The sequence below is a fragment of the Bubalus kerabau genome, chromosome 1 (genome assembly GCF_029407905.1).
Source record: "Bubalus kerabau isolate K-KA32 ecotype Philippines breed swamp buffalo chromosome 1, PCC_UOA_SB_1v2, whole genome shotgun sequence".
In the NCBI taxonomy this organism is placed as follows: domain Eukaryota; kingdom Metazoa; phylum Chordata; class Mammalia; order Artiodactyla; family Bovidae; genus Bubalus; species Bubalus kerabau.
The window spans coordinates 188,979,003-189,115,189 of record NC_073624.1 but is presented as its reverse complement, the minus strand read 5'-3'; the positions used below and the strand labels follow the sequence as shown (position 1 = coordinate 189,115,189).

General features: G+C 55.5%; 8 protein-coding genes, 1 long non-coding RNA gene and 1 pseudogene across 17 annotated transcripts in view; 5 read left to right on the top strand and 5 right to left on the bottom strand.

Annotated features, from left to right (window-relative positions):
- NFIC (nuclear factor I C) overlaps positions 1-58,096 on the top strand; it is a 70,518-nt gene extending 12,422 nt beyond the window's left edge. For 2 of the 4 annotated variants that reach the window (XM_055547325.1, XM_055547314.1), the window contains exons 2-11: positions 4,444-4,975; positions 34,372-34,443; positions 38,612-38,686; positions 39,623-39,746; positions 40,378-40,502; positions 46,295-46,420; positions 48,371-48,555; positions 49,116-49,263; positions 51,180-51,265; positions 55,465-58,096. In XM_055547325.1, coding sequence (XP_055403300.1) covers positions 4,444-4,975; positions 34,372-34,443; positions 38,612-38,686; positions 39,623-39,746; positions 40,378-40,502; positions 46,295-46,420; positions 48,371-48,555; positions 49,116-49,263; positions 51,180-51,265; positions 55,465-55,482 — 1,491 coding nt within the window. In that variant the 3' untranslated portion in view covers positions 55,483-58,096. The remainder of the gene's footprint in view (positions 1-4,443; positions 4,976-34,371; positions 34,444-38,611; positions 38,687-39,622; positions 39,747-40,377; positions 40,503-46,294; positions 46,421-48,370; positions 48,556-49,115; positions 49,264-51,179; positions 51,266-55,464) is intronic. The other 2 variants (XM_055547317.1, XM_055547319.1) reach the window with 2 other exon arrangements.
- A 6,450-nt stretch (positions 58,097-64,546) lies between these two features.
- LOC129642084 (uncharacterized) lies at positions 64,547-67,034 on the bottom strand. Its single transcript, XM_055566659.1, has 3 exons — positions 66,420-67,034; positions 66,217-66,328; positions 64,547-65,229 (listed from the first exon to the last, which is right to left on the bottom strand). Exons 1-3 carry the CDS (start codon positions 66,802-66,804, stop codon positions 65,109-65,111), a joined length of 618 nt encoding a protein of 205 aa, XP_055422634.1. The 5' UTR covers positions 66,805-67,034; the 3' UTR covers positions 64,547-65,108.
- Positions 67,035-68,094: 1,060 nt separating this feature from the next.
- On the bottom strand, positions 68,095-70,952 carry SMIM24 (small integral membrane protein 24). Its single transcript, XM_055566658.1, has 4 exons — positions 70,830-70,952; positions 69,984-70,089; positions 69,658-69,723; positions 68,095-68,443 (listed from the first exon to the last, which is right to left on the bottom strand). The coding sequence occupies exons 1-4, from the start codon at positions 70,894-70,896 to the stop codon at positions 68,278-68,280; spliced, it is 405 nt and encodes a 134-aa protein (XP_055422633.1). The 5' UTR covers positions 70,897-70,952; the 3' UTR covers positions 68,095-68,277.
- A 984-nt stretch (positions 70,953-71,936) lies between these two features.
- SMIM44 (small integral membrane protein 44) lies at positions 71,937-77,069 on the bottom strand. The gene is made up of 3 exons (XM_055547309.1): positions 76,283-77,069; positions 72,881-73,122; positions 71,937-72,740 (listed from the first exon to the last, which is right to left on the bottom strand). The coding sequence occupies exons 1-3, from the start codon at positions 76,294-76,296 to the stop codon at positions 72,502-72,504; spliced, it is 495 nt and encodes a 164-aa protein (XP_055403284.1). The 5' UTR covers positions 76,297-77,069; the 3' UTR covers positions 71,937-72,501.
- LOC129627822 (uncharacterized) lies at positions 74,232-79,819 on the top strand. The gene is made up of 3 exons (XR_008702676.1): positions 74,232-75,087; positions 75,736-75,809; positions 79,689-79,819. It is a non-coding gene; the product is annotated as an uncharacterized LOC129627822 (long non-coding RNA).
- On the bottom strand, positions 77,261-85,545 carry DOHH (deoxyhypusine hydroxylase). 2 transcript variants are annotated; one of them, XM_055547306.1, is made up of 5 exons: positions 85,341-85,545; positions 82,419-82,748; positions 80,622-80,698; positions 79,010-79,250; positions 77,261-77,933 (listed from the first exon to the last, which is right to left on the bottom strand). In XM_055547306.1, the coding sequence occupies exons 2-5, from the start codon at positions 82,690-82,692 to the stop codon at positions 77,614-77,616; spliced, it is 912 nt and encodes a 303-aa protein (XP_055403281.1). In that variant the 5' UTR covers positions 82,693-82,748; positions 85,341-85,545; the 3' UTR covers positions 77,261-77,613. The 2 variants fall into 2 exon arrangements, with proteins under 2 accessions (XP_055403281.1, XP_055403276.1); XM_055547301.1 differs by having other exon boundaries at positions 85,332-85,544.
- On the top strand, positions 85,110-96,263 carry LOC129625248 (proteasome maturation protein-like; annotated as a pseudogene).
- A 4,667-nt stretch (positions 96,264-100,930) lies between these two features.
- On the top strand, positions 100,931-119,350 carry FZR1 (fizzy and cell division cycle 20 related 1). Of its 5 annotated transcripts, none has more exons than XM_055547273.1 (14): positions 100,931-101,055; positions 112,555-112,675; positions 113,722-113,847; positions 113,950-114,013; positions 114,085-114,212; positions 114,546-114,688; positions 114,957-115,140; positions 115,777-115,842; positions 116,238-116,340; positions 116,423-116,607; positions 116,703-116,936; positions 117,226-117,330; positions 117,810-117,911; positions 118,188-119,350. In XM_055547273.1, the coding sequence occupies exons 2-14, from the start codon at positions 112,607-112,609 to the stop codon at positions 118,227-118,229; spliced, it is 1,551 nt and encodes a 516-aa protein (XP_055403248.1). In that variant the 5' UTR covers positions 100,931-101,055; positions 112,555-112,606; the 3' UTR covers positions 118,230-119,350. The 5 variants fall into 5 exon arrangements, with proteins under 5 accessions (XP_055403248.1, XP_055403263.1, XP_055403259.1 ...); XM_055547288.1 differs by having other exon boundaries at positions 100,938-101,122; positions 114,606-114,688; positions 117,810-117,902; XM_055547284.1 differs by having other exon boundaries at positions 100,938-101,122; positions 114,606-114,688.
- A 1,166-nt stretch (positions 119,351-120,516) lies between these two features.
- Positions 120,517-125,076, top strand: TEKTIP1 (tektin bundle interacting protein 1). Its single transcript, XM_055547297.1, has 4 exons — positions 120,517-121,626; positions 124,254-124,492; positions 124,587-124,712; positions 124,801-125,076. Exons 1-4 carry the CDS (start codon positions 121,493-121,495, stop codon positions 124,977-124,979), a joined length of 678 nt encoding a protein of 225 aa, XP_055403272.1. The 5' UTR covers positions 120,517-121,492; the 3' UTR covers positions 124,980-125,076.
- A 107-nt stretch (positions 125,077-125,183) lies between these two features.
- MFSD12 (major facilitator superfamily domain containing 12) lies at positions 125,184-135,025 on the bottom strand. Its single transcript, XM_055547295.1, has 10 exons — positions 134,615-135,025; positions 130,749-130,959; positions 128,951-129,089; positions 128,673-128,855; positions 128,286-128,378; positions 128,109-128,201; positions 127,458-127,628; positions 127,278-127,372; positions 126,145-126,275; positions 125,184-126,018 (listed from the first exon to the last, which is right to left on the bottom strand). The coding sequence occupies exons 1-10, from the start codon at positions 134,910-134,912 to the stop codon at positions 126,002-126,004; spliced, it is 1,431 nt and encodes a 476-aa protein (XP_055403270.1). The 5' UTR covers positions 134,913-135,025; the 3' UTR covers positions 125,184-126,001.
- Positions 135,026-136,187: the final 1,162 nt, after the last annotated feature.

The window sequence follows — 136,187 nt, the reverse complement described above, 5'->3', positions numbered from 1 at the left end:
TTGTGGGATCTTAGTCCCCCAACCAGGGGTGAAACCCAGACCCTCAGCATTGAGAGTGTGGAGGCGGAGTCCTAACCCCTGGATCACCAGGGAATTCCCTGTTTTATTTATTTATTGGCTGCAGCTTGTGGGATCTTAGTCCCCCAACCAGGGATTGAACCCATGCCCCCTGCAGTTGAAGTGCAAAGTCTTAACCACTGGACAACCAACCTGACATTTTATTACATTTCCTAGCTTGTTTAATATCCATCCCTGTCCAAATCAGGATCCAGGTGAGGGCTGAGCCCAGGGCTCTGCTGGGCCCCAGCATCATGCATGGAGCTGGCACTCAAGAGATGTTTGTTGAACCATCAAATGTATTTTTCCCTCACTGGATAAGAGCTGTTCATAAGCTATGATGCTCTGAACTTGGAAGGAGGAATCACTAGCAAGAACACTTAGTCTGGCACCAAATGGGCCTGCATTCAAATATGAGTTCTGCTGTTTGACACTTAACAGTGGGCTTACCTGGAGGAAGGGACATTGGAACCTGAGCTTTGAAGGATGCACAGGAGTTTTGGGATGAGCACTTAGGAGGTGGACAAGAGATTCTCAGTAACATTCGTTGAGTCACTGAGGAGAGAAATGCTTTGTGGAAAACTTTTGGTTTGGAAATTGGAGCTTGACATCCTGGTTTGCTGTCCTGGACTCTCAGAGTGGGTGAGCCACGGGGAGGCCCAGTAAGGGACACAGCCCAGAGCACAGTTGGCCAGTCCATAGTGCCCAGCGAAGGCTTGGACCCAAGCGTCTGCCTGCCAGCTGCTGCTGTCTTCTTTGGCCAAGTAAAATTTTCGGAATTCTTAGTCCCCCAACCAGGAATCAAACCCATGTCCCCTGCAGTCAAAGCACAGAGTCTTAACCACTGGACCACCAAAGAAGTCCAGCTTGACATTTTATTATACTTTTTAGCTTGTGAAGTCCCAGTGGGCCAAGTAAGGTTTCTGGGGTTTCTTGCTGTCTTCCTTAACCTTGCATCTGTGATTACCAGAGCAGTGAATAAGCTCCCCACTGATCCCCAGCAGGGTGCCAGGTCCCTTTTTGCCCATTGTACAGGATGAGAAACTGATGCCCAAGGCATGGCAGTGATCTGTTCCTGGATCATACAGAAGGTGAAAATGGAGGCCATTGTCATCCAAGCTCGTTCCCTCCAGTCTGCCTGGCGGCAGGTGCCTCAACCCTGGGCCTCAGGGTTAGGGGAGACCGACTGAGCTGGACTTGAAAATGCCCAGCTGTGTGGTCCAGGCTAGTTCTGGGAGAACCCTGAGGAAAGCAGGAAAGGCTGCCTTAAGGAAGGAACATTGGAGATGGGGTTTTGAGGGATGTGTAGGAGTTCAGGAGGATTCTTGGCTTCTAGCTTTCCTTGGCTGTCTCCCTTGCCCTGTCAACCAGTGAGGGCATTGGGAAATGTCTGGGGAAGAGGCCTTGGTTGTCACAGGTCTTGTGGGACAAAGAGAGCGACAGGCCTGCCTCTCACCTGGGTTGACCTCCCTGGGAGGACGTGGAGGCTCAGGCAGCAGGTCCATGACCCAGTTACAGGCTGTTTGTCTTCCTTCCTCCAGAACCAGCTGGGGTCACCAGTGACGTGGGCTCCCGCCCCTGCCCACCTCCCTGGCATCTTTCCCCAGAGAGGGCCCAGGGAGGAGGGGGTAGGCATACGGCAGGGGTGAGGGGGCTTGGAGAGGGGAGGAGAAGGAAAAGGAGAGAACTCATCAAACGGGAGGGGGCTCAGAGGCAAAGGGGTTCAGGGAGAGGTAGGATCTGGGCCCAAAATAATCCTAGCAACAACAACAATAATAATAGCATAATTCAGGCTTTTGAGAGCTGGGCAGATAAGGGGGTTCCTATGCTAGAAGGAGATAGCACCCCCGTTCAGCTGGCTGACACCCCAACTGCCCCTTCCCAGCTCCCTCTGATCACTCCCCCAATAAGCTCCAGGCCTCGGATGACAGGCCTCCTTCTACCATGGTGTTCCCTCCATGGGGGACAGTGCGCCATGCCTCCATGTATTCCCTGCCCCGATTCTCTGGCCAGACTCCCAGGCTCTGGACCCAGGTCTGCAGATCAGCTGTGTGACCCTGGGCGAGCCGCTCCCCACCCCTGGGGCTGGCATGTTGGGTGACATGGTGACACAGGAAAAGCGCCTCTGAGGTTGGAGGGGACCTGGCAGGAGACAGCCCCTCAGCAGGTCAGCCGGGGCACGGTAGGGTGGGGGAAAGGGGCTGTAAGGTCCAGTCCCTGCCACAGCTGTTACGGTGACTCACATGTCGGGGGACATTGGCATAGAGGGGGCTGGGCTGGCACAAACAGTACCCCATCCTGCCCCGCCCCATGAGGACAGAAGGCTATTTTCAGACCCTCAGTAATAGAGGAGATCTGAGGTCGTCTCCCACCCCCAGCACCCATGGTACAGGTGGCCCAGGGGAGTTGGGGTACAGGACAGGGAGGGGGCACCTGAGGCGGGGAGTACCATGTGCATCCAGGCTTGGAGGTGGGACCGAGCCTGGCCACATCCACCTGGAAACCAGCTGGTAGCCCAGAGCAACTGTGTCACCATCTTCCTGAGAGACCCCTGCCTCATGGAGAGCAGGCTGTTCCGAGAAAGGGGCAGACAGGGTCTTGGTTCATGTCCTCACACAGACCCTGAGAGCCTCCGGGACCTCAGTCAGGTCTCTGCCTGTCTCTGAGCTTAGCCTCCCCGTCATACAAGGCATAGTGGAGCCTCGGGCCTTTTCCTGCTGCTAGAAGATTGTAAGCAACTAATCGTTACGGCGACAACAATAATAACAATAATAATAATAGCATAATGCAGGCTTTGGAGAGCTGGGCAGATAATGAGATTCACATGCCAGGGAGAGACGTAACCTCCATTCAAGAAGCCCAGTGCAGCCCCCAGGCGAGAGTAGGGATTGAAATTTCTCTTCTCTGTCTTCCTTTCTCCTTGAATTTCTCACCCCTTGAGAAATTCTCACCCCTTGAGAACATCCCAGGGATGTTCTGCAGACTCAGTTTCCCTTGTTGAAAATGGCAAGAATGAGACAGCCTCCTCCCACCCCCAGAGAAGAGGAAAGGGGCCTCCCATGGCCCCATTATTCTCCTAGGGGCCCAACAGTGGGGAGGGCTGCTGTTGTTTCCATGGAGAAGTTGGTTAGGTGTGGCTTCCTGTCCCAGCTGTGCTCCTCGTGACTGAGTCTCTTCTTGGGGTCTCAGTTTCTTCATCCGTAAAATGGGTGTTGCGGCTGCTCAGTAGCCCCACTCAGGCAGTGGGGGCGGGGGTATTGAAATCACAGCTCTGGGCAGGTCTCTGGCCCTCCTCGGGCCTCAGTTTTTCCATCTGTGGAATGGGTCTGTGGGGGGCAGGCTAGGGTGAACTGGCCCCCAGGAACCCCTCTCTCCAGCTCTGAATCTCCATGCCTGAGCTCCCTTTCTCTGCTGCATTCTGATCTTGCCTCCTTGGGCCTCAGCTCTCCCTGCCCCTGCAATGGGTCTATATAGGAACTGCCCCACCCCACCCCACCCTTTCATTAGCCCCTGACATACAGTAGGCCCCAGTGGACCTGTGGACCTCTTGGCCTGTGGACCTCAGCTGGTTCTGTCTGTATCTCTGGGCTATAGAAAAGATATCTTGTCCTCATTTTTTCATCACTGCCAAGAGCCAGTAGAGGCAGCCCTTGAACCTCCATCTCATGTCAGCTTCCTCTGCCGAGCAGTGGGTCTGGCAGACAAGTGACGCTGCGAGCCGTCTGTTCCTGAATTGTCAGTGTCCAGTGTGTGCTCAGCCCTGCTTTGGACATTTGAGTTCACGCTCTAGTTCAGTGCTTTGCAAAGTACAGTCCCAGGGCCCAAGGCCCACTCTCTGTGTTCATAAATAAAGTTTTACAGAAACACTGCCATGTGGTCACATCTCTGTGGCGTCTTGCAACAGAGACTAAAATACTCACTACCAGTTCTTTATGGTACTTTTAAAGTTTGCTGACCCCAGTTCTAGAAGGCAGAGAATGGATCCATGCCACTACTATTCTATCAACCTCAGTTTTCCCCATCTGTTCAGTGGGTCCACATCAATTTCCACCTGGGACCCTCAGCTTGTACTGCCTGTACATTGGAGTTCAAGACAGCCCTCCATGACTGGCTTCCTTGGCCTGTGCCTTCCACCATGATCAGAGCCTCAGTTTCCCCATCGGGGCAATGGGTTCTCAGATGATCCAGTGAACTTCTGCTGGACCCCTCTGGCCCTGTTTTTTCCCTGGGAGTTTGGAGGTATCTGCAGAGAACCTCTGCACACCTCTGCTCCACCATCCCTCCAATGTGTCTGCCTGGGGCCTCTGCAGCCTCAGTCTTCTGGGCCGGGCAGTGGGTCCAGAGGCCCCAGGCGCCTCCTGATCTCTGGCCTCTCCCGCCCCGCAGGATGAGTTCCACCCTTTCATCGAGGCGCTGCTGCCTCACGTCCGCGCCTTCGCCTACACCTGGTTCAACCTGCAGGCGCGGAAGCGCAAGTACTTCAAGAAGCATGAGAAGCGGATGTCAAAGGATGAGGAGCGGGCGGTGAAGGACGAGCTGCTGGGTGAGAAGGCCGAAGTCAAGCAGAAGTGGGCATCGCGGCTGCTGGCCAAGCTGCGCAAGGACATCCGGCCCGAGTGCCGCGAGGACTTCGTGCTGGCCATCACCGGCAAGAAGGCGCCGGGCTGTGTGCTCTCCAACCCTGACCAGAAGGGCAAGATGCGCCGCATCGACTGCCTGCGTCAGGCTGACAAGGTGTGGCGGCTGGACCTGGTCATGGTCATCCTCTTCAAGGGCATCCCCCTGGAGAGCACCGACGGCGAGCGCCTGGTCAAGGCGGCGCAGTGCGGCCACCCGGTGCTCTGCGTGCAGCCGCACCACATCGGCGTGGCGGTCAAGGAGCTCGACCTCTACCTGGCCTACTTCGTGCGGGAGCGAGGTAAGGGCGTGCGCATGCACCGGGCTGGAGGTGGAGAGGGCTGGGGATGTGCCTGTCTCAGGGGCATGAACCAGGCTCGCAGGTCTGAGCGAGGAGGCAGGTCCAGTGGCCTGCGAGGGGTTGGTGGGGGTGGAGGAGGCTGACCTATTAGAGGTCCAAGGAGGGAGGCGTGTCTCGCAAGGTTTGAGCAAGGAGGCGGGCCTTCTTCAAGTCAAAGGGAGGAGGCAGGTGCGGGGAAAGTCAGATGGACTAGGCACGTGCCATGTGAAGTGTAAGGGAAAGAGATCCGGTTCATGGGGAGAGTGAGGTAGGGGGCAGGTGTGTCCTGGGGGTCCAAGCGGGGTGGCAGGCCACAGGAAATGAGATGCTGTCCCAGAAGGTCTGTTGGCAACAGGGGTGAGGATGGGCCACTGACAGGTGGGAGAGGGGCAGCCTTATCCTTCCTGCGAAAGCTGGAAGGGTGCTGGGTGGCCCACTGAATGCTGGTTGATCGACTCAGACCTTCCCCAGAGTCCTGACAGGTGTCATGTTGATGCCAAGTGGGAAGCTGGGGCACTGTGTGACTTGAGCTGTGTCATCAATCTCTCTGGTCGTCGGGGTTCCCTACTCCCGCCCTTCTAGCTAGGTGTTTCTGGTGTTTGCTGGCTCTGTGGTCAAATGGTCCACATGGAGACCAGTGGGGTTTGTGAGGATGGAGAAATCCAGGACAGCTTCCTGGAGAAGGAGGCTCCCCTGAGCTGAGCTCTGCAGGATGACTGGGCAGTGATGAGCATGGGGCTCTCCCAGGGGGTCAGCAGCCTGGGCAGAGGTGCAGAGGCTGGACGGGTGGCCCAGATCTGAACGTCAACAGGTCCTGGTGGTCGTGGGCAGGGCCTGGTTGCGCGGGCAGTGGGCTTCACGGACCCACTGCTTCCTGGTGGTGTGCCCAGTGGAGCTGTCACATGAGGTTATCCAAGTTCCTACCTGGATTGGGCCTGGGGAGATTCTTGGAGATGGTGTGTGTCGCGTGTTGAACTCTGGTCTGCTGTGTGGCGGGTGGCAGCTGTGACTGTCTTCATGTGGATGGAATCAGGTGTGCCCTGGAGAACCTAACTGGCACAAGTCCCGTGCCCTGCTATTCCCACCCAAGCTGAGCCTGGTACCCTTGTGGGCGTGAACCTGCACACACCCGGGCTGCCTGAGCGTGTCAGGTGGGTGCACTCGGTTTGAAGACCCAGTCCCACCACCGGTAGCCCCACAGGCACCCACTTGATCACACAACCAGAAATGATTGGGGAGGGCTTGGGAGGAGCGGGGGTGGGGCAATGAGAAGAAGTGGGGACTCCAGGCAGGACCGCCCAGCTTCTGATCACAGCCCTGCCCTGTGTCGTGTGCCGGCTGTGTGACTCTGGACTGTAACTCAGTTTCCTCCTCTGTACAGTGGGAGGAACAACGAGGCCAACTCCCAGCGGTGCTGTGAGCCTTCCATGAGGTCTCCTGGTCACCATGGTGTGTAGGGGGGAAAGCCAGGCCAGAGTTCCCAGTCTTGACCTTGATTCCTTGACCTTGACCCCATCTGCCCCATCCCTCACCCCTCTCGGGAATTCGATGGGGCCAGAAGCAGAGGGGTAGACAAGGTGACTGTTGAGGCCGTTGTGATGGGGGAAGGGGAGGGCACGGGCAGCCTAGGGGCTGCAGCGTTCATTACCATGCAGGTCCCGGTCTCTCCCACCACATCCATCCTCCTCGCCCAGCCCCACCCCCACCTCCTCCGCGCTGAGCTGATAAAATTTTGAAGCAAGTTTTCTGCCGGCGTCAGCACAATCTCCGGGCGCCTCCCCTCCCCCATCGACCCCCTCCCCCACTCAGCTCAGCAGGCAGGCGGGGCCTCCAGGCCTCCACTGACACCTTCATGTCCGTCGGCCATGCTTTTGCTAGCCGATCTGGTCAACCTCCTCGCATGAGGGCTGGGGAAGGTCAAGGCTGAACCCTCTCCTGCTTCCAGCCAGCTCCATCATCCCAGGGGACTGTCACTCAAACACGCCCCAGCTGACCCGGAGTGAGGGTCGGGTTCGAGGGCTGGGCAGGGAGCCCAACCCCAGCTCAGCCTCCTGCCTGACTGCCTGGCGGCTGGGTTACCCAAAACAAGTCACTGAATCTCTCTGTGCCTGCTTTCCTTGTCTTTAAAATGAGACAATCAAAAATAGCTGTAGGAATGTTTGATTCTTATGATAAAAGTGTTCGACAAATAACCCCTGTGGGGTCATGGAGAGAAGTACCCAACACAGGGATAAGACTTTGTGGACCGTTATTTATTTTTTTTCTTGGACCATTATTATTATCATCCTTACTAGGGTTATAATTTCCCACCTCCATGCCTTTGCCCATATGGTTCCCTCTGCTGTGGATGTCATTCCCATCTGGAAGACTCCTACTTATGCTTCTAAACCCCAACTCCCAGTGCCACTTTCTTTCTGTCAAGCAGTTTTTCTGAGGACTTAGCAATTATTTTCCATTCTCATGGCAAGCCTGCGAGGCAGGAATCGTATCCATTGTACAGATGAGGAAACGGAAGCCTCAAAAGAAGGAAAGTAAAAAGTACCCTGGAAGATGTTACCTGCGCTGCCCAAGGTCACAGTTAGCAAAGGGCAGAATTAGGGTTTGGACATGGGCAACTTCTGTTGCTGGGGCTTCCCTGGTAGCTCAGCTGGTAAAGAATTTGCCAGCAATGCAAGAGACCCAGGTTCGATTCCTGGGTTGGGAAGATCCCCTGGAGAAGGGTTAGGCTACCCACTCCAGTATTCTTGGGCTTCCCTGGTGGCTCAGACGGTAAAAATCCGCCTGAAATGCGGGAGACCTGAATTCGATCCCTGGGCTAGGCAGATCCCCTGGAGGAGGGCATGGCAATCTACTCCAGTATTCTTGCCTGGAGAATTCCCATGGACAGAGGAGCCTGGTGGGGCACAGTCCATGGGGTCACAAAGAGTCGGACACGACTGAGCGACTAAGCACAGCACCGCTTCTGTTGCTGGCACCCCTGCTAGCCCTCCATGCTCAGTGGCAGAAGGGGATGGAAGCGAGTTGCAGTGTAGGATGTGGATGTCCAGTCTATGTGGCTTAGCCACCTCTGGGCTGGGTCTGTGTTCTAGGCTTCTACTAACCAGAGCTTCCTCCAGGATTCCCAAGCTGAGGCTGCCACCCAGAACCCCCTGCTGAGCCCCAGATCCCCGACTTCCATCGCAGGACCCCCATCCCCATCTGGACCAGAGTTACGTCTCTGTTCTTAGCCAAGCAGTCATCTGATGGCAGAGAGAACTGGCCACCTCTTCTCTCCTCTCCCCTTGTGGGTCTCAGGGCTGCATGGCGTTTGGGCCAAGGTCAGAGCACAGTGGCCACTCAAACCAGCCCTGCAGGGAGGCCATGGGGTTGATGGGGAGTGAGGAAAGCAGGCCTTGCTTGACTTCTGGGACAGGTCACAGGCAGGATGTTGAGATGGGTACCTGCCATTTGTCTGGAAGGAGGTATACCACCTCGGGTGTCAGATGTGGGGCCTCGGGGCCAACAGAATGCCAGTGAGAGAGACCCAGAGACACAGGAGGACCCAGAGACAGGAAGAGACACACGGAGACCCACACACTCAGCCATCCCCTGTCCCCAGACCCGGGGATGAGGCTCGGCTCCCCCCACCCCCACAGCCTCTGTTTCTCCCTGGGGCTGTCAGATGGATTGCTGGGGCCCCACCCCAAGGAGGAATCCCAGGCCTCCCTCCCCAGGTTTATTTTGGAGGATTGAAGAGTGGGGACGAGCTGGGAGAAGATCCCTTTGGCGCTGGGGATGCCAGGCTCCTCAGAGCCCAGGGCACCACCTTGGGCCGAACTTGGCTGCCTTGGGCATCGATCTGGCATCGTTGCAGACACGGGGCCCTGATTCCAGGAGTGGACTCCATGTGTGCCCTGAGGGTGGCCTAGGGGACAGCTGGGGGACCCTGATGAGGGGAGTGACATGAGCTCTGCCTTGGGACAGTGGGGCTGCTTGTTGCTTGCATGCCCTTTGTGGGTGGATGTGCCATTGAGCAGGAGATGGGGAAGCTGACAATTCTCAGTTAAATTAATAAAAAGCTAAGGACAGGGAGGGGCGTGGAGAGGCATGGCAGGTACTCTGGCTGGACCACAGGGAGATTTGAGTGAGAGTGTGCCAGGCCATTGGGGGAGCATAGCCAGTGCAAAGGCCCTGGGGCTGGAATGGTCCCAAGCACAAGGGCTGGAGGGTGGGGCTGAGGACCGCTGCCTGGCAGTGGGAAGGCCGGGCCTCCTCCCCGGCCTCTCGTTTGGGAAGGAGCCCGGAGGAAGCAGGGCCCAGAGAGAGAAGCTGTCTGCCCAGCCCCAGAGCCCAGCCAGGCCTCCCCGCCCCCTCTGGCGGCCTGAGAAACCTGAGGCGGGCGGGCACCGTGCCAGGGCGGGTGGGGGAGGGGCTGCCAGGCCCGCCCGCTCCGGCAGCTGCCAGCCCGCCCCAAGCCGCCAGCCCAGATGGTGCCCATCTGCTGACGCCGCTGTGGGCTGGCCTCCCATTCCCGCCTCCTGTTCCCGCCTTGTTCGGTGCCAACCTCCTGGAACGGCACTGTGGGCAGGGGCCTGCTTGGGAAGCTCACAGCTGCTCAAGGGGCTGCCCAGGGTGCCCAGGAAGGGGGCAGAAGGATCGAGGGGGGAGGGGTCCCCACCCCTCTTGGATGAACCTGGGAAGCAATCATAGCAACAGATGATAGTAACAGCGGACGTGTATTGCATACCCGATGCTGAGCCTGCCCCACATCTGGTTTAATTCTCTCCACCACCCAGGGAGACCATCCTGGTGGCTCAGATGGTAAAGAATCTGCCTGCAATGCAGGAGACCCAGGTTCGATCCGTGGGTCGGGAAGATCCCCTGGAGGAGAGCATGTCCACCCATTCCAATATTCTTGCCTGGAGAATTCCACGGACAGAGGAGCCTGGTGGGCTACATTCCATGGAGTTGCAGAGTTAACACGACTGAGCGACTAACACTTTCACTTTCACCACCCAGGGAGGCAGCAACTATTACCTACTCCCGTGTTTCAGTAAGAAAACAGGCCCAGAGATGGTCAATCACTTGTCTAGGGTCACATGGCTCCTAAGAGGTAGAGCAGCATTAGAACCCACAGATCCTGAGTCCTCAAAACCACTAAAGGAAAAAACGGAAAACTGCTTTTGGGGTTACTGAATGGAACCACACCCTCCCAGTTGTACAGATGGTGAAGAGAGCTGGCCCAGAATACATAGTGAACAAATGAATGAATATTGGTGAACCTCCCTGAAGTGGCTACCGTGCCCCAGCCTGGGGGCCGGGATCCTCATAAAGTGCAGCCTGGGCTCGGATGGCAGGAGAAAGGGTCTGGATTGAAGGAGCCTGGGTCGGCTTCAGCCCTGCCTGGGCTTGCTGTGTGACTTAGGGCAGAGCCCTGCCCTCTCTGTTCTGAGGTTGGAGGAGAGCTGAGCCAGGAAGGTAGGGCCTTGTGGGGCCACGGAGAGAAGCAAGCTGGACCGTGATGGAGGGAGGGTCCCCCATCTCTTCGAACCTCTGTTAATCTCCATTCCAGCCCAGGACACTGTGCCAGGGAGACAGGATGGATGTGGACAGGAGAGCATGTGAGGGTGGGCATTTGCTTGTATGATGGACACAATTTGTGTCCACACTTGTTCCAGGCTATGTGAGATGTACTCCTCTCTCTGACCCTTCATTTTCCCACCTAGAGAGTGGAAAAAGTAACTGTGTTGTGTCCACTGCATTGACAGTTGGAGTCCGTGACCCCTAGATAGCATAAAACAGGTGCTCAATAAATGCTCAATTCCTTCCCAGATCCTCTCCCCAGCCCCAGGAGGCAAAGCGGGAAAGAACCTCAGAGCATCTAGAGAACCATCCGGGGTGCCTGTAACCGAGGATGGGCCCCCACTGGAAGCCAGGTGTCTGGGTGGTGGAGGAGTGAGGGGCTCCTCACAGCTTGGACTCCCCCAGGGCAGGGAAGCCAGGTGGACCAGCTGTCTGTCCGTGCAGGGGAGGTGACTGCCCAGGGGTGAGGTCCAGACACCAGCTGATGATGTATTTATAGTGGTGGTGGGAGGCCTCTGGGCTCCTGGTTAGCGGTGCCGAGGATGCTGCTAATGCAGCAGGTGGGAGCCCTGTGTCAGGAAGAGGTAGGGATGACATCTGTAGCCAGACGGCCCAGGTTGAGATCCCACCGCTCATGTGCCATGTAGCCTTGGGCAGGTGACATCACTGCTCTGGGCCTCAGTTGCCTTCCCTCTGAAAAGGGAGTGAAACAGATGGTGCCTGCTTCGCTGGGCTATATGGGGTTAAGTAAGATAATGCATGAAGAGTGCTAGGAGAGGGCCTGGCATACAGTAGGTGCTCAAACATACGTGCTAAGTCACTTCACTGGTGTCCGACTCTTTGCAACCCCGTGGACTGTAGCCCACCAGGCTCCTCTGTCCATGGGATTCCCCACGCAAGAATACTGGAGTGGATTGCCATGTCCTCCTCCAGGCTCAAACATAATTTGGTGCCTTAAAAACGAAAGAGATCCTGACCCACGTTACATCGTGGATGGACCCTGAGAACATGATGCTCAATGAGAGAAGCAGACACAAAAGGACACATTGTCTGGTTCCACTCACAGGAGGTCTTAGAGGAGCCAGATCTAGAGAGACAGGAAGTAGATGGTGGGCCCAGGGGCTCTGGGGGGGGGTCAGTTAATGGGGACAGTTTTCCTTTGGGAAAATGAGGCAGTTCTGGAGATGATGGTGGGGGTGGTTGCAAGGCAGTGTGAAGGTATCCAGTGCCACTGAACTGTGCACTTAGAAATGGCCAAGGTGGTGAATTTGGGGGACTCCGCTGGTGGTTCCAATGGTTAGGACCCTGTGCTTCCAATGCCAGGGGCATGGGTTCAATCCCTGGTTGGGAAACTAAGATCCCACGTGCCAAAAAATAAATAAAATAACAATGGAAATGGTGGTGTTAGTTGCTCAGTCATGTCCGACTCTTTGCAACCCTATGGACTGTAGCCCGCCAGGCTCCTCTAGGTCTGTGGGATTCTCCAGGTTAGAATACTGGAGTGGGTAGCCATTCCCTTCTCCAGGAGATCTTGTCAACCTGGGATCAAACCTGGGTCTCTCAAATTGCAGGCAGATTCTTTACTGCTGAGCCACCAGGGGAATTTTATGCTATTGATATTCTGCTAAGTCACTTCAGTCATGTCCAACTCTGTGCGACCCCAGAGATGGCAGCCCACCAGGCTCCCCCATCCCTGGGATTCTCCAGGCAAGAACACTGGAGTGGGTTGCCGTTTCCTTCTCCAATGCATGAAAGTGAAAAGTGAAAGCGAAGTCGCTCAGTTGTGTCTGACTCTTAGCAACCCCATGGACTGCAGCCCACCAGGCTCCTCCACCCATGGGATTTTCCAGGCAAGAGTACTGGAATGGGGTGCCATCACCTTCTCCGATTGATATTCTACCACAATTTAAAAAAAAATTCTTTGTTGTTAGTGATAATTTGTAACTCAACTAGGCTTCATTTTCAAAATTTTTAAAAAATGATAGTAATAATGAATAATGCTGCTGCTGCTGCATCACTTCAGTCGTGTCCGACTCTGTGTGACCCCAGAGATGGCAGCCCACCAGGCTCCCCCGTCCCTGGGATTCTCCAGGCAAGAACACTGGAGTGGGTTGCCATTTCCTTCTCCAATGCATGAAAGTGAAAAGTGAAAGTGATGTCGCTCAGTTGTGTCCGACTCTTAGCGACCCCATGGACTGCAGCCTACCAGGCTCCTCCGCCCATGGGATTTTCCAGGCAAGATATACATCCTCTATTATTATGCAATGATAAGTAATAAAAACAAAACCAGTGATGGTAATATAATCATAGTTACTATTAGGGCTTCCCTCGTGGCTCAATTGGTAAAAAATCTGCCTGCAATGCAAGAGACCCAGGTTCAATCCCTGGGTGGGGAAAATACCCTGGAGAAGGAAATGGCAACCCACTCCTGTATTCTTGCCTGAAAAATCTCACGGACAGGCTACAGTCCATGGGGTCACAAAAGTGTTGGACACGACTGAGCATTACCGCCTTTATCATCATCATCACCATTACTGTGTTTCCAGCTCCAGTTCTGCCCTCTGGCCAGCTGGGCAACCTTGGGCAAGTTAATGCCCATCTCTGGGCTTCTGCTTTCTTCATCTGCAGGCTGAGTGGAGGCAGTGTTCAGAGACTGAAGTTAAGTTATGATCTCTGAGAAAGGAACCTCTCAGCATGACAAGTGCTCAGAAATTTTAAGTTCTTTCCTGGAGAAGGGAATGGCTACCCACTCCAGTGTTCTTGCCTGGAGAAACCCATGAACAAAGGAGCCTGGCGGGCAGCAGTCCATGGGGTTGCAAAGAGTCGGACAGGACTGAGCGAGTAACACTTTCCTGAGTAGATCACCCCTCCCCCACGGACCGAGCACCTCTGCTGGGGTGCCCAGCTTGCGCGCCCACACCTGCTGAGGCTCCCGATGACCCGAGAGATGTGGAGCCGGCAGAAAGCAGGAAGCATCTTGATGCACCTGTGGCGGCCACCCCAGTGTGGCGGGGCTGCAGTTGCCACTCTGGCCATACGCCCGGCCAGCCAGGGGGGGCTGAGGGCAGCTAGGGACATCTCCGGGCACCCCCCACCCCCGCAGACAGCTGCCAGTCCAGCCCCTCTCTCTCCAGCTGGGTGTGGGCAGGAAGTCGCAGATGGTCAGAGTCAGTGAGGGACAAGGGAGGGGGCGTGTGGGAACACTGCGTTTCTTGTCCACATCAGGAAACTGAGGCCCAGAGAGGGTCCTTCCTCGGGTCCGTTCTATCCTGCCTTCTGTCCCAGGCTGTCTTGTGTGGGCGTCAGGATAGGGGGACAAGGGGGGCTCTGCAGGAGATCTGTGTTCGATCCCTGGGTTAGGAAGATTCCCTGGAGAAGGGAATGGCTACCCACCCCAGTATTCTTGCCTGGAGAATCCCCATGGACAGAGGAGCCTGGTGGGCTACAGTCCTTGGGATTGCAAAGAGTTGGTCATGACTGAGCAAATACCACTGGTACCTCAGGGTAAATGGCTTGCAAGTGGGAAAGAGGTTTCAAGAGAGGCAGGGGGGCTGTTTTAGATCCTCCACAGGACAAGTTTTGGAGTTCCCAAGGCCTGTTTTTAGACCCTTCACAGCTAGGATCTTAGGACTTCCCTGGTGGTCCAGTGGCTAAGACGCCATGCTCCCAACATAGGGGACTCAGGTTTGATCCCGGGTCAGGGAACTAGATCTTACATGCTGCAAACTAAGACTCGATGCAGCCAAATAAATATTAAAACAAACAAACAAACAACGCTGGGATCTTCATTTGACAATTCTAGAATTCTCCCAGGGAGGTTCAGAGCCACATGGTCAGAATTTCAGAATTTCCAGAATTCCACCTGTGGGATTTTCTCATGTCCAAGGACGGGCTCTGAAATTTCTCAACTTGGGTTCTAGAACATCCAGGGCAAGTTCTAGAATTCTCTTTCTGGCAGGGATCCAGAACGTTCAGGTCAGAGTTGAGTAAGCCTGTCCTCAGACGTCTAGTGACTGAGCAGAGTATTCTAGAAAAGACCCTCACAGAGGGAGACAGAAGTAGATTTGGGAGATTTTTTAAGGCTTTTTCCAGACTTGCTGAGGCAGGGGCTGCCTGCTTGAATGGGGGCCCCTTTGTGGGGAAAGGTTTGGTAGCAGGACTGTGAGAAGCTGGGACTAAGGGGCCCAGGAATAAGTCGGGATTTTGTTTAATCCGCAATAAAAGTCTGTTGTTTATCACATGTAGGGACATGGAACCCCGGGTGTTTCCAGAGGCTGTGGGGGAACAGAGCACATAGTAGGTCCTCGCTGGAAGGCAGCAGCTCTAATTGACCCTGGTGACCTCTGGCAGGAGGAAGGGGTTGTCTGTATGTGTCTGGGATGTTGGGGTGCATTATGGGGGGGGAACTGCAGGCATACTGAGGGCTTGCTAAGAAGTAAATCCTCAGTACATATCAGGGATTATTCACACCATTTTGTTTCACCTTAATCCCACAAAGGTAGGGATTATCATGAACCACATTTCACACATGGGAAAATTGAGACCCAGGGAGGGTAAGACAACAACCTGAGGCCACACAGCTAAATGGTAGAGTCAGGATTCGAACGCAGGTGGTAAAGAATCTGCTTCCAGTGCAGGAGACCTGGGTTCGCTCTCTGGGTCCGGAAGATCCCCTGGAGAAGGGCATGGCAACCCAGTATTCTTGCCTGGAGAATCCCATGGACAGAGGAGCCTGGCAGGCTACAGTCCACAGGTGGTCGAAAAGAGTTGGTTATGACTAAGTGACTAACACTTTCACTTTTCGATTTCACTGGCAGATCTGAGGGAATACAGAAGTCCCCTAGGAAGGGGCTGTTTGGGGTGTGTCAGGGACCTCTCTTAGAATGTCCTAGGATCCCTCCTTTGGGCCTAGAGAGTTTGGGTGCTGGTGAGCAGGTGCCAGGCTCAGCTGGATCAAGTTGGGGCTGCAGCCTGGCTGGGAGTAGGCCGGCCTCAAACCCTTGATGTGGTGGAAGCAGGGAGGCAAGAGATGCAGCCCAGGCCAGGAGTCTCCCTGTCTGGGTCTCTGTCTCTTTGTCTGTCTCAGCCCCCGGTCTCTCTCCCCCGGTCCTGGCCAGTCTCCTCCCCTCACCACCCAGGCCAGCCTGTGGGCTGCCCGGAGGCGGCAACAGCAATTGAATGGGCCCCTTGTTCCTGACCACACCCGCCCCTTGGGGTCACTCCAGGACAAGCCCTGGCAGCCTGCTGGCTTAAAGGGCCAGTGCCCAGAGAAAGAGGAAAGGAGGGGGCCACCGCTTTGCTCCCAAGCCCCACCCCCCAGCCTCCCAAAGATGGAGGAGCTGAAGTGCCTGCGTTGGGGTGGGGGTGGGCAGCATCGCATCCAGACGTCCCAGCCCCACATGGTCAGATGGTGGCTGCATGTGTCTGGTGGCGTGTGGGTTTCATCTGGGAAAAATTCCTTCTCTTCTCTCGGCCACTAGGCAGATGGAATGGTATCTGGGTCAGGGTTTGGTACACAGTTGGTGCTCCTCTGTGCTCATGGCATTGCTTGAGCCTCGTGGTGTTCCCCCACCCTTGGGATTGGGCAGTTACCTCTTCATCTTCCTTCGTTACCTCTGCTTCTCAAATGTCAAATGAGGCAAGGGTTAGGCTGGTTAACAGTATTAAAAGGGTTTTAATTGCAGCTGAGTTTCAGGCTGCATTTATTGAGTACCAGCTGCACACCAGGCCCTGTTGAGAAAGGTCCTGTCTGCAGCCCCATTTTACAGAGGCACTGAGAGGTTATGTGGCCCAGGTGTCAGTCAGCCCTGCCACCTCCACCCTCTCTACCCAGGGCTGTGAAGCTGCAGGCTGCTCGCTTGCCTTCTCTGGGCCTCAGTTCCCCTTCAGAGCAATGGGAATATCCCCTGTCCACTTTCAGGCTGGAAATCGTTCACTTCTGCCCAGGGGATGCTGTGGCTGGGGGAGTCTGGGACATCCTCCACACAGGGGCCACCCTAGAAGGCCTTGAATTGGGCTGCACCCGCTGGCCGCTCTGGGCAGCCTCGGCGCTCCTATGCCCCAGGCCGGCCCCTCAGACAGCCTGGGACAGGTTGCTGCCGGATGGACAAGCCTGTTCCCTGCTTCCTTATGTAACCGGGTTATGCAAGGGCAGCTGGCCTGCTTACATAAGGGGAGGCCGGGCCAGCCCCATCTGGGGAGGGGGAGGCTCTTAAAGGGGCTGGCGTCCCCCAAGTCTCCCCTCCAGGACTCTGCACCAACCCATGGAGGAAACCCTTTATTGACTCTTGTCAACTCTATTGTTAGAATGCACCATCATTATTATTATTGTTGTTGATGTTGTTCATCATCGCTCTGCTCTTTCCCAGGAAGCACAGAGCCCACTCTGCTTCTGACCCTCAGCTAGTCCCTTCTGTCCCTGAGCCTCAGTTTCCCCATCTGGGCAAGGGAGTATCAGCAAAGTAAGGCAGTGGGTCTTAACCGGGGTGCTGGCCCTGCCACCTGCTTGCTGTATGACCTCAGGAAAATGGCAACCCTCTCTGGGCCTCCATATCACCATCTGTAAAACACGCTGCCTTTCAGGGTTGCCCGGGGAAATGAGTTCAGACGTGTGAAGGGTTAAGATAGCATGGGGCATGCATGCACTCAGTCAGTACAACTTCTTGGTAGTTGATAAATATTTATTAAGTACTTACTGTATGCCAAGCCCTTTTCCAGGTCCTGGGGACACCACCATGAACAAGACAGACAGAAATCCAGCCCTGGTGAGGTTCCCAGTCGTGTGGGGGAGATGGACAAAGAACAAGTTCATGATGAGGGCTGTTGAGAAAAATAAAGTTAAGGAATACAGAGTGATGGACTGTTTGGGGAGGGACTGTCTGAGGACCTGATATTTGAGCTGAGACCTGAGCAGTGAGGAGGAACCAGTTGTGCAAAGAACTGGGGGAAGGGCACCCGAAGCAGAGGGCACAGCCAGTGCAAAGGCCCTGGGGCAAGACTGGACCTGGCAGGTTGGAGGAACAGCCGGGAGGCCCGGGTGGACAGAGCGGACTGAGTGAGGGGGAGACAGGGAGGAAGGGAGGACAGGGAGGGGAACTGGTCTTTTACCACCAGGGAGGTGGGAGCCCTAGAGGGGTGTGGGCAGAGGAGGCGCAGGGCCTGACTCAGTGCTCACTGGCGCCCTCTGGCCACTGTGGGGAGAACAGGCTTTGGGGGACAAGGGTGGGAGTTGAGAAGACAGGGCTGGTTTCGGCTCAGGCCAGGGATGGCCAGGGGCCAGCCAGGCAGAGGCGGACTCCAGAAGCATGAGAATTCAGTGGCATTGGTCAGTCTGGGCAGAGCAAGACCATGCACTTCACTTGGACGGTCACTTGGATCATGAGGCCCCTTCCAAGGCTGGTGCTGGCCCTCCTGTCCCCTGGCCTCCTGCCTGGACCCAGGCAGGGAAAAGGGGGAGCAGGTCGGCCCCCAGACATACCCAGGGCCCTCTCCTGGAGTCAGGATATTGTTTGTGGGCAAGCTGGGGTAGGGCAGTGGTTCCCCAGGTGGCCCGCAGGGCTCTGGGTGGGTTGGGCAGGCAACTGTGGGGCCCCCAGCCTCAAGCTGGGTGTTCTGCATGGCTGCATTGTTCCCGTTTTTTTATTCCTGATCCCACCTGGTGGGCTTGGGCTGGCACCTCAGTTTCCTTGGCTGTGAAATGGGAATGATCGTCTGTAACTGCTCCGTGGGTTCCAGGAGCACTGGCACACAGTGGGCACCAATTCAGGGATCAGCAGCAATAATGTAGGAGGCTTGGGAGGCAGAAAGTGCCACTCCTCCATGCCTGACATGGGAGACAGGTATGAGGAAACCCATGATGCTCATTGAGATGGGCCACTGGGCAACTAAGTGACTCCCCCATCTGAGCCCATTTTGTCCCTGTAAAATGAGACCACAGCAATGGAACCCCTGTGGCATGTTGCATGTTCAGTCGCTCAGTCATATTCAACTCTGTGACCCCACAGACTGTAGCCCTTCAGGCTCTTCTGTCCATGGGATTTCCCAGGCAAGAATACTAGAGTGGGTTGCCATTTCCTTCTCCAGGGGATCTTCCAGACCCAGGAATTGAACCTGCATCTCCTGCATTGGCAGGTGGATTCTTTACCTCTATACTACCTGGAAAGTACAGAAGCCCTGTGACACCTGGTCAAAGGCCAGCACAGAAAGCTGTTTAGACTGTTACTATGCTGTCCCAGCCCCATGTGCCACGTGGGAAAATAGACCCAGAGAGAACCAGGGGCTTAACCTGGAGTCACACAGTCAGTTGGGCAAGGAGTTGTCCCTGAAACAGATAGCCTGGTTCCAAGCCACTCCAGTGCCTCAATTTCTGGATCCATGAAATGGGTACACTGTGAGGGTCAGTGGGAATAACTGGACACCCAAGTAGAGGCTGCAGGGTTTATGTGGCCAGCCTGAGATTCTGCCTGGACACCTTCCTCCTGGGGTACTGAGGTGACATATGGAGGGTCTTTGGCCTCCACCCCCCTAGTTTCCCTTAGGTGCTGACTGAGGAGATTCTTGGAGGCTCCTGGGTTCACTGGGGCCATTCTGGCCAAGGAGAGGCAGTAGGAGCCATGCCCCTCTTCCCAGAAACTGCAGCCCTCTCTCTCTGGGGAAAGCAGGCCTATAGGGTCCTCCTCTGCCCTGCAGAATGTCTAAAGCTGGACAGTCTGGCCCACCCCATACAGACAGGGCTGTCTGTCTTTGCTACACACCCACCATGTGCTGCCTGCCCAGACTCTGCCAGACCCAGACACATTCAGTGAGGCGGCAGGTGGTGAGGCCAAATCTCTGCGTGGGTTCAAGTCCTGGCTGCATGCACTGGACCCAATTGCTTGACCTCCCTGACACCTCTTCTGCCCCTCTGTAAATCTGTACATAGCTCTTGTGATTGTATGCTGCTGCTGCTGCTGCTAAGTCGCTTCAGTCATGACCCCATAGACAGCAGCCCATCAGGTTCCCCCGTCCCTGGGATTCTCCAGGCAAGAACACTGGAGCGGGTTGCCATTTCCTTCTCCAATGCATGACAGTGAAAAGTGAAAGGGAAGTTGCTCTGTCGTGTCTGACTCAGCGACTCCATGGACTGCAGCCTACCAGGCTCCTCCATCCATGGGATTTTCCAAGCAAGAGTACTGGAGTGGGGTACCATTGCCTTCTCCGGTGATTGTATGCAGCTCCTGGCATATAAGGACTCAATAAATGGCAGTTATGATTATCATTATTTTCATACACTGTCTCTACAATGTATGACAATGTATTTCATACTCCGTCATTACAAGCCCCTTCTGTACCTGGCAAACTCCTACTCAAGACATCAAGGCCCCAGCTCCAATGTGCCCTCTAACAGAAAGCCTTCCTGGGTCCCCAAGCCAAGTTTCTATTATTTTGGGGGGTTCCTCCTGCCCTGAGGTCCTGCCTTTGATAGCTAGGCCTGGAGCAGTTGGGTGGGCTTTGCAAAAGAGGATTTCTGCTGATCCTCAAAAGACCAGGGGGGCCTGAGATGGGCAAAGCTTGGATGACATTTCATACCCTGCCCTGGCCTGTTGTGGAAATACACTGTATCACCACTGGTTGGAGTCTACACTCCTAAACCTGGTCTTTCCCTGTGAATATTCCCATTTTCCCAACAGGGGATTCCCGTGTCCTACAAGCATTTATTTTGTGCCTGTTGTATACCAGGCCCTAGCAGGATCATCCCAATTATTCATGCTATAGGCACGTATTGAGTGCCTACCATGTGCCAGGCTCTGCAGGAATATTCACACTCACTTGTCTACAAACATCTGTTGACTGCCAGCTATGTGTAAGCACTGTTTGAGCACCAATTGCATGCCAGGGTCCATGAAGAGAGGCCACAGGAGGAGCAGGGAAGAAAAGTCTCCCCACCAACTATGACGCCAACTATGACCTCCTCCTGCATTTCAGGCAGCAGGTTACAAATGTGGGCAGCAGAACCAGAGTAACTGAGTTTCCATCCGATTGTCCACTTACCGACATGAGACCTGGGACAAGTCCCTTCCCATCTCTGACCCCTCTGGAAGATGGGGCTCCCAGCAGTCTGAAAGGTTTGCATCTCAAAATCTACTTTCTGCATAGAAGGAAACTGAGGTAGTCAGCAGGCTCCCCATTCGCTGCGGGTATGATTCCCCCCAGGCAACACTGGGGAGAGCACCCAGTCTTAGTTCAGAGAGGGGGAGTGCTGGCCCAAGGGCACACAGCTCAGGGCGGGCCTCTGCCCTGTTCTGGAGGCCTCCCCTTGGTGCCTGCCTCCCTGGCCCAGGCTGCCAGCCCCCGGCCTCCCCCGAACACCTCCCCCACCCCTCCCTGGGGCTGCTGAGTTGGTGACGCGAAGCCCCAGAAACTTCAGAAAGAAGGGAAACTGGGAGGGGCCGGGCGCCCCCACCCCGTCCTTGGCATGGGGGATGCTCTGGGCTTCCGCCGCCTCCATCCACCGCGTGGCCTCAGACGGCTTCCGGGGCCGCGTCCCCTCCCGCGGCCGCACGTGCGCGCTCAGCCCTTGGGCACATGCGGCTCCACAGCTCCCAACCCTTGGCGGGGCTGCCAGGGAGGCAGGCCGAGGCCTTGGCTTGGCTGCGGGCGAAGCCAGGAATTCACTCCAAATGTAAACAGCGAGTTATTTTAAGTCTGCCCCCCTCCCCGGGTGGCGCTGACACATTTGACATTGGAGGGGATGGGGGGGGAGGGGGGTGTTGCGCGTGTGGGTATTTTTAACCTTGTTTTTCACATCCTTGGTGCCACCCGGAGTCTGGTTTGTGCCGAGCGAGTGGCGGGGGGCACCGGGCCCCGGGTGGCAGCAGGCGGGTTCCTACCCCTGCCTGGCACAGCCACCGCCCTCCTGGCACAAGAGCCTTTAACCCCGCGGAGGCCGCAGAGGAGGCCCAGCACCCCCCACCAAGGCCGCCGCCGACCCCCACCCCAGGGGATCCCAGACTCCAGGCCCAGCCAGCCCGCTCCTCCCGCGCCCACAAAATGGCCGCCTAGGTCGGAGAAGCATCTGGAAGCCGGGAGGAAGCGTTGACAAAATGGCCGCCAGAGCGCTGATGTCATAGGTGGCGTGGCCGCCAAGAGCGGCCGGGGTGGGACGAGCCCTGGCCTGCAGGCCTCAGAGTGGGCCCCGCGGCCTACGGGGGCCTCCCTGCCAGCTTCTCGGGCCAGACACCCCCAAACCGCCTGTGCCAAAGCCCCCCAGAGCCCACCGGATGCCCCAAGTTCGGCCCAAAGCCACGCGTTAGCACCTCCCAGGCCTGGCGCTGTGGCCGGCCGGGGGGTGGTGGACGGCCGCTGTCCTGACCCGCTGGCGAGGTGTCCACGAGTGCCCGGCGGGGCCCATAGCCAGGCCGCGGAGCAGGCGGGGGCGAGACCCGGGCTGGGTGGGAAGAAAAAAGAAACTTTTCTTTGAAAGTGATTCCGAAGCAGGTTGGCTGGGGCCCAGGCGGCCGGCAGCAGGGCAGAGGGAGATGGAAAGTGTGGTCCAGACTCGAGGAACGTGGCGGGTCAGGAAGGACAAGGCGGGGGGGGGGGGAGGCCTTGGGGGGGGCGGGGCGGGGGGCGGCGCCCGGGAGGTCACCCCGGCCGTGGCCTTCTGCCTCTCCGCCTGGACGCCTTGTCCAGATTTCCCCCTGAGGGCCAAGGATGTCTAGCATCTTGCCGTTTTCCCCTTTGATTTATCCAAATATCCCTGTAGGAGGGCCACCAGGGGGTGGTTTAGAACCTCTGTATCAGGATGTGGAGGCTCAGAGAGGGAAAGTACTTTTGCTGAGATCACACAGCATTGGTGAGACTGACATCCAGTTCTCCTGATTGTTGGCCTTGGGAGTTCTGCAGTCCTGAGCCTGCAGGTGCAAGACGGGGTGTCCCCAGGGAGACTCAGGATTTGTACTAGAATTCCTTGAAGCCCAGAGTAATTTCGGTTCTGGGCCTTCCTCCTGCTACTCTGCCAGGGAAGTCCAAGTTCAGTCTGTTAGTTGCTCAGTGGGTCCAACTGTTTGCAACCCCATGGACTGTAGCACACCAGTCTTCTCTGTCCAGGGGATTTCCCAGACAAGGATACTGAAGTGGGTTGCTATTTCCTTCTCCAGGGGATCTTCCCCACCTAGGGGTCAATGCAGGTCCCCTGCATTGCAGATGGATTCTTAACCATGGGAGCCACCAGGGAAGTCCAGGTTCAGTTTAGCTTGAAGCCTTCCTGCTGTGACTGATCTGGCCTTCCTCAAGATGGCCTAGAAGAAACCTTGACCTCAAACTTCATGGGGCAGAACTTTGTGTCTCTTTGGTACATTGCTGTGTCCCTGGACTCGAGGACAGAGCCTGGTATACTGTAGGTGGTCAATACATGAGTGAAAGAATCAACCTTTCCCCTTATGCTTGGGTTTGCACAGAGACTCATGCGGGAGGCAGGTGGAGGCTTGGGACACAAAGCAGGTTGTAAGATTATGGGACATACCCGGGAATCCATGGTCACATTTCTTAGGAGGGACACGAGGGTGTGAACCCCCAAACTTACAGAGCATCAAGTCCAGGTCCTGTGGACATGAAACCCCACTTGAACAGAAACCTGAATAAAGATCTCTTGAGCCAAGCAGGCATTTGCAAGAAAGGCATTCCAGGCAGTGCAAAGGCCCTGAGGCAGGACCAATGCCTGGCATGTTGGAGAACTAGGAAGGACCCCATTTGGCTAGAGCAGAGTGAACAAGGGGGAGAGAGAGGAGAGGAGAGCAGGGAGGGGATGGGGCAGGTCATGCAGAACATTGTGGGCCACAAGAAGGACTTGGGACTTTCATACGTTTAAAGACCCACACTTGGGAATTCCCTGGTGGTCCAGTGTCTAAGACGCCACATTCCCAACGCTAGGGGCCTGGGTTTGAGCCCTGATTGGGGAACTAGGTCCTGCACGCTGCAACTAAGAGTTTGAATGCCACAGCTAAGACCCAGTGCAGCCAAATAAATATATTTTTTTATTTTTTTAAATTAAAAAAAGACCCAGGCTCAGTCCAGTGTGATGAGAACTCAGACAAAAGTGGGACAAAGTACGAAAGGAGGGTGTTCCAAAAGAGATTTTAGATCCGGGCTTGGAGAGATGGTTGGAGTTGGCATGAGAGCAAGAGGGGCAGGGAAGCTTCCATGGCAAGAACGAGGAGGATGAAGGCCAGGGTCGCCTGACCGGCGTGGCCTTCCAGGACAAAGTTGAACCTCGGCCGGCGATGTTTAAAAATGACCGGTGACACCCAGGAGCTGGGAATTCCAGGACCTGGCTTTGGTTCTCTCTCTAGCTGGCCGGTGCTGGGAGGCGGACGTGGCAGCCCGGCAGAGCCAGCTCCATTTGGAAGCCCGCTGAGGTTGGACAAGAAATCCCGTGTGCGAGCTCACTGTGGCAGCCGAGGCTAGCCCAGCGCATGCACCGTGGGGCCTGAACGGGAACCGTAGGCTCTTCTGTATCCTGCCAGGTTTAAGTGGGTGTAATCATAGTTTCAGCAAGTCCTGTCCTTTCTACATCCAAAAGATGAATTAAATGTGACCCACTCTGTCCACCCCTGGCTGTCACCCTAGGCCAAGCTGTTATGCCCACTGGGATCCTTGTCCGCCCCTCCTTCCTGGACCTCCAGCCTCTGAGAGTGCAGAAATCACTGAGCAGCCAGATTTAATGCGTGTTTGCTTTATTATGGTAAATATATATATAATATAAAGTTCACTGTCTTAACCATTTATGAGTGCGTAGCTCAGTGGTATTAAGCACGTTCACACTGTCCTGCAACCAACCCCACCATCATTTCCAGAACTTTCTCATCTTCTGAAACTGAAACTCTGTCCCCATTGAACATTCACTCCTTTCCCCTCCCCCAGCCCCTGGCCCCACCATCTACTTCCTCTATATGTGAATCTGACTCCTCTAGGACCTCGTATGAGTGGAACCAGACAGTATTTGTCCTTTTTTGTCTGGCTTCTCTTATAAGCATCACATCTTCAAGGTCCTTCCACATTGTAGCAGGTGCCAGAACCTCCTTCCTTTTTTAAGGCTGAGTAATATTCCATTTCGTGGCTGGACCACAATTTGTTTATCCTTTGTGCTTTGATGGACTCTTGGTGTGTTTCTGTCTTTTGACTTCTCTGAGTCTAGCTGCTGTGAACATGGGTGGGCAAGTATCTGCTTGAGCCCTGTTTTCAGTTCTTTGGGGTATAGACATAGGTGTGGGTCACATGGTGATTCTATGTTTAACTTTTGGAGGGACCTGTGCCAAGCTGTTTTCCACCATGGCCGCACCATCTTATGTTCCCACCAGCAATGCACGAGGGTTCCAATTTCTCCACATCCTTATAGCCAGAGACGTTTTAAAATGTAACATAGATCCAGTCATCACCCTTGCGACCAAAATTGAAGCTTCCCACAGGGCCCAGGATGGGGGGTGGTGCCCTGAGTGGCCTGAGGTCTCCTGGCTTTGTGTACTGCATTTGGGCCAGGTGCTCTGTTCCTCAAACATCCTGTATTTGTTCCTGCCCCAGGGCCTTTGCACTTGCCGTGCCATCTGCCCTCAGCTCTCCACACAGCTGGCTCCTTCCCTTCCCTATGTCTTTATAAAGAGTTTTTGCCTGACTTTTTGGTTAAAAGTCACCTCCGCCCCCACCAGCCATTCTCCGTCCCCTGACCCAGCTTTATTGCCTCGGTGGAACTTAGAACCAGCGAAATTATCTCGGTCTCCTTCTGTTGGGTCACTTCCTGTCCGTCTCCCCTCCCTTGGCTCCCTGCCACTTCCCCAGTGCCCGGAAAGCATAGGTGGTCAGTAAACATCTGGGAGATGAATGCCGGGGCGGTGTCTGGACGTCCCAGTTAGGAACTGCTGGAGTCTCAGCCACCAGGATAGTGGCAAGAGTTGTTTGGTGCAGAGGGGGGTGGGTGCTCCAGGGCGGGAAGGGCTGGACCGGAGGCCATGGCGGCGCCTTTGTCACGGGCTAGGACAGACCAAATTTGGGCTCGTGGCCACGGACAGGAAAGAACAGTTTGTACACGCTGTCAATGGGATCCAGTTTACATTTCTGTTGCTGCTGTGATCATGTGTTTGTTTGAAGGAAAGGCCATGGGAGGTGATGACGTTCCGGCTGCCGACAAACACCCCGCGAACCTGGGAAGTCGAGAGAACTGGTGCCAGGCCAAGCCAGGGTGTCGCTTGAGACACATCCGCTGTCTGTCCAGGGCCAGTCTCACTTATACTAGCATGAGCGTGGTTAGCTGTGCTTTGGGAATGGTGCTGGAGAGCTTTGAGTGTCTCTCAGAGAAGAAACCTTTCAGGAAGGTCCCAGAGAGAGAAGAGAATGTGAGCCATGTAGATACAGAGGGAACAGTGTTCTAGGCAGTGGACACAGCCGGTGCAAAGGCCCTGGGGCAGGACAATGTTGGAGGAACAGCCAGGAGGCCTGTGTGGCCAGAACAGAGTGAGCGATGGGGAGAACAGTAGAAGGGGAGGGGAGAGAGGGCTGGGGCAGGTCGTGCAGGGCCTACAAGCCACAAGGAGGACTCGAGCTTTTACCCCGAGGGAGGTGTGAGCCCTGGAGGGCTGTGGGCAGAGGAGGGACAAAGTTCATGTAACTTCTGAACTTGGAAATATGCTGTCACACAAACAGTATTTATCCTCTATGTGATGGACCCCTCCCCTCCTGAGGCTCCTCTGATTTCAGCCTCACACCCATATGAAGTAAGGCAGAAACAGAGAAAGCCCACTTTATAGATGGGGAAAACTGAGGCTCAGAGGGAGAGAGGCCTGACTCATCCCAGGTCACAGGCCAACTTGTGTCAGGGCTGAGTCTCCAACACAGGAGGGCTCCAGGACTCCAGCTTCTAAAACACGCTCCAGGATCATACAAGTTTGGGCCCCACAGCCTGTTCTTCATGACCCCAGGGTGCCTAAAAGACTCTGAGGAGTCCCACAGCTGCCCAAGAGGCCCACAGCAAGGCTCAGGCTTTTTGACTACAAACCCCCGGGTCAGGTGGAGTCTGTGGACAGCCAAGGGACCCCTGTAGGTGCCCCACTCCCCAGGTCGAGAATGTGCATTTTGGTTCTGTGGTACTTCTCTGGAGTGTCCACGTTTTTCTCACACAGTCTGGAATGTAATCTGAGCAGCACCAAGTGCCAGATCGAACGTCTGATCTGAGTGGGGCTGCAGAAAATCATGTCTTCGGGGATGGGCAGTGGGGGACTCCGGGGATGGCAGCAGGTCAGGAGAAAGCTTGTCAACAGGCAAATGTCTTAAAGCCAGCAATCGACATGATATAAAATTCAATGAGACATTCAAGGATGTTTCCCCTGGCCCCCTCTTTCTAAAAATAAATGTTACTGGAGAATAGTTGATTTACAGTGTTGTATTAGTTTCAAAGGTACAGCAAAGCGATTCAGTTATACATTTGCATGTATCTGTTATTTTCAGATTTGTTGCCCATATAGGTTATTACAGAATATTGAGTACAGTTTCCTGTGTTATTCAGTAGGTCCTTGTTGTGTATCTATTTTATATATAGTTGTGCACAAGTTAAGGCTTTTCAGGTGGTGCTAGTGGTAAAGAACCCACCTGCCAATTCAGGAGACCTAAGAGATGCTGGTTTGATCCCTGGGTCGGGAAGATCCCCTGAAGCAGGGCATGGCAACCCACTCCAGTATCCTTGCCTGGAGAATCACATAGACAGAGGAGCCTGGCGGGCTACGGTCCACAGGGTCTCCAAGAGTCAGACACAGCTGAACACACTCACACTAACACACTCACGGTGTATGTTAATCCCAGACTCCTAATTTATTCCTCCCCATCACGTTTCTCCTTTGGTAACCATAATTTTATTTTTGAAATCTGTTTCTGTTTTGTAAATTAAGTTCATTTATATCATCTTTTATATTAGATTCCACATGTGAGTGACATCATTCGATATTTGTCTTTCTGTGTCTGACTTCACTTGGTGTGATGATCTCTAGGTCCATCCACGCTGCTGCATGTGGCATTTGCTTCATTCTTTTCATGGCCAGATGGTATTGCCTTGCGTATATACCCCACATGGTCTTTACCCACTCATCTGTCTGTGGACACTTCAGCAGTTTCCATGTCCTGGCTGTTGTAAATAGTGCTGCTGTGAACACTGAGGTGCATGTATCTCTTTAAATGATGGCTTTTTACGGATAGGTTCTTTAAGAGAGGAGCAGATAAATCCGTGTTGGCCCATTGGCTTTCCTTGCTGTGTGACCTTGGGTAACTTACTTACCCTCTCTGGGTCACGTGTGGTTGTCAGCCTCAGTCAAGGATTGCTGCAGGGTGTTAGACAGGACTGTCAAATGCACAGCCTGCCACCTGGCCTTTGGTAGGCCGTCTGTGCTTGGTTGTTGCCACTATTTTATTATTATTATTATTTAGCATCATCATCTCCTATCTTCTCACTCTACACCTTAGCTCTCTGCTCAGTGAGGTGAGGGTGCTCTGAAATTTCCTTGACCCATGCAGCAGGGTCTGGGGCATCTGCTCCCATGGATATTAGGGTCTGGGGGCTCTTCTCCCATGAGGGGCTTGTTGGCATAAGTGAAATGGCTGTTCCCCACTGCCCCCAGCTATCCCAACACCACATTTAGTAACAGAAAGAACTTTGGCAAAAGCTGAGCATCAAGGGACTCCCAGCTAGGGGCTTTATCTGGTCAGACAACAGGGTTCAAACACGGGGGAATCGCCCCAAACTACTAACAAAGAAGGGGTTCTGTCGGGGGGTACTGAGCCCCCCTCCAAGGGCCCCCACTGGATCCCTCCTAGTCAAAAGCACCGGACTCAAGTGTGAGGCCTCAGGGTGTCTGGGCGTTGACCCCAGGTCCCACTGCTGCCACCTGGTGTTGTGTAAGTTTGCGTATGTCGCCACCTCGCTTTGTGCCTCAGTTTCCCCATCTGGAAAATGGGGGTGATTACCACACATCCCTCCTGGGAGAGTTTCAAAGATTAGATGAGTCAGTGGAGGTGAAACATGCATTCCCAACACAGCTAAAGGGGTGACTCACTAAGTATTAATTACTGGAATGTACTGTTTCACATGATGTGGGCTTGATGACCCTCCCAGGAGCTCCAGTCACAGCCCTTCACCCACCAGGGGCTGCCACTCTCATCTCTGGGTTGAATGACTTCCCTTGCACCTGACCCAGCTGAAATGATATACTCCTGGTTAATTTGCTTCCTTGTTGATTGCCTGGCACTCCACCATTAGGACATCAGTACCATGAGGGCAGAGAATTTTCCTCCTCTTGTTTGTTGCTGTGTTCCCCCAGGCAGGTGGCACCCAGAGGTGCTCAGCAGTCAATTCGCCAAGTGCTCAAAGGAGAGAGGTTAACAGTAGTATAGTTCAGCCCTGATTCACGGATGAGGAGATGGAGGCTCAGAGATGTCAGGCGCTTGTGCGAGGACTCACAGCAGAAGTTGGCAGACTTTGAGTAAAGTAAATGCTTCAGACCACGTAGGTCACTTTCGGTTTCTGTTGCATATTCTTTCTCTTTTGACAGCCCTTTAAAATTGTACGGGACACTTTTCTTTCATTATTACCTCCCCCTAAAGAGTCTTTTCGGGCTTCCCAGGTGGCACTAGTGGTAAAGAACCTGTAGGTTTGATCCCTGGGTCGGGAAGATCCCCTGGAGGAGGGCATGGCAGCCCACTCCAGTATTCTTGCCAGGAGAATCCCATAGACAGGGGAGCCTGGCGGGCAACAGTCCACGGGGTCACAAAGAGTTGGAAAAGACTGAAGTGATTTAGCACACACACAAAAAGCCTTTTTAGACAGATTTTTCCCTAATCAGTGAACCTCATGAAATTTTAATAGCACAGGTATATTATATATTTATATATTGTATCTATGTCTATATATCTGTGTTTTATTTAAAAAAAGATAAAAAAATTCTTAGCCCCCTCCCTGCCCCAAGAGCCAGTTTTTGCTCCTACTGAGAATGGTTGGATCTGGACTGGACTCCCTCCCCAGTCCAGACATCAGAGGCTGGGCAACTCTCAGTGGGATTCTCCCAGGCCGGCATCCCTGGCCCAACCCCTCAATGCCAGGAGCTCCTTCCCCTGTCATGACAACTGCAGATGTCCCCAGACATCGTCTTGGGGAGCAGGAATGTCCTAGTCAAGTCCCTCTGTGCTAGGCAATTTCTTTCCATAGACATCAACTTCGAAATATAGACTCTCTGAGCTGGGCCTCAGTTTACAAACCTCATCAACTGGGTAGATTTAGTCAGATAGTGACATGAAGCTCATTACACAGTAAAAGCTCAACAAATGAAAGCTGCCCGCTTGGGGACTGGGATGTCAGACATTAGCTAGCCTTTAGGCATTATCCACTCTGGGTCTCGAAGTAGAAAGGAGGTGGAAGAATTATCTGTGCTCTTTTTCTGATTTTTCATGGAAATATCCAGAGCAGCTCAGCCTGATAGAACTTTCTGTGATGATGGCGTGTTCAGTGCTGGCCAATTCAGTCACCACTGACCAAGTGTGTCTGTCCAACATTGAAAGGTAACTGGCATGGCTGAAGTCCTGAAAATTGCATTTAATTTCAGTTTAACCAATTTAAATTTCAAGTCACACGTTGCTCAGGGCTCCCACACTGGACAGCTCCAGAAGATTTGGAGTTTCCAGAAGCCAAATGATTGGCAAGTGGTCAGCAGGTGGGTGAGAAATAGTTTGAGGTTTTTAGGGATGATTAAAAATAAGATGGCATAATAGAAAGGAAGGAGGTTCTGACACCTGCTACAATGTAGATGAACCTCAGAGGACGTGATGTTCAGTGAGAGAAGCCAGACACAGAAGGAGTCAAATCTATAGAGATAACAAGTAGATGGTGGGGGCCAGGGGTTGGGGTAGGGGACAGAGAATCAGTGTTTCATGGGAACAGAGTTTCGGTTTGAGAAGATAAGGAAGTTCTGGAGATAGATGGTGGAATGGTCACAAGACAGTCTGAATTTACTTAGTGCCACTAAGCTGTACGCTGAGAAACAGTTAAATGGAAGAGTACATGTAATGTATATTTCAAAACAATCTAAAAATCAATTAAAAAATTTTAATGAGATGTCATATAAGTATAGCATCATATAATTTAGGAACTATACTTATTTAAATAAAAAAAAAAACTCCCAGGAGTATAGGAAACAAGAGAGAAAGAGAGGCGGGGGAGGGGGTGGTGGTGGGGCGGGGGGCGGGGGAATGAGCTTCTTCAACCCAATAAAGGAATTTGCAGAAACCCACAGCTAACATAGTTCTTAGCGGTGAGAGACTGAATGGGTTTCCTCTAAGGTTAAAAGCAAGACGAGGACACCTGCTCCCACTACTTGTAGTCGACAGGGTTTTGGAAGGCCTGTTGCTGCTACTGCTACCAAGTTGCTTCAGTCGTGTCCTATTCTGTGTGAGCCCATCGACCTCAGCCCACCAGGATCCCCCATCCCTGGGATTCTCCAGGCAAGAACACTGGAGTGAGTTGCCATTTCCTTCTCCAATGCATGAAAGTGAAAAGTGAAAGTGAAGTCACTCAGTCGTGTCTGACCCTTAGCGACCCCATGAACTGCAGCCTACCAGGCTCCTCCGTCCATGGGAGTTTCCAGCCAAGAGTACTGGAGTGGGGTGCCATTTCCTTCTCCGTTTGGAAGGCCTAGCCAGTGCAATAAGGCAAGAAAAAAATCAAGGCATACTGATTGGGAAGGAAGAAATAAAATGAGCTCTGCTTGCAAGTGATACAATTGTCTACACAGATAATCCCTAGCAATCTATTAAAAAAAAAGGGGGGGGCGGAGTCTTAGAACTAATACATGAATTCAGCAAGGTTGCAGGATACAAAATGTTGTTGTTGTTGTTTAGTCACTAAGTCAGGTTGGACTCTTTTGCAACCCCGTGGACTATAGCCCGCCAGGCTCCTCTGTCCATGGGATTTCTCAGGCAAGAATACTGGAATGAGTTATGATTTCCTTCTCCAACAAGCTTAACACCCCCCAAACCAATTCCATTTCTAAATTTTAGCAATGATCAATTAGAAACCTAAATTAAAAGGACTTCCCTGGTGGTCCCGTGGTTAAGACTCCATGCTTCCCCTACAGGAAGTGTGGTTTTGGTCCATGGTCAGGGAACTAAGATCCTGCATGCTGTGCAGTCAAAAGAAAGAAAGGCCTTAACCAATTTTTCGTCCATAAGAAAAAAAAAGGAAAGAAACTTAAAAACACACTCTCATTTAGGTCCCCAAACCTACCCTGTATTGAATGTCGGTTTGGCACCAACATTTTACAATTGTTATTAGCTGACATGGAGACCTGACAAACACTGGGAGGTGGGTTGTGTTAAATCCTCATTTTACAGATGAGGAAGGTGAGGCTCAGACACATGATATGGCCCGCCTGAGGTCAAGAGCAAAGGGTAAGGGCGCCAGACTAGAGCCAGCCATAGCCTAGCGCCATGGCTTTCAATCCATAGGAAGTAAAGGCACCCAAGGCAGAAACAACCAGAGAGTGACAACAGTAATGAAACTCTCCTCTGGTGGGTGAAGGGCTCACAGCTTTGAGGGAGACGCTGTAATGGTGCCCATTTCACAGATGTGGGGAGTGAGGCACGGGGAGAGGCCCGCAGTGCCCGGCTGCCTGGTTCCAAAGCAGGAACACACAGACAGCACTTGAGAAATACCCCCACCTCCTTCGGTAGGCGTCTGAGTGCCAGTCGGGCACCGCTGCCCGCTGAGTCCATATGGGCACTGGTTCTGGAAGAGGGTCTGTGCCCGAGGCCTGGAGCCTGACGGCTGGCTGCCCGGGCTGGGCCCTTCCCAGCAGTGGCCACCCATGCCCAGCCACGCGGCCATTCAAGCAGGACAGGCTGGCTCCAAGGGGCCGCTGGCTGCCCAGCCCGGGAGTTGCCACGGGGCGTGGGGCCCAGCCGGGCACAATCTCCTCGCTGCTGCCCAGCCTTGCCCAGCCGAGCTGGCCACACAGGGGGCTGCTCAGCCAAGCCAAGGAGGGCTGCCTGCACGCGCTTCTGTCGTGGATGGGACGTGGAGGCGGGGTGGGGGGGGCACTCCTGGGCTTTTTACAGCATCCACGGTCTTGGCTGCCAGCAGGTGCTCAGCACACAGTGTGTACAAAGCTGCAGGTTCCATGCCAGGCGGGTGGCACGGGCTCAGTAACTCTTGTGAGCAGTGTCATCATTACTATTATCCCCAGCAACCCTGGGTGAACTGAGGCCCCAGGAGGGGAAGTGACCTCCCCAGGACCATGTGGCCTTGGATGTTCCCAGTGCTGGGATGGGAACTCAGGCACTGAACTGCAGATGCCAAGCAGTTTATGTTGGTCGCGCTGCACGTTTGGATACATGTGCAGAGTATGAATTAAATTAACAAGGGGAGGCTTCCCCTGTGGGCTGTTAGAATTCTGTGCTTCCACTGCCAGGACCATGGGTTTGATCCCTGACCAGGGAACTAAGATCCCCACAAGTTGCTTCCCTGGTTGGGGGGCAGGGATTAAAAAGTAAGTAAAATAAAATGATACACTACTGTTAAAAAAAAAAAAATTAACAACAAGGGGTGTAGTGCAGGCACTTTTTCGTCATTCTAAGCATCTATTTCCTTGTCTATAAAATGGGTACACTAATAATGCCAGAGAAGTAGCTCTTAATGGTTTAAGGGAAGGTATGAAATGAGAACAACGAAGCGCCATATCTACGGTCATCTCAGGGACTTAAAAATAATAATAATAATGGGATAGATGTTACCATGTATATAGAGCTCAATATGCCCTAAGTGCTTAATATATACTGTTAATATCCCCTTGCCACCTCCTGCCAACCCAGTCGGGCCTGTGAAATGCTTTCACACATTTGAAAGAGAAAACTCTGAGGCTCAGGGCAGGTAAGCAACTTGCCTGAGGTCACACAGCGAACAGCCCTGGGCTTGGAGTGTGGCAGGTGGCAGGGGCCTGATTCTTTCTCCGTCATTTGATGGTGCTTCCGGCCACCTTTGTCCTTGACCTGAGACATAAATGAATAGGGCTCTAGGGGTTCTGTCCATCTGGGCTTGGCCAAGTGCTCCCCTGCCCCCAACCCAGGGTGGAGGGTGGGGGTGGGGACTGCAGAGGGGGCTGGCGTGACTCGCCCTCCATCTAGTTCTCCGGAGCCAATAACGCTGAGCTCAGCGTCTGTCTGCTTCACCCGGCTGCCAAGGAGCCTGATTATTTTTAGATAAGATGGGGGGGCAGGCGCCGGAGTGGGAGGGAGCCCCCAAGTTGGGCAGGGGAGGGGGACATCACAGCTGCGGAAATGTGCCCCTCAGCCCCCTCGCTGGGGACCCTGAATAGCAACCCAAGACCATGGGCTGGGCTCCTGGGACTCTGAAGGCAGAGGAAGATGGGAGTGGGCCTGAGGGGTCAAGGACTCACCTGTCTGGCCCTCAGTTTTCCCATCTGTAAAATGGGCATGAGGGTTCCCACCTCATACAGTGGAGGCAGGATTAAATGAGTTATCCTTACTTGACAGAAGAGGAAACTGAGGCTCAGAGAGCACTTCCCTATGACTGAGCCAGCTCCTGCACTTGGGTTCTCACCTGTGACCCCAGTGACGGAAGACATCCATGACCCTCTGTGGCAGCAGCCAGGGAACACCATGCTCCAGACCATTGTCTCCATGGTGTTGGTCCCAGCTAGTGCTGGGCTGACGCCTCCTCCCTTCGGGATGGGGACCCCTGTGGCAACGTCACCAATTCCCCCTCCCTCTCTTTGCAGATGCAGAGCAGAGTGGCAGTCCTCGGGCAGGGATGGGCTCCGACCAGGAGGACAGCAAGCCCATCACACTGGGTGAGTCTGGAGGTGGCGGGGTGGAGGGCCCGGTTGCATTCCCATCTTTTATTTAGGAGTAATCTTGGGAACACCCTTTGTGGGTTCTGTGTGGTCCTGTGTGAGTACCTGAGTCATTCCTGGAATAGGTGCTGCTGTTGTTCTATTTTGCAGAGGAGGAGACTGAGGCCCAAAGAGGCATATGAACCTTCCAGGGGCATCCAGGGAGCTGGGGTTGGAACCCATGACCCTGAGCTCCAGCATCTGGGCTCAGAGGTGCTCCCCCAACAGTCTCACAGGATGTTCAATGAATAAGTAGGACAAGTCAGTTCTGTGTTGGGGTGGGGGGATAGGAAGCAGGAGAATTTGCCTGCTTCAGGGCTGGGAGCAGACACCTGAAGGACAGAAAGGTTTTGGAAGCTGCAGAGGCCCTGCTTCTACTCTATCCCCTGGCTCCTGTCTGTCACAGTCTTGTCTTCCCTGAAGTGGTCAGAGAGCTCCTGTGAGCACTTGAGTCATGTGTTGCCCCTCCCCCACCCACAGCCCTCAGGGTAAAAGCTCAAGTCCTTCCTGCAGACTAGGAGGCCCTGTACAACCTGCCCCATGTCCTCCATCCCCCACCTCCTCCTTCTCTGCCCCTTGTCACTCTGGTCCAGCCACAGGGGGCCTCCTCACTTCTCGTCCAATATGCCAGGCACCAGCCTGTCCCAGGCCCTTTGCACAGGCTGTACCCTCTGTCTGGACAGCTAACTGCTCTGTCTCTCTCAGATCACCCAAGTCTTAGCTCAAATGCCTCCCTCTCAGAGAGATCTTCTCTGAGCTCCTTAGCTCAAGCCGCCTGGCCACTCTCAATCCCAGCCCTCTGTTTTAGTTCCTTTAGAGGAAGTTAGTGATTGCATATGTATTTGCTTAGCTGCTTAGTGATTGCATATGTGTTTGCTTATCTCACCTGGTGGAACATCCCCTCCTACAAGGCAGAGGTGTTTGTCTTGATCACTGCCCTGTCCTCAGTACCTAGAATAGGACACAGTACACAGCACATGCTCAAAAAACATTGATAGAAAGAAAAAAAAAAGGAGAGGAGGGATAAAGCAGAGAGGAAAAGGGAAGCTAGAGAGATAGTACACCAGGAGAGAGGACAGAGGGGAGATGAAAAGGGAGAGGGGAAGAAACACCCGGTGGATGAGGGCATCCCCCATGGAACATCCGTCACAGGCATGCACAGGGAGGCTGGATGGTTCCAGGAGGTTCACAGGCCCCGGGGCCACATCTCACTGGCCATCTGTGACCTGAGTCCTCCTTGGCCTCCTGTGATCCCCACGTGCCTCCTTCCAAGCCAGATGTTCGAGGCAGGCGGCGGGGGCTGCGGGCGTTTGGCCGGGTCCCACGGGGAGCTCCAGCGTCTGGTGGAGGAAGTCACTTCCTCCCCGCCCGCCAGGGAGTCCCCTGGAGATGGAGCTGGGCGAGCGCTGCACAAACAGGAAACCCCTGTGGGGGGAGGGTGGAGGGGCGTGCTGACAGCCGCTGGCCAGCTGGGTCAGCAGGAAATGGCCATGGCCACTTCCCCTGGACACTGGGAGCCACCGCCCTGTCCTCCTCGGGAATGTTGTGGTCCCCAGCCTTCCATCATGGGCCTGGGCAGGCAGTAATTGCTCAATAAATGGTGGACACAAAGCTCGTAAGCAAGGAGGGGGCTTAAGTGATGGACAGCGGGGGAGCCCGCCGCGGCTCGGCGCTCCCTGCGGCTAGTGCTGCCCCCTAGGGGCCTGGACAAGAACTGCTCCCACCACCGCCTCGAAACCGAGAGCTGCCACCTCTACTCTGACAGCTCTCCCGGCTCCTTCAACTCCAGCCCTGTCAGCCTCCAATTCACCAAGTGTATCCCCACCCCAGGGCCTTGGACTTCCCTGATGGTCCAGTGTTCCACGCTCCCACTGCAGGGCACGCGGGTTCGATCCCTGGTCAGGGATTTTCCGTATGCTGGTTGAAAGTGAAAGTCACTCAGTCATGTCCAACTCTTTACGACCCCATGAACTATACAGGCCAGAATACTGGAATGGGTATCCAGTCTCTTCTCCAGGGCATCTTTCCAACCCAGGGATAAAACCTAGGTCTCCCGCATTGCAGGACGATTCTTTACCAGCTGAGCCACTAGGGAAGCCCAAGAATACTGGAGTGGGTAGCCTATCACTTCTCCAGCAGATCTTCCCAACCCAGGAATTGAACCGGATCTCCTGCATTGCAGGTGGATTATTTACCAGCTGAGCTACCAGGGAATCTCCACACGCTGTGCGGTGCATCCAAAAAAAAAAAAAAAAAGCCCTATGTTCCAACCCTAGGGCCTTTACATAAGCCATCTCCACTGCTGGGAACATTGTAGCCCACAGGCAGGTGGCAAAACATTGAGTTTAAGATCATCCTAATCAAGGCAGCCAACTTCTCACAAGGCAGTTTCATTGTGCCAGGGGCTGTCTGGGCACTTCTCAAATTTAAACTCACATTTCTCTTTTCCACCCCTACCCTGATGTCTTGGTTGAATGTCACCCTCCCAGGGAAGCCTTCTCTGAGCCCTTTGTGCAAAATAGGTCTCTTCCCCATCAGGCTCCCCCACCTTGCCTGCCTCGCTACCCCCTGACACAGCTCATGTTTAACTTAATGATCTTTAAAAGTTTTTTTAAATTGTGGTACAACACATATAAAATGTATCATTTTAACCATATTAAAGTGCACCGTTCGGTGGTATTAAGTACATTCACCAAACTGTGCACACATCACCTGTCTAGTTCCAGAACATTTGCATTACTCCCAAAGCAACCCCACCTCCATTAGCTACTCCCCTTCCTTAGGTGACCACTCATCCACTCTCAGTGTCTGTGGATCGGCCTGTTCTGGATCTGTCTCCCATCAGTGGAATCACACCTTGTGTGTCCTTCTGTGTCTGCTTCTCTCACTGAGCATCGTGTTCTCAGGGTCCTCTCAGGGTCCGTCCACGTGGTGGCAAGTGTCAGGGCTCTTCTCCTTTTCATGGCTGAGTGATGCTCCCATGTGTGGAGGGACCACATTCTGTTTATCCATTATCACTGATGGACATTTGGGTGTTCTCTGATTTCAGCTACTGTAAATCATGCTGCTATGAACATTCATGTAGAAGGGTTTTTGACTTCCTGCTCTTATGTGGCTTCCTTTGCCCACTCCACAGTGTGGGTCCTGGAGAGCAGTGGCCTCTGTTAGTCTTGTTCCCCATGGTTTCCCCAGTGTCCAGCTCGGAGGCAGATACAGGAAGTGCCTGGGAAACACTTGCTGAGAGAGTGGGTCCTGCCTGTGAGGGCCTCTGGGCAGGACAGGCCTGTTCAAGGGCCAGCTCTCCATGTGGGTCAGGGCTCCTGACCTCTTGGGGCCAGCCTCAGTTTCCAAATCCATGAAATGGGTCTAAACCACCCCATCCTGGTGAGAAGGCTGTCTAAGTGTCCAGACAGCCCCTGGAACAGTGAAACTGCCTTTAACATTAGGCAGGAGTGGGTCTAGGCACACTGGAGATTTTAACTGCTGCCTGTGTACCCTCCATTCAGCCCATGGTTCTGAGCCCCTGCTGTCTTCTAGGTTCTGGTCCAGGAACTGGGGATGCCACAGAGCTCCCAGCCTGGCAGCAGAAAGCTAAAAGACTGCAGTGTTACATGGGGTGATAAGTGAGGCAAAAGGACCGAGCTGGTCCCTCTTGGGTTGTAGCATTCATATCTCACAATTGCCCAAGCTGTCGGGGTGTATGGTCCCCACTTTTGAGACCAAAGAGGTAAAGTGACTTGTCCAGAATCACACACCAAGTGGGCACCCTAGCTGGGATGTGAACCCAGGTCTGGCCTCCACTCGTGTGTGCAGCCTGCCATGCCACAAAGACCCTGGAGGAAGGCTGGGAGGCTGGAGGACAGGAGGCTGGCTGCAGCTGCGCTGAGAAGGATGGAGCAGAGACTCAGGAAAGAAGATCTGCTCCAGCTGCGTTAGGGCAGAGGACTCCTCCTCAGCCTGGAGGGGTTGAAACAGCCATCCTCCCCCTGCGGTCAAGGAGAATGGGGTAGACGGGGGTGCCTCGTCAGGCACCCCAGAGTCTGGGCAGCCCAGAGGTGTCAAGGTCGGGTAACAGACCCGGCTCAACCGGACGCCTGCTGAGCCCCATCCTCTATCTCTTTTCCAGACACCACCGACTTCCAGGAGAGCTTCGTCACCTCCGGTGTGTTCAGTGTCACTGAGCTCATCCAAGTGTCCCGGAGTAAGTGTCCCCGCCCACCCTCTTCTGGGACTTGCCGGGGAAGGGGGGCAGCTGTCAGGAAGAAGAAGTAGCTTTGGGATGGGGGCTCCCAGGGGGAAAGGGACTCAGGGAGGGAGGAAGAAGGAACCCATATCCCTGCCCCACTCCCCCTCGTCCTCTCCAGCCACCCCTATCACTAAACTAAGGTTCCTAGGAAGGGCAGAATCCAGGCCCTTTCCAGAGTCCAAGGTCAGGCTGACATGCGCTTCCCCAGGAAGGACTCTAGATGCTGGGTGGAGGGCCAAACGAACTTCCGCCCCAACATCCCCCTCTGGGGGCCTCCCTCACTCCATAAGGAGGAGACCCCAGAGGGTCTCCTAATCTGCTTTGCCTCTTGTCCTTTTGCCTTACCTATGGACCTGCTGGGGACCCACCCTCCAGACACCTCCATTTCAAATCCACACCTCAGGGAGCCCTGGTGGCTCAGATGGTAAAGAATCCATCCGCAATGTGGGAGACCTGGGTTCAATCCCTGGGTTGGGAACATCCCCTGGAAAAGGAAACAGCAACCCACTCCAGTATTCTGGCCTGGAGAATCCCATGGACAGAGGAGCCTCATGGGCTATAGTCCATGGGGTTGCAAAGAGTCAGACACAACTGAGTGACTAAGCACAGCACAGCACCCTACCTTAACCCTAACCATCTCCCTCCCTATCCAGATCAGCAGAGCCTGGCCTCAGAATGCTGGGAAGCTTGGCCTCTGGCTCAGGCTATGTCTCTGCCTCACAGTGTGACCTTGGCCTCTCTCAATGGCCTTGTTCTTCTGATACATAGAATTTAGGCCAGTTTCAGCCAAACTAGTGCCAGCCCCCAAAGGGCTCTCCCCACCCCTCCAGGGCAAATCACAGCCCTGGACCTTGTTCCCTCCCTCACCCTCCTCTCTGTCGCCTTCTGCAGCACCTGTGGTGACTGGAACAGGACCCAACTTCTCCCTGGGGGAGCTGCAGGGACACCTGGCATATGACCTAAATCCAGCCAGCACCGGCATGAGAAGAACGCTACCCAGCACATCCTCCAGCGGGTATGTCCCCCGGGCCCCACCTCTGGGCATTCCATAACCCCACCCACCCACCTCCATCCAGCCCCAGCTGGTTCATTCGTTTCCGTTTCCACATTCCACCTGGAAAACTCTTATTTATCCTTAAAAATCCAGGACCCAAGTGACTCTTTTCCCCAGTCCTGACACCCCACACTAGACTCCTGCAGCCTAGAGCCCTACAGGCCCAGCCCTTGAGATAAGAACACAGCCAATGATTCTTGCTGAGATATGTTATGTGATCGTGAGCCAGTCACATTATGTTTGCCTCGGTTTCCTCATGTGTAAAATGGGATCATGATCCTACCAGGTTGTTCTGGGGATTACAGCAGCTCAAGAGATGAGCCAGGTCTTCTGGGCTTTAGTCTCCACTCTGCTAATTTTCTAGCTTGGACCTCAGCCGAGTCCCTGCCTGTCTCTGGTCCCAGGTGTCCCATCCAAGTAACGGGCAGATCGTAACAGGTGTTATCTGAGGGCCGGGGGCAAGTCCGCGTGCAGTCTCGCGATAGCACCCTCCTCGCCCCGCCCCCCGCCAAGGGCCGGAAGTAGCGACGCCCGCTGGGCCCCCTGCGTCTCCGTGGTAACCGCCCTGCTGGCTTCCTCCTTCGCCCTTTAGGAGCAAGCGGCACAAATCCGGCTCGATGGAGGAAGACGTGGACACAAGCCCCGGCGGCGATTACTACACTTCGCCCAGTTCTCCCACGAGTAGCAGCCGCAACTGGACGGAGGACATGGAAGGAGGTGGGCCTGGCGGCGGGAGCTGGCCGGCTTTCCGGTTGGGGTTACCGCGGCTGGGACTACGTATTCCGACAGGCACTGCGCGGGCGCCAGAGAGTCGGGAGTCGGCCTGGAGCCATGGGGCCTCCTGGGGATTGTAGTCGCGCGGGTTGCGTTCGGCTGGACGTAAACTCCGGGTTTGCATTCCCGGAGCTCTTTGGTTCCACTTTGGCCGGCTTTCTTGCCCTCTGCCTGTAAACAGGCTATCTCTGTGAGTTTCTTGCTTTACAGAATTGACTCAGTATAGATTCGATCAGCAGGGTGCTTCTTCTTGGGGTTCCCCATAGACCCTCCAATATAGGGTCGCCGCTAGAGGGTCCTGATACATAGGTTGCCTACTCACGGGGGTCCTTTCTGGAGTTCCTTACCCCCCAACCAAGATTCGCATCTCCACGGGAGCTTGGTATGGGTGATTCCAGTTCCATAGGAGCCCCTCTTCTCTTATAGCATCCTATTCCTGGAAGGTTTTCTTGTTGCTCCTTTGTCTTCCTAGGGTCCTCTCCAGAATGTGTCTCTCATGAGGCCCCTGTTTTGTAGGGTCAGCTGTTTCATAGAGGCTCTTTTCTGTTGAGCGCTGGCTCCTCCGGATTCTTTGTTTACTAACCGTCTCCCCAAGGGCATTCTCCAAAGGCTTCCCTTCTTTGGCGTTTCCATCTCCACCGTCGTTGTCATCTAAAGAATCCCTTTATGGGAATTCCCTAGCGATTCAGTGGTTAGAACTTGGCGCTTTCACTGCAGAGGGCCCTGGTTGGATCCCACAAACCGCGGGGCGCAGCCAGGGGGAAAAAAGAGAGAGAGAAGCAGTCTCTTTCACCTTAAGATTCCGCTCTCTAGTGAGCTAGCGCTAGCCATAAAGGAAGTGGTTTGCAGAGTGGCCTGTGGAGAGGACGTCCCTGGCATTCCTCAGATTCTCTTGTCCCCCAGTTTTAGAAGCTTGGCTTTACTCGATGTCTTTTCCCTTATCAAGGGTTCACCCCATCATATAGCCTAGTGGTTATGAACGGTGGACTCTTGAGTCCCCCAACCCTTAGCAGCTTCCTGGTGCCCCCACCTGTCTGTGCCTCAGTTTCTTCATCTGTAAAATGGGGGGTGTTAATGCCTACATTACCCACTCCATAGGGTTGTTGTGGGGATTAAGTAAATTTATGACAACTAATGTTCCTAAAACATGCCTGACACATAATAAGTACCCAATATACCTTTACAGTTTATTTTCTTCCCTCCTCCTTTTCCTGTTTCCCTCTTCCCTACTTATGTAGAGCCTGATGTCTTATAGAGATCTGTCTATACAAAGTGCCATACCTATAGGATCCTTGATAAGTAACCTAAGATTACAATTAAAAGGGCAGATTCACTAAAATGGAAAAGAATCTGATATATATATATATGAAATTGAATCATTTTACTGTATACCTGAATCATCATAAATAAACTATTCTTCAGTAAAAAGAAAAGAAGGAAGGAAGAAAAAAAAAGGCAGGTTCAGGCATCAGAGAAACAAGGGTACAAATCCCAACCCTGCCTTTTGCTCACTGTGTAGGCTGTGTACCCTTGGACAGGTGACTTAACTTCTCTGAGCCTCAGTTGCCTCATCTCCAAAGTGGGAAGATGAGAACGATCATTCTTTTGGAGAGTTGGAAGGAGGACATGGTGGAATGTGAGTAAAGCAACCATCTGGCATGTGATAAGTGACCAGGAAACAGGAGGGTTTCTCGGTGTGCACGTCCTTATAAAATTCCCATCTCTTTGAATCAGTCTGTAACACAGCTGGTTGTGACATCTGAGGTCCCAAGGGTCCTCCCTCTTCCTCACTGTGGACTCCCAGAGCAGGTACCTAATGCTGGGGGGGACCTCTCTCTATTAGGCTCTAATTTATGAATCAGAGTGTCTCTATGGTTCTGTCTCTTTGAGTTCCCTCTCTCTCTCAAGTTTGTCTCTATAAAGACCTGCATTTAATAAGCTTTAGGTCTGATTGCAGATAATAGAAAACTCAAAAGGAAGTACATTTCTCTCTCAAATAGATGTCCAGCCATCAGCAGCCCTGGGCAAGTGTGATGTGAGGGTTTTAGTCTCCTGCATTATGCAGCACTGAATATGGTTTTTATTCCTACGTTGTGGTCCAGAGTAACTGCTGGAGCTCCAACCATCATGTATCATATCCAGCCATCAGGAAAGAAGGGTCAAGTATGGGCATGTCCTCCCCCTTTAAACATAATTCTCAGAAGACTCACTTAGTTCTTCTGCTTGTCTCTGAGCCCCTGAGTTAGTCCTAAGGCCATAGTTGGCTGTGTGATGGATGCTGGGAAATGTAGTTTTACTTGGGGCAGTCGTGTGCCATCTCAAATTAATGGTTCTGGTACTAAGAAAGAAGGATAAAGTAGATATTGGGAGACAGTGAACTTCTGCCCTGTCATTTCCTGATTGGAAACTCAAAAGCACTTCTCATTAACTCTGTAATTGAAGAGATTGTCTACATATAAAGTGTATACTATTTAGAGCTGAAAGACAGCCTGTGCTGGGGTAGCCATAGCAGTCCTGAGAGGAAAAATTATAGCCTTCAGTCTATTGATTAAAAAAAGAGAAAGGCTGGAAATAAAGAGCCCAGCTTTCAATACAGGATGCTCAAAAAAGAAAAACAGCATTTTAAAAGGAAGGGAGTACTGGAGAGAGTCACTAAGGCTGGATCTGACCTTCCTGCCCTGAGAATGACATGGCCGTGACAGGGGAGGACAAGAAGGAAGCCTGTATCAGCTTCTGGTGTGTGATAGGGAATCACAGAGCCAGAAGGGGATGTCAGAGGGGGTCAGTCCCCCTGGAGCTCCCATTGGTTGCCTCAGATAATGACAAACTTGCTTCCTTCTGTGGGTATCTCAGTGGGCATCACACACAAACACAAACACACAAATCTCTAGTGTGTGCCTGTCCCTGCTTTCCTGGTGCTCACAGTCTGTTGACGAGATGGATTCTGTCTTTTCCTCCCTCCTCCTCCTCCCCCTTCCTCTCCTTCCCTTCTTACACCGCCTTCTCCTCTTTCTCCTCCTCCTGACTTCCTCCAGCTTCCTGTCTAGACAGCCCCCAATTAGCTGTTCATTAAGGGGGTTAAGCTGATTAGAGCAGTCTCTCCCTTCCTCCGCTGTGGCCTCCATGGGCAGCAGGCAGCGCTCAGCTAACTCCCCAACCCCAGCCTCCACACTCCAGTGCCTTAGAAGAGCAAAGGCCTATTGCGGGAGCAGCGGGGGGATCCAGCCCCTCCAGGACAAGACCACCCCGCCCAGTCTAGGCAAGACCCCCTGCCTAGGCAAGACCCCCCTCTCCACCCAGGCAAGACCCCTGCAGCCACATCTCTCAGGCCTTCTATACCAGCTTCCAGGCCTTTGCACATTCCATGCCCAGGCCAGGAATGCCAAGAGTGCCTATTCACGTGGCCACCTCCTCCCCGAGGCCTTCCCCGATTACTCAGCCAAGCCTGGCAAAGAGGGGATCCCAGAGTGCTCTGCTCTCGCTGCTTCTGTGGCCCTTCGCCAGGGGACATAGGCCCTTCACAGGCAGTTATTCCATTGTGGGGAGGGGGGGTTGGCTTACCTCATCCCTTTTTTAACTTTGCAGTGGGGTGGGGGGGGCAGGCAGGTGGGGGTGGCAGAGCATTGCCTGTGGTTATGGATTGGGTTTGAGTCCCAGCTCCACCACTTAGTGGCTCCTCAGGGTCTCACAGAGGGTCCTCACCCAGGTCATCTGTGCCCCCAAGGGACACTGGGTGATGTCTGGGACATCTCTGGTCATCATGACTGGGGGTGCTCCTGGCTTTGAGTGGGTGGGGCCAAAGAGGCTGCTCCACACCCCATAGAGCCCAGGATGGTTCCACAGAGGGTGACTGGCTGAGATCAGCAGTGCTGGGGAGAGCATCCCACATAGTAAGTGCCCACTGAGTGGTGGCGGTTCCTACCAGAACTGTGCTCTGTCTGCCCACCTATCCACTCTGCACACCCTCTGCCCATGCTGTGTTGTGGGTCCTGGAGACTAGAAGGCTCCACCACGGTGGGCTGCAGGGGTATGGGCTAGTTTGTGGGTCTGAGATGGGGGAGGTACAGGCCTACCTGTTAGATGAAGAGTGTGTGCTTAAATGGGGGACAGACAGGCATGTGTGACAAGCAAGTGGAAAGATGCTGAGGGGAGTGGGGCACCTACTCTCACCTGTCTCTAGTTAGGTGTGTATCTTCCACTGGCGGCACAGGGATGCTCAAGGAGGACGTATATGTATGTGTATTGAACAGAAAGCTGGCCAAGGGCACACCTGCTAAGTGGAGAGATGCTTACTTTAATGGGGCGCCTAGGGTCCTCACCCAGGTGAGGCACCATGTTGACTGCCACGGTTGCGCCTGTGGGGCTGTTCCCGGTGTGTTTGTTGGACGAACTAGAGATGTTCAGATGCAGGAGCATCATATGGGGTGTGCGGTACATGAGGGTGACTCTTTCTTGCAATGCGGGTGCCTCCCTGCCCCCACCCCACGCCCTGGCTCCTTCAAGCCCTGGAAACTCTAGAAAGGCCTTGCAGAGGTGTGGCTGGGGGTAGGTCTGCGCCGGGCTATTTCCATGCAGGACAGGCTGTTCTAGGAGATCCTAGGTGAGCGTCTCACAGCCCTAACCTCATTCTTGCCACAGCCATGCCCCAGCCGGGTGCCCACTGTGCATGCAAACATGCGCGCGTGCACACACACACCCTCCATGGCTGCAGGGACACACACACACCCTGCCCTGGGTCCTGCCAACTCTTCCTATCCCTGGGAAAGCCCAGACCTGCTCCCAAGCCCAGCTTGGCTGCCTGGTCCCTCTGGACCGCCAGCCCCATCCCAGGACATGCCACCAATCCCCGCCCCCCCCCCGACACACACACACAGCAGGTGCACACCCAGAGCCATCAAGGGCAGGGGTCTGGCCTGAATGCCTTTAATGGGCCTGACACTTGGATCGGGCTCACGCCCCGCCCCCACCCCTGGCGGTGCCAGTGCAGCAACCAGAAGCGCCGTCTGAGGAGATGCCTCAGGGAAGAGGGTGCACCAGGTGTCCCAGATGGGACAGCGCTAGGACACATGCAGGCGTCCGCTCACAGAACGATGGGCAGGAGACCACAGAAACAGGGCCCACTTACTTTATCCCATTGTTTCATTCACTGAGGCTGAGCTGGAGACCTTCTGGGTTCCCCCAGGGCATTCAGGGTAGGTAGTGAGACCCCCATCTGCAGAGGAATGGAAGCAGGTGATTCCAGTGCATGGGTTTGTGCTGGATCCTGCTCTGACGACTTTACCTGTCGTATCTCATTTAATAGCCACTATGACCCCACAGGGAAGGTTCTGCACCCCCAGGAAGGATGCCGGGGGCACAAGCACAGAGCCACTCGGACTTTGGGCCAGACCTTCCCCTCTGCCCACCCTGCTGCCTTCTCCAGGACTCTGGCGTTCCCCAGGGGGTGAGGGCAGCCCTGAGCTCACCCACGTCTGGAAGAAGAGAATATGCGGGCCAGGCTCTGTCATCCAGGGGCCCATGGGGCATTAGACCCCTCATCCCCGTGGGCCACATGACCCTGGGTGGCCCCCTGCCCTGCTCTGAACCTCAGTTTGCCCTCTCTGCAATGGGTTCCCATCCTCTCGCCCACAAGTGGCTGGTGGAAGGATGAGCAGAGGCTCCACGGGGAGGCCCAAGGGTCCTAGGAGTGGAGAGACCCTGCCTGCAGGCCCTTGACTGTCTGGCTCTCCTCACAGGCATCTCATCCCCAGTGAAGAAAACAGAGATGGACAAGTCTCCTTTCAACAGCCCATCTCCCCAGGACTCACCTCGCCTCTCCAGCTTCACCCAGCACCACCGGCCCGTCATCGCCGTGCACAGTGGTGAGCACTGCGGGCCCCGGGAGCGGAGGGGTGGCTGGGCCTTCTCAACAGGCCCCTCGCAGCCAGGGAAGTCCCACCAGTTGTCTGACCACAAGTCCTATTGCTGTAGCCTCCCATCCAGGCAAGAAAGCCTGCAGGTGCTGTGGCAGAGAGCACCCAGGCCTGACTCTTTGGAGGCCTCAGTTTCCCCTTTTGTACCAAGAGGTGCAGCCGGGGGCTCACCTCCCAACCTGATCCCCATATAGTATGACATATGACCTGTCATGGGTCACATCTGTCCAAGTGACCCATGGACAGATCCTGGGGTTGGACCGCCACAAAAAGAGGCAGACACACGGGACACACGGTGTGTCACACACGGACTTCCCTGGCGGTCCAGCGGTTACGACTCTGTGCTTCCACTGCAGAGGGCATGTGTTGATCCCTAGTTGGGGAACTAAAATCCCACATGCTTGGTGTGGCAAAAAGAGTAAAAAAAATTTTTTTTTAAGTTTAAAAAAAAGAAGGCCACACAGGAATATGGGCGCTCCTGGCCACCCACATGGGCAGCATCACACTCAGAGCAGCAGAGACAGGACTCTAGCCACCATGGGGCTTGAGCTAAGCCAGTCACCCGTCCATCAGGGCTCCTAAATGTCCCCCACCCAAGGCCGTCTGTAGAACCAAATGAGTTAAATCTATTAAACAGGAACCTGAATGTCATCTGTTGTCCCTTGGTTGTGATAATAATGATTTCGTGCCATACAAAGGCAGATATGTATACAGGACAGAGGCAAAAGTCAAGATAGCACAGCAATTTAGACTGGGACCCAGCAAAGCAGGGCCCCCAACTGCCACCTATTCTTGTAAATAAAGTTTTATTGGCACAGGGCCACACCCATCCGTGTACACATCATCTGTGGCAGCTTTCAGGTGACAAGGGCAGAGTTGAGTAGCCCTATCAGAAGCCCTATGGCCTGGAAAGCCAAAAATATTTACTGTCTGGCCAGAGAGAGAGAGAATAAAGGAGAGTGACCACTAATAGATACAGGGCTTCTTTTGTGGGGAAAGAAGATGTTCTGGAATTAAAAGTGTCACTGAATTATTTAGAACAAGAAAAAAAAAAAAGCAAATGCCACACTGGACTGTTACTGAGCAATGAAAAGGGGTGAAGCCCTGACACTTGCTACCAGTTGGACGGACCCTGTGGACACGATGCTCAGTGAGAGAGGCAGGCACAGGACACACAGGGTGTGACTCCACTGACGGGACACGTGCGGGGCAGGCCGATCCGCAGACACGGAGACTGGGTTCCTGGTGGTCAGGCTGGGGAGGGAATAGGAGTGTTGCTAATGGGAACAGGGCTTCTTTTGGTGGATATGAGAATATTCTAAAAGATTATAGTGATGGTTGCACAGCTCCGTGAAGGCGCTAAGAAAGAAAGTGAATGTACACTTTAACAGGGTGTATTTTATAGTATGCAAATGATATCTCAATTTTTTAAAAAAATGGGCCCACCTTCCATTTATGGAAAGAGCTAGCTGAGCCCTGGGTCAAGGTGCGGGCTGTGGGGCCAGTCAGTGTGGGCTCAGACCCCCGGGTCTGCCACCTGCCTGCTGTGTGGCTAGAACAGGGGACGGTCCCTCTGAGAGTCACAGTCGTCCTCTGTTTAACAAAAGGGCCGGTGGAATTTCCTGGTGGTCCAGTGGTTCGGACTCCACACTTTCACTGCCGAGGCCTGGGCTCAATCCCTGGTCAGGGAACTAAGATCCCATTAGCTACGCAGCATGGCAAAATAACAATAGTAAATTTTAAAAAATGAATAAAAATTGTAAAAGGGGTGGTTCCAGGCCCCCATGCGCTCATGGTGGAGATGTAGGCGTAACCCACTTGCATAAACACGGTGACTCTGAGACAGGGCAGCCCAGTGGGAGCCCCTGATGACCACTGCCCACCCCGCAATCTCTACAGGGATCGCCCGAAGCCCTCACCCGTCCTCAGCCCTGCACTTCCCCACCACCTCCATCCTGCCCCAGACGGCCTCTACCTACTTCCCGCACACGGCCATCCGCTACCCGCCTCACCTCAACCCCCAGGACCCGCTCAAAGATCTCGTCTCGCTGGCCTGTGACCCAGCCAGTCAGCAGCCTGGACCGGTGAGTGTGGGGCGGTGCGACCACCCCAGGGACCCCTGGGCATCGTTTATGAGTGTCAGGCGGCCCTTCCTCCAACTGGGCAGCTTCTGTTTTGCAAACACCTGGGTCTGCAGCTCCTGGAGTCAGACCAGTGGGAACTTAAGTCTGTTTCAAATGTCGGAGTGGATGACCCCGAAATCAGACATGATTACTGCTGAGCTCAGGCTGGCTTTGGCCAAACGTCCACCAAAGCTTTGATGTTCGGAGGCTTTTGGACCTGGGGACTGTGGGCGAGGTGATGGATGAAGGGGTACTTGTGGCAAACGCGGGGAGATGTGTCCAGGCCGCCCATGCGGTCTGGTGGTGCTGATCCTGATTAGGAGAAAGTGGGTGTGAAGTGGCTTGAGGAGGTGGCGATGATACAGCCATCCCAGGATGCTGGAGGCCTGCGGGGCCAGGCGAGCCCCGGGTACCCACCAAACTCGTCCCGGCCAGGCCCATCCACAGCCCCAGGGTGGACAGCAGCCCGAGGCGGAGGGGGCACCCGCCGCCTTAACCACCTGTCTCTCTGTTCCCCCCAGTTAAATGGAAGTGGCCAGCTCAAAATGTCCAGTCACTGCCTTTCTGCTCAGATGCTGGCACCCCCGCCCCCCGGGCTGCCGCGGCTGGCGCTCCCCCCTGCCACCAAACCCACCTCCGAGGGAGGAAGCTCGTCGCCGACCTCGCCCTGTAAGCACCCAGGAAGGCGTCCCCCAGGGGCCCCTCCCCTCCCCGGCCCCGCTGCTGGGGTTGGGGGCTTAGGCCCACCCGGTGCGTGCCGGCGAGTTTGGTGGGTCCCCAGACGGAGGCCTGGTCCACGCAGGGCCAAGGCAGCCTGAGGAGATGGTTGGGGGCGAGTCTGGGGTCTGCCTCCGCTGGCTGAGTGGCCTGGGGCCCGCCGTGTGCCACCCCACCCCCACTCCCATACCCAGGCTCCAAACCCTCCTCTGTACAACAAGCAGTAAGGGAAGATCTCAAACTGGAGGCGGGAGGGCCAGACCCGGCCCCCAGGTGCCTTCTGTCTGTGAAAAAGGGGACTCTGTTATGATGGTTGCTGTTTTAAAGTCAGGACATTTCACGTAAAATTTCCAGATTTCCCCTGGATTGTCAGGGAAAACTGGCCACAGCGGGCTCTGTTCCTAGCTGCCAGACTGGGCCACACCTTCAGGCGGGACAGTCCCCGCTTGCCCATCTGTCCCCAGGAGGCCAGGGGTGGCTGCCCTGCCTTCTAAAACTTTCTGCCCTCTAGATGTAGGTCTAGGTGGTAGCCTAGTGGGAGGCCCTGTCTGGGTCTCCTAACCTTCCCGAGCTTTCCACTTTCGGGATGTGGCTGGAGAGATTACAGCTCACCAGCCCCCAGTGGACGCCCCTACCCTGGTCCAGGTATCCCCATCAGCCATGGCTCTGCCCCCAGCCTCTCCCTGAACCCCATCTTTTTTAATGTCTCTCTCTCTCCCTCACTCCCCAAATGAGCTTTCTCACCCCCAGCAGGAGGGGCCAGCCCTCCCTCTGGGCCCTGTTGGCCCCCCTCCCCACACACAGCACCCCCACCCCTAGTGTTTCTTCCCCAGTATCCACTGCCTCCCAAGACCCGGGGGCAGCCTCACATGTAGACATCTTTCACCAAACACCAAGACGCAGCACTGGAACACTGGGCTCCAATCCCACCCCTGAAGCTCCTTCCCTGTGTGACCTTGGGCAACTGTCCTCCCCTCTCTGAGCCTCAGTTTTCTCAGCCGCAAAATGGGACAGTCACCAGGGGCGGTGCAGAGCGAGTCAGTGAAACAGATCAGGGAGAACACTTAGCAGGAGGCAGGCGCAGGGCACAGAGTTGGCATGGGGGGCTGGTCATCACCTTCTCGCCCTACTTCCTCATCTGTGAATGGGCAGAAGAGTTTTGTCTGCTGTGTTGAGGCCACTGAGTTAACCCTGGAATGCTGCCCACTGCGTGGTATACAGTAGACACTTAATAGACGGGGAGTGAACGTGGATTTCTTCTCTTTTGCCTTGTACCAACTTCTCTACTGCAGGTCCAGCCTGCTTTCCCCTCGCAAGCTCCCCAAGCCTCACTGCCTTCCACTTACCTTGCTCCAGTGGAGACCACATGGGGACACTCCCGCCACCCCCTTCCCCGCACCCCAGCCTGGATTTCGAATCATTGCCTCACCCACAAAGCGTGATCAGTGAGATTAAAATATAAAGATGCTGCGTGTGTGCACCCAGCCTTCCCCGAGCCCTCTCCAGGCGGGAAATTAATAAATAAAATGCCCTCAATAATTCATGGCACCCCGCACGGCGGGAGGCAGGCCACGGGAGCAGGATGGACCAGGCACTGGAACTCTGAATAATTCACAGGCGGTTTCTGGATTATGAATCTTTCATCCCGCGCCTTCCCTCCTGGCAGACACCTGCCTGCGCGACCCCTGGGGCCTGAGCCTGTGGGCTTTTCGGGGTGCCCGGACCGTCCGGGGGAGGGCGGCCAGCTCAGAGGTGCCAGGTGCTGGGCGCGCAGGCCTGGCTGTCTGACCCTGAGCAGCGGCCACCCTCTCTGGTGCTCCCGCGCCGCCCCCGCGCTAACGGGCTCTCGGTCTCTCTCCTCCTCGCAGCCTACTCTACGCCCGGCACGTCCCCTGCAAACCGTTCCTTTGTGGGATTAGGACCAAGGGATCCAGCGGGCATTTATCAGGCACAGGTAGGGGCCAAGAGGCCGGCTGGCGGGGGGGTGGGAGGGGCAGGGCAGAGGGGCCGGCCGGGCGTGCAGGGAGCCTTCCCCCAGCTGTACCCCTGGCATGGCAGCTGTTGAGCGTGGCTGGAGGACCCACCTGCCAGGTCCTTCCAGGGCCTTGAGCCCATAGCGGGGGATGTGGTAAAGCCCCAAATCCCGCCAGGGGATGTGGGGCTGGGCTTGTCACTGCCCCAGTCCTATTTGTACAGATGGGAAGACTGAGGCTCACAGAGGAGAGGGGCTTTGCCCAGGATCACATACTGCATCAGCCCAAGCTTTCAGACCCCCAACCTTCATCCCCTCCCACGCCGGCCAGAGGGAGGCAAGGGGTGGCAAGGGATCCCAGGATGCCAGAGGAAGCTGGGGAAACCAAGGCAGCCCACGGCAGGGGGGTGGGGCCTCCTGGTAGAGCATGCAGGCCCCCACCCCAGGCTCCAGCCCGCGAGGTGGGAGGGAGACAGCAGAGGTGGGGTTGGCATCACTGCCACTGAGTGTGCACCAGGTTGGGGGGACCAAGGCTGGCTGAGGACAAGACAAGGAGGCTCAGAGAGGAGGAGTGAGTTGCCTGAGGCTGCACAGCACTGCGGGGCCAAGCCTCAATGTGTCTGGAACTGAGACCCGTGGCTCCCAGCATCTCTCGAGGCAGGAGGTGGCCTCAGCCCCTCCCTGTGTGTCCCCAACTCCCACCTTTGGTCTGGCATCTGTATCCGTGTCGTGTGCAGGCCAGGAAGGTGCTGGCAGCTGGTGTTCGATGGTGGTGGCTGTACCCCTGAGCCCTGCTCCCTGGTTGGTGCATGTTGAGGAGGGGATCACGGGATGTAAAACAGCTGCTGCAGCCCCTCTGAGTCCCAGATGCACAGAGAAACGTCCTGGGGCTCCCCAGTAACCATAGAGCATGGGGATTTGCAGGGTCCCCAGGGGTCACGTTTGGATCCTCAAGCCACCATGAGAGAGTGATCTCTTGCAACAGAGTCCATGGCCAGGGGGCAGGGGTGAGGGCGAGGTGGACAGGTAGCCACGTCCCCCTTCTCCGCTGAGATCAGAATTGGCCACTCTGGGGAGGCCCAAGGAACCTTCCGCCACAGCCTGGCCCCCTGGGGACCATTTGACCTGCCCCGGCTGCTGCTGGCAGCTCAGGAGGTCCAGAGTTGGGGGGACCTGGCAGTCCCCCTCCCTCCCTTCACAGACTTTAGCTGGGGGTCCTGGGATCAGGAGATGAGGGCTTGTGCCCAGCTCTCCTTCACCCACTCTGAACCTCAGTCTCTTCTTCCAGCCTTGGGTACCTCCTGGGGAGTCCTTGAAGGTTCTGGAGCCTCAGGGTACCAGTTTGATCCAAAAAGGGCATGGAAAGGCCAGGGCCACCCCTCGCATACCCAAAACATTAAGTGTCCCACCTCACTGAGCCCTGGCCAGGATCCAGACAGAGGGATTGCTTGGTCAGGGTCACCCACTGAGCTGGCGCAGCCCCAGGCCACCCCCCTTTCAATTGGGTTTTGAGTTCTATCCCAGTGTGGACACCCCTGCCCCCAGAGTGCTCAGGGAGCCAGAATCTTCCTCTTCCACTCTCACCTGACAGCCCTCCCCACTGGAGGCTGGGCATGTCCTAATTGCTTCCGAAACCAAAGCTAATAAAAGCAACGGGCGGGTGTGGGCTGCCCTCTTCACCCTGCCCCGGTCTCCCCCATCCATGGTGTCACCTCCCCTATCATCAGCCTCTGCATGGGGGGAGAGGGGACCACCCCAAGTGGACGGCCTGGGAAGGGAGGGAAATCAAGGCAGGCAGGTAGGGGGAACCTTTGTTTCTCTGTGCCTATGGTCACCCCCTGCTTGGTGAGCAGGCCCTGCCAGGGGACCAGAGAGGGTGGGACTGGGACTGTGGAGGACCCTGGGGGAGGGGGCATCTGGGCCCCTGCCTGGGAGGGGAGAGGTTGGAGCCTGGCGTCTGACAGAGGATAAGGATGTCCAGGCAGGGGGCTCAGCGCTGCCAAGGGCTGGAAATAATGGGGAAGCAGCCTGAGCATAGCTGGCAGACCTGAAACGTGGGCTTGGCCTGGGGGCCCAGGGGAGCCATGGAAGAGGTTAGAGGGAGGCGGGGTCTGCACAGCCAGGGCTGGCAGCCAGAAAGAACTTTGTGGGGCTGGTGTCAGGGGGCAGCAAAGGTGTTGGATGGAGGACCCTGCCAGAATTGTGTAGGCAGGACCTTGGGTCCCTGGACTAAGGGGTCCCCCAACCCCGGCAGACCCCAAAGGGAGGGAAGGGGAGGAAGGAACCGCGAGACCCATTCCCCCCTCTCGGAGCCCCTGTGCTAAAGGCTCAGAGCGGAGAGGCCTCCTCTTTGGCGCAGTCAGCACTTCCTCCGCCTTCCTTGTTCCTGGCGGGTTGGCTCTCCTCTGCACGCGGCCCCCCACCTCCGCCCCACCTCCCAGCCTGCATTGGCTTCTCCCCTTCCCACTTCCATCTCCTGCCCTCACCCTCATCATTGCCTGGCCCCCTGATCAATATTCTCTGACCCCAATCAGCGCCCGTCCTCTAATCAATGGCAATTGATCTCTCCCTGATCAATTGCCTACCTTCTTCATCTCCCCACCCCCATCTCTCACCATCCTACCCCTCCCCCGCAGCCCTGAGCCAGCCATCACTTTGTCCTCCAGAGTAGGGTTCTGTGGGGTCTGACACCTCCCCCGCTTCCCTGTGTGAAGGGGTGGGTCCGCCTGGCCTAGCATTTTCCCCCAATCCTTCTCTGCCCATCACACCTGGTCAGCAGATGAGCAGAGGGCCTGAGTGGTTAAGCCGTGTGCCCAGAGCCACACTGAGGGCTCCAGCCAGGCCAGGGGGTGACAGAGCCCAGACCTCACTGTTGGCACCATGCGGCCTCAGTCTCCCCCTCAGCTGATGGGAGAGGATGTTGAGTTGAGGGTGCCTTCCCCCCTCCCACCATTACGGGGGCCAGAGTCGGGAGGGCAGAGAGCTTAGGAGGGGAGGAGGCAGGGAGGAAGGGCCTGGGGAGGCCGGCCACCACAGGGGAGGGTCACGCCCAGAATCTGTCTGGTTGCCAACGGAAACCAGACATGAGGTAATGGCCAAGATGAACTTGAACTTGGCTGGAGGTGGGGGGCTGGGAGCCACGGCGCCAGTTCGATGGAATGGCCCAGCGGCTACAGGCGGCCTGGTGGGATTGATCGCCCGGTTGGAGGGAGTGTGACTAGTTTACAGCAGGGGTGGGGGCACAGCGCTGCTGTGACCTCAGTGGGATGGGGCAGGGGGGTCCCTACCCCAGTCCCACTCCCCAGGTGGATTGGATGTATTTCCAGGGGAAGGGTCTGTACAGCAGCTTCCCTGTGGGGACCCAGGCCAGAGCTGTCCCTATAGACCTGACTGCCTGACCCCAAGCCTCGGTCTTCTCCTCTGTAAAGTGGAAGTCATGACCCCCTCAATGGCCAGGCTAAGGGGTCAGCCCCAGGCAGGGGGACAAGCAAGTAGCTTCTCAGGCCCTAGTTCAAATTCTGTCTTCTTCCCTCAAACGCTGGTGGACTTAGGCAAGTTACTTTACCTCTCTGAGCCCCTGTCTTCTTCACTGCAAAACGGGGTCGGGGGGCAGTAGTCCCTCTTTCATGAGGGTTCTAGGGGAACCATTAAATGCAAAAATGTTAAAAGTAAAAAAGAAACAAACAACCCAGGTCACAGTGCCTGAACATGGTGCCTGTCTGTAAAGATTCACCAGTGGCCCTCCTCTGACAAGGGGGAGTATCCCCTCCTGCGTTTTATACTCAGGGTTGGAGGTGGGGTTGCCAGATTTAGCAAACAAAGCTACAGAGTTCAGGTAGATTGCAGTTCCAGATAAAGAATTTAAAAAGAAAAAAAATTTTTTAAAGCACAAGTATATCCCAAAAGTTGCATGGGATATACTTATACTAAAAGGCTTATCTAGGATTCAGGTGTAACTGAACTTCCTGAGTTTTATCCAGCAGCCCTGTTTAGGGGCCCAATCACTCGCCCAGGGTCACCTAGCAGGTTACACAAGTCTGGGACAGAGGTCATAGGTTCCAGGGGTCGAGGGGGCCGCAGTGGGTATAGGCTGTGGCCCACAGAGCCTGACCCCCGTCTCTCTCTCTCTCTCTCTCTCTCTCTCTCTCTCTCTCTCTCTCTGTCCCCCTCTGGCTGCCCAGTCCTGGTATCTGGGATAAGAAAGATTTCTTCCCAAGCCCTGCTCCTTCGTCCCAGGAATCCCAGGGGGCCGCATGGTCGGCCCCCGGCCCACGTTTTCGGTGGAAAGCTACAGCAAGCAAGAACGCCCCGCCGCCGACTCCCAGCCCGGCCGAAAGACAAAATCACACAGACACATAAACACAGGAGGAAAAAAAGAAAAAAAAAAAACGGAAAAAAAAAAAGACAAACGGGGGAAAAAATTACAATACATAAAGATAAACCCACCCAACCAAGAAGATAGACGGTAAAGATGACAACGCTTCGGACTCTCGGGACACCACGGCCGGACGGACCGGACGCTCGGGATCGTCCTAAGTTATTCATCTCCTCTCGCTGCTGCTGCTGCCGGTCAGGGAGGCCCAGCCACGCCCGCCTCCTCCCAGGACCAGGTGAGCGCAGCCTGGAGCCCGCGCCAGGCCCACGGGGCAGGGCACCCAGTGAGGCCTCCGCTCCACCCGCGCGCCCACCGCCACCTCCAGGACAGTGTTTGCCAGGCTGGGGAGGCTGGCCCTGGGGGGCTGGCAGGGACCCCAGCAGCAGGCAGCGGAGGCGGCTGGGTGGGCAGGGGGCGACGGGGCCAGAAGAGGGTGGCAGGGAGACCCCGGCAAGGCCAGGGCACTAGCACGTGGCGGATGCTCGGCGAAGGCACGCCCGGCAGGCGTGGACCTCTACCTGCTCTTTTGCGTGAAGCCCCTCCGCACCTGCCGGGTTTGGGAGCCGTCTCTATGCAAATGACCCCCAGCCCCACCCCAGGCATAGGAGGCCACCCCAGCGCACCCCAGCCCCCCTCCCACTGGCTCCACACCCCCATCCCCACCCTGGGAGGGCCCCACGTTGCACACACTGTAAGAAATGCACTTTTCCAAGGAAGGGGCTGGGGGCGGTGGAGCGGAGAGGCCTGGGGGCTGCTCTGGTCTCTCTATCCACCCAACCCTTGAACTGGGGAGGACCCCCCTCACTTAGCCCGTGGAGGTGGGAGGTGAGAGCGAGTGGTTTAAGTGCCTGATTTCCACCGCCCGCCCCCCTCCCCTGTGTCCAGCTGGGACGAGAGTGGCCGTGGGCCTCCCCCCTCCCTCCTCTCCCACAACCTGACCCCTTCCAGTCGCTGACCCCTCATTGCTATGACCCCATCAGAGCTAGAGAGATGGAACCCCTGCCCCCAGCAGGCCCAAGGGGCAGAGCTGGGCCTCCTCCCAGTGTCCTGCCCCGCTGGGGTATGGGGCCTGGGGTCTCGAGAAGCTGGTGTGCCCCCTCTGCCCCCACGTCTCCTCTGCCAGTGCCTTACATCCTGGAGCGACAGCCCCTCCCTGGTGCCTCCCGGCCCAAAGGGGGACCACGGTTTGCACTTTCATCCCCCATCCCTGCCGAAGTGGGGCACAGCCAGGAGGCGTCGCCCGCTGGGTGGCCAGAAGGAGAGGGGCCAGGCCACCTGTGGTCCAGAACAGGGCCGGGGGCTCCGGCTGAGGGCGGGCAGGTCGGCGCCTTGGGGCTCCCTGCTGCCATGTAGGGGGGCCTCCCATCTGCTAAACATTTTCCGTTGAGCCGCTCCAAAAACACTAAACCTGGGGACATGGGGTGCCCCTTTACCCCAGCTCCCCGGCCCCATCCATGCCTCCTCCCCGGGATGGCCATCTTGGGAAGGGGGGCCTGGGAAAGGGTGTTAGGTGTTCTGGGGTCTCCAGGCCCAAACACAAAGACCCCTTCTGGCCATCTGTCTGAATCCCAACTGGTCTCCATGCCTGGCGCTGGGGAATGCCGACCCCCATCCCCGGCCTAGGCCAAAGCCATGGCCCTGGGAGGGCCTCTGCCCACTGCTCCTAGCCTGACCCACCCCTCCCTCTCCTGGTAAACCCCTCGTGCCCCGGGCCTGGCCAGCCTCCTCCCACCTCCCCAGACACCGGACTTTCCTCCCAAACCAGCCCAAGGGGCTTGGTGAACCCACTGGATCATAAAGAGAAAGACACCCCCCACACACAAGACCCTTCCCCACCAGCCGCACTCCCACTGTCCGGAGGGGTTCGAGAACCCTTGGTCCGTCCGTCTGTCCCCAGGGCCCCTCCAGCAGGTGGCCGTTGGGGACCAAAGCATGGGCCGCTCTGGGGGAGGGCAGGAGGGGTGGGTCGTGCAGTTGGGGTATCCGGAAGCTTGTCAGCCGGGAACCTGAGGGTGCGGGTAGGCAGGGAAGGGGAAGGGGCACCCGGCAGCCCCCAGCTTCCTAACTTTGCATGGTGCTTAGTCGAGGATTTCTGTGACCTGGCTCCTGACTTCAGCTCGCGGCGGCTGAAACTGCATGGCAATTGATACTGGCTCTATCTCCCTCCCTACGCCACCCCCGACTCCAGCCCTTCACCACCACCCTCCTTCTCTTTAAAAGAAAACAAAAAAAAGATACAGAAAAAAAAAACCCTTAAAAAAATTCCATGTTTCCTAATTTGCACGAAATTTTCTATCACATGATGTGCCTTGCCTTCCAAGAATAAGTATTACCTTTAAACAATATCAGCGCACACAGATAGCTGCATGCACTGCTCGTGTAGTTTAAAAGAAAAAATGACAAAACAATGACATGAAATAAAAAGTAAAAATTGAAAAGGGATGTATTTCTATTTGTAAAAAAAAAAATTAAGAATTAAAAAAAAAATCACACGCTTAAAAATCACATTGCTTAAAAAAAACAAAGCAATGCACGCAACAATCACCCCACAGTTTGCCCTGCCCCCAGCCTGCCCTGGGCTCTTGTCTCCCTATCTCCTGCTGCATTGGGGGTGCCCCCTGGTGCTCTGCAACCCCCCCGGCCCCATCCTCGGGCTCCAGAGGGGTCATTTCGCATCCCCTGCCCACAGCAGCGGACAGACCTCAGGGGTGTGCCCTGGCCCCAGGCAAGGGTTTCTCCCCTCACTGGGCCACAGGCCAGCCCCCCGCAGACGCCACGCATGCACCTACGCATTCTCACCCCCCAACCCTGGGGCGGCCACCCTGCCGACAGCCAGACTCCCCCCGCCACCTCTCCCACAGGCTGGCATCCCCCTGGCTCAGGGTTGCATCGCTGTGTCACTACCCCTCTGCAGCCCCCTCCTTCTTGCCAAAGGACCCATCCCCATAGACTGGCCTTGGGGTGGCAGGAAGGACCCTCCTGCCAACCCTCCCCCCCGGTTCTACTATGTCTTCCAGCTGTGACTGCAGAGGGGGTCTGGTGTGAAACAAACAAAAAGACAAAACCAAACCCGATATATGCAATATTTGTCTGTCTGTACCTGTTAAGGTCTAGCTCAGCCATGGAGGCCCGGCCGGGGGGTTGGGGCCAGGGGCAGGGATGGCCGGGGGGCACCGTGTCACAGGCCCCGTCCAAGGGGCCAGCCATTGCTGTTGTCTTTTCTTCGGTTTTATTTTCTCTTGTTTTCCTTTCTGCCTTCTTTTTCTTTCTCTCTTTCTTTTTTTTATTTTTCCTCCAATTTTCTCTGCCTTTAACTCTACCAAAGCCGAGACAGTAGCAGTCAGTGAAGTGTCCAGGCAAGAGACCCCGAGGCTGGGTCCACCAACCTTGGGCCCATCTCTCCTCGCCATCTCCGGCCCGCCCAGTCCCTGGGCCCCTTGAACATCTCCTGTCGGCGTACGCTTGGCGAGCAGTCCCCATTCACTCTCCAGCCACCACCTTGGATGTTAGAACTGTCTCCAGAGCTGGGTGGGGCCTTGCAGCCAGACCCTGGCTTTCGTCTGCCACTCTTTGCTCACGCCATGTTTTATTCCAAAAAGACACCTCAACTAGCCCCAGGGCCAGGGAGAGAGACCAGGCCCCGGCCTTGACCCTGCCCTTGAGAACGGCCCTTTGGCCCAAGAGCCCAAGGCCCTGCTTGTCAGTTTCCACAGGGCCCATTTCCGGCTTTCTTCCCCCCCCATCCCACCCCCGCCACCAGGGAAGTGGGGACAGCCAGTGGCACAGGGGAGTGGGTGGCACGTCCCTGTGGGACCCCTCCTCCACAGGCTCGCCTCGGACCCTGGTGTCCCTCATGACTGCACCCCACAGCACCCCGGGCCTCGGAGCCCCTCCCTTCCTTGCCTGCTGTGCGTCAGAATAGGCAGAAACACTAGGAATCAGGCTCCCACCTGCCAGTGCAGTTGGGGTTCATGCCCTGGGAGGGAGGTGGGCAGGGTGTTGGGTTTTTTTGTTTTTTTTGACACTTATGAAACTGACATCTCAAACCCCATCCCCTCCCAAGCCCACCGTCACCCCCTCAATCATAGCCCATCTCATGCAGAGTCCCCTAGCCTGACCTTGGGGTCCAGCCCTTGCTGTGGAAAAGACTAAGGGAGACCTCCCCAATATATGCAGATCACCTCCATCCCTCTCTTTGGAGGGAGGTAGCAGACCCTGACCAGGGTGGAGAGGGAGGTGTGGAGCGGCAAGCCAGCCCCACCCTGTCTGACCTGGGGAGGGAGGGTAGGTCCAGGGTCCCCAGTGCCCAGGTCTGGAACCCACATTCTGGCCGGGTTATGAGCCCTGATTCCCACCCTGAGCTAGACAATCAGACTGGAAGGGAACCCCAAGGGAGGCTGTGGGGAGGGGGCCCTGCTGCCGCTCCCCAAGCAGCAGTTTCAGCCTCAGGACCCCCCACACCCCCAGCTCCGGAACTTTCCCTCTGTCCCCGGAGACAGCAGCATTCCAGGAGCAGACAGATTGGGCTGGACAGCTACCAGTGAGGCAGGATCCCGGGGCCAGGAGCAGCCATCCAGCCCTCTGGGAGAGACGGGACCCCAGCCACCCACTCCCTTTGGCTTCTCTGATGGTACTTTGACCTCCAGTGTAGGGCTATACTATACATTATATATATATGTATAATTTTGGAATTTTTTTCTCATAATACAGATTATACAGTGGCTACTTTTTATTTTGGCCTGGAGTCTCTCTCTCTCTCTGAGACCCCTGATTTTTACTTTTTGTGTGTGGGGGGGTGGGTTAGGAAGGGTGATGGGAGAGAGGTTCCAGAGACACGCCCTCAGGTCCTACATCTCCTGCATCCTTCAATCTTTCTGCCCCTTCGGACACTCCCTGAGAGCCGCATCTCCAAACTGACACCACCTCTCCACCCCCCCCCCACCCATTGATCTATCCCTAAGCATTTCAGAGTGTGTGGGGTCCGAGCTGGCCCCGGAGGCCCACCCCCACCCCACCCCGCTCCCCAAGTGAAGCAAGGAGACCCAAAGCAATCCCAGCAGGACTTGTTGCCAGCGATACCAAAACAGACTTCCCAAGCAGTGCCTCACACGTCTGCTGGTATAGCTTTGAGGTCCTCCTTCCCAGCTCCCAGGGGGTCCCTCAGGCCTCAGGAAAGAGGAGGCGGGATCCAACAGGAACATGGGCTCCAGGAGAGGAAGACCCACTCCCCCCGCAAATTCCCGCCCTTCACACCACCTGGCTAGAAGGAGACCCGCTGGAAAGGGGCCAGGAGCTACCCAGCCCCCCTCCGGTTGTGAGCCCCCAAAGCTCACTCCCTAAGTGCATCAGCACCCCAGCCTCCCATCTTGGATCCCAGCCAGGCCCCCTGAAACCAAAGCCCCTTCCAGTCCAGGGGTCCTGGCCCCTACCCCAAACTTCTTACCCTCTCCCCCTTGCCAGGGCCACACATGGGGGGTGGGAGGGCGAGACAGCAGGGTGTCTGAGGGACAGAACACGTGGTCGGGGCGGGGCAACAGGGAGAAAGGAGGGAAACTCGTTTTCTCTCTGAATTTTCTTTCTTTCTCTCTTTTTTTCTCTCACATTTTTTGGTGGTGTTGCTGTTTCATTTCCTGTCGCCTTGGAGATATTTTTTGAGTTTTTTTCCCCATTTTGTATTTTACCAATATTACCAGGATAGTTTACTCTGTCTCTCGCTTTCTGCTTGCCACACATACCGGATCTCTCTCTCTCTCTCTCTCTCTCTCTCTCTCTCTCTCTCTCTCACACACACACACACACACACACACACACACACCATGCTCATGAACCTATGTCAGGAGAAGGTTGGTGCCAGGCCAGCCCACTGCCCATCTCCTCTCCCCTCTCCTCCTCCCCAAGGCAGGGATGGGGAACAAGGAGCCGGACATCCGGGCTGACCCAGGCCCAGCCTTCTCCTTGCCTGCTCCCCTGCCCCGTGCCCCCACATCATACTCCGTTCATAACCTTGTATATTATGCAGTCGTTTCAGTTTCCGCGGACGCGCCTACCTAAGTACCATTTACAGAAAGTGACTCTGGCTGTTATTATTTTGTTTGTTTGTTTCCCTATGCAAAAAAAAAAAAAATGAAAAAAAAATGAAAAAGGGGGGGTTCCATAAAAGATTCAATAAAAGGCAAAAAAAAAAAGAAAAAAGAAAAAATGTATAAAAATTAAACAAGCTATGCTTCGACTCTTTCTAGCTGTCTTGGGTCCTCCTTTCTGTGTTGCGTTCAGGCTGTTCCGGCTGTTCCAGGTTCTTGTCAAAGTTCAGGGAAGAGGCTGGAAGGGGAGGTAGCCTCAGAAAACCAGTCTTGGAATTCCTCAGCACCTTTGATCAACAAGTTCCATGGGCATCTATGGAGCACCTGCTCTGTGCCAGCTCAGGTAATTCCACCTCCTGCCTGGCTCCAGGGACAAAGCCTGGCACATAGTCAGTGTTCCATAAATGTACAGACTGCTTTCCTTCCTTGTTTTTCCCCCACCTAGCAAAACCCCATTCATTCAGCAAAGATTCCCTGAGTATCTTCTGGGTACCTAGCCCTTGGGACACAGTGGAGAACAAAATGCCCTAAATGATCTGTCTTCGTGGCACAGTTCAAAGTTGGGAAAACAAAATAAACAATAAAAATAAATATGTCAGAGGAGATAAATGCCAGGGAGACAAATAGAGCAGAGTACGGGATAGGAGAGTTGGCCGCATGTGAGGAAGTAACCTTTCAACAGAAGTTTGAATGGAGAGAAGAAACAGCCCCCTGAAAATCTGACAGAAGAGTTTTCCAGGCAGAGGGCACACACCATGCAAAGGCCCTGGGGCAGGACTGTGCTTGGTGTGTTGGGGGAACAGTGAGGAGGCCTGTGTGGCTTGAGCGGAGAGAGGGAGGGGGCAAGAGGGAGGGGAGGGCAAGGAGGAGACAAGGCAGATCATTCAGGGGTTTGTGGGTCACAGGAGGACTTGGGACTTTTAACCCCAAGGAGGTGGGAGCCCTGGAGGGCTATGGGCAGAGGAGGGGATGGGGCTTGGCTTGGTTCCTCTACCCTCACCTCCAGGAGGCCCTACCCACCTGCCTAGGCCTGCCATGCTTGCCCTCCCAGCACCCCAGCATCCCTGTCTCTCCAACCCCACCGCTGACCACTCAGAACTATTCATATCCAGCTCTCCCCAGAGCCACAGGAGGGTGGCGGTACGGAAGTACCATGCCTATCAAAGTCGCTCAGTTGTGTCTGACTCTGAGACCCCATGGACTGTAGCGTACTGGGTTCCCCTATCCATGGGATTCTCCAGGCAAGAATAATGGAGTGGGTAAGCCATTCCCTTCTCCAGGGGATCTTCCCGACCAGGGACTGAACCTGGTCTCCTGCATTGCGGGTGGATTCTTTACCATCTGAGCCATCAGGGAAGCTCGCCATGCCTGTGAGGGGCAGTCACTACCCCTTCTTGGGGGGGAGGTCTTCCATCCTACCCCCCAGCAGTCCCCCAGAGACCCCAAGACGTGCAATCAAAGCTCTCCAGCTGCCCAGGCTCCTTGCATCTTACCCACACGCCACCCCGCACACCGGGGAGGGACGTTTCTGTCTCTGTTCACTGATGGGGAAACTGAGGCACAAAAAGACAGCAAGGTGAGCGGAGAGGGACTCAGGTAGGGTGCGCTGACGCGGACACCCAGGAACGCAGCCCACACCGCCGCCCGGTAACAGGCGCAGAAGAAACATTCGGGAGGCAGGGATGAGGGATCCCAGGACCCCCGGGTGGACGCGCACCCTTCCCATGCCCCTGCTGCATTCCCAGAAGAGATGGTCGCTTCTGCGGTCAGCGAAGAGGTTCTGGCGCCCCCTTGTGGTCAGACCTAGGATCCAGAAACCAGGTCCCGGGTGGAGGAGTCAGCTGACCCCCAACCCCACAGTCCCGCTTGGGAGGAAGGGGCGGGGGGGGAGGGGGGGGCGGGAAGAAGGGAAGAGGGGATCTAGAAGGAGCTTCTTTTGCGGGATGGGGCTCTCATTTCGGGTGAGGCTCAACTTGGTGGGGGTTCAGCTGGAATGGAGGGTTCAGCCGGAGGCTGGAGGTTCATCCCAGGTTCGAGGCTCAGTCGGGGTAGGGGGACTCAATCTGGCCTTTAACCTCAAGGAAAGCCGAGTCTTTTTCATCCATTGGCCCCTGGGGTAAAACAATTTGGGGGCTTTGAAAGGGCTGTCCCAGCACTGACTCCCCCCTAAACGCCATAAAAGGGGAAGGCTTGCGACAACCTAAAAACGCCCCTGAAATGCCCCCAGACGCCTTCTAGTAGGGAAGTCCCGCCCCTGCGGAAAGGGAGGAGCCCAGACAGCACCTCCCTTCTCCCTTCCCGCCCCACCCTCCGCACGGCCACCCACGCGGAAGCCCCAGGCCTCGCCTGGAGGAAACTGGAGGACTGAAAACTACGCTCCCAGAACTGCCGTCTGAAAACACACCCTCTGACCTTCCGGATCCCCCAAGTCTGAGGCGGCAGGCTCCTTTGCCCCCACCCCCATCCTCACCATTTCAGCATACAGAAAGCTGATACTTGTTAGATGCCTTTAGGGTGCTGGGTCCTGCGCTCCGGAGTTTTGTAGGCAGTATTTCATTCAGTTCCTCGTGACAACTTAAGAAGGATTTATTCTTTCCTTTTACAGAACTAGACTCTTGGGCACAGAGAGGTTAAGTTACTTGCTCCGGGATACACAGCAAAGAAGTGAGGACTCCAGCTCCTTCTCTATGGAGCCTCCCCACCAGGAGTGCAGGATAGGAAGAGGGGATAATGATCCTGTGTCGCCCCCCTACTCCCACCCCTGCACCCTCACCCCACCCCCTGGGAGTGCTAGCGTGTAGGACAGAGTGCTGAAACTCAGCACAGGGTAGGAGAAGCCCTCATCTCCCAGGAAACGGCCCTGCACGCTGAGCCAGCCCAAAGTTCATGTTCAGGGACAGCGTACAGCAGCAAGGAGAGGGACTGGGACTCAAAGAAAGCTCTTGGAAGAGCTTACACCTGGGCAACAGGAGGACCTGCCTTCTCTGATGAAATCCAAAACCTGACAGAAATTGGAGGTGGGAAAAGAAATCAGGCTCTGCGTAAAAAGATGCCTGCGGTGGACTGGGTAAAGAGACAGGAGACAGTGGGGGGTGGGGGGTTCTTGGGGAGATGTGGGCGGCTCCTTCTCCAGGGGCGCCCTCCAAGCTCAAGAAGAATCATCAGGTGGAGACCAAGCTTGAGAAGGGATACGGGACCGCCAGGTAACACACAGAGAGCCCTCTGAGAGGGATTTGGGGTGGGTTCTGAGACCTCTGAATCCGAGAGAGTCATCTTACTGGCCCCAGGACCAGGTCCTTTGCTGATAGGGTGGGGAGAAGGCATTGGGGCATCCCTGGAGGACTGCCTGGAGGAGATGAGTGGGAAGACTTCATGTGGAGGAACTTGCCATTGCTTCATGGGTCGGAGGCCCCTCTGTCTCCTCCAGTTCCAGCCCCCAGTCGTCCTCTCCCTTCTCCTTTCTCACAGTCTCCTCTTCCTTCTCTTCACTGCTGTGGAGACCAGAAGAGCCCAGATAATCGGAGTTAATAAGGACAGACAGTGCTCCAGGCCTCTGACAATTCTCCCAGAAGCTCTGAGTCCTGCAGGCACCCTTACTGTTCCCATGACACAGAAGGGGACGAGACTCAGGCAGCTTAGGACACTCGCCCCCTTAGAACACGAAGGAAGTTCAGGAGCTCGAACTGTATGAGCCAAAACTGAGCTCTTAATTTCTGGCCTCTTTGGCTTCCTGGGTTTCAGAACTGTGGGTGAGTGGATGGGCAGAGAGATGAAGGACTTGACCGACGGATGGATGGATGGATTAATGAGTGTGTGGATAGATGAACGAATGGACGCATGGATGAGTAGTGGGAAGGTGGGTGGATGGATAGATGGACAGATAAGAGGGATGGATGATGGAGGGAGGGAAGGAGAGAGAAAAGGTGGGAGACAGGTCGGGGGGATGATGGATGGATGATGGACAGGTAGATAGATAAATGGGTGGTATTGGCATTGGGGTGATACTTTATAGACCCCCCCCTATTAAAACACATCCTAGGGATGGGGGATCTCTGTGAGGAAGCCACCCTCGTTTTGCAGGTAGGTAGTCAGGAGCGAAGCCAGTGAGGTCCTGTGAGGCACCCCTGGGGACTTCTCAGAATCAGAGTATTACCCCGCTGGTCCTGCCCAGTCTTGGAGGATGCTCGGAGAGGGAAGGGGCTCCTAGAGGGGAGGGGCTTAGAGGGGAGGTGCTTGGCTCGAGGAGGGGCTTAGAGGGGCAGGACTCAAAGAAGGGAGGGGCTCGGTAGAGGAGGAGCTTAGAGGGGAGGGGCCGGCGAGGGGCGGGGCTCAGAAGGGCGGGACTCATAGAGAAGAGGGGCTAGTAAGGGAGAGGCTCGGCACGAGGAGGAGCTTAGAGGGGTGGGATTCAGAGAGGGGCGGAGCTGAGATGCTAAAGAGTAAGCTATGGGGAGGGGCTCAGAAGGATGAGAACCCACCTGTCATGGGACTCCCGGCACCAGACGGCATAGACCAAGGTGAGGACAAAGATGAGGAAGAGGAAGGCCAGTGCAGCCCCCAGTCCCACCAGCCACGACTTCCGCTGGGCCACTGCGGGCGGGAGCAGGGTTGGGTCAGCGTCGGGGCCGCCAGGTTGGGACTGTTTTCCCTACTCCACCCCCACTCCCTCCCAAGGCCTTACGGGGTTGGGCCTGCACCAGCCTTGGGACCAGAGCTGCAAGAAGAGAGAGTTGACCGGGGGTCGTCCAGAATTTACCCATCCTGCGCCCTCTTGTCCTCGCCCCTATCCAGCAGATTCTGGGGTTGCAGCCCCAGCGGGAGAAGGAAGTGGCCTGCCCAGCGCACCCCAGGGCAGGGTGTGGCCGGGGCCCCAGGAAGTAGGAGGTGGGGTCCCCTCCCTGAGTTCCGGGCACCATGGGGAGGGGCTCAGGGTCCTGAGCTTCCTTGGCCATGAATCCCTGAGGCCCATCCTGACCCTCACTCTCCACGGTCAGAGCCCCTAGGTCAGAGCCACAGTAGGGGCGGCTCGAGAAGGGTGGGGAACTCATTTCCTGACCACCAGGCATTGTACTGGCTCTGAAGTCCCAGCACCTCCATCAAGTCTCACACTCTGGTGGTCAGGACTCTTGTCCTCACATTGCAAAAGAGGAGCCAACTCGAGGCTCAGAGAAGTTAGGCCACTTCCCTGGGACCACACAGCATCCCAGAGGAACACAATTCTCCCAGCTAGGAACACCCCCTACCACAACCCTCTCCCGTCCTAGGACATGAACCTCCAAATCTGACTTGAGCCAGCCCCTGCATGTGCCCGTCCCTTGGGCAGCCTAGGCTTCCATCCCAGGGCTGCCAACAACAGCCAGGGAGACCTGGGCTGGTGGCATCCTTCTTTCTAAGTCTCAGTGTTTTCAGCTGGAAAATGGGATGAATTGCAAACCGACAGAGACTGAGACCATAAGGATGCTAGGCGTTCAGTGGAAGCATCTTTTAGGGAGATTATATATTTTTATTTACAACTTCTCTGCCCCCTGGTGGCCGGTCCTGGGATAGTCTCAGAAGCTCCCCGCCTTCTGGGCTACCACCCCAGCTACTGGCTTCACAAGAGAGCCCTAATGCAACTACTGAAGCCTGCTCCGCAACAAGATAAGCCAACGCAACGAGAAGCCTGCACAGCAAGAGAGTAGCCCCCACTGGCCACAACTAGAGAAAAACCTGCGCAGCAACGGAGACCCAGCACAGCCAATAAATAAATAAAATGATAAACACCAGCCTTTATCCAAGTTCTCATTAGGAAATGGTTAACATCCAGGGCAAGGTCCAGGGCCTGAAGAAAGTGAGGAGAGCAGGGGAGGCTTGTCCCCTCCCAAGATGGTGCACCCAGGGGCACCCCACCCTTCAAGACCCAGTTTCTGGAAATGGAGTCACGTGAGCCAAAAACCTGGGGGTGGAGGGAACAAGGCTTTCCCAGGAGACAGCCCTCGGGGCTCAAAGTTCAGGGTTCAGGACGGCAGGATCAAGATTGCAAGGGGAGCGTCTGATCTGCCCAGCACCTGGGCACAGTGGAGTTTGGTCTCCCACAGCTGCCCGGGCCTTGCTCCCAGCCCCCAAAGCTGTCTCCTCCTGGGGAAACTGAGTCCCAGGGGACAATGGAAGCCCTTTTGAAAGGCTCTCCCCCAGTCCCTGGCCTATACTGGTCCTGAAGCTGAACAGGAGGAAGGAGGTTTTGGTCAATAGATGTCAGGCAGTGGGGAAAAGCAGGTAGAGCGGTGAGATTGTGGGGGTTGGGGGTTTCTCGGGAACCAGGGATGGTCTCCGAGTGCAAGAAGAATCACCAGACAGAACAAATCATAACAATATAGACTGTATAACACACGAAGAGCCCTCCTTGGTGGGGGGTGGGTAGGGTCCCAAGCCTCTTCATTCAGGGCCCCGTACTCTCAACCACAGATGGAGTCACCACAGTGGCTTCAGGTTCAGTTCATTGCTTCTAGGGTGTGGAAGGGGCATCTCTGGCGGGTTTCTTGGAGGAGGTGACTGAATCTTCACATGGCCGTGTTCTTGACTTTCTCGTAGTCCCTGCCCTCCTCCTTTTCCTCTAGCTCCAGCCCGAAGTTTCTCTTTCCTTTCTTCTTGGCCTTTTTCCCCTTCCCAGCTTTTTTCTCCTCGGCCTTTTCCTCCTTCTCTTCCTTCCCTTTCTTGTCTTCTTTTCTGTAGGGACACAAAGACCCCAAACCATGGTAACAAAACAGAGTCATTCCCATTTAACAGACCCTCACCTGTGCCAGGCCTTTACCTGTGCCAATGCTTTACAAAAAGTCTTTGCTGAATCTTCAAAACAGCCCTTACAAGGCACCCTTGTGATTTCCCTTTCACAAAGGCAGAAACTAAGGTTAAGTTGTTCAGTGGAAGAATGGATGAATGGATAGGAGAATGGATGGATGGATGGATGGGAGAATGGATGAATGGATAGATGGATGGGTGGATGGATAGATGGATAGGTGGATGGATGGGAGAATGGATGTATGGATGGATGGATAGATGGGAGAATGGATGGGAGGATTTGTGGGTGGGAGTGTAAATGGATGGATGGGGAAGGAATGAACCTGGCAGGGAGCAAACTATGAATTAGGAGCACTTATTGGACCTGGAGCCTCCAGCACATCCTGAGAGCAGGAATCACACTTTACTGGGACTGAGCTGGGTCTAAACAAAGCATAGTCCATCCCAGACCCCTCCCTCAGGCATCTTGGGCTCAGCTGAGAATCTTCCAGCCAGGATAGTCTCCTCCCAGCTCCCAGCTCCTACTCCTGTCCCCAAACCTTTGCCCAAGTTGGGGTGCTTGCTCCGTAAGAGCCTCCAGCCCTGCCCGCATCCCTGAGCTCTCATCAGAGTCACATCTGGAAACAGGATCATGGGAGACGCTGAATCCAGGAGAGTCACCCACACCAAATCACACGCACACAGTCCCTGCACTATCCCACACCACCATCTTGTTCAACAGGTATTTAGTAAGTGCCTACTGCATGCCAGGCCCTGGGCAGGGCCCTGGGGACACAGCCTGGACCAAAGCTAAGTTCTGTTCAGAAACTGGTAAATGACTTAGATAATTTCATTTGGCAATACGTGCAAAGAAAGATGCAGGGCTGTGTCAGAGAGAGCATCAGGAAGGCTGTTGGTCAGGTTGGGCTTCTGTGGGGAGGAACCAACTGAGCAGGGACTGGAGGAGAGACAGAGCCAGCCAGAAGATATGGGCAAAGGTGTACAAATCAGAACAAACAGTAGGTGCTAAGGCCCTGGGGCCAGAGTGTGGCTGAGGTGTTCAAGGACGGAAAGAGGTCATCAGTACACACCCACCCCTCCTGTCCCTGAGAGGGGGACAGGAAGAGCTGACCATACACACGCACATGCTCACACAGCAGTACCTCAGATTCACTTCCTCGTACGGGTTGGGATTCATCCTCAATGTAGGCCTCTCTTCATCCTCAGCTCTGCAGAAGAGATGGGAGTCAGAGGGGTGGGGATGGATAAAGGGCAGGAAGTGGAGGCAGCCTCAGTCTCCCCCAGATTGAAGGAACTCCAGGAAGCAAGAGCCAGCGGGGGGAACTGCATGATTGTCCTGGGCTGTGGGGGCAAGGGGAGCAGGGAAATGGGGAGACAAGGAAAGGGACCAGAGAGGGTCATGAAGTGGGAAGAGGTGCCCAGCACTTTGGGAGTAGGGAGGGGAAGGGGTGAGGAATGGGGCTCCCACCTTGCTTTGGAGCACCAGAGGCGGTTGGCCAACATGAGGATGAAGACAATGAACAGGAACCCCACGACCGCAGCCAGGCCCACCAGCCAGGGCTTCAGTTGGCGCTCTGTGGGGAGGTGGGGGGAGTGGGGACTCAGAAATGGGAAGGGTGGAAAGTGGAGTGTTAGTCCCTCAGTTGTGTCCGACTCATTGACTGTAGCCTGCCAGGCTCCTCTCCGTCTGTGGGATTCTCCAGGCAGGAATACTGGAGTGGGTTGCCATGCCCTCCTCCAGGGGGTCTTCCCGACCCAGGGGTCAATCCCAGGTCTCCCTGCATTGCAGGTGGATTCTTTACCATCTGAGCCACCAGGGAAGCACCAGGGAAAGGTGGGGGGCCCCCCGAAAGGACAGGGAAAGAAGAGTGCGGGAGATGCTCAGACATTAGCATGTGTGATCTAGTTCCCCAACCAGGATGGAACCCGTGCCCGGGGCGGTGGAGGTGTGGAGTCCTAACCACTGGACTGCCAGGGAAGTCCTTTTCATTTGTTTGCTTGTTTTTTGCAACACCGCAGCTTGTGGGCTCTTAGTCCCCTGACCAGGGGTTGAATCCAGGCCTCGGGCAGTGAGAGAGCAGAGCCCTCAACACTGGACCGCAGGGAAGTGCCTCAGAGATGGGGGTGCTCAGAGATGGGGTGGGAAGCCCTGAGGGAGTGGGGGAGTTGGGGAGGGGGCCTCCCTTCTCTTCTGCCTGTCCCCTCTCTTCTCAGGGTCCTTGGTTTCTCATCAAGTGGGGAGGGGGCAAGCCCATGTCCGAGCCCATCCCCCAACCCCTCCTCCCACCCGCCAAATCAGAGGTCAGAGCCTTACCCTTCTGGGCCTCAACTGGCGACAGGAGCAGACCCATGAGCAGAAGCAGGATCCCTAAGGTCCCCATCGTGCAGAGGAGCCAGCAGCTGGGGAGCTGGAGTGTGCCGTCCCCTTGTCAGGGTCAGAGGAGGCCCTGCCCAGCTCCTGATAAGGGGGCAGGCGGGTCTGGGGGCGGGGCAGGCCCCGAGTGAGGGCCCCTCCCTTTGCCCCACCTGGTTGGCATCCCACACCCTCTCCCCCACCTTCCAGGAGGGCAGACTCTGGACCTGGTTGTAACGATTAACTTGGGAGTCCAGCCCCTCTGCTCTGTGTCCCACCCCTGGACAGCCATCCAGCGGGGCCCCCAGGCTAGCCCCACAGGGGCCTAGTTGAGATGGCCCTGACCTTGTTTCCTGACTCAGTGCTTTTACACTTCATTACACTTCTTTCTCTGCACACACCACAGACTTTTGCCACCTGCATTTTACAGGGAGGCCAGGAGTGCCAGGCTGGGCAGAAACAGCCAGCACTGGGATGTGAACAGGGTCTCTCTCATCACCAGCTTATGCTACTTCATTGTGGCTCCCTGACCCTGGGGCACCCACAGCCAACTCCAGGGAGAGGACAAGGAGCAAGAAGGGAGGGGCCACCATCCACCTTCAAGCCCTGGAGAACGGGGCCCAGAGCAGCCGATGACTCAGGCCCCAAGCTCTCCTGTGTGTCTACCCTGATCACTAAGTTGATTAGATAGACGGCCCTGTCTGGCAGAAGGGGGACCCTACCCCCCAGCCGCCATGGGACAGCCACGGCCCAGGCACGTGGCAGGAAGACTGGGGTGGGGAGGCCTGGCCCTTCTCCAGGCCTCCAGCATCACTGCCTCCTCCCTTCCTGAGGTCTGACCATGGCTGCGGTGCATGAGGGCCACTTAGTGGAGCCCAAGGCAAGCCCAGTCAGCCCAGCCCATCAGGCACACTTGAAGTCCGTACTGTGTGCCCTGCCCTATGCAAAGCTCAGGAGGGAAGGAGGCCCCTGTCCTCGGGGTGCCCTCAGGCTAGTTAGGAAGTCAGGACCCCCAGAGACAGACCACCCCATAATCTAGCTGAGAGGACCTGGAGATGGAAGAGCCCAGGGGGCATGCCTCTGCTTCCCCAGGCAGGTCACTGGCTGGGCTGGCCTCATCCCGCAAAAAATTCTCTCTGCTCCAACCAAGTCACGTCTGGGCTGCATGCCTCCGTTTTCCCATCTGATAAATGGGTGGATAAGTCTCGCACAGAGTCAGACACGACTGAAGCGACTTAGCAGCAGCAGCAGCAGCAAGTCCCACCTCGGAGGATTGAATGAAATAAAATACAGAAAGGCCTTGCTTAGCATCCCACAACTCTAGCTAAGGGTTGGCCGCTATTGTTGTGAGATTTTATTTTTTTTAATCTCCTTAGTGTTTTTGGTTTACAGGTTGCCCAGGGCTTGGTGGAAACTGGGCTGGGTTAGGCTCTGGCAGAATGGGGGAAGCCAGAGCATGCAAATAAAACAGTGTCCAACCTCTGGAGCCTGCGAGCCAAGAAAGACCATGTTTTCTGTCGAGACAGCGCGGATCAGTGGAGAAAAGGCTCTGATGGACATGAGTCCACTTTATATTAATACAACCACCAAAGGGGTTGGAGCTGGCCTCCTGGGCCCCCGGGCAGGGCCCAGCTCAGCCCAGCTTCCAAAAGGAGCTCCGGACTGGTGGATCTTTGAAGGCAATGGAGGGGCGGCGGGGGGCCCGGTTGGGGGCTTCTGCGGGGGCCCCCTCACCACCCCCACCCGTGTCTTCCTCGCCTCGCCAGGCCAGAGCCAGCTGCAGATCCAATTCTTCCAGGTCTTCACCCTCGGGGCTCTCGGGCAGCTCCCGGGGGGCGTCCTCCTGGTCCGGCTTCGGGCCAAAAGCCCAGTCTGCGACAGGAAGGTGATGAGGAGCGTCCCCAGACATGGCCACCTTCCGCCCTCTTCCCTGGCTACGGGAGACCCTTGGGACCTCCCTCCCCCCATGATCCTGCACTAGCCCACGCCAGGTGTGGTGGATAGTGGCTCACCAGCCAGATCGTGGGCAAGGTCCTTGATGAGATGGCCCACAATGGCGTAGGCCACGGCCACCACCAGGAACGCAGCCAGCAGCAGGTACAGCACGTACCTGGGCAGGCGGATGGTGTCCAGTGGTGGCGGGCGGTACTCCTCATAGAGTGGCGGGGCTGGGCTCCAGTCATCCATTCCCTCCTCGGCCGCCAGCCCCGGCATGACAGCCACCCGGAGCAGGAGAGGCCCGGAGGTGACCTGCCTGGCGGAAGTATTAAGGAGCTTTGGGTAAGAGGATTGGGGCTCCCCTGTGGCCACCATCTGCCTGGGTGATCACATTGCAAATCACTTCCGCCCACTGCCCCCCTCCCTCACTCAGCAACAGCCACTGCCAGGTGCTACCCTGCACATCTATCACCCCCCCACAGGGCCTTAGCACAGGTTGCTCCCTCTTCTGGGGAAATCCCTGCCCTCCTGGAGCTGACGGTCAAGATGGGGAGATAGGGGGTTTCCCAAGTGACTCAGTGGTAAAGCATCCACCTGCACTGCAGAAGATCCAGGAGATGTGGGTTCAATCCTGGGTCGGGAAGATCCCCCGGGAGGAGGGCATGGCAACCCACTCTAGTATTCTTGCCTGGAGAACCCCATGGACAGAGGAGCCTGGCAGGCTATAGTCCACAGGGTTGCAAAGAGTCAGACGTGACTGAAGTGATTTAGCATGCATGCATGCGTGCACATGGTGAGACAGACTCTGAGAAAAGCATAACTGTAGAGTAATGATTGTGTTGTGTTAGAAAGTGAACCGTGGGGCGGCCCTGGTGGTCCAGTGGTTCCAAATCCTCCGGCAAACGCAGGGGACACAGGTTCAGTCCCTGGTCTAGGAAGATTCTACATGCCACAGGGCAACTAAGCCCATGCCAGTGCCTGCAAGCTGCAACTAATGAACCCATGTGCCACAGGTACCAAAGCCTATACGCCCTAAAGCCCGTGCTCTGCGGCTGGAAGCCACTGTTCCCCACAACTAGAGAAAGCTCCTGTGTGCAGCAACGAAGACCCAGTGCAGCCAAAATAAATGTTATTAAATTAAAAAAAAAAGAGAAAGCGAACAGTGGTTTGAGGGCAGCATAGAGCTGCTAGGAGGGAAGTTCACGTTTGCAATAGGGCAGCCAAGGTCATGTTTAGCTGATATTTGACCAGAGACCCAGAGGAGGAAAGGACCAGCCATGGCAGTACCAGAGGGAAGAAGTTTCAGTTCAGTTCATTTCAGTCGCTCAGTCATGTCCGACTCTTTGTGACCCCATGAATCGCAGCACGCCAGGCCTCCCTGTCCATCACCAACTCCCGGAGTTCACTCAGACTCACGTCCATCGAGTCAGTGATGCCATCCAGCCATCTCATCCTCTGTCGTCCCCTTCTCCTCCTGCCCCCAATCCCTCCCAGCAACAGTCTTTTCCAATGAATCAACTCTTCGCACGAGGTGGCCAAAGTATTGGAGTTTCAGCTTTAGCATCATTCCTTCCAAAGAAATCCCAGGGCTGATCTCCTTCCCAGATGGAAGAAGTTTATTGGATGCAAAAGCCCTGGAGCAGGACCGACTTGGACTTGTTGGACATGACCGGACTCGGGTGCTTACAGGCGCCCTCCGGTGGCTGCTGTGGGAAAGACAGACTGTGGAGGTGAGGGTGGGATCTCACTCAGGTGCTCACAGGCGCCCTCCGGTGGCTGTTGTGGGGAGGACAGATCCTGGAGGTGAGATTGGGAGCCAGGGATGGGCCAGAGGGATTGCGCTGGTTCAGATGGCCAATATTGAGGCTGGACCAGGTGCAGGCAGAAAAGTGGGGCGGAGTAGGCAGAGCTGGGGCAGATTTTAAACTGATCAAACCCTGGTGTTGGCAGGCTGAACACCTGGAATGACAGGAGTTTCCATTTCCTGTAGGAGGAGCCACTATGGGAGGTAATAAGTCTAAGCGCTGCTAAGTTTGGGAAACCTCATCAGCTAATTGGAGATATCCAGACTGGACCCTGCGGAGAAGGCAATGGCAACCCACTCCAGTACTCTTTCCTGGCAAATCCCATGGACGGAGGAGCCTGGTGGGCTGCAGTCCATGGGGTCGCTAGGAGTCGGACACGACTGAAGCGACTTAGCAGCAGCAGCAGCAGACTGGACCCTGAGTCAAGAGCTCCGAGGACGTTCCCCCACCCCCACCCAACGGCTGGAGTCAGAACGGTGGGTATCATTGAAGCATAGATGGGATTTAAGCCCCAATAGTGGATGAAGCTGCCCGGCTGGGATGTGGGTGGTGCTTGAGGACCCAGCCCTGGGCCAATGAAGGATAGGAAGGGGAGATGAAGGCGGGCCGGAGGCGGGGTCCCTGAGAAATTCCCAGGAACAGAGGGGCTGGGCGGTCAGAGGCTGCCCCGAGTGGGGAGAGTGCAGACTGTGATGTGACAACCAGATTTGGACACTGGGAGGCCACCTGTGGGCTTCCCCAGTGGCTCAGCAGTAAAGAATCCCCCTGCAGAGCAGGAGCTGCAGGAAACCTGGGTTCAATCCCTAGGTCAGGAAGATCTCCTGGAGGAGGGCATGGCAACCCATTCTTGCCTGGAGAATTCTCATGGACAAAGCCTGGAAGGCTACAGTCCATAGGGTCGCACATACTCGGACACGATGAAGGGACTTAGCACACACTCACAGGTCATCTGCGGGCAAGGACAGTTCTGGGGACTTGAGGGGCAGTCCTAGTTGGCGCCGGTTTGGGAGAGAACCGGCTGGCGAGGGTCTGACAACTTCCTAGGGCTTATGGGGGCCAGAGCTGGAAGGCATGGGGTCAGGACTGTGTGTGATGGTGGTTGTTTTTCTGCTCTTAAATTACAGGGACTTCCCTGATGGTCCAGAGGTTGGGAATTTGCCTTGCAGTGTGGGGGCCATGGGTTTGATCCTTGGTCAAGGTACTAAGATCCCACATGCCACAGGGCCAAGTTGACGAGACGGGCTGGGGCCCTGGGGTAAAATGGGGGAGAGGGCTCGCAGCTAGCACCCGAGGGTGACGCTGTAGGATAACAGGAAATCTGTTCTTCGTCCTGGCACCTGACTCAGAGCTCCCAAGAACCTGTAATTTCCCTAGTGATGGGATGAAGGAAGCCTCCTCTGAGGTGCGTAATCAGCCTCTTTCCACCACACCTGGGTGTCAGCTGATGCAGACGAGGTGGGGCAGCTTTGGGTTGGGGGGCGGGGCTCCCAGTGGCATGGGGAACCTACTCTGGGATAGAGGGATGGAACTTTCAGCTCCACCACCCCAGGGAGAGGGCTTCGGGGTGGCTCAGATGGTAAGGAATCTGCCTCCAATGCAACAGACCATGGTTCAATCCCTGGGTCAAGATTCCCCGGAGGAGAGCATGGCAACCCACTCCAGTATTCTTACCTGGAGAATTCCATGGACAGAAGAGCCTGGCAGGCTACAGTCCACGGGGTCGCAGAGTCGGGTACGACTGAGACACAACTGAGTATACCCGGGGAGAGGGGCTGGGAACTGAGCTAATTGCCAATGGCGAATGATTTAACAGACCACGCCCATGTTGAAAACCCTACCGGAAGGGGCTTAGAGAGCTTCCGGGCCTGTGAGAGCATCCGCCCCAAACTCCACGAGGACAACAGATCCTCCTGTGCTAGGGACCCTCCTGGACTTTGCGCCTCTTCATCTGGCTGTTCATTTGTCTCCTTTATGATAAATAGTTAAGTAAACTGTTTTCCTGACTTGAGGGGGTGGTGGGAGCCCCAAATTATAACCAGTCGATCATTAGTATGGGAGGTCCAGACTCGAGACCAGTGTCTTAAGTGGGGCAACTCTGCAGGTCTGACCCCTGAACCTGGAGGGTCTGCACTTACTCTGGGCAGATGGTGTCAGCACTGAACTGAGTTGTAAGACACCCAGCTGATGCCAATGTAGAAATTGAGAATTTCTTGGTGTGAAAATGTGTCACACATGAAATGAGTTCTCTTGTTAACACCCATTTTACAAAGCGGTAAATGGGCTGCTGGAGACTGCAGGTGGAGGAAGTAGGGGACAGAGGTGGGAATGGGAACGCATAGCCCGAGCTCTTAGCCATACCACAAAACCCCTTCCCTTATGTCCCCAATAAAGGCTGGGAGAGGATGAGGTCTGGCTTGGAGGGAACTGGCTGGGCAGATTTTATTCCTGCCCAGGAAATTGATGGGGAAACAGGAGCACTGGCTTGTGGTTGGTAACACAGTCTCGGGCAGGGCAGACGTCAGAGCTGAGCTCTCCACATGCCTTTGTCTCCGACACTTTCCTTTAGAGCTGCCATCCCTCACCTCAGCCGCCCCCCAACACACTCTGAGAGTCATCGCTTGGCAAAAATAATTTAATAGTTCATCTAGGCTGTGTCCCTGGGACCTGCTTGCCCTCCCTAAGCCCTTAGCTTCAGGCCACCCCACCCCACAAAGCACAGCTCCAACACCCCCAACCCTGGGGGCCTGGGTTTCCCCACAGTGCCTTCCCCACGCCCTTTCATTCCTAGAGAAGCGGGGCCACCAACCCCCCAGACGCAGCTTTGTTCCCGCAACCCCTCGGTCCCCCTCCCCTCGTGCTCAGTGGCAGAAGTGACTTCAGCGTAGCCCCCGGGAGCCTGCGATCAAGATGCAAAAGGGGCCGGAAGACAGGGAAGCAAGATCCGATTCACTCCAGCATGGTTTATGCGCCGAGTCCAAAAGGGAGACCGCCCCGCTGAGGCCCTAGGAGAGGGGTGAGCGCAGCCGCTCCAGCCCATCCGCATACTGGAAGGTCGACCCCGTCTCGTACTCATACATGTCCAGGGCCACCTCGCAGCTCTCCCGCACCACACGCTCAGGGTCGGCCACGTGGGCCCGCAGGGCAGCCAGGCAGGCAGGCCGGGCGATGGCCCCCAGGGCCTCGGCGCACTCGTGTCGTACCATGGGGTTCTCAGTGGGCTGCGCCAGGGCCGCCGCCAGTTGGGGCACTGCCGCCTCGTGCTGCATCTGGCCCAGAACGTAGCCGATCTCATGGCGGAAGAGGGCGCTGCCGCAGCGCAAGCCTACAGGGGAAGAAGGTTAGGGTCACCACAGAGCGAGGAGGGGGCCTGGCGCGGGGCACCGGGGGACAGAGGGACCGAGAGGGGTCGAAAGGGGGTTCCCGAATCCGGGAGCACTCCCCAACACCCCCACCGCCAGTCACGGAGTTCAGAGGTGGGACCCTACGCCACCAGAGGGACTGGGGAAGCAGGGTGGGCCCACTGGGCTCTGGAAACTCGGCCCTCCCTCCCCACTCCCCGGAGGCCAGACTGGGCATGGCTGCCTCCTTCCCGTCCTGTGCCCCTGCACCCCGACTCTGTGTTGTGCCCACACTGCCAGTGCGATTTGCAGGCCTCTTATACATTTGTGCTTCTGGGTCGTTTCCTGCATGATCCCCACACGCCATAGAGTCTTAGTGACCCTGAGAGGCAGACTCCTAGGCTTTTCACCAGCACAGCCACACAGACGGGCCACACTTCTCCTGAGAGGGGCCCAGCCTTGGACCCGGGAGTGACCTGCCTGTGATCCGATGTCCTCTGGAGGCAGAGCTGGGATTTGAGGCCAGCCCGCCTGACTGTGCAGCTAACCGCCCAGGACAAACCCACACCTGCCCCCTTTGCACTCCCGCCCTGGGGTCCATGTGGTGGTGATGTCCCAGCATCTCCCTGGCTAGACAGGAAGCTCCAGGAAGGCAGAGGGACTCTGAGCACTCTGTGGACCAGAAGCAGCCACCTCAGGCGTGGGGGAGGGGAGCAAGGGACCCCAGGATTCCCAGAGGCCCCTCCTCTCCTTTTCTGCTAGAGGAGCCACAGCCCCTCAGACCTGCACAGGGCTCCCTGCAGAGCTGAGATGAAAATGCCACCAGTAACGGTCACGGGGGCCCCTGGGGTCAAACCCAAACTCTGCAGCTGAGACTGCTGTGTGACCTCGGACAAGTCCCTCTGCCTCTTTGGGCCTAGGCTCCCACCACGGAGAAGGGGGGGTAATAAGAGAACCTGCCCCAGGATGCACCTGCCCAGGATGCTATGCAGCTCTGTGTGACAAATATGGCCACGGGGGCCAAGGAGCCCCGAGCCTGACCCCCGAAGCCCCTCCTCACCTTCGGCCAGCGCCAGGGCGGCCTCCTTGCCCCCAGCATCGCGCAGGGCAAACATGGCTCGGTATCGGTCGAAGAGTGGCCGGGCCTCATCCAGCAGCGCCTCCCGCAGCTGCCCCAGGTCGTGCTCCTCAGCGGGCGGGGCTGGGTCCACAGAGAGGTAGGGCCCCCGGACCGCTGACCCTCCACTATGCTGCTGCAGCCACTCCAGCCGCCGGACAGCCAGCTGGCATGTCTCAGCCACCTGCAGGGAGAGGGGCGCACAGGCAGCCGCTGGGGACGGAAGGGAAGGGAGTGGACATGCCAGGTCCCCCTCCAGCCCCCAGGGCTCCCGGTTTAGCAGGGACACAGCCCACAGACTCTGGACTAATTGATCCTTCCAGGCTGGAAACAACCGGCAGGGACTGCTGTGATCAGGGAGTGACAGGGGAACAGTGGGTCAGGAGGAGTCACTCGGAGGTGACCGGTGAGAAAGGCATCAGGTGGGATGAGCCAGTGCAAAGGCCCCGAGGCAGGACCGTCGGGGGGTGCCAGCAACAGACATGACCTGAGGCCAGGCCTGAGGAGGCCAGGCCAGACTGCTTAAGACTACTGTCCCAAAGGTGATGGCAAACCATGAGTCTTGAGGCACAGGATAAGTTAATAGTTGATGGATAAATAAATGTGATCGCTCCACACACAGCAGCATCACTCAGCCCTGAAAAGGAGAGAAGCCCAGACACCGGCTACCACGCGGATGGACCCTAAGAACACGGTGCTCAGTGAGACGCAGAGACAGAAGGACACGCGGGGTGTGATTCCACTGACAGGAAACGAGAATAGCAGGCAGATCCACAGACACAGAGAGTGGGTTCCTGGTGGTCAGGGGCTGGGGCAAGGAATGGAGGAGTGACTGCTGATGGGGATGGGGCTTCCTTTTGGGGGGATGGACTGTTCTGGGAATCAGACAGTGGTGATGGTTTTATAACTCTGTGGATGTACGAAGTCAAAGTCGCTCAGTCGTGTCTGACTCTCTGAGACACCATGGGCTATACAGTCCAATGAAATTCTCCAGGCCAGAATACTGGAGTGGGTAGCCTTTCCCTTCTCCAGGGGATCTCCCCAACCCAGGGTTCAAACCCAGGTCTCCCGCATTGCAGGTGAATTCTTTACCAGCTGAGCCACAAGGGAAGCCCACGGATGTACTAAGAACCACCCAAATGCACACTTTCAGGGAGTGGGTTTTATGGTACGTGACACATCTCAATAAAGCTGTTGTTTAAAGAAAAAATAGGGACGGCGGCAGGGAGACACTGGATGAGGCTGGGTGGAGGTGGAGAGGTGGGTGGGCTGGGAGACCTACACGATGGAGGGACTGCCCGTGGGAGGCTAGGAGAGAGGCGAGTGGGGGCTGGGCTGGCGCCAGGAGCAGGGTGGGTGTTACGTGTGAATCAAGAGTTCAGTTTTTAAAAGTGAAAAGAGTTCAGGTTTGCCCAAAGGGGCAGTGGACGGCATCCATCCTGACTGCAGCCCTCTCTCAGCATCCCTGGGTGGTCACCCTGGCAACCAGACACAGGGTCTGAGGCCAGTTCCTGGACCCGAGATGGGGGTGGGTATGGGGGGGGTGCTGTGTTACCTCGACAACAGGGTCAGTAGAGTACTGCTTCAGGATCTCCAGCACCTCTGGGTCCCCAATGGCCCCCAGGGCCTCCCCTGAGAAGAACATGGCAGAGAGCGTACATTGGCTGGTTAGGAAACGCCCCAGATGCCTTCCCCCTCACCACCCCTGCCTGTGTCGTATGGGTGGGCCACCCAGCCATGAGTTTTGAAGCAGGGACCAGTCCATCCCTGAATGAATCTGCACAAATGAGTGTCCCTTCCCCAGATATCAGACTTTGCTGGAAACTGGCTCAGACCCCACACTGGCCCACACCCCTAGAGCTCATGGCCCAGAGGGGAGATGCAGATAAGCATGCCCTTACAACTTGGGGACATGGGTGGCGAGAGCCAAGAACAGTCTGCTGAGTCGAGTCCATCATGGAGAGCCCTGAAAACCTGGAGGTTTCTAAGCTGCGATGTGGGCAAGGAGGGTCAGTAGATAGGCACCATCCTGCCTCAGGGCCTTTGCACTGCCCAGAACCCCTTTCCCCAGACAACTACCTAGATTACTCCCTTACTCCACTTGGATCTCTTTCCAGCAATTAAAAACAGCAATGCTGGACTTCCCTGGCGGTTCAGTGGTTGAGACTCCAAGTTTCAAACGCATGGGGCACAGGTTCAATCCCTGGTCAGGGAACTAGGATCCCACACGTCCCATGGAAAGGCCAAAAAAAAAAAAAGGCAACACCTCTGGCACCCTCTCCCAGGCTTTATTTTCCTCCTTAACACTTAGGTAAGCGTTTGCACCATAACATGACTGGGTGTTCCAGAAAATCACACACACGAAATTGAGGTTTGGGCTCGAATATTTCTCTGTAAGGAGAGCTCCCAGAAGAGTCAATGGTTGGGATCCTGAGAGGAGTCCAAGGCAGCCTGGCAAAGCTGGAGATTATCTCAGGGAATATTCAAAAGGACCAAGAACAATCATAAATGGAACCACAGCCCCTCACTGGCTATCTGAGCCTCTTGTGAGAATAGCACCTGGCCCACAGTAGATGATGGTCCATGAACATTTGTCCAGGGAATTCCCTGGCAGTCCAGCGGTTAGGACTCCATGCTTTCGCTGCAGAGGGCACAGGTTTGATCCCTGGTTGAGGAACTAAGATCCCACAAGCCATCTGGAGTGGCCATAAAAAATTGTCCAGTAAGTAAAGTGACTGAGTAACCTTGGGTTGGCTGGCTACGGCCACTGCCTGTCTTTGTATGAGCAAAGAATGGTATTTCCAGTTTTAACTGGTTTTTTTTTTTTAGTCACTCAGTTGTGTCCGACTCTTGGCAACCCCATGGACTGTAGCCCGCCAGGCTCCGCTGTTCATGGGATTCTCCAGGCAAGAATACTGGAGTGGGTTGTCATTGCCTTCCCCAGGGGATCTTCCCGACCCAGGGATCAAACCCAGGTCTCCCGCATTGTCTGTGTATTTTCTTTTAATCAAAGAGATCAGGGACTTCCGGTGGTCCAATGGTAAAGACTCTGAGCTTCCAATGCAAGGGGTGCGGGTTCAATCCCTGGTGAAAGACCTAAGATACCACACGCCATATGGAGCGACCAAAAAAACAGAAACAAAAAGGGATCACAATTTATGACTCGTGAAATTCACATCTCAGGGCCCATAAAGCCGGACTGGCTCAAGGCAACACCCATCCATTACCTGGGATTTACCTGGCTCTCGTGCTTCGGCAGTAGAGCTGAGACATGGGGCAGAGATGGTCGAAGGCATTCACCACCCACCCATTCCAGCGCTCGCCAGGTACAGCCTGCACCCCGTCTGCTTACCTGCCTCGTGGCGCACCATGGGCTCCTGGCGGGTGTCCCGTAGCACGTCCAGCAGCACGGGGATGGCCCGCCGGTCCTGCATTTGGCCCAGGCAGTAGGCCAGCTCATGCTTGAGCAGGGCTGAGTCATCATCGAAGGCCCGGCTGATCCAGGAGATGGCCACTGGACCCCCGAGCCCACGCAGTGTGAACAGTGCCCGGAAGCGGGCCTGCAGGGGCTGCCCGGGGTCAACCAGCGTCTGCCCCACTGCCTCCACTTCCTGCTCCGTCACCATGGCGATGCCGCCTTCCTCCCCCTTGGGCTAAACCAGGGGACTCTCAACTTGAGAACCTGATGGGAGGGGAAACCGAGATGTAAGGTCAAAGGTGCCGTTTGCTGCTAGCTGACTTGTTCATCTCAGAGTTAGGACCTCAGCGGGGTGGTTTCCAAACTGCTGAACAGCCTGGGTCCGGCCCTGCCTACCTGCTATGTGGCCTTCCCTAAGGCACTTTCCTCTCTGGGCCTGTGGCCTCTATCTACCTCACCAATGACCTCCGCTGGTCTGCTCACCACACAGCAGCCAGAGGGGCTGTGGAGACTGGTCCCCAACATGGCCTTCAGGGACTCTCACCTCCTGGTGTTTGTGGACTGTGTGGACCTTACCCCTGACCCCACAGCGGATAGGGCTGACCCGGGTGAATAACAGGATATGGGAGAAATGGCGCTGTGACTTGGGAGCGTCATAAGGGACCCTGTGGTTTCCTCCTTGTGGCTCCAGGGGCCCACATGGTGGAGAAACTGAAGCCTCCCACCAACAGCCAGGTGAGAGCGGCGGCTTGAGAGCAGCTCCCCCAGCCCCAGTCCAGGCCTCAGATGACAGAGCCCAGCCAGGGTCTGCACACAACCTCACGCGCGATCAGAGCCACAGCCACCCAGCTAAACCAGGCCCAGACCCCTGACCCACAGAAACTGAAAAATAGTGTTACTACTGTTTATAGAGCTGCTGAGGACGTCCCTGGTGGTCTAGTGGTTAAGAATCCGCCTTCCAATGCAGGGGACGCAGGTTCCATCCCTGGTCGGGGAGCTAAGATCCTACGTTATTGTTGTTCAGTTGCTAAAACTCTGAAGGCAGGGACTGAGTGCTAGTCACCCCTGTACTCCCAGCACACAATTCCTTAATAAGAACAATGACCATGGACTTCCCTGGCGGTCCAGTGGTTAAGAATCTGCCTGTCAATGCAAGGGACACTGATGTGATCCATGGCCCGGTAAGATTTCATATGCTGTGGGGCAACTAAGCCTTCGAGCCACAACTGTTGAGCCAGAGTGCTGCCATAATGAAGCCCACGAGTGCCCAAGAGCCTGTGCTCCACAACAAGAGAAGCCGCAGCAATGAGAAGCCCACACACTGCAACTAGAGAGAGCCTGCACGCAGCAACAAAGACCCAGCACAGCCAAAAAATAAATAATAACTTTAAAAAAAAAAAGATAAGAAAAGTAAGGGACTTCCCTGGCTGTCCCGTGGTTAAAAATTCACCTTCCAACACGCGGGGTGCAGGTTCCGTCCCTAGTTGGAAAGTTGAGATCCCACATGCCTTGTGGCCAAAATGCCAAGACATAGAAGAGAAGCAATATTGTAACAAATTCAACAAAGACTTTAAAAATGATCTACATCCAAAAAAAAATCTTAAAAAATAATTTAAAAAGAACAATGACCATAACAATAATAGCAACTGACATTTACACAGGATGTGCTACGTGACAGTCATCTATTCTAAGCCCCTACATTCCTAAACTTGCTCCATCCTTTCCATAACCCTTTGAGACAAGCACCGTGGTCGTCAGTGTTTTACAGAAGGGGCCGCCAAGCACAGAGAGGTGAAGCACTTGCCTAGGAACCCAGTGAAGAGTTAGAGATCCCGGCAGCTGGGCTCCAGAGTCAAGGTCTAAACCACAAACTCAGGGTTGAAAGGAAGGATTAAAATGAAAGGATGCAGCTGAGGCTGGTCTTCATCCTCCAGACCAGTGAGGACGCTTCTGAAGCTTACGAGCAGGGTATGGCTCCCAGCGGAGTCATTAGGGCCAACCTGGTATAATAAGGGAGGTGCAGTTGTCTGAGCACAGGTGATCATCAAAGGAGGTGGCACTCAAAACAGGGATCATCAGGGGCTTCCCTGGTGGCCCGGTGGCTAACTTTGTGAGCTCCCAATGCAGGGCCTGGCTTTGAACCCTGGTCAGGGAGCTAGATCCCTTACGCCACAACTAAGACAGACTTCAATGAAGAGTGAGTAAGGGATGGAAGAAGGGAAGTTCGGAATTCCCGAAATCGGCCCCCTCTAAACCAAGAATTCCCAACAAAAAGACTTTCGATAACTAAACCCCCGTCCCCGCTGCTGCTAAGAGGCAGGTCGCCCTAACACGGCATCCCTCGGGGCTGCTCCCAGGATCCCCCAGCGACAACCGGGTCCCCAAAGCTCCATGGAAGAGACTCCCAGGAACTGATGTCTCATGGCATCATTGACTCAATGGACATGAGTTTGAGCGAACTCCGGGAGATGGTGAAGGAAAGTCTGACATGCTGCAATCCATGGGGCAGCAAAGTGTCAGACACAAATGAGAGACTGAACAACAAGATACGTTTACGTATGTCTCCCAGTACCTGACCCTTCACAGTTTGGTTCTCCCAGAACCCCGAGAAAGAGGTCACCCAACATGGGACCTTCCCCCGCGCCCCGCGTGCTGATTCTTCATTACGCGCATCCCCGGAGACAGGGTCTGCAGAACTGGAGCGAAATTGTTCGCCGGGACCTCTCAGAAGGGAGGCCTTTCTACTCCCCAGCGAAAGAATCCCAGCGCCGTGACCCCAGTGAGGCGTCCTCCCCGTCCCCCTCGCCCCCAGAACACCCCAGTGAGCTACCAGATCGGAGGACCTACCGGACCCACCCGCTCCGCGGCCGCTGCCACCAACACTTCACCAACCGCGACACTGCTACAGCGCTCTGGGGGCCGCCATCTTGCCGCCCACGTGACCAGACCGGAAGGCACCAACGCAGCACTGAGGGAGGATCCAATCTAAGGCTCCGCAGCGTGAGTGCTACCGCAAGCGCGAGTTAGCAATGGTGCCATAGCTCACTCACACATCATGAGGAATCTACGGGCACTTCTCAGGGAAAGAAAAGGGCAGCTTCCATCCTTTCCACGTAAGAGATTTTCTCTCCGGCCTCCCCACCCGATACGACGAATGGAAATGGTTTGTCCCGATTCAGCCGAGAGGTGGGGCCGGCAAGCGACGCAGCTTGCTTAGTGTTCCTGGGGCGTGGTCAAGTCTCAGGGGCGTGGCCAATTAGATACGAGTTCAGTTCAGTCGCTCAGTCACGTCCGACTCTTTGCAACCCTATGAATTGCAGCGCGCCAGGCCTCCCTGTCCATCACCATCTTCCGGAGTTCACTCAAACTCACGTCCAACGAGTCGGTGATGCCATCCAGCCATCTCATCCTCTGTCGTCCCCTTCTCCTTCTACCCCCAATCCCTCCCAGCATCAGAGTCTTTTCCAATGAGTCAACTCTTCGCATGAGGTGGCCAAAGTATTGGAGTTTCAGCTTTAGCATCAGTCCTTCCAAAGTACACCCAGAGCTGATCTCCTTTAGAATGGACTGGTTGGATCTCCTTGCAGTCCAAGGGACTCTCAGGAGTCTTCTCCAACACCACAGTTCAAAAGCATCAATTCTTCGGCGCTCAGCTTTCTTCACAGTCCAACTCTCACATCCACACATGACTACTGGAAAAACCATAGCCTTGTCTAGACGGACCTTTGTTGGCAAAGTAATGTCTCTGCTTTTGAATATGCTATCTAGGTTGGTCATAACTTTTCTTCCAAGGAGTAAGCGTCTTTTAATCTCATGGCTGCAGTCACCATCTGCAGTGATTTTGGAGCCCAAAAAATAAAGTCTGATACTGTTTCCACTGTTTCCCCATCTATTTCCCATGAAGTGATGGGACCGGATGCCATGATCTTCGTTTTCTGAATGTTGAGCTTTAAGCCAACTTTTTCACTCTCCTCTTTCACTTTCATCAAGAGGCTTTTTAGTCCCTCTTAACTTTCTGCCATAAGGGTGGTGTCATCTGCATATCTGAGGTTCTTGATATTTCTCCCGGCAATCTTGATTCCAGCTTGTGCTTCTTCCAGCCCAGCGTTTCTCATGATGTATCTGCATATAAGTTAAATAAGCAGGGTGACAATATACAGCTCTGACGTACTCCTTTTCCTATTTGGAACCAGTCTGTTGTTCCATGTCCAGTTCTAACTGTTGCTTTCTGACCTGCATATAGGTTTCTCAAGATAGGAAGGAATGAAAAAAAAGGACTTGACCTAGTCATTTATTCATTCACTTATTTATTAATTTAACAAACACTTTATGGGACTTCCCTGATGGTCCCATGATTAAGACACACTCCCAGTGCAGGGGGCACAGGTTTGCTTCCTGGTTAGGGAACTAAGATCCCACATGCTGTATGGCGCTCCTCCCCACCAAAAAAGAAAACAGACAGGAGGGATGGTGGAGGCAGAGAGAAGTATTCAGATTCTGAGTTAATTTTGAAGGTGGAACAAACAGGATTTGCAGCTGGATTGCATATGGCATTTGGAAGAGTTCCGATCAGGATAAGCACAAGGTTTCTGACACCTAAAGTGAATGGAGCCACCATGAACCATCCACTTCAGTTTAGTCACTCAGTCGTTTGGGACTCTGTGATCCCATGGACTGCAGCACGCCAGGCTTACCTGTCCATCACCAGCTCCCAGAGCTTGCTCAAACTCATGTCCACCCATTTAGTGATGCCATCCAACCATCTCATTATCTGTTCTCCCCTTCTCCTGCCTACAGTCTTTCCCAGCATCAAGATCTTTTCCAGTGAATCAGTTCTTTGCATCAGCTGGCCAAAGAATTGGAGCTTCAGCTTCAGCATCAGTCCTTCCAATGAATATTCAGGACTGATTTCCTTTAGGATGGACTGGTTGGATCTCCTTGCAGTCCAAGGGACTCTCAAGTGTCTTCTCCAACACCACAGTTCAAAAGCATCAGTTCTTCAACACTCAGTTTTCTTTATGATCCAACTCTCACATCTATACATGACTACTGGAAAAACCATAGCTTTGACTAGACTGACTTTGGCGGTGAAGTAATGTCTCTGCTTTTTAATATACTGCCTAGGTTTGTTACAGCTTTTCTTCCAAGAAGCAAGCGCTATTAACCTCCCTATACTAACCATCCAGTTAACTCTACTTCTGAAATATGAAATAGAGTTGGAATTCAATCACTTCATTCATTTTACTGCTTTGTCTCCAGGATGCTGCCTACAAAGAGAGCTTGTAAGGGAGTATGTCAAAGGAGTAGTTCCTCAAAAAGTTAAACATAGAATTAGCATCAAAAAAGTGAAAGCCCCTCAGTCGTGTCAGTCTCTTGCCTCTTTTCGACCCCCATGAACTGTAGCCTGCCAGGCTCCTCTGTCCATGGAATTCTCCAGGCCAGAATACTGAAATGGGTAGCCGTTCCCTTCTCTAGGGATCAAACCCAGGTCTCCCACATTGCAGGTAGATTCTTTACCATCCTGAGCCACCAGGGAAGCCCAAGAATACTGGAGTGGGTAGCCTATCCTTTCTCCAACAGATCTTCCTGATCCAGGAATCAAACCAGGATCTCCTGCATGTGATCCAACAATTCCACTCCTAGAGAGAATTGAAAGCAGGGACTCCATAATTGTACACCCATGTTCATCACAGCATTATTCACAGTAACCTCAGACCTTGGTAACCTCTAGCATATTTTCTCTCTATGAATTTGACTACTCTCGGAACCTTAGCAAGTGGGATCAAACAATATTTGTCCTTTTGTGCCTGGTTTATTTTGCTGAGCATAGTTATCCTCAGAGTTCATCCACACTGTAGCATGTGTCAGAACTTCCTTCCTTTTTAAATTTCCTTCCTATTGCATGAGTGGACCACAATTTGTTTATCTATTCATTCATCAGTGGACATTTGGATTGTTTCCACCTTTTGGCTATTGTAAATAATGCTGCTATGAACATTGGTGTACAAGCGGTGTACCTCTTTGATTGCCTATTTTCAAATCTTCTGGGCATATACCCAAGAGTGGAATTTCTAGATCATATAGTAGTTCTATGTTTAACTATTTGAGGAACTGCTGAACCGTTGTCTATAGCTGCACCATCTTATGTTCCCACCAGCAACAAACAAGGATTCCAATTCTTCCACTTTCTCATAGAAACCCTTGTTATTTTCTGGGTTTTTTGTTTTTTTTTTTTTTGGTGTTGTTGTTGTTGTTGTTGTTGTTGTTTTATGTACACCATTGTTTAAATCTTCATTGACTTTGTTACAATATTGCTTCCATTTTATGTTCTGGGTTCTTTTTTTTTTTTTTTTTTCTAAGAGGCATCTGGCATCTTTCTTTCTCAGGAATCAAACCCATACCCTCTGAATTGTCCATACCCTCTGAATTGGAAGGCAAAGTTGCAACCACTGGACCACCAGGGAAGTGTTAGGGAAATTAAAATGGAGGAAGTCCTGTTCAGACTTCAGAAGCAGGGGAATAGGCCTCTGACCTGCTTCTGACCTGCCTAGACACTGCTGGGATTCTGTCCCTTCCTGCAAGCACAGCAAGCCAGAGAGCACTTTAGATAAGAAAGGAAGTGAATCCTGGAATCTCTTAAGCTTCTGAGGATCTGGTCAACCCCCTGGGGTTTAAGAAGTCTATGACTCACGAGGTGAAACAAACAGCATTGCAAAAGTTCAAAAAAAACCTGGAGCTAAAATTTTGCGCTCAAACTGATGATGATATAATTTTCTGCCTGGGATTAGAAGTGGGTGTGCCCGAAACTGCAATTTGAAATCTCACCAGTTGGTTGGACGCACCACCTGGGACCTATCCTGTTAACAAGAGACTTCCTAACGCTGTTCAAGTTTGGACGTTGGTCAGCCGAATCTGGTGATGTGTGTGCTGTTACTTTTCTCTGTTGTTTCTATTTCCTTTCTTTGAAAAAAAATATTATTTACTTATTTCTGGCTGCCCTGGGTCTTTGCTGTTTTTGCATGGGCTTTCTCTAGTTGCAGTGAGCAGGGACTACTCTTTGTTGTGGTACTCAGGCTTCTCATTGCAATGACTTTCTCTTGTTGCAGAGCTCTAGGCATACAGGCGTCAGTAGCTGCAGTTCCTGGGCTCTAGAGAGCTATGGTGGACAGGTTTAGTTGCTCTGAGGCATGTGGGATCTTCCAAGATCAGGGATTGAATCATGTCCCCTGCATTGGCAGACAGATTCTTTACCACTGAGCCACCAGCAAAGCCCTCTATTTCCCTTTTTTAATGGCTGCATCTTGAAATTAAATCAAATAATCCTCTATTAAATATTGGAATTGTTTATTGTGTGTTTGACAAGTGGTTTCTTTTCTTAAGGAATCCTTTGAACCTAAAAGGAAAGTAAAACTTTTGGCAAACAGGAAGTCTTGTTATTTTATTTTTGATAGTAGCCATCCTAATGGATGTGATGTATGCAACTTGTTTGGAGATGCATTAAAAAGTGAGATATACTGATGAATGGATAAAAGGATGGATAAATACAGAATAGGGCAAAAATAGCAAAGTGTTCATTGAGAAAGTGGACAATAGGCATATGACAATTCATTGTAAAAGTCTTTCAATTTTTCTGTGTACTTGAAAGGTTTCATTATAAACTGTTCGAAAAATAGGTGGTGGGGAAAATGAGCACAATTTCTATTCTCCATGTTTCAGCATTTCAGCTGAAATATTTGAAAAGTTATTTGAAAAGTTAAATATTTGAAAAGTGTTTTTAACTATTTAATGAGGAATCTTTGAGTCTGCAAATCCATTTTGAGGAATTTCACTAAGAGTGAAAAAAAAAAGTGAAAAAAGCATTCGTTTCCACATTATTTGAAATGGCAAAAATAAAAAAAAAAACACACTAACTTCCTCCTCTGCCTCCCTCAGCGTTCAGTTCTCATCATCACTCACTTGGACCAGTAAAGTGGCCTCCACCCTGGACACCCCCACCCAACCTCTCTCCATTCCCCCACATTCTGTCCTCCCCGAGGAAGCCACCTGAGGGCGCCTGTGAGCACCAGCGACAGCTCTCACCCTCACCACCACAGTCTGCCCTCCCCGCACCAGCCACTAGAGGGAGCGTGTGAGCGCCTGAGTCAGGCACCGCCTTTCCTCTGCCCACAGCACTCCAGGGCTCCCACCTCCCTGAGTAAAAAGCCTGAGTACTCTTGCAGCCCTCAAGGCCCCGCACGACCTGCCCGTCCTCTCCTAGCCCTCTTTTCCTCCCTCTCTCCCTCGTGCCCACTCTGCTCCAGAAACACGGCCTCCCCGCTGTTCTTCCAACACACCAGACACACTCCTGCTCCAAGGCCTTTGTGTATGCTGTGCCAACTGCCTGGAAGACGTGTTTCTCCCAACACCTTTGTTCACTTTTTCACTCAAGTGCAAGTGTTGGCTCCTTCGCGCAAATGATACTTCCTCCAGGAAGCCTACCTGAGCATTTTAATTACCTCAGCCTCTGCAGTCCTTGGATTGAAATTGTGGCTCAGAGGTTAAAGCGTCTGCCTGCAATGCAGGAGACCTGGGTTTGATCCCTGGGTCGGGAAGATCCCCTCGAGAAGGAAATGGCAACCCACTCCAGTATTCTTGCCTGGAGAATCTCATAGATGGAGGAACCTGGTGGGTTACAATCCACTTGGTCACGAAGAGTCGGACACGACTGAGCGACTTCACTTTCACTTTTCACTTTCTGCAGTCCTTTACCCAGTCCCCTGATTTATTCTTCTCCACAGCATCTATATTTTACTTTGTGTGGGTGCTCGCTCAGTTAGTCATGTCCAACTCTTTGTGACCCCATGGACTGTAGCCCGCCAGGCTCCTCTGTCCATGGGGATTCTCCAGGCAAGAACACTGGAGTGGGTTGCCATGCCCTCCTCCAGGGGATCTTTCCAACCCAGGGGTCAAACCCAGGTCTCCTGCATTGGCAGGTGGATTCTTCCCACTGAGCCACCCAGGAAGCCCATATTTTACTGTACATTTTACTTAATTGCTTTGTTTACCGCTTTCGCCACTAGGACACACTAGTATATAAGCACCATGAGAGCAGGGATTTATGTCTAATTTGTTCTCCATGATGAGATACAATGGTGTGCCAGTTAAGGAACAACCTGGAAAAAATAATTTAAAACCCTGATTTGCAGTGTTTGCCAATTCTTGGGGTGTAAATATTCCCGTCATGGCCCGGTCACAAAATTCCTGATAGTGCCTCTTGTGAGTCAATATGCATTGACTCACTAAGTGGATCCCCAACTGCTATTCCATGCTTGGCACAAAATAGATGCTGAAGGACTTCCTTTGTGGTCCAGTGGTTGAGAATCCGCCTGCCAATGCAGCAGACACAGGTTTGATCCCTGGTCTAGGAAGATTTCACATGCTGAGGGGCAGCTGAGCCCATGCGCCGCAACTACTGAAGCCGGAGGACCCTAGAGCCCGTTGTAGCAAGAGAAGCCACTGCAGTGAGAATCCCAGGCATGGCAACTAGAGAGCAGCCCCCGATCAGCACAACTAGAGAAAAACCCACATAACAAGGAAGTCACAGCACAGCCAAAAGTAAATAAATACAGGACTGAATTTAAAAAAAAAAAAAAAAAACGAAGAAAGCAAGGCACAGACTCGATAATGTGCTCTCATTTATGTCATGTGAGAGTTGGAAACGAATTTTCAGACGAGACACAGAAGGAAAGAGAGTTTATTAGAGTTAAGAGTTTATTAGAATTTAATAGAGTTTATTAGTCGCAGTTGGAGCAGCAGGCCAGCTTCCAGAGAGCCAGGGCGAGGTAACGCTGAACAAGGATTGTCTGCCTGTTTTTATAGCTGGGGAGCAAACAAATTGGCGAGAAGGGCCTGGTACTTTCTGTCCCCTGTTCTGAGGCCCTTTGGGCTTATCCCGTTCCTATGTCCCTTGAAAAGTGAAAGTGTTAGTTGCTCAGTTGTTTCTGACTCTTTGCAACCCCATGGACTGTAGCCCACCAGGCTCCTCTGTCCATGGAATTCTCCAGGCAAGAATACTGGAGTGGGTTGCCGTTCCTTTCTCTACGAGATCCTCCCAACCCAGGGACTGAACCTGGGTCTTCTGCATTGCAGGCAGATTCTTTACCACCTGAGCCTTTGCCCCTTGAACACCACAATTTAGATAAATGGACTTAGATATGTAAATTACATATGGGCTTCCCACATGGCTTAGTGGTAAAGAATCTGCCTGCATGTGCATGAGATGAGTTGGATTCCAGATGCCCTGGAGCAATTAAGCCACATCGCTGAGGCTTTGCTCTAGATCCTGCAAGTCACAACTGGAGCCCACGCTCTGCAACAAGAGAAGCTATTGCAACGAGAAGCCCGTGCACCTCAACTAGAGAGCAGCCGCCGCTCACTGCAACTAAAAAAAAAACACCTGCACAGCAAGGAAGACCCAGCACAGTCAAAAGTAAATAAAACAAAAATTATAAATAAATAAATAAAATAAAAAAAATAAATAATTATTCAAAAACAAACAAACAAGCATGAGGTCCGTGAATGAAAAACATCAACATACCACGCACAGCAGAGAAGTCTCTTTGATAGGCCAATGGCTGATGTAAACATTCAGTCATTCATTTTGCAAATATTTATTATCTGCTGCATGGCAGGCACGGAGAACGAGCAGCCTCTGGCCTCTTGGAGCTGATATCCCAATTGTTGTTACTTTTCATTTTTTAAGTTTTATTGGAGTCTAGTTGATTTACAATGTTGTGTTAGTTTCAGGTGTACAGCAAAGTGATTCAGTGATACATATGCATATTTTCATGCTTTTTAAGATTCTTTTCCCTTACAGGTTATTACAAATATTGAGTAGAGCTCCCTGTGCTGTATAGTAGATTTTTTTTTGGTTATCTTAAAAAAAAAGGACATTAAAAAACTAATTTATTTATTTATTTTTGTCTATGCTGGGTCTTCCTTGCTGTTCGGGCTTTCTCTAGTTGCGGTGAGTGGGGGCTACTCTCTAGCTGGAGTATGCAGACTTCTCATTGTGGTGATTTTTCCTGTGGAGCACTGGCTCTAGGGCTTGTGGGCTTCAGGGGATGTGGCGCACAGGCTTAGTTGCTCTGAGGCATGTGGGGTCTTCCTGGATCAGGGATCGAATCTGTCTCCTGCATTGCAGGCAGATTCTTTACCACTGAGCCACCAGGGAAGCCCTATCTTTTGTTTTTTTGGTTGTACCCTGGGGCTTGTGGGATCTTAGTTCCCAGAGAAGCAGGGATTGAACCCTGGCGTGTGTTAGTGTGCTAAGTCACTTCAGTCGTGCTCGACTGTTTTCGACCCTATGAACTATAGCCCTCCAGGTTCCTCTGTCCATGGGATATCCCAGGCAAGAACACTGGAGTGGGTTGCCATGCCCTCCTCCAGGAGATCTTCCTGACCCAGGGATGGAACCCACATCTCCTGTGGCTCCTGCACGGCAGGTGGATTCTTTACCACTGAGCTGCCTGGGAAGTCCTATCTCAAACACAGTAGTGTATAAATACATAGTACTTTTCCATTGTCCTCCTGTGTGTTCAAAAGCTGATCCCAGAGAGCTGACTTAACAGCGGACCTGCCTGGCTTGCGGGCCACCATCAACAGCCACGTTGGGTGGCTCAGGCTTATATACACACTGAGCTGCCCCGTGGGCCAGGCGCTGTGTTGACTCCAGAAGGCTTGGGACTGCATGCCGGGTGTGAGCAGCCCCAGGGAAGCTCTGGGAGTGAGAGGAGATAGACCCAGGGCTGAAGGAAGCAGATAATGAGTGCCACGCCCAAAAGCTGGGCCTGTGTACCTCTGTGAACTTGGAATCTTGAACATGCAGGTTTGTGGGGAGACTGATAACCAAGGGGCAGTCTGTGCTGAGTCGGACCCAACCCACTTTCAGCTCTGAAGATCTTTTTTTTTTGTAATAATTGAAGTACGGTTGATTTACATGTTGTGTTAGTTTCCAGTATACAGCAAAGTGATTCAGTTATTGGGATGTATTAAAAGTTAAGTTAGTCGCTTAGTCATGTCTGACTCTGCGACACCACGGACTGTATGCCGCCCAGCTCCTCTGTGGATGGAATTCTCCAGGCAAGAATACTGGAGTGGGTTGCCATTCCCTTCTCCAGGGCAACTTCCCAACCCAGGGATCAAACCCAGGTCTCCTGCATTGCAGGAGGATTCTTAACCATCTGAGCCACCAGGGAAGTCCATTTGTATGTATGAATATACCTATAGCTCTTTTTCCAGTTATACGTATATATATTCTCTTTCAGATTCTTTTCCATTATAGATCATTACAAGATATTCAATATAGTTCCCTGTGCTACATAGTAGGTCTTTGTTGGTTATCTTTTTTTTTTTTAATTTTTATTTTTGGCTGCACTGAGTCTTCGTTGCTGCCTGGGCTTTCTCTAGTTGCAGTGAGCGGGGGCCACTCTTCGTTGCAGTGTGAGGACCCCTCATTGCAGTGGCTTCTCTTGTTGCAGGGCACAGGCTCTAGGCGCTCAGGCTTCAGTAGTTGCGGATTCAGTCCCTGGTGAGGGAACTAAGGTCCCACAAGCAGCAGGGTGTGGTCACATTTTTTGTTTGTTTAGTTTTTTAGAAATAGACATTTGCATTGAGATGACTGCAGAGTCGTATGCAGCTGTAAGAAATCATACGGAAGATGGCAGTGTGCCCTTCACCCAGTTGTCCCTGACTGTAACTGCATGCAGAACACACACAGAAGGGCTTCCCTGGTGGTCCAGTGGTTAAGAATCTGCCTTGCAATGCGAGGGACATGGGTTTGATCCCTGGTCCGGGATGATCCCACATGCCACGGGACAACTGAGCCGGTGCGCCACAGCTACTGAGCCTGCGTGCTGCAGCGACTGAAGCCGCCCGCCTAGAGCCTGCGCTCCACAATGACAAGCCTGGGCACTGTGATGGAAAGTAGCCCCTACTTGTTGCAACTAGAGAAAGCCTGCGCACAGCAACAAAAACCCAGCACAGCCAAAAAGAAAATAAATAAATAAATAAACACACACACATACACAAGGAGGCTATGCCCAAGGAAGTGGAAGATTCCTGCCAGAGGACTTGAATCTCAGCCAAACGACAGGATTCCAGTTATTGAGTTTCCAGCAAGTGGACTTTTTGAAAGTCATGATCTTCCTCCACAGGATTTTCCTTGTGTGAAAAAATGAACTTTTGCCTGGTTATCCTCTTGAATGGCCAGAAAAAACTTTCCAGCCCAACCGAGATAAAATGAACTTTTCCACACTAAGAAACATCCAGAGGCCCTTTGTTCCACTAAAATTGCAGATGGAATTTGAAGGGGCACAGGCTCAGCATCTTCCATTTCTTCCAAGCTCAAACCTTTCACCGGATATTATTAGGGGTAACAATCAGATGACTGGATTTGAAGATATCCCTTAAAAAAAATTTTTTTTAATTTATGTTAAATGTGGTGGGTCTTTGTTGCTATGTACGGGCTTCTCATCGCGTGGCTTCTCAGCAATAATGCTGAGCACGGGCTCTAGGGCATGGGCTTGGTTCTTGCGGCGCTCAGGCTTAGTTGGTCTGCAGGATGTGGAATCTTCCTGGAGCAGGGATCGAACCCATGTCCCCTGTGTTGGCAGGCAGATTCTTAACCACTGTGCTACCAGGGATGTCCAGATTCGAGAAGATATTCTTAATGACCTGTCACAAAGTGAACTATTGGAAGAACCCCACTTGATGGTTGGAGATAAACTTGGTCGGCTATAATGTAGTGGGGTGCTGATGGAAATAGAGGGGCTGTGTTTTAAGGGGCTTCCCAGGTGACTCACTGAGAAGGCAATGGCACCCCACTCCAGTACTCTTGCCTGGAAAATCCCATGGACGGGGGAGCCTGGTGGGCTGCAGTCCATGGGGTCGCTAAGAGTCGGACACGACTGAGCGACTTCACTTTGACATTTCACTTTCATGCATTGGAGAAGGAAATGGCAACCCACTCCATTTCCAGTGACTGAAGCGACTTAGCAGTAGCAGCAGGTGACTCAGATGGTAAAGAATCTGCCTGCTAAGACAGGAGACCCAGGTTTGATCCCTGAGTCAGGAAGATCCCCTAGAGGAGGGAATGGCTACTCACGCTAGTATTCTTGCCTGGGGAATCCCATGAATGGAGGAGCAGAGTTGAGCACGACTGAAGTGACTGAGCACAAATGCATCTTGTTCATAGTCGTCTTTTTACCATAATTTGACGTGCATAATATTTAAAGTACTGACGTGAGAACACACACATACAAAGCTAGTGTAATATTGTCACTGAACACTGGCATTGACAACAATATACCACCTTAATCCAGATTTCACTAGTTTTACTTGTATTCATTGGTCCGTGGGTATATAAGTTCTATACAAATTTATCACTGTGTAAATTTGTGTATCTGCCCACTGCAATCATAATACAAAACAGTGCCAAAACCAAAAATGTGGCAGGTTGAATAACGCCCCCTCCCAAAGTCGTCCTGGAGTAGGAAATGGCAACTCCCTCCAGTATTCTTGCCTGGAAGATCCCATGGACAGAGGAACCTTGAAGGCTACAGTCCATGAGATTACAAAAAAATCACACACAGCTGAGCAACCAGCACTTTCACTTTCACTCACATCCGTACACGACTATTGGAAAGACCATAACTTTGATTATACAGACCTTTGTCGGCAAAGTGATGTCTCTGCTTTTTAATACACTGTCCAGGTTTGTCATAGCTTTCCTTCCAAGAAGCATGAGTCTTCTAATTTCATGCCTGCAGTCACCATCCGCAGTGATTTTGGAGCCCAAGAAGAGAAAATCTGTCACTGCTTCCACCGTTATCCTTTCTATTTGCCATGAAGTGATGGGACCGGATGCCATGATCTTAGTTTTTTGAATATTGAGTTTTAAACCAGCTTTCTACTTGCCTCTTCCCCCCTCACCAAGATGCTCTTTAGTTCCTCTTTGCTTTCTGCCAGTAAAATGGTATCATCTGCGTATCTGAGGTTTTTGATATTTTTCCTGGCAATCTTGATTCCACATTGTAACTCATCCAGCCCAGCATTTCGCTTCATGTGCTCTGCATAGAAGTTAAATAAGCAGGGTGACAATACACAGCCTTGTCATACTCAATTCCCAATTTTGAACCAGTCCTTTGTTCCATGCAAGGTTCTAACTGTTGCTTCTTGACCTGCATACAGATTTCTCAGGAGGCAGGTAAGGTGGTCTGGTATTCCCATCTCTTTCAGAATTTTCCACAGTTTGTTGTGATCCGCATAATCAAAAGCTTTTGTGTAGTCAATGAAACAAAAGTAGATGTTTTTCTGGAATTCCCTTGCTTTCTCTATCATCCAACAAATGTTGGCAATTTGATCTCTGGTTCCTCTGCCTTTTCTAAACCCAGCTTGTACATCTGGAAGTTCTCAGTTCAAGTACGGCTGAAGCCTAGCTTGAAGGATTTTGATCATAACCTTACTAGCATGTGAAATAAGCCCACTGGTATGATAATTTGAACATTCTTTAGCACTGCCCTTCTTTGGAATTGGGATTAAAACTAACATTTTCCAGTCCTGTGGCCACTGCTGGGTTTTCTAAATTTGCTGACATATTGAGTGCAGTACTTTAACAGCATCATCTTTTTGGATTTGAAATAGTTCAGCTGGAATTCTATCACCTCCACTAGGTCTGTTGGTAGTAATGCTTCCTAAGGCCTGCTTGACTTCACACTCCAGGATGTCTGGCTCTAGGTGAGAGATCACACCATTGTGGTTGTCCAGGTCATTAAGATCTTTTTTGTACAATTCTGTGTATTCTTGCCACCTCTTCTTAATCTCTCCTGCCTCTGTTAGGTCCTTACTCTTTCTGTCCTTTATCATGCCCATCCTTGCATGAAATGTTCCTTTGATACCTCCAATTTTTGTGAAGAGATTGTTAGTCTCTCCCATTCTGTTGTTTTTCTCTATTCTTTGCATTGTTCATTGAAGAAGGCCTTCTTACCTCTCCTTGCTATTCTCTGGAACTCTGCATTCAGTTGGGTATATCTTTCCTTGACTTTCATGTCTAAATTAATATTATTTTGTGTTGCTTGACTGTTTTCCTTTCTTTCTGCATTTTCTCACTTCGCTGATAAAATCTGGGCTTCCCTTGTGGCTCAGCTGGTAAAGAATCCACCTGCAATGTGGGAGACCTGGGTTCGATCTCTAGGTTGGGAAGATCCCTTGGAGAAGGGAAAGGCTCCAATATTTTGGCCAGGAGAATTCCATGGACTGTATAGACCATGGGGTTGCAAACAGTTGGACAAGACTGAGCGACTTTCACGTTCACTGATAAAATTTATCCTTTGGAATTCGAGGAAGACCTAGGAGTCTAAAGTTTTTCTATGGACAAGAGGCTATTGAAGGACATGGGGTGGGGTAGGACCTAGTTCCTAGAAGGCTCCATAGGTTCATATTCAGTTACAATAAGATTTAAGAATGCTGTTCTGGGACTTCCCTGGTGGTCCAGTGGTTAAGAATATACCTGTGAGTACAAGAGACCTGGGTTTGATCCCTGATTCAGGGAAATCTCATATGGCATGGGGCAACTAAGCCTATGAGCCACTGCTATTGAACCTGAGCTCTAGAGCCCTGCTCTGCAACAGGAGAAGCCACTGCAATGAAAAACAAAATAAAACAAAAACATGCACTGCCACAAAGGTAGCCCCTGCTCACTGCAACTAGAGAAAGCCTATAGGCAGCAATGAAGGAAGACCAGTGCAGCCAAAAAGAAACAAAGAAAGCAGGCCAAGTTCTGGCTTTCTGACTTGTTTTTCTCTGGGTTTTGTTTTTGTTTTTTTTTTTTTGGTTTGCAGGATCTTAGCTACTATAGGAGGCATTGAATCCAGGTGGCCACAGCAGTGAAAACACAGTCTTAACTACTGGACTGCCAAGGAACTCCCTAACTCCATTTTAAATGAAGCTTCTGTTAATTAATTTTCACACAGATCTCCAATTCTAGGAGTGGACTTGCTGGGTCATCTGGTAATTCTACATATAACTTTATGGGCACTGGCTGAACTGTTCCCACAGTGGCTGCCCCATTTTACAATCCCACCAGCAATGTATGAGGGTTCTATGCCTTTGCCAACATTTTATTTCCTGAGTGGTGGTGGTGGGGGAGGGGGGGTGTTTTATTATTTTTTTTAAATCACAGCCATCCAGTAGCCTGAAGTGGTAGTTTTGTGATCTGATTTGCGTTTCTCCCTGTATTGCAGGTGGTGAGTATTTTTTTTCATGAGTTGGCCATTTATTTCTTTTCTTTGGGGAAACGTCCATTTGGATCCTTTGCCCATTTTTTGAACAGAGATTTTTATCTGTTTTGTCTACTGAAAAAAAAAAAAATACAAGTGACCCAGAGGTTGAGAGTTATGTTTTATTTGGAGGAAATTTTTAGGACTTAAGTCCAGGAGGCAGCATCTCAAGTAACCCTGAGAGAACTGTTTGGAGGAGAGTGGTGTGTGTGTGTGTGTGTGTGTGTGTGTTTAGGAGTCAGGTTACGTAGAAGTTTTGCAACAAAAGGCAAGTAGTCTGAACGTCCAAAGTAATTTTGTGAATTAAAGAAAACCAGGTTAACCCCAAGTTAAGAAATTTAGTGCTTTTCTCTGTATGAGAAAATGCTAGAGTCTAGGCTCAGTGAAATCATTCCTTTGATATGCACCTCAGCTATCTGGGGACCGTATCCTGTTTTCACACCCTGAGTTCCTCTGGGCTCACCAGAGGGAGTGACTGTAGTCTGAGCGCTGATAGAGGGCAGATATTCTTCTCCTTCGCAAGCTCCCTCAGGTTCATTGGCTCACACTGGAGGGCTACAATTGCTGATGACTGTGACATCCTTGGTTATTGACACCACAGGAAATACTACATTTCTCAGTTCCCTGCTTGGAGGATCTGGAGGAGCACCCAAGAGGACTTATAATATGGTATTGAATGAATGAGTGAGTAAATGTGTTTCAACAGGCAGTGGGGTTTGCACAAGCAGCAAAGCGCACCCACCTGCGCTTATCTGGGGGTGTGACTGCGTCATTCATTGCGATGACGGGTCTGCCCAGGGGGCACCTGTTTTGCGTGGTCCTCTAAGAACCACGCCTTAAACTGAACCGGGTCACTACCCCAGATTCCCACATAGCCGCCTCCTCAGGGCCGCAGATCCGGTTCAGGGGCGGTTGCCCTGGGCAACCTGTCGCGCCATGCTTCCTGTATTGATTCGAATCGCAACTTACGTCACGTCCTCCCGAGATGCCCGAGGCGCGCAGGCGCAACCGCGAGAACTGGGCGGGGCGTGATGGGGCGCGGGCGCGATGCTCGGGCGCGCGGGGGCGTGGCGGGGCGTGGCGGCGGCACGCAGCGCGCCGGCGCGGGGGCGTGGCCGGCCGCGGGAGCGAGCGCGCGGCGGAGGAGGGCGCCGGAGGCCGCGGAGTAGCGGCCGACGCCATATTAAGGAGCGCGGAGCCCGGGATCCCGTCAGCTGCGGCCGCGGCCGGACGCAGCGGAGCTGCGCGCAGCGCAGGTGGGCGCGTCGCGGCGCCGGGAGAGGCGGGGCCGGTGGAGCCAGAGGGCGAACGGGAGCGAGCCAGGTGAGGCGGCTGAGGTCTGGGGACCCGCCCCCTGGACCCGAGCTGCGACGCCGGAGCCGGGCCGGGCCTGGCAGCGGCGTGGGTCTGTCCTGGGTCCCCGAAAACGAGCCGGCGATCCGGCCCACCACTCCCAGGCTTGAGCCCCGCTCCGGGAGCCGGCCAGACCCCCGAGCGCCGCCCCCCAATCCGAGCTAGGCTCGAGTGACCTCAGCATCCCACCTCCCGTCCGAACCCCCATGTCCGAGCCTTCCCCCAGACCAGGCCCTGGATGACCTCCCCAACCCGAGCCACCTGCGGCCCGCCATCTCCCCGCGAGGTCAGCGTCCCCTTTCTTTCTAATTATGAGGTTGAGCTCTGACCACCCCTAAACCGGGGGACTCCCCACTCCGCCCACCAAAACGGCCGGCCGACGCCCTAATCGTACTCTGCATCTCTGGCCTGTCAGCCTCGGGTCTCCCGAGCTCGGGCCCGGCCCAAATTGAAACTGCCCCCCGCCCGCCCCCGAGCTGTCACGACTCACCCAGGCCTGGACCAACCCCCGTCCCCACCCGGATAAAACACAATCCAACCTTGTGGACCCTGAACAACCGGGCTGAGGGTGCGGAGACCCTATCCGTCGGCGCTCCCCATTGTACTCACCCTGCCCCTCTCTGCTCCTGGCACACGGAAGCAGTTAGACGACGAGTTTTGAATACTTAAGTGCCCCTCTGGTTCCCGGCCCCTCTGGTTTCTGCTCCTGCCTCCCTCCCTCCCAGTTTGTCCCGTTTTCACCACGACCCACCCAGAATCCACCTCTCTATTTCGCCGCTGACTCCACCAAAATCTGAGACCGCCTGGCTGTGCCCAACCGCCCTCCAGCCCGGGATCATTCTGGTCTTCCTCCAAGCACAAGCGCAGCCACTTGGGAAAGGCCACAGTCACCCCATCACAGCCATCTTCCCCAACTAAAAACTGACCCCCGCCTCCCATTGGCCTTACCTATTCTGACCTGCCCCCAATTAAAAGCCTGAGTTCCACTGTTGTGTCCCAGCCGTAACCCGTTTTGTTTTCCCCCATCATATCATTTCTGGGTTCACGGGGCCTTTCAGACTGGGGACTAGATTCCCCCACCCCCACCCTGGTACACTGAGCAATGACCTCATGCCTCTGGCTGTTGAGGCAACACCCCATCCTCTGTGCCCCTCCACCCCACTTCTTACCATCCTTTGAATGAGGACAATTTACCTAAAGAAAAACCATCCACTAAAACCTCATGCAGCCAGATCCCTCCCCCAGATGGGGCCAGGTGGGATTGTCTGTGTAATGAAGACCTTTGAGGGGGTCTCTTCTGATGGTAGGGGCTGGATCTGTCCTCTGGAAGCTGATGAGATGTGGGGGTAGGGGGGCTGTCCCCAGAGTGGTGCACATTGTTGCTTGGAACACCTCCCAGCCCACTTATGGGCAGACTGTCTCGTGCGTCCTCGTGGCCTGTGATGTGGAGGGTCCCTTCTGTTTTGGCCACACCGGGCTCGTGTTTCTTCTGAACCTGAGAGAGGAGGCAGGTGTGCCGGCCACTCGCTGGTGCTTTGCGTCATGAGTGAGGTTTGATTGTTCCCAGAGGGTTCCATTAAGGATGCAGGCCCTGCCTCTCCAAAACCCAGAGCCCTGGTCCTCAGACAATGCTTGGCTCAAAGGACACTTGCTCTGCTGTGGTGGGGGGCAGCGTCTCCTGTGACTGCGCTGGCCAGCTTGCTGCCAGGACTGTTGCCCAGGAAGGTCTTAGAGTCTGTGCCTGGGCCGGTGGCGTCTGTCTGGGGCTGGGCACAGGGGACCTTGAAGCCTCACAAGGCTTCAGAAGCAGATCTGCATAGAAGCTCACACTGGGCCCTCTGTTGCTGCAGGAAGTCTCTTGCCATTCGTATTTATTGGGGCTGCTGACTGGGGTAGGTTTTGTGTACCAGGGACTTCTGCCTTTGGGGAGGCCCATGGTGGTGGTGGCTGTGGGGACCTTTTGCTCAGTGTTACTGAGAGGGATGAGGATCAGAAACCAATCTATCTTCCAATCTGTCTGGGACTCCGGGCTGACTTGAAGATCAAGGGACTTGTTCTTAAAGAAACCAGCCGACTTGGAGCACCCTATAATCCTTCTGGAGATTTTTGTCTGGGACACTGGTGATGTCTGGGGACATCTGTGGTTGTCACGACTGGGGAGGCTCCTAACTTTTGAAGGGGTGGGGCAGAGATGGGGCTCCATACCCCATGGCACCCAGGATGGTCTCCCACTGAGAGTGATCTGGCCCTGATCCTGAAAGTCCACAGTGCCAAAGTTGGAGGCCTGGAACCAGAGCACCGACCAGAGCCTGTGAGTGCAGAGTCTCCACGTCAGTGCCCTGCAAAGCTGGGGCGGGAGAGTCCTGGCTGGAGCGGATAGAGGGTGGGCAGTCCATCTTGGGGATTGGCACAGGGAGCCAGTGACCTGCAGAGCTGGGAAAGGGGTATTCAGCCCTCCTCTTCTGCCCCAGTAGCTCCCAGTGCTGCTGGGAGCAGTGCTGCTGCTGCGTTGTGTCAGCCAGCTCGTCAGCTCCACTGGTCTTGGCCTGCCTGCCCCTCACTCCCTCCCCGAGTCTTTGCTGCGGAGCCTGCCCAGTGCAGGCAGGGAGTGTTTAAGTCAAGGGACAGGCGCAGGGCCCAACCCCCAGTGACAGTCTCCACGGGACGTTGGTGGCCCCAACGGCTGTGTCCTGTGTCGTTGGCAAGTGACTGCCTCCTCTGCCTCAGCGTCCTCGTGCGTGAAGGGAGCGAGAGCGCACGCTGCACCCCCCTTGGCCCGGCCGCCTTCAGTCGTCCCACCACTGCTCACGCGGCAGCCTGCACCGTTCCCTCTGTCTTTCAGTCTCCTCCACTGTTGTTCAGTCATTAAGTCGTGTCCAACTCTTTGCAACCCCATGGACTGCAGCACACCAGGCCTCCCTGTCCTTCACCATCTCCCAGAGCTTGCTCAAACTCAAGTCCTTTGAGTCAGTGATGCCATTCAACCATCTTATCTTCTTTTGCCCCCTTCTCCTCCTGCCCTCAATCTTTCCCAGCATCAGGGTCTTTTCCAATGAGTTGGCTCTTCGCATCAGGTGGCCAAAGTATTGGAGCTTCAGCATCAGTCCTTCCAGTGAATATTAAGGGTTGATTTCCTTTAGGATTAACTGCTCCAGTGATGTTTCTCTTATTATCTGATTTTTGTGGGTAACAGCTTTACTCAGATGAAATCCTCGTGCTCCACAATTCACTCACTTAAATTGTGCAGTCGGGTGGTTTCAGTGCGTTTGTGTGGTGTGTGCATCTGTCACCACTGTAGTTAGAGCATTTCCATCAGCGCTCACTCCCAGCCCCTTCTCACCCCTGGCGACCACTAACCCACTCTTGGTCTCTGGATCCGCCTATTCCTGGCATTTCATATAAATGGCATCACACAACATGTGTTTTTTCGTGTTTGGCTTTTCTCACTGAGCATCATGTCTTTGGGGTTCATGCTGTAGCATGTCCTCTTTTCTGTGGCTGGATAATTCTCTGTGTGGATGGGCTCTGTCATGATGTCTCTGCGCCAGATGGCAGGCCCCTGGGCTGTTGGCACTTTCTGTCTGTTGTGAGAGAGCTGCTGGGGACACAGGGGCACCCTCCTCTCTATCTCGACTAGGGTATCTCTGCTCACTCTTGATGGCCTCCCCTCACCCTCAGTTTCCTGTCCTCATCTGCTGCTGGTGCCCAGACCTGGCTCCTGACTGCGGCCCACGTGGCCAGCGGCCCGTCAGCCTGCCCTAGGTGCCATGTGGCGTGTCCAGAAAAGGTGGCCCTTTCCTCAGACCTGCCCACCCCCCTCCCTTGTGTCCCTCAGCCTCACCTGGGACTCCTCCTCTCCACCCCCCATCTTGTTAGGACCACCTGCTTTCTCAACTGAGCAAGCAGATCCCAGCCCCCCACAAGCCCACTAAACCACCTCTCTTCAAGCCCCTGGCCCATCCTTTCCCACCCCTGCCACCAGCCGCCCCAAGGCACAGCCCCGGAGATTGTGACAGCCTCGTAACCTTTCCCTCTTCCTGCTCCCAGTGTGCTCCCCCCAGACCATGCCTTCCAACCCCCTGCTCTTCCCCAGATCAGAACTAGCCTGGGAGTCATAGGGTTGTGACCCTCAGTGAGAGTGTCATCTCTATCAGGCCTGAAGCTGCTGCGGGAGGCAGGGTCAGGCTGCCATGGTGACGGGGAGGCCGCTTGAGGAGGTGGGGGGAACAGATGGGGGGTAGGCGTGTTTGTCTGCACTCATAGAAGGGCTGAGCACTGAGATGTCAGTGCTAGTCTTCAGAACCGGAGGAGGCAACTTTTCCCCCTAAAGAGTCCCCTAAACCAGAGGGTCCCCATCAAAACGGGGGGTGCAACATCAGTGGGTGGGGCCAGAGATGCTGCTCAAACCCACAGTGCCCAGAAGGGTCCCCACAGGGAACAACCTGGCTGCGTATCAGTATGTGTGGAGGGGGCTGCCCTCAACATGCTAGGCTTTTCCTTCTGCCGCTCCCACTCTGGACCCATGGGTGGGAACCACAGTGAGGAGATGGAGGAAGTACCTCTGACACTCACGGCTGCTTGTGAGGGGTGAGGTCCCTGTGCCCAGGTGTGCAGGCGGATGCAGAGATCTGTGAAGGCTCTGGGGTCCTGGTGGGACACAATCAGAAGTTGTGATCATATAGATAGATGGTCCTGAGTCACTGCTGTGGCGCTCAAGTCCTTCTTTCCGTGGGCTGGCATCCTTTGAGCTGCTGCAGACCTAGATGTCCTTAAGGCCTGAAAGCTTCACCCAGTCTGACGGGAGGGGGTGCCTGTGAGCTAAGAGGTGAGGGTGAGGGTTAGAGTGGTAGTTTCACCTGGAAGTGAGACTCTCTTGGGGGTGTGGTCACGGGCAGGAGAGCTGTGTTGACCAGGCTCTCCATGCCTCCAGGCTGTGAGTCCTCCCTACTTGGCAGCTCCTACACCTGCCCACACATGGGGCTGTAAACCTCTGCTAAATGAGTGAGTGAATGAACGAATGACAAGAAGAGGCTCCCCAGATGCGCTGCCGGGCCTCCCCACCCAGTGATGCTCCTTAGTCACTTGGAAGACACTCTGTCCCCTACTGGGCGCAGCCCGTTCTGACTCTGGCTATCCTCAGGCCTGTCCTTCCTTGTCCTTAGATGTGAGGGGCTGCTAGCTGGTTGGGTCCCCTCTGCAGGTGCTGCTGCTAAGTCGCGTCAGTCGTGTCTGACTCTGTGCGACCCCATAGACGGCAGCCCACCAGGCCCCCCAGTCCCTGGGATTCTCCAGGCAAGAACACTGGAGTGGGTTGCCGTTTCCTTCTCCAATGCATGAAAGTGAAAAGTGACAGAGAAGTCGCTCAGTCGTGTCCGACTCTTCGAGACCCCATGGACTGCAGCCTTCCAGGCTCCTCCGTCCATGGGATTTCCCAGGCAAGAGCATTGGAGTGGGGTGCCATCGCCTTCTCTGTCTGCAGGTGCAGCCACTCCCTGCTCAGGTCCCTGTCTGTGCCTCCGCTGTGGCAAAGCCCAGAGCCCAGGTCCTAGTCAGGAGTCAACGCCTGTACAGCCGCGGCCAGCCCTGTAGCCAGCAGGAATCCCACTCCTTTCATGTTCTCAGGACGATCCTCCCTTATCCAAGGGGAGACCAGTCCTTGTCACCTCTAGGAACAGTAGGGGAGAAAATGGGGCCCTGCCCTGTGCTCCCCACATGCCGCACAGCCTATATTGCTGGGCAGTGGAGGGGCAGGAAGCAAGGCGGCTGGGACCGTTGTGCGCCCCTCACTGAGCCCGGGAGACCAGCTCCGCTCCCTAGCGTCCCCTTTGGGTCAGACTTCCTACCAACTGCCCCATGGAAGTTGCGCCCGGTTTCACCCCTGCACTTGTGGTGTTACTCCATTATCCCCACTTTTGAGATGAAGAGACAGGTTCTGAGAGGAGAAGTTGCTTGCCCGAGCCAGTTAGCCAGTAAGGGTCGAAGCCCAGACTCACAGCCAGCTCTGTCCCCCTCCACAGCCTGCCCTGGCCCTGGTGATGATCGCAAGAAAGGGATCTGCCAGGGCTGGCCGGCCTGCGCCCACGTGGAAAAGGCAAAAGCAGAGACTCTGCTGGGAGCAGAAGATTGGAAGACCCCCCCATTTCTGGTTGAGTCTCTCGTGGGGCTTCTCCCACACCCCTCAGAGTCTGGCTGGAATAAGACGACCAGTTACCCTGCCTTCTCAGGGGCTGATGGTCAGGAAGCCATGGACTGGCACCAGAGCTACCACAGTCTTTAGGTTCTTCACCTGCACGCCTCATGGGCCGGGAGGGTGCCTCCTGGAGGGTTAGGGACCCCCTCAGAGGCTGTGCCCCAAGATGATGGTTCTCAGGGAGCCCTAGTATTGGTCACCGTGACCCCTAATTGGATAGCTCCCACTGGAGCCGACTGGTGCTGCTGCATCCTAGCTGTAATGACCAGTCCCGAGAGGGCCTGGGAGCTTTAGACGGTTGGCCTGCTGGTGCCAGGGTGCTCACCAGCCTCCTGAGCCCCAGGGTTCCTCCTTTGTGGAACAGAGATAGAATTGAGTCTGGGGACTGCATTGAGTCATGCACCTGGACTGTCTGGCTCTTCGCTGGCTGCTGGAGGGGCACAGGTGGGCTTCGTGTCCCTGCCATCAGCTGTGTCCTGACGGCCTCCCCACAGGGCTGGGAGCAGAGTCCCATCCCCCGGGATGCAGTTCCCATGGGCTTTTCTGGCTTGTGTCCTCAGAGAGCCTCTGGGGAGCCTGTGTGAATTCCCTCCCAGAGGCCAGATTTACCCTCTCTAGGGTGATGCTGCGCCCCCCCCCCCCCACCTCAGGGGACACTGGACTGTGTCTGGGGACATCAGTGATCCACACAACTGGGGGGATCCTCCTAGCATCAGACACGTGGGTGCCTGGGGGGCTGCTCTACACCCACAGTGCCCTGGATGGCTGGGATGTCAGCAGTGCCTTGGGAATGGGGGAGGCCAGCAGCTGCCTGGAGTCCTGAGTCATGAGCCACATCACGGGGTGTCTCCTTGGCCTCAGAGCCCCACAGCAGGAAAACAGCGGGAGTGGTTCTCAAGATAAGCAAGGCCCCAAAGGACCTGCAGTTGGTCTGAGCACTGCTGGAAGCAGGGGACGGCCCTGTGGGCCTGGCACAAACTTGCCAGGGGTATGCCCAGGATGCTGCTCTCACCTGAGGAGGCCTTGCCAGCGACAGAGGGAGGGGCTCACTATCCTGGGTCCTGCCCCACAGGCCACTGTCTGACCTCATTTCCTCTGTGGGCTCAGGGAAGGGTGGTTTCTGCTCACTCACCCTTGGGGCTGCAGTGACTGGAGGCGAGCACCTGCCCTTGTGTTCTTCCTCGGGTGGGACCCCAGCTGTCAGGAGGGCTCTTGGGGCTTGGACACTGGGTTATCTTCTGGCCCCTGGGTCCCTGCCAACCCAGGGCCAGCCCATGCTCTGTCATTTCACTGGCCTGGTCCTGTAGGGCCTCCCCCCAGCACTGCATCGGATCATCCTCTCTGGAGGGCCGTGACAGGCACTGGGGTGTGGAGTGGCATCTCCGGCACCCACAGTCATGACAAGCACAGATGTCCCCAGACTCGGCCCGGTGTCCCCAGGGCAGAACCACTCTGGTGAGGACCACTAGGTTGTACTGAGTGCCTGGTAACTGGAAATCCTGCAGGCTGGAGGGCTGGCTGAGGGCAGGAGTTGGTGAGAAACTGCAGGGGAAGCCTCCTCCAGTGGGGCAGTGGCTGGAAACCCAGGAGTTAGGAGACAAGCAAAGGGGGCAAAGTGTTCCTGTGCACAGCTGGCCATGCCCCTACCATGGAGACTCTTCCGGTCTCATGCCGGGTGTGCATGACCCCTGCTGTGTCTGGCTGCTTATTTCTGTGAATGGCTGGCAATTTCCCGAGACACAGATTCCAAGAAGCACAGTGACAAGGCAGGAGACCAGGGCTTCCTTCCTCACTAGACCCTGCCCTCTAGTTCCTCTTCCCAGAGCCGACTGTCTAACCCTTCTGAAAGCAGCTTGTTCTGCACAGCGTGTTGTGTGTGCAGTGGGTCCCCAAGACCCCCACCCCTTTACCACAGTGCCTCTGGCAGCAGGGGAAAAAGGCCAGGCCCCCCAGGTAGACATCTGAGCTCTGTCCCCTGCTTTCCTGAGCAGCCTGCGTACAGCAGCTTCCCTGTACACATGGGTTTGCACGTGTGCCAGAGTTTCTAAGGGGAAATTCTTCGAAGTCAAAAAGGATGTGCGTTTTTAGATTTTGAAAGCTGTTGCCAGATTTCGGCTCCTGCCAACAGCGGGTGGGAGTGTCTCCTCCGCGGCGAGGGTGTGTCCTCTGATCCTGGAGCTCTGCAGCATGAGGCGGGAGTCAGCATCTCCTGTCTGCCTCTGACCCTCTCCCTCCCTCTTATAAAGACCCTATGATGACGCTGGGCCTCCCGGGGAGTCCTGGGTCGTCCCCATCTCAGGGGCCTTGACCCTGTCCGCAGAGCCCGTTTTGCCATATAAGGAACGCAGCCACGATCAGGGACTAGGGACCGCTCTGATCCTCAGCAGCCACACCTGTCAGCAGTGAGTCACCTGCCCGCCACACGGCCTTCTGCAGACTCTCCTGTCAGGACGTAGCCCACAGATGGCGAAGGACACTTCACATGGGCGTGCTGATTTAGTGCACACCCGGTGCCTGGACACTCAGCGTCTTAGCAGCAGCTCCTTTGTGCATCCTAGAAAACCAGTCTCCACGTACTCTGCAATGACCTCAGTGCTTTGGGTGCTTAACTTCAGGTGTGTGGCCTGCATCTGCACTGCTCTCTGGGCCCTGCCATCTGACCACACAAGGAGCCGCTAGGGGCATTGACATGGTGGCTTTGGTCTGTGAATGGAGAGGCCGTGGTTTCCATCAGCTCTGTGGGCAACCCCCTCACCATCCCTGAGCTGAGGCCCCAGAGGGGGCGCCCCTGAGCACGTGGGCTCCAGGGAGCTTTCTGCCCGCCATGTGGCAGCTGAGGCTATGTTTAGGTCTGTGGAGTACATTCAGTATGTTGGGCTGGGAAGTTAGCCCTCTGAGCCTGGTTTCCATGTCTGCCAAGCAGGGACAGCCACTGACCTAACTCGGACGCTGGAACAGAGCTCAGTGGCTCCTCTCAGTGTCCTGCCTGCTCATAGCCTGCTCACGGGCCCCCTGGGGGAGGAGGAGTAGAAGGCCAGAGAAGGAGATGACTGGCAGTCATTTCAGAGGCTTTGTCTTGTGGCCACAGTGGACAAAACGTGTCCAGGGACCTCTGCCAGACAGGATTCCAATGGCCACGAAGGGGTGGCTTCTTTCACAGATTCACCTGAAATGGGAGTGGGAGTTGGCAGTGTTGCCAGCTCATTTCTCTCAGCGGGAAGTCCGTGACAGGGATGTGGGCCAGCACGGGCTCAGAAGAGCCCCAGGCCAAGTGAGGGGGTCCTGTGGGCCTGGGGTGGGGGAGGGAGGGCAGGTGGACCTCCAGGCAGGATCCCTGTTTGCCCCACCTGACCCCTGACCCCTTGCCCAGCCTTGCCGTCCTCATCTTTGCAAGAGGGTGCAGGCAGCAAATTCACAGGTGACTGGTGGCTGTGTTACGGCCCCTCAGGGTCGAACCCCACTGGCTCTGCTTTGGCCAAGTGTCTGCCTTTGGGCCAAAGCCACACTGAGGACACCCTATGCGTGGCACAGTCCCAGTGAGGGATGGGGACCTGACAGGCTCATGCCAGTGCCTATACCTCAGCCCAGGGTTAGGCCCAGGAACTCGGGGAGTCTGTGTCTGAGGTGTGGAAGTAGGACGTAGGCAGGGCCACCTGAGCATCTTGTAGTCTCGTGGTCACATATAAGGGCAGACGTTCTTTGATTTCCTTTCTGTCTGCATGGATTTGACGACTCTGGGACCTCCTAAGAGTGGAATGACACAGCGTGTGACCTTTTCTGTCTGGCTTCTCTCACTGAGCATCATGTCCTCAGGGCCCACCTGGGGTGGCAGTGTCAGGACCTCCTTCCTTTTTTAAGGCTGAGTGACTCCACTGTGTGGAGGGACCACATTTGTTCATCTGTTCACTGTTGACGACTCTTGGGTTTCTCTTCTTGGTTTTCGTGAATAGTGTATGTAAAGGCACTTGTATACTGGCTTCTTTGTGGGTCTGTTTCCTTTCTCCTGGGTGTATATCTGCGTATATCTCGAAGTGCACTTGCTGGGTCATGTGACTGTGTATATTTGATTTCTTGAAGAGTTAACGGGAGAGGGGCTGGGGGGTCAAGTGTTTAACAGGGACAGAATGGGGAGTGAGTGTTTCATGGGCCCAGAGCTTCAGTTCGGGAAGATGGGACAGTTTTGGAGATGACGGAGGATGGTTGCACAACAGTGTGCGTGTGCTTAGTGCCATTAAGCTGCACACTTAGAAGTGGTAACAATGGTGAATTTTATGTTATGGGTACTTTACCATATATTTTTTTTTAAGGCAGGAGTGGACTTCGCCAGGGCACTACATCTAGCAATTTGTATTAGTAAACTTAATTTCTGGCCAGGCTTTGCTTTCTTAGTTCGTATTTGGTCTGTCACCGCTGTGTGCTGGCCTGGAGGCTCAGGGGCTGGAGCTGTCTGGCCCGACCTGCACATGGCCTCCAGCTGGAGGAGTAGACTGACGGTGGTGGGAGAGGTGGCGGGCGCTGGGGGCGCAACGCTTGGCCCCCACCCCAGCCTCATGCTGCCCTCCATCAGGGTAGGTGACAGGCTCGCGTGTGGTCGTGGGCACCCCGGACCCAGGTCTGCTGTCCCCCTGGGAAGGGTGCGCTGCTCTCTGAGGCGTCCTGTCCTAGAAGGTGCACAGCCCTCCTGCCTCAGGCCTCTCTCTTCAGCCTCCCCTCATGCCGCACTCTGACTCCGGTCTTCAGAGAGGCCTCCTGACTGGGGGACCTGGGGGGGGGAACCTGTCTGTCCACTGGCGGCGACATCCCTCCACCAGGCAGGCCTCGTGCCCAGTCAGCTCCGTGGGAAGGGCCAGGCAGCTGATGGACCCCCTCCCCACTCCTGCCCCCTGTTCTGTGCTTTGGGACCAAAGCTGCTCTGCTTAGAGAAAGAGGGATCAGCACCACCCCTCCTCTCTCTAGGGGCCCTAGGAGCGAGGATGTGGTCCAGAGGTGGCAAGACCCGGGCCTGTGCGGGAAGAGGAGGGGGCCTGGGGGCAGGTTCCCCACAGGACAACCAGAGAGGAGCCTGTCTGCCCCATCACGGCCCTCCGGGCTCCTGGGGGAAGGGCCCACCCACATAGCGGGGGGACTTGGCTGTCGCCCAGGGTACCCCATGGTCACCAGCGACCAGGAACCGCTGTCTGCTGGTGCTGACCTCTCCTCCTCTCCCCACCAGGCCATCCAGGGCCGCTGAGCACGGCTGGCGGGCCGTGCCTGCCCGCCTCACCATGGACCAGGACTATGAGCGGCGCCTCCTGCGGCAGATCGTCATCCAGAACGAGAACACGATGCCGTGCGTGAGTGCTGGGGCTGGTGCGCCAGCGCCACCCTGCCCAGTGGAGCCTGTGGAGTGGGGCTGGTGGGGGCTGTGCTCAGCCACGGGGCTTTGTCCCTTGAGAACAGAGGTGTCCAACAGGTGACACACACGTCCTCCCCATGGTCACACCCAGGTGTGAACCCCCTAGTACCTCCCCACACTTCTCTGCTGCTGGGGCCACAGACCCCTCATTCTCTGGGGGACTGGAACAGAGCAATGGGGGGAGCTGTTTTTCTCTTTCCCAAGCTCCTACCCCCTCCACCATGTTGTAGGCTCCCAACACGTGGCAGGCTGTGCCCACTGCTTCTCAGCACTCTTGGCTCTGCACAGGCTGTCCAGAGTGGGCTCCTTCCTGCCTCTTCCAGTGTCTGGGGTTGTTGGCACTCCTGGGCACACAGACCTGCCCACCCCACCTCTGCCTTGTCTCTACGTCCCCTTCCTCTGTGTGCTGATGTCTCTGTCTCCTCTGAGGACACAGGCCTTAGGTTTGGGGCTGTTCTCCAATGTGAGCTCATCTTAACTTGAGAACACCTACAGAGACCCTATTTCCAGTTAAGGTCGCACCCCAGGTCCCAGGGGCGGGACCTCAGCATATCTCTCTGGGGAGCACAGTTGAACCTCCCTTATAGGAGGAAGGGCGTTCCTGGGACATTCCCACTGCCTGACGCCGGGTCCCGGGAAGAGACAGTGTGGGGATATGGGTGGCGGGACACAGGCTGGAGGCTCTGTGTTCTGTGCCGCCCGCTCTCCTGTCCGTGTGTGACCCTGGGAGATGGATTGCAGCTCGTGGCGATGCCTGCACTTGGGCTCTCGCTCTCTGGCCACTTCCTGCCCAGGGAGCGGGACACACGAACTGAGCCTCAGACGTGGTGCCACTCACAGGTGCCAGCACATGGGTTACTCCCAAGATCAAACCCTTAGCCAGAGGCCACGGACAAGGAGACATAGCGGGTGGGGCCTTGGTCAGGGAGGAGACACTGGCCTTGGGGGCTCTGAGGCACCCAACCCACCCTGCCGTCCTTCCAGGTGGCAGAGATGCGGCGAACCCTGACCCCTGCCAACTCCCCCGTGTCCTCCCCCAGCAAGCACGGAGACCGCTTCATCCCCTCACGAGCTGGTGCCAACTGGAGCGTGAATTTCCACAGGATCAACGTGAGGGGCTGCTGGAGGGTGGAGGGCGAGACCCTGACTGTGCAGCCTGGGGGCAGGGGCCCATCCTTCCCACTCACTCTTCCTTCCCCTCTCCACCCACAGGAAAATGAGAAGTCCCCCAGCCAGAACCGGAAAGCCAAGGACGCCACCTCGGACAATGGCAAAGGTCAGCACTCAGGTCCCCCCAGCCCCAGGCCCCAACCCCCAACCTGGCCTCACGGTGCTTGGTGCCCACAGATGGCCTGGCCTACTCTGCACTGCTCAAGAATGAGCTGCTGGGCGCTGGCATTGAGAAGGTTCAGGACCCACAGACAGAGGACCGCCGGCTGCAGCCCTCCACGCCTGAGAGGAAGGGTCTCTTCACGGTGAGTCTGCTGGCCTCCGCCGCCTCCTGGTCAGCCCTGCTGGGGGCTGGAGTCCCAGATGGTGGGGGGCCCCTTTAACCCCTGCCTCACACCAGGCTCACCCCAAGCCGCCCACCACCCCTTTCAGGCGCGAGCGCCAGGGCAGTGTCAGGGGCCCGGCTTGGGACCCCCCTGACACTCTGAGTTGAGGGGCTGGTGGCTGTGGGGGCAGAAGATGGGCGGACGCCAGCAAGCCTTTGGGAGGACACCTCAGGGGCCAGGCCTGGTTTGCTGGGGACACGTGTCTCTAGCCAGAGCGCTTCCGGCTTGGCGCCCTGTGTGCTCTCCCCCCAGGGGCTCAGGGCACCAGGGCTTTGGGGCACAGCATCCGCTCAGAGGTATCCCCCCCTGCAGTACTCCCTCAGCACCAAGCGCTCCAGCCCTGATGATGGCAACGACGTGTCCCCATACTCCCTGTCCCCCGTCAGCAATAAGAGGTGAGTCCAGACCCGCACGGGGTGGGGAGGGGCTGTGCACAGCTCAGGGAAGTTCCTGGAGGAGGCTCCAGGCAGGGGGGAAGTGGGTTATCGGCACTCAGGTCGGCTGAGCACCCATGGTGGAGGGTTGGTGGCCATGGGGTTACCCACAGGTCTGGAGTCACAGAGTGTCAGTCAGGATGAGCCCAAAACACCGGGGCTGCTGGAGAGGGAGACTGTGAGGTCCGTGCAGTCACTGCAAAGCCACTACCCCTCCCCCTCTCTGCAGTCAGAAGTTATTGCGATCTCCACGGAAACCCACGCGCAAGATCTCCAAGATCCCCTTCAAGGTCCTGGATGCTCCCGAGCTACAGGATGACTTCTACCTGAACCTGGTGGACTGGTCCTCCCTCAACGTGCTCAGTGTGGGGCTGGGGACCTGTGTGTACCTGTGGAGTGCCTGCACCAGCCAGGTGGGTTCCTCTGAGCGCGTGCACGTGTGTGTGTGTTGTGGAGGGTGATGCTAGGGAGCAGCCAAGCCAGGCCGGGCCCTGTGTGAGCAATGGGGAAGCTGCTGGGGCCTGGATAGTTCCCAGCCACCCCCTTCTCCTACTCCGTCTCCTCAGGGTGCAGACCATCCCTGCCACGGGCTGCCTTCCAGAAGTTAGAGTTTTTGCTCCCGGCTTGAGCACAGGGCCCCCAGCCAGCAGTAACTCCCCCTCCTCTGAGTGGCTGCTGGCCCCCAGGGTGGCATGTTTGAGGGACAGAACTATATGCTGGTGGGTTCAGAGAAAGCGAGTGGAGCCCCCACAGGGACACCGGCACACCCGCATACACATCCCCTACAGCCCGTGGCCAACGCCTGCTGCAGGGCCCCCCGGCTGTGATGCCCATGCCCCTCCAGTCTGTGCAGTCAGCATCCCTGTGCTTGTGTGTGTCCCTGAGCTCCCAGCTACCTCCTGGGGCCCACAGTGAGGCCGTGGCTCACAGGCCTGAGGTGTGAGCGAATGAGAGAGTGAAGGGGTGGGTGGATGGATGGATAGACAATCTGGGCCTTAAAGGAGGAGTCGGCCCCACATCTGTTGCACCAACATGACACCTTCCACCAGGTGACCCGGCTCTGTGACCTCTCTGTGGAAGGGGACTCAGTGACCTCCGTGGGCTGGTCTGAAAGGGTCAGTACACCAGCTCCATCCCCTTGCTGGGCAGGGTAGGCACAGGGGAGATCTGACTGGACTTCACTGGAAGGGACTTCCACAGTGGTGGGGGCCTTGCACACCCGGAAGGAGCCTTATGGTCATTTGTCTAGCCCCAGTGACATCTGCACCCTGGCTGTCCTCAGCCTGGTTAGATGACAGACACGGGGGTGGGCAAGTTTGCTCCACACGTTGACGCATGTGGATGTCTGAGCATGCATGTCATGTGGGTTTTACCAACCTAAGCTCCATATGACTTATCTGCCTGGGTTCTTAGGAGAAGGATCCTATGGCACATGCGTTAAGAGACTTTGGAGGAAAGGGGGAGGGGAGGGCCCCATCTGGGCCTGACACCACCCATGTTGCCATCCTAGGGGAACCTGGTGGCTGTCGGCACACACAAGGGTTTCGTGCAGATCTGGGACGCCGCTGCGGGGAAGAAGCTGTCCATGCTGGAAGGCCACACGGCGCGCGTCGGTGAGGAGCCACCTGGGGGCAAGGGTGGGGGTGTGCTGTGGGGCCAGGCCACATCCTCAGCCTACCCTCCACCTGGCCACAGGGGCACTGGCCTGGAACGCCGACCAGCTCTCATCCGGGAGCCGGGACCGCATGATCCTGCAGAGGGACATCCGCACGCCCCCCCTGCAGTCAGAGCGGCGGCTGCAGGGCCACCGGCAAGAGGTGTGCGGGCTCAAGTGGTCCACCGACCACCAGCTCCTCGCCTCGGGGGGCAACGACAACAAGGTAGGCCAACCCCTCACTCCCTGCAGCCCCCTGTGTGGAGCAGGGGGAATGGGGGTGTGCCGAGGGATGCCAGCCTCACAGCCCCATTCCTGCAGCTGCTGGTATGGAACCACTCGAGCCTGAGCCCCGTGCAGCAGTACACAGAGCACCTGGCCGCTGTCAAGGCTATCGCCTGGTCCCCCCACCAGCATGGGCTGCTGGCGTCCGGTGGCGGCACAGCTGACCGCTGCATCCGCTTCTGGAACACGCTCACGGGGCAGCCGCTGCAGTGCATTGACACTGGCTCCCAGGTGTGCAACCTAGCCTGGTCCAAGCACGCCAACGAGCTGGTGAGTGTTGGGGTACAGGATGGGTGGGCGGCAGGGGGCCAGGCGGTCAGGCCCCGGCCAGCCAGGTCTGGCAGAACCTCAAGGTGCCCACACTCAGTGACCCCCAGAGAGGCCCAAGGGCTTTCATGGGCAATGTGGTCCCCGTGTCAGTCCAGTCGTGGACCAGGGAGCCAGGCTGGGGGCTGTCACCTGCTGGTCTTTGCACCCTTCAGGCAGGCCCTGTGTTCTTGTGCCTGTGGATGCATCTGGGGGCCTGGGACCCCAGCACAGTGCCCTTTCTGTCCCCTAGGTGAGCACACACGGCTACTCACAGAACCAGATCCTGGTCTGGAAGTATCCCTCTCTGACCCAGGTGGCCAAGCTGACCGGGCACTCCTATCGGGTCCTGTACCTGGTGAGTCTCCCTTCCAGGCCCAAGAGGCAGTACGCCCTGCCGCCCAGGTCTGTCATCCCATCTGGGCCAGCTCCGGGCCCCGGGCCCAAGTGACAGGTTGTGGCATTGTCACTCTGAGTCTGTTTCACCAGCTCCCTGCCCTGTGAGCAACGGTGGCTCTGCCCACTGTGATCTCCAGGTGTCTGCCTGCACATGGAAGTGGAAGATGCTGCAGATAACCCCCGTGTACTTGCTCAGGTCTTCTCTAGACGGTTCACTAAGCAACCATTCTCACGTGTCTGGAGACAGGAGCCCCTCTCCTCAACGCACATGCCCTCGTCAGCATTTTGGTGTTTTCCAAAAAAAAGTTTTGTCCTTAAGCCAGCGAGTCCTTTGCCGAATCGCACAGCGAGACCCTCGTCACAGCAGGCAGGATGTCCTTGATGTTTTCCCCGGGTGCCTGCAGCTGCGGGGACAGTGGCCTCTCTCTCCTCCCGTAGGCCATGTCCCCTGACGGAGAGGCCATCGTCACCGGTGCTGGAGACGAGACACTGAGGTTCTGGAATGTCTTTAGCAAAACCCGTTCAACAAAGGTAAAGTGGGTCGGTATCAGCGCCAGATGTTCCCAATTGTGTGCCCCCAGCATATCCTGCCCCCCCACCCCTGCCCTGCCAGCCGGGATCTCTCCAGTACCCCCCACCCCTCTGCTTCTGCATCACCTGGCCCCCTTGCACATCCTGGGGTGCTCACCATGCTTGGTGCCCGCACAGGCCCCTCCTGGCCCAGAGCCTCGGGGTCCCTCCGGGCAGAGCTTCCCTCCCATGCCTGAGTGGCGGGGCTGGGCTGAGGGCTCAGCATTGCCCCTGTGTGTCCTGCAGGAGTCTGTGTCCGTCCTCAACCTCTTCACTAGGATCCGGTAAACCCACAGCTACCGGCCATTCTGGTCGCAGAGCAACACCTTGTCAGCGTGCATGGACTCTCTGCTCCCCCCAACATGGGCCCAAGATTGGCAGCAGGGTGGGGCGGGAGCCGGGCCTGGAGAGACCCTGAAGATTCCATTAAAGCCTGATTGCGAACCCTGTTGGCCGGTGTTTGGGGCAGGACCGGGGCGGGCAGCAGCAGGAGTGGGGCTCTGGCTCCCCACCCTGGGCGGCCCCGGCTCGGACAGCGTGCCCAGCGCAGGACAACTCCTGGACTGGCTGCTTCCATCACCCGTCACCACCACTGCCTCGTCAGGGCTGCATGCTATGCCCAGAAGCATGTGCCCGCCGCCGCCCACGCCTGCCGCAGGATAGGACAGCTGGACGCCACGCCCGTCAGCCAAGAGGGATCACAGGGACGTACCCTCTTGAAGGGGGTCTCTGCAGCCGCCTCTGCTCTCCCGGACCCGGCCGCCCCCCACTGACTCTGAGTGCACGACATTGGGAGCAGGCTCCAGGCAGGCTACATGCCGGAGGTCAACTCGAGGTGGACTTGTTATCTGAGGAGAACTCTAGGGGGATCTGTCCACTGTCATGTGTTCACCCCAGTTGAGCCCTCCTTGTTGCTCACGGGGTCACAGGCAACTGTGATTCTTGGCGCTTGCAGGGTGACCAGTCAGGGTAGCCTGAGGGCAGAATCGATCCCAAGGGTCAGGTCCTGTGGGTGCCTGGCCCTCCCCTTCCTTCCAGGCTACCCTAGTGGGTCCTGTCTGCGCCTTCAGCCAGGGCAGGGCGCACCCCAGGGTCCCCCACGAGTTTCTGAGCTTCCCCTGGCTCTGGGCCCACCTCCCTGTCATGCTCCACCCTGTTTCCGCTGCACCTGGAAGAGACAGGGGAGGGAGGCTAGGCAGCTGTGACCAGGGGCCCGAGCATGCCTCCCTCTCCCCTTCTGAGGCGGGAGGACATGGACGGGTGTGGACAGGGTGGGGCGGGCCCCGCAGGAGCCCTGCTCTTGGTTCTGAGTACCTTTGCCCCTCAGCAGCCAGCGTGTGCATGTGTACATACGTATTTGTGACTTTCCTTTGGATTTGTTTTTGTGTTTCTGTAAATCGGTCCCCAAATGTTAAGGCTCGCTGGCAGGGAGCAGTGACCCGCCCCCACCCCTGGGGAAAACGGGTCACAGCTCTTAAAGCCCTAGCATTCAGAGGGTGGGCGGGTGTCTGAACTTAGGGAAGGGTGGGCCTGCCCCAAGCTGCTTGCAGGGGGCAGAGGGACAGTGTGTACAGACATGTGTATGCCCATTGGTCCAGGTCTTATTTTTGTTGGAGTCTTTTTTTTTTTTTTTTTAAATAAGAAAACAGTCCTGTGTCTACCGCACCCAGCCTGGCTCTACTTGTGGGCCCCGCACCTGAGGGCACAGACAGGGTAGAAATGATGACGCATGTGTTGTCTTCCAATGCATGGCAGGGCTGGGCATGGGAGCGGGCGGCTGGTGGGAGAGCCAACCACGTGGTCATGCCCAGTGGGGCTGTCAGTCTGTCGATGTGTTTGGCTCTGGTGGTCTGCACTCTGTGTAACCCCAGAGCAGCCTGAATGTCACAAGCAGGCGGCGACAGGCTGAGGAGGCCACTTGCAGGTGGTCAACAGGGAGTGCCAGTGTCCCTGAATGCCTGGATCCCTGATCCCTTGCAGCCCAGCTGTGGCAGGTTCTGTTGGAGTGAGAGGGTGGACCCAGGGGTGGTGGTGTGAGTACCCAGCAAGGCCTGGCTCAGTGCCCTGGGCTTGGGGAGGAGGCTAGGACTTGTTTCCATTGCTCCTAGACTGACAAAGGGGAAAGGTGTTAGTGACAGCTGAGGGTGAGATGGGGAGGAAAGCAGCCAGGCTGGAGGGGCGCGACACTGGATGGGCCCCCCAGGGGGTCCTAGAAGAAATTAGGTGAGGCCCCTGCAGTGAGCAGATGCCCACAACTGGTGGTACATCCTGTGAAGATCCTTGTCCTGGGCAGCGGGGACGAGGGAGGCCAGAGTCCAGACTTGCTCTTGAGCAGCTTCTGTCGTGCAGGTGAGTGGATAGTAAAGTGTTAAAGTGCATGTGGCAGGCACAGCGTGAAGAGGGGGTGGGGGGCTTGGGAAGAGGCAGCTCTGAGCCCAGGGCTGAGGTGAGAGCAAGGGTCCAGTTTGGGGCACAGACAACAGCTGGGCTGAGGTGGTGCCCCAATCTGTGGGCATAGCTGTGCAAAGGCCCTGGGGCAGGACCATGTTGGAGGAACGGAGGGAGACCTGTGTGTGTGGAGCAGAATGAGCAAGGGGGAGAGGGAGGAGGGGAAGGAAGGGAAGGGATGGGGGAGGTCAGGCAGGGCCTGGTGGGCCGAGGAGAGGATTTGGGCCTTTACCCCCAGGGAGGAAGAACAGGACCAGGTGGCTGTGTGGAGACCTGGACACAGGTGGGAAGGGACCAGGGAGGAGGCTGTGCCCTGGCAGGTGCTGGCAGGACTACGGCCACAAGCCACTGGAGATGGTGAAAGACAGCCAGGTTCTAGATTTGTTAATTTTTTTGCATGTGGTGAAATGTGCATAACATATTAAGGTGTACAATTCAGTATGTTTTTAGTATGTATACTGTGTTGTGCTACCATCATCACTGTTCAGTTCCAGAATTTTCCATTCCTGAAAAGAAGCCCCATCCCCATCAGCAGTCACCCCCCCCTTCCCCCTCCCCAGTCCCTGACCACCAGGAACCCACTCTGTGTGTCTGCGGATCGGCCTGTTCTGGACGTTTCCCATCAGTGGAGTCACACCCAGTGTGCCCTTCTGTGTCTGCCTCTCTCACTGAGCGTCGTGTTTTCAGGGTCGTGTCAGTGTATCACTCCATTCTGTGTTGAGAAATGTTCCCCAGCACGGAGGGACCCTGCTTGGGGTCTTTTCTGCAGTTGGTGGGTGTTTGGGTTGCTTCCACTCTGGCTGTGGTGGTGTGTGCTATTGTGAACACGTGTGTGCAGACTCTCAAACTGGGTTAAGGACTCGCGGGGAGAAGGTGGAGCTGAGATTGTGGAAGGGAAATTCAGAAAGTTGGTTCTGTTCCAAGATGCCCCTGTGGGGGTGTTGGGGGACAGAAAAGAGGCGGGTGGACTGAGCCCCAGGCTGGCCCCACCCAGGAGCTCCAACGCGGGCCCCCCTCCTGAGGGAGGGAGGCAGTGGCTTGGATGGGGGCCAGTAGGCCCAGCTGTTGCCAGGACGCTGGGGTGGCCTTTGTTGCTGTCAACAATGGCCCCACAGGACTTGGAGGCAGGAGCCCCCAGGCACGCAGAGGCAGACATGCAGACCCTGAGGCGGCAGGCTGCCTGGCCCTGTGTCCGCCGGGGAACCCTGGAAGTGGATTTCCCTCCGCCTCTCTACAGGTGAGCATGTGCTGCCCTGTGCTGCTCCCCGGGTTTGCTTCCCACCAGCCTCGGTCCTTCTCCATAAAGGCTCCCCTGTCCTAACCTGGCTGCTCCCTGCACCCATCCCCTCCCACCCGTGCCTGGCTTGGGACCTGGCAGGAGTTCGTGCAGGTCACGTGGTGGTTCATACCTGCACAACACACACAGCGTATGCACGCACACAGCCAGCAGAGCAGAGGGTCCTGTGAACCCCACACTGCTGGACCAGTCTCCACAAGGGGCACAGAATACACCCTCTTCCCCTCTCCGGGGGCTGGAGGTCAAGACCAAGCTGTCTGTCTGCAGGGTTGGGGGCCTCTTGAGGCCATGAGGGGGGGGCGCCTGTCCCCTCACCCTCTGGGCTCTGGGGGTGCAGGCGGTCTGTGGTATCCCTTGGCTTGTAAAGGCATCACCCACACTGCCTCCGCATCACGTGATCTTCTCCCCTGCCCGTCCAGATCCCCTGCCTTACTGGGAGTCTGCATCAGGGTCATGTTAGGGCCTCCCTGACCCAGTGTGACCCTTTTTTTGGCTGTGCTGGGTCTTAGTTGCTGCACCGGCTTCTCATTACAGCAGGTTCTTCTGCTGTGGAGCACATATTCAGGCTTCAGTAGTTGTGACTTCTGGGCTTGAAGGCACAGTCTCAGTAGGCACACAGACTTTAGTTGGTTCATGGCATGTAGGATCTTTCTGGACCAGGGATTGCACACGTGTCTCCGACATTGGCACAGGTGGATTCTTTACCACTGAGCCCCCAGGGAAGCCGGTCCCCTCTGGAGTTAATCTGCTAAGACCATATCTCCAAATAAGGTCATATTCAGAGATTCCAGGTGGACAGGAACTTGGGCGACACCTTCAACCCACTAGAGGATCCATTAATCATTAATAAACTATAATGATATACTATCCAGCTTTACAAAAAAAGGTGAGCGAGCACCTTGGGTGCTGCATTTCCAAGAAAATTAAGAAAAGCTGTGCCACCTCAATTGAAGCAGGGTTCCACAGGTGTGCAGTGGGACACGGGTGCATGCACAGACTGCTGCTGCGAGGGAATGGACAGCAATGAGTACAGGACTGCTGTGAGGGCTGGGGGAACAACGTGGGGGGGAGGGGGTCAGGGCTGGCAGCTGGCATGGGAGATGAATTTTTTTCAGTGCTCTATTTAAACACTGGGCTTCCCTGGTGACTGAGGTAAAGAATCTACCTGCAATGCAAGAGACCTGGGTTCCATCCCTGGGTTAGGAAAATCCCCTGGAGGAGGGCATGGCAACCCACTCCAATATTCTTGCCTGGAGAATCCCCATGGACAGAGGAGCCTGTCAAGCTACAGTCCATGGGGTCACAAAGAGTCAGACACGACTGAGCAACTAAACACAACACGTTTATTTAAATGCCAGTAGGTCTCTCAATTCTAGACCGAGAAGGCTTCATTTATTAGGAAAAAAACATTTTTCTTTCAGCTGTAATGCAGTGTTTTTATTTTTTGAGGTAATAATTGACACAGACACTTCACTGTGTGTTGTTCTAGACTGTTTAAATTCCTTTCCACAAACCACGTGCACTATGTGGTTTCAGTTCATTTCGTAGCTCAAAAGGGTAGGGCCTGCCAGAGGGTCCTGCAACTCCCCTCCCTGCAAGCAGCAAACCCAGCCCATGGCCACTTCCCAAGACCTGTGCCCCAAACACAGCAGGCCACGCTCTCCTCTTTCTAGTTTGCCCTGTGGGGTGAGAACCCCAAGCAGGCACATAGGAGATGGTTTAGTCAGCAGTCCTGCTGGCACCATCTTGGGGTCACAGCCTCATTCCCTGGGGCACCCACGTCCCTGGAGCTAGACTGCCAGGTCACCGCAGGTGCCCACCTCTGTCCCTTGGGCAGTGGTGCTGCCAGGATGTCTGGAAGGGGAGCTTTAGTTTTAATGCCTCCTTGAGGTTTTAGTGTCACCATCAGCATATTTCCACTTACCCCGGCTCTGCCAGCCTAGTTCTTACATCTTCCCCCGCTGCCCCACGACCTTTACACGAGCTGCTTGCCTCACATCAGTTACCTCCTCCTCCGGGAAGCCCTCCTGAGGTGCTAGCCTGGGAGAGGCTCTGTACCAGAGGCCCCTGGAACAGGAGGCATAGGTGCTTCTTTAAATGTGAGCCAGTCTTAGCGCCTAGGTGCTCCTGGGGACTTGGAGGAATGGTGAGGGCACTTCCTGGGAGCCTGGGCCCCTCCACACGTTTTCCCTGGATCCCCAGCCCATGGCTCCCAGGCCAGACCAGTGACAGGTAAACCTGAGCCACTCACTCAGCTGTAACTGAGATCACTTCCAATACACTTCCAGGCCAGGGTAGCTTCCTGGACGAAAGGGCCTGCATGCAGGTCTGTGAGTTTGGACAAGAGACTTGGTAGGGGCAAGAAAAGCAGAAAAGGTGAAGAAACATTTAAGAGGCTCCTGAGGGTCGGGGAGGATGGGGTAGGGAGGAGGGGCTACGGGGGCAGCCTCCCGCACCTCTGACAGGGCCTCTGCCTCTGCACCGAGATGCCAGCAAAGAGGAGAGAGGCCCAGGGAGGGCAGGGGGGCTGCAAGCTCAGTCTTTCTCCTCCCGCCCCCTGCCCACAGCGATGACTACCTGTCCCAGGAGGGGCCCCGCTGGACTCCGGCCATCAGACAGGCCGCGCGCTGGAAGTACACGCCCATGGGACGCGACGCGGCCGGCGAGCTGTGGTACACGGGCCTGACCAACTCGGACTCCCGGGAAGCCTGGTACACGCTCCCGCGGGCTCCGGACAGCCCGTACCGTGAGGCTTATGCCCGCTGGCACGGGTGCTATGGCCACCAGGAGCGCAGCCTGCCCTCGGGTGAGCTCCCTCCCCTACCTTCCCCCACCGTCCCCAAGCCTGGAAAACAGGTGGGGCCGGAGGTGCGGAGCTGACCCCAACCCCCACCCCGCAGCCTACACCCAGCGTCTGCGAGAGACGGCCTGGTACGACCCCATCATCCCCGCCCAGTACACAGACCCCAGCACTCGGTGGGGAAGCGTGCTGTGGAAGGACAGGCCCATCAGGGGCAAAGAATTTGGTGAGGCCCGGGGCAGGGGGCGGGGCTCGGGGCGGGACCGCCCGGGGGCGGGGCCAGCCGTGACCCGGGTCCTGGCCCCGCCCCACAGCCATCAACAGGCACCGTTTCAGGGTGGAACCGCTATGGCGGGCGTCTGACTACGTGCGGTACTTGTCAGCGCCCCAGCGCCCGCGCTACACCGCCCAGAACTACCGGCAGTGGGGCCTGGAACCCTACTGTCCCGCCACCAACCAGCGGCCCCCGCCCGTCTATACACCCAGTCACTGATAAAGATCGTGCTGCTGCCCGAGGCGGCTCTGCAGGGGCGCAGGCGCCACCACTCCCACCCGCCCTGGGCGTCCGTCCACCTCTGGGGCCGGGGCCTGGGGGCAGTCAGATAAAGGGAGACCCTGGTGACCAAACTCGAGGCAGGGGCAGACAGACGCCCACTCCGGCCCCGCCCTGGGCCGCAGGCAAACCGCCAAGGCAGAGTCCTGGCCCCAGGCAGCTCTTTATTCACGGTCAGCAGTGGCCTGGGCGCAGGGGATTGCACTCGGGGACCCCAGCCAGGCACGCTGATCCTCGCCGCCTCCACGGCCAGGGTTTGGGCCCGGCCGCCCAACCCCGAGGTTGGGGCTCCTGGCAGGCTCAGCGACAGCTCTGTCCTCCAGGGCCTTCCAGCACCCAGGAAACCCTTGGCTGGCCAGGGCTGAGCTCCATGCAGCCCCTGGACCCAGGACCCTCATATCCGGCCCCACATAACACAAAGCACCTCTGTCATCCAGACGGTGGGAGGAGGGTTAGAGTTGGCACTGCTGCTGCTGCTAAGTCACTTCAGTTGTGTCCGACTCTGTGTGACCCCATAAATGGCAGCCCACCAGGCTCTGCCGCCCCTGGGATTCTCCAGACAAGAACACAGGAGTGGGTTGCCATTTCCTTCTCCAATGCATGAAAGTGAAAGTGAAGTCGCTCAGTCGTGTCCGACCCTCAGCGACCCCATGGACTGCAGCCTACCAGGCTCCTCCATCCATGGGATTTTCAATACTTCAATACTCCTCCAGGCGGGAGTATTGAAGAGTTGGCACTGGAGTACACCAAACCACAAGAATCCCACCAGCTCGGTGTCCTCCCCTTACCCCAGCAGGGATAAGCTGCTGGGACCTCATCCATCCTGACCTCCACCCACAGCCAGGCAGAGACAGGACAATGCAGGGGAGGGAGCGGAGAGGCTGCTCCAGACCTCTGGGCATCAGATGTTCACAGTCGAGGTTAATTTACAAAGGGCAAGGGACCACCGGGTGGGGTCAGGGCTAGGCTCCAGGGTCCCCTGCAAGAGAAGCGGTGGGAGTGGGGTTGGGGGGATGGGCCGGCCAGTTCTGGCCCCGCTGTCCCAGACCTACCACCACCCAGGACTAGTTGGGGCTTTTGTGGGGTGGGGGCGCCTACGACTCACATCTCCGAAGGCGGATGGGCCAGACCAGGAGACTGCACAGAGCCAGGGTGGCGGCCACGCCCACACCACCTGTTACGACCACCATCACCCAGTGGTAGAAAGCCACACAGGCTTTGCAGCAGAGCTCCAAGCTGGGGAGGAGCAAGAGGGAGTGAGAGCTATCACTAGGTACCCTCCGGCTCCAGGCTGGACCTCCTGCTCCTCTCAGCTGGTGCCCAAGCTTTCCTGGCACTCAGGCCAGGGCCAGGGGTCACCCTCCACCCCCTTATCCCCTCCAGCATCTGATACCTCACCCAGTAAGGTCAGCTCTGCCTTCAAAGTCTATCCCAGACTCCCCATTTGTCCTCCCTCCGGACCCCCAACCCAGTCCAGCCCAGCACCACCCCCACCACCCTACACCCTAGTCCCCTCCAGTTCCCTCCTTCACGGCCCCATCTGTGCTTCCAGCAGCCACTAGAGGGCTCAGTGAGCAACTGAGTCAGGCCCACCCCTCCTCTGCCCACAGGGCTGCGAGCCACCCCCACCCCAGCCCCCTACCCCTGCTGTCATCCTCCCCTGCTGCTGCCCCTGCACGACCTGCACCATCCCCTCCCTGCCCTGGCCTCCTCACTCTCCAGACACCCAGGCCTTCTCCACTGTTCTTTCAACACACCAGGCCTGGTCCTGCCCCAGGCTCTTCCTCTCCATTTACCTAGAAATCCCTGACATCCACCATGTCTTGGATCCCATGTCACCTCAAGGAAGCCCTTACTGACCTCTTTCCCTAGTAGGCCTCCCTAAGTGGTGTCCTTCACGCCCTCGTACACATTTATTCATGGGATAGTACTGTGCCTGGAACCCTAAGGCCTAAGGATCTAAATGACAGGGATTCCAGGCTTCCCCACTGCCCTGTCCACTCCCGTCATCCAACCCATCTTTGTGTCGTCAGCGCCCAGCACAGGACACACTGTCCACTCTGAATAAATGGGTGCTGGAAATGGGGAATAACCTGGTCTCCCTGACTCTGAGGCCACCACCACTGTGTTGGGATCTTCTGTCGGTCATGGAATCCATAGTCTGCGGGCAGTGCCTGGCATACAACATAGGCTTGGCACACCTTACTAGACATGACGATGGTTGGATGGGGTACTCACGAGCAGGGGTGCAGGCTCTGGATGGCCATAACTGCCAGCCCATTGGCCACCTTGTCCGAGAAGCTCATGGCGCCATACACGAAGGCTCCACTGTGCTAGGGGGACACAGGCAGGGGGGTCAGCACCCCAGGCCTCGGCCCCAGTCCCCAACCTCAACTTGGCCCCACTCAGCAGCCCTACCGTGTGAGGACCGATGAGGTCAGCCGTCATGGCCAATGAGGTGACAAGGATGGTGGCACAGCCCATGCCCAGCAACACAGCCGCCACATACACAGCCATGCCCAGCTCCTCTGCCAGCGCCACCCAGGCTGCAAAGGCCAGAATCACCAGAAGGCCCACGAAGTAGGTCATCTGCAGAGCACCCAGCCCGGCGTCAGGCCCACCTCACTGGGCAGGCCTGAGCCAGACACCAGCCCTTTCTGGTCTCTAATCCGGCCCCCAGCCCCAGCAAACAAGACGACTGAGTTGGGTCATCCCTAAGGAGCCCCCACTCTGACCTCAGAGAATTCCGAGGTTCTGAGCCTGCTGATACTGAGTGATCCATGGAGCGCATGTTCTACAGCTAAGCTGTCTGTCATGGCTGCCACTAGAGACTGGTGGCTACTCATGTCTCAACACAAGTTAATAAAGGAAATCAAGTGAAGTGTTTGGTTCCTCAGTCATACCCACCATCCCCACTCCTGACCTCTAGAGGGCTGTGGGTGGTCACAGTGTGCTCAAAGCCCAGGTTCTACAACTCGTTTCCCATCCTGGGGTTCCTATAGGATGTGGGTGCTCTGTCCGGAGTCGCCCAGGTTCTGGGGGCACCCCCCTCCCCACCTTCCCACTCACATTCCTCCCGATGCACTTGTTCACTGGCTTCATGAGGAAGGAGGAGCAGAAACCGCTAAGGTACATCACCAGCGGGATGGTGGCGATGAACCTCTGTGGGGTGGAGAGGGCGCAAGCACGTCGGGCCTGGCTCAGCAGGCTCAGGGACCCCTGCCCCAGCCTGCCCACCCGGCTCACCTTGGGCAGGTGGAGGGAGTAGGTGAGGTACATGGCTATGTACGTCTGGGACAGGTTCACAATGAGCCTCGTGCTCATGTACAGCAGGCCAACCTAGGAACACACGGAGCATGGGGCCGGGGGGCAGGGCGGCAAGTCAGGATGAGTCACCCTGTATCTCGCCACCCTGCAGCTGGCATCTGACCATTAGTAGTGACCGCCTAGCTGGTCAGGTGGAGAAGATGGCAGGGATCTATTAGTAATGTCTGTCCTGGATGTGGACTTGGGAAGGAGTACATTTGCTCTAGTGTCTGCCATCTCTGCCTGCAGCCTGGCACAGTGAGGGCCCTGGTGGGGGAGGAGCATCAACCCCAACCTTGTTTGACCCCCCTCCCCCCGCTGTCATACCTGATAAAAGGCTGGCTCCCGAAGCCAGTGTTTCCAGAGTAGCAAGGGCTGGGTGGTAGAGGGAGCCAACAGGGGGCTGTGTTCACCGGGCTCCTCCACCTGCCGCCGGCGCCCTTCCCTGGTGCCCAGGTGGAACAGCAGTGAGAAGACAGCTCCGACACCCACCACCAGCAGGGAGAGGTTCTGGGGACCGGGTAGGAGAGGGGTCAGCAGTGACACTTGGCCCCAACCCTAAGTTCAGGACCTTGGGAGCACCCCTCCCAGCCCCCACAGCTCACCCGGAACACTGGCACATCCTGGACCCCCAGTTGGTCGCTGACATCCTCAGTGGGGCCGCTGTGGGGAGAGCCCTGCAGGTGTAGCAGAAGCCAGGCAGCTCCGTAGACGGTGATGTTGGCCACCACAGTGAAGGCATACCTGCGGGAGAGTCAGGCCTCAGAGAGGCCACCCAGAAGCCACACAACCGCTTCCTTCCCAGGCGGTCACCCAGTCAGAGATGCTGGCCATGCCTGGGGAAGTCCTGGCCACATGATGTCAGCCACCAACACATCGGGTAGTCCCCGGAAATCCTCTGCTGGCCTCAGTTTCCCCAGCCTCCACGTTATCAGACTTCCTGCTCTGAACCAAGACTCCACCACGAGGTCCTGCAGGGCCGAGTCGGGGCTGCAACCCAGAGACCTGAGATACTCAGAAACCCTGGGCTTCAACTGGGCAGAGTCACCTGGGCCCACACCTGCCTGTAGCCCCTGAGCCCTGTCCCCCAGGGCCTCACCAGATAAGGAGCCTCTGGGTCTCACTGGGACTCCGTTTCCCTTTCTGAAAGTTAAAACAAGAATACCCACAGAGTCATGAGGCAGGCTTGGTAAAGCTCTTGTGGGTAGAAAGCACTCGGAGCTTGACTTCTATGAGCCCAGCCCGCCCCCTGCAGCTGGGGCCTTTGGGGGCCCTGGTCATTGGGCAATCCCCCGATGCCGTTAGTGCCTGCAGCTCCCAGCCCTAATGGGGAACTGGGTTGCGGACAGGCGGGGCCTCATGACCAGCGTTCATGCCTGAACGGCCACCTGCAGGAGCGACATCCCTCCTGCCCAACAGTCACCTCCTGATGCCCGTTCCCCCGACACAGGCCCCACTCTGCTCAAACCCTCTCCCTGGGTACATGTCAATCAACCTCCTGGGCTTGTCATGAGAATGAAAGATGGTTTGCTGTGCTCACACACAGCAAGTGTTCTAAAGGGCTCCTGCTACCACCGCACCTAGAATCGCCACCTTTAAGCAAGTCAGTGGATGAGCTGGGGGCCAGCTGTACCCACATGTGACAGGCAGGATGCTAAGATGCCCAGAGATCCCCCTGCCCTGCTTCCTCTCCATCTAACCTCCTCCCTTTGGGGAACGGAACCTATGAATACAATGGGATGTCAGGCCATGTTAAGACAACATCCTATGGCAAAGATCAAGGGATTTTGCAGATGTAATTAAGACAGACTATCCTTGGTGGGCCTCCTAGAGAAGGAAATGGCAACCCACTCCAGTATTCTTGCCTGGAAAATCCCATGGACAGAGGTGTCTGGTGGGCTACAGTTCATGGGGTCGCAAAGAGTTGGACACGACTGAACGACTGAGCACATCCTAGGTGGGCCTGATCTAATCCAGTGACCCTCAGAAAGAAGAAGGCTCACACTGTCCCTGAGATCAGAGACTCTCATGCTGGCCACAAAGCAGCAGCAAACCCCAGGACTTCTAAAAGGACGCAAACACAGCAAATGATGACAACGTAAGCGGGGCAGAGGGACCTGAAACCTCAGCCGACACCTCAACTGCAGCCTCAAGCCTGAAGCTGAGAACCCAGCTAAGCTAAGCCAGACTCCTCACCTGCCAGAACTGTGAGACAGTCCTGTATGTGCTGTCTGAAGCTGCTGATGTGGTGCTATTTCTTACACGGCAACAGCTGAATGATACACTGATTGATGGATGTCCATTCTGGGGCTGAGACCCAGATCCACACAGCCAAGGAGAGCTCAGACGTGGTAGGTTGCCCTGGGCCCCCTGCCCCACCCTGCCCTGCCCCAAAGGTGGTACCTCAGAGCTGTGAGCTCCACCTTCTCGTGGTCGTTGGTGACGAGCTCTGGGATGAGGCTGAGGTGGGCGATTTGTGTAGCAGCCCAGCCGAACTGGAAGATCACAATGAAGGGCCCGTAGTAGAGGAGGGCGGCCCACTCAGGTGTGGCGGCCCCGCAGCCCAGGCAGGGGCTGAAGATGAAGGGGAAGGACAGCAAGACACAGATGGTGCCTGTGGACAAGCAGAGTGGGGAGGGCACATCGCAGGCCTTCCCAACGGCCCTGGGCCCCCCAGGCAACCGGATGGGGCCAGACCCAGACACAGACACGGCTACACAGTGAGTGAGGGCCAGAGCCCCGGGCTCCCTGGGCTCACAGCCCTGTGACCGATAGGGAAACTAAGGCAGACAGATCTAGGGGTCCCCCTGAGGACACACACCCAAACAGGACAGAGGAGCTGGGCCTCCCCGTCCAGGCTACCTGCCCCTTGTGTGCAGCGGGGAAGCACACAGAGGAGGTCACATGCCGAACCCACAAGGGGGAAGGGGCAGCAATGGGGGGCCCCATGCCAGCTCAGGACTCCCCCAGCTCGCCCTCTAGGTGACAGCTCGAGAAACTGAAGCAGAGCTTGAGGCCATGCAGCAGGTTGAAAGAGCGCTGAGGGGTCCCCTGGGGAAGTGCCCACCACTTCCCCTTCCTGCCTCCCCACCAAGGAGGATTTTTCCTCCCAGTTCCTACCAGGTGATGCTGGGTGGGGCTGGTTGGACCCTGCCTTCCCTGAATCCTAGTGTCCCCATCAGAGCATGAGGGGGCCTCTTCCTGGAAAATACCCTAATTCCTCAGAACAAGCACAGGTCCTTCTCGAGGCCTCAAAGGCCCTGCCGACCTGCCCCGTACCCTCCCTGCCCTCCCCTCCTCCCCCCTCCTCCCCTCAGCTTGCTCTGCTCCAGGTACTGGGCCTCCAGCTGTTCCTCCTGCCCCAGGGCCTTGGCACCATCTGTACCCTCTGCCTGGAATGCTTCTCCCCACGACATCTGAGCAAGACCCATTCCTCTCCATCCCTTGGGACTCAACTCAAATGTCACCTCCTCCAAAAAGCTCCCCCCTCCACCAGCTCCGTTGCCAGCAGTCCCCTCCCCACCCTGACTCTGTCTGAACCCTGCTTTCTCTTCTTCACATCCCTTAGCACTCACAGGAATTCTTTGTCTGCCTGTCTGTCTGAGGATGGGTAACAGGTCTCTCCAAGTCACTTCTGTGTCCCTGGCACCCATTACAGAGCCTGGCACACCAAGATCTTTTCAATGAGTGAATAATAACAGTGGCCTCTGTTTACGGCCCAAAGCAGTACATATTATTAACCCCATTTCCTGATGAGGAAACTGAGGCCCACAGAGTGAGCTATGAAACGAAGAGTCCAGCCCTCCACCCTTTTCCTCCCATCCCTGGAGGGCCTAGAGTCAGACTTCAGTTCTTCCTCTTTCCTGCCCTGGCTCCGGCTCCGGAGGTGACCTCATCCCCCAGACTCTGGGCCCGCCTCCGCAGTCCAGGGATTGGGAACTGAAACCCAAACCACCCTTGCTATTTCTCTGGAACTGTTGCCTGGGAGGGGCACCCCGGGCCCCTCCAGATGCCTGGAGGTCTGGCTGCCACTCAGGGCCAGACAGGAACTGTAGACTCTGGTCAGAAGAATGTGCTGCCGTGGCCGGACTCTACCCTGCCACTGCTCAGGTAGTTAACCATTGTCAGCGCCCCAGGCTGCCTGGCTGCGGAACTTTGGGAAGTGACTTTACATCTCTGGGCCTTTGCCTCCAGAAAAGGCAGCTAATGAAAATACCCCACAAGATGGGTGTGAGGATTAAGAGTTAATGAAATTGGGAGCTCCTACTACTCTGAGCCACTTCCTGTCTCAGCAACTACAAAGCCATGAGACTTCACACCTTTGCAAATGCTGTTTCAACTACTTGGAATGCTGCCCCATAAGCACACACTCCTATTCATCCTCCAAAACCCCCAAGCTAATGCCCCCTCCAGTGCTCTGCTTCTTCCTTATGAAGTCCAGTCTACCCACCTGCCCCAACCTGGACCCCACAGGAGTATCCATGTGCTCTCTGGGTCCTCCGTGGGCTAGTAGGGGAGCCCAGATGCTCATTAAGGTGAACATCAAGTCCGTCCCCACTACCCACAGATTCAGGGGCAAAATAGAGTGAAAGTGGGCACTGTGGCCAAGGTGACCTTCATTCAAGTCACCTTATCAAGCCTCACAAGGGGCCACCCTGGCTTCCTCTCCCCACAGATCTTCCTGGATCTTCCTATGTGCTAACCCCAAGGCAGAGGGAGGGTGCAGGGAGATGCCTTGATATCTGGTTGGGGCACCCATGCCCCACACCTGTTTTGCCTAAACACAAAGCCTTCAGTTTAGGGGACTTAGATTTTGGTCTGGGGTCAGGTGAGACCCTCACTGAAGCTCAGCCCTCTGATTACAAAAGGGGAAGTCGCTTTTTTAGTAGCGCTGCTACTAGGTCCCATACCAGGGCTCTGGCACAGGCAGCATCCACTGCCAGGGCCACCTACCCACTGCAGGCTCCATCTCCTTAGAAGGGTCTTGTCTGTCTATCCCAGAAAACAAAAAGAGTCCTCACACCTCTTTGGCCCAGGAACAACCTGTTTGGTGTGTGTGTCAACAAGTCTACCCAACTATTATGAACAAAATTGCATTCGAGACTGTGGGTTTGGCTCTGTAAGTGATCCCAATGTGAGCCCGTGGAGGGACACCTCCGTCTGCGGTCTGAGTCACCTGCCTCTACCTGCTCCCCTCCCTGGCTGCTTGTCTAACAGCCTTAGCGTGCTCAGTGTCTAAGAAACCTGAAATCCAGCCCTGAGCCGCTGCAGACACAGCAATGCCGGCCACCTGCCGGCAACTTGGAGGTCTGCTGAACCTTGCAAATATGTCACTCACAAGGGCCCAGGGCAAATAACTGCCTCTTCAGTCACTGTTTCCAAGGGCAGGGAGATACTAGCCGGCCCTCCTGGCACTTGAAAAGCTACCACCCTGAATTCTCATAAGTGGCAGGATTCCTGGCTTTGCTTTCTGAAATGCCTGGCGTGCCCCAAATGCCAGGATGTGGCTAGTACTTCTGCCAGGGAGAGAACAGTAGGCAAAGTGGCCCGCTGCTAATCTCAGGGCCCAGGGTCCAGGCGGGCAGAGGAGGGACTCTAGGAGCTGGGCCTTATCAGGGGTGTGCACTGGGGAGGGTACTCCCGCCCCTGTGACACCTACCTCCTCCCCTCTCAGACAGCCCTCTAGTCCAGGCAACTCCCCCAGAAGGAACAGAGGGTAACCCCATAACCTTCTCTGCAGAACCCCATCCCATCAGTGGGACAAGCACAGAACCCTGACCTTTCTGGCTTACCCAGCCCACAACCCAGTTCCCAGGGCAGCTCCCCAAAGTCACCAATTGCCACGTTGCCCAAGATGGGGCAGAAGACATATGGACAAAGTGCACTGAGGGGACAGAGAGCAACACGGGGTTCTAGGCAACCTAACTCTGAGCTGCCATCGGTGGTCACTCTCATACAGACAGAGAGAAGTCAGGCCAGACCAGACAGACTGACAGTGGAGGCACTGACAGGAAGATCCAACCCAGAGAGGGTTCAGGGTGCCCCTGAGCGTCAGACAGATGAAGAAAAGTGACCCTAGAGGGTCACACCCAGAGTCACATGGGGGAGGCTCCACGGGTCACCCAGCAGCCATCAGACAGACAGACAGACAAAGACTACAGAGCAGTCAAGTGGACCGATGGGAAGGCTCATGGGCTGGGCAGATAAAGGACTGAGCAGTGGGACAGAGGGGCCGGCAGTCGGATGAGGGAGGCCGGACCGGGGCTTACCGACCAGGTGCCAGGCCTTGCGCGGGCCGAAGCGGGCGCAGCGGCCTGCGGCGCGGTCAGCCTCGAAGCCCACCAGGGGAGTGCACAGCCCGTCGGCCACCTGGCCGAGCAGTAGCAGCAGGCCGGCGCCACGCGAGCTGTAGGCGCGCACCGAGTGCAGGTAGAGCAGCAGGTAGGTGAACCACATGGACGCGCATAGGTCATTGAGGAAGTGGCCCACAGCGTAGCTCAGCCGCGCGACCAGGGACAGCGGTCGCAGGGGCGCTCCGGCTCCGGCCGCCGGGGGCCCCGGGCCCATGGCGGCGCTCCGGGCTCGGCCCGCCCGGCCGGCGCTGGCAGACTGTACCCCCGAGCCGGGATCTCCGCGTCCAGTTCTCCCAGGGGCGCCTCTGTCCTCCGCCCCACCCCGCCGAGCGCTTTTGCAGGGGTGGTGCTGATGGACCCGGGACAACCTCGGGTGGGGCGGGGAATCTCGGGAGCGGCGTCCACTCTCGCCAATCGGAGCCGCATGCCGGAGAAGGCAAGCCAATCATCACGGAGAGGGGGCGTGGCCCGGGGGCAAATAGGTTCTCGACGCCGGGTGCGAGCGGGTTCAGCCCCGCCGCCGGGGCTGCTGGGTCCTAGCGCCCACCGTTTCTATCATTGGTTTGCGGACCCCCTCCCACGCAGGTGGGGGCGACGCCAAGGGCGCTCCTAATCAGACTCGCGCCTTAAGACGCATGCCGTTTCAGTCTGCCCACAAATTTACGAGGCCTCTTGTGGGCCAAGGAGGACGGGGTGGGCTGGGGACGCGGATGGCTGGAAGAGCGGTCCGAGTCCGACCTCTTCTGGGGCCCGGTGATTTCCTGGCCTGGAGAGACCCAGTCCGACGCAGAGAGGACACATTAGTTCTAATTAATTAGTTATTAACGATAATGGGGATGATAAAAATATTAACACCAGCTGGCATTTATGAGCGCTGACCGTGCCAAGCGCCCACGTGGATTTTCTACTCCCAGCAGAGCAGGAGGCGGAGCAAGTCTCCAATTTCACAAGCGAGACACCGCCTTGGGGCTCATCGTGAGTCAGGTGCATGCGACTCTGAGGCCAGCGGTCTGCACCCCTCTCCATCCTCCTTCCAACGCCTTCCCCCACCCCCCGTACCCCGCACCCCTCGCCACGATTGGGTCATCGCGCACACAATTTCAAGTTCCTCCAAGCGTTTGGTGCAGTTCCCCCCCGGCCTCCGGGTCTCCACCAGCAATGGTTTAAAACCTGCACTCCGGAACCAGAGGCCGGGATCCAGGTCCGGCCCCATCCACTCCGAGCTCCTCCTGCTGGGACAAGTCCCATCTCTTCCCGGGACTCCCCAGCTCTAGAATGGATATGCTGTATGTTTAAAAGGATCTAAGCGTCATGGGACTTCCCTGGTGGTCCAGTGGCTAAGACTCCGCCCTCCCAATGCAGGGGACCTGGGTTTGATCCCTGATCATAGAATTAGATGCTACATGCCACAACTAAGACCTGGCCCAGCCAAATAAATAAGATAAAGTAAAAATTTTTTAAAAGAATATAAGCATCAGCGCTTAATATT

What these genes read in the sequence shown, in the direction of transcription:
- TEKTIP1 (XM_055547297.1), top strand. Translation starts at nt 121,493, where the DNA reads ATGGCCCCACAGGACTTGGAGGCAGGAGCCCCCAGGCACGCAGAGGCA. An exon ending in GGAGCGCAGCCTGCCCTCGG is followed by an intron (nt 124,493 to 124,586) that starts GTGAGCTCCCTC and finishes CCCACCCCGCAG; the next exon opens with CCTACACCCAGCGTCTGCGA. An exon ending in CATCAGGGGCAAAGAATTTG is followed by an intron (nt 124,713 to 124,800) that starts GTGAGGCCCGGG and finishes CCCGCCCCACAG; the next exon opens with CCATCAACAGGCACCGTTTC.
- FZR1 (XM_055547273.1), top strand. Translation starts at nt 112,607, where the DNA reads ATGGACCAGGACTATGAGCGGCGCCTCCTGCGGCAGATCGTCATCCAG. An exon ending in GGAGTGCCTGCACCAGCCAG is followed by an intron (nt 115,141 to 115,776) that starts GTGGGTTCCTCT and finishes ACCTTCCACCAG; the next exon opens with GTGACCCGGCTCTGTGACCT. An exon ending in AGGCCACACGGCGCGCGTCG is followed by an intron (nt 116,341 to 116,422) that starts GTGAGGAGCCAC and finishes ACCTGGCCACAG; the next exon opens with GGGCACTGGCCTGGAACGCC.
- MFSD12 (XM_055547295.1), bottom strand. Translation starts at nt 134,912, where the DNA reads ATGGGCCCGGGGCCCCCGGCGGCCGGAGCCGGAGCGCCCCTGCGACCG. An exon ending in GGGAGCCAGCCTTTTATCAG is followed by an intron (nt 128,379 to 128,672) that starts GTATGACAGCGG and finishes GTGTGTTCCTAG; the next exon opens with GTTGGCCTGCTGTACATGAG. An exon ending in ACCTCATCGGTCCTCACACG is followed by an intron (nt 127,373 to 127,457) that starts GTAGGGCTGCTG and finishes GTGTCCCCCTAG; the next exon opens with CACAGTGGAGCCTTCGTGTA.
- SMIM44 (XM_055547309.1), bottom strand. An exon ending in CCTTGCCCACGATCTGGCTG is followed by an intron (nt 72,741 to 72,880) that starts GTGAGCCACTAT and finishes TTCCTGTCGCAG; the next exon opens with ACTGGGCTTTTGGCCCGAAG.
- DOHH (XM_055547306.1), bottom strand. Translation starts at nt 82,692, where the DNA reads ATGGTGACGGAGCAGGAAGTGGAGGCAGTGGGGCAGACGCTGGTTGAC. An exon ending in CTACTGACCCTGTTGTCGAG is followed by an intron (nt 79,251 to 80,621) that starts GTAACACAGCAC and finishes CTCTCCCTGCAG; the next exon opens with GTGGCTGAGACATGCCAGCT. An exon ending in CGCCCTGGCGCTGGCCGAAG is followed by an intron (nt 77,934 to 79,009) that starts GTGAGGAGGGGC and finishes CTTCCCCTGTAG; the next exon opens with GCTTGCGCTGCGGCAGCGCC.
- LOC129642084 (XM_055566659.1), bottom strand. Translation starts at nt 66,804, where the DNA reads ATGCCTGGTGGTCAGGAAATGAGTTCCCCACCCTTCTCGAGCCGCCCC. An exon ending in GCTGGTGCAGGCCCAACCCC is followed by an intron (nt 66,329 to 66,419) that starts GTAAGGCCTTGG and finishes TCCCGCCCGCAG; the next exon opens with TGGCCCAGCGGAAGTCGTGG. An exon ending in TGCCGGGAGTCCCATGACAG is followed by an intron (nt 65,230 to 66,216) that starts GTGGGTTCTCAT and finishes TGGTCTCCACAG; the next exon opens with CAGTGAAGAGAAGGAAGAGG.
- SMIM24 (XM_055566658.1), bottom strand. Translation starts at nt 70,896, where the DNA reads ATGGGGACCTTAGGGATCCTGCTTCTGCTCATGGGTCTGCTCCTGTCG. An exon ending in GCCAGTTGAGGCCCAGAAGG is followed by an intron (nt 70,090 to 70,829) that starts GTAAGGCTCTGA and finishes ACCTCCCCACAG; the next exon opens with AGCGCCAACTGAAGCCCTGG. An exon ending in CTCTGGTGCTCCAAAGCAAG is followed by an intron (nt 69,724 to 69,983) that starts GTGGGAGCCCCA and finishes TCTCTTCTGCAG; the next exon opens with AGCTGAGGATGAAGAGAGGC.